General features: G+C 41.2%; 1 pseudogene; it reads left to right on the top strand.

Moving 5' to 3' along the window:
• Positions 1-37,700: 37,700 nt before the first annotated feature.
• Positions 37,701-137,630, top strand: LOC129395670 (raftlin-like; annotated as a pseudogene).
• The last annotated feature ends 6,549 nt before the right edge of the window (positions 137,631-144,179 follow it).

Raw genomic sequence — 144,179 nt, 5'->3', positions numbered from 1 at the left:
TTTTTTTTTGTAACTACAGGTTATTATGATGGTGGTAATGAAGATATAAATTAGTATAATGGAGCTATATGTTTCTGAATACTAAACAACTATTTACAAATTTTAACCTACTTTTGTTCTATTAAATATATGACATCTCTGCTCTGATAAACACATACAGAACTTTAGTTTTGATTTTCATGAATTTAAATATAAGAAGCATATTACTGTAAAATAAACTTTAGGCATGTAATAAATTGATAGAAAATAATCATATTTGTTTATCATTGGTTACATTGAGAAGAAAAGAAAAATATTAGAATAAAACAGATAATTTTACAAGTGTTCATATCTTACCAACAAACCAGAAACTTCAAAGATTTTCAAAGCAAATCTATTTTCTCTGCTTTGTATTAAACTCCATGATGTAAAATGTTATTGCTAGTGGCTTAGAATAATCTTCTGCAAATTTTTCTTTTTTTTGTATGTTTGCCTGTTGCTCACCCTAAACATAATATATAATTTTTTCATCTAATTTCATAAAACACTCTTTGGGCTGGACTTGGTGGCTCATGCCTGAAATTCCAGCACTTTGGGCAGCCAAGCCAGGTAGATCTCCAGAGATCAAGAGTTTGAGACCAGCCTGGCCAACATGATGAAACGTTGTCTCTACGAAAATTACAAAAATTATCTGGCCATGATGTTGGGCTCCTGTAATCCCAGCTACTCAGGGGGCTGAGTAAGGAAGAATCACTTTAACTCAGGGGACAAACATTAAAGTGATCCAAGATGGTGCCATTGCACTCCAGCCTGGGCAATGAAGTGAAACTTCATCTCAAAAAACAAACAAACAAACAAATAAACAAACAAAAAGGCATTCTTTCTACACTCCCCTCAGAAATTATGGAAGTGACTTAGATAAAATTTAATGCTTTTTGGAAAATAATTTTGACATGTGAGTAATTTTATAGTGTGTATATGTTATTTAGTTTGTACATTTTACATTTTTCAATTATAGAATTCTATTTAATCCAATAAGCCAATATTTGTTTAGTTGTTGTCTATTTTACTCTATAAAAATGACATAATTGAGTTTATTAATTTTATTGGCCCAATATATTCAAGTAAACAATAGAATTCTTAATAAGTCATGAGGTTTTTTTGACATGTACATGAAGTAAACAAAGATAATACTAACTATGTAAAGGAAGCTACATAATTATAAATAAGTGTTCTTTTTAAAATTAGACTGTGGTCTCAAGTGAAACATTTAAAATATCTATAGTAAAAAATGACATTAATTTTGCATATGAAGAGAGCATAATTGTACCAATGCTGCAAGACCACATCTCAAAGTTGAAACAAGATTAAGAGATGGACATTTTAGCAGAACTAAATGAAATCATCCTAAAATTTTCAGATTATGTTTCTACATTTAAACATCTATGGAGAGAGGTAGTGCACAAGTCTATCCAGTCAAACTTCAAATGGCTGACACATGTTAATATTATTTACCACATGCATGGTCAGAATTCTATTCATTTTGATTAACAAAGTATAGTTTTTGTCTTCCTTCTCTAAATTCTGGCTTAGACAGAATTATCAATCCTTTTCATGTAGACTTCATTCTAGATTTATTTATTTACTTACTTTTTGATATAGAATCTCACTATGTCCCCAGGCTGGAGCACAGTGGCATGATCTTGGCTCACTGAAATCTCTACCTCCTGGGTTCAAGTGACTCCCCTGGGTCAGCCTCCCAAGTAGCTGGGACTACAGGAAGGGGTTTTCATTCCTGACTACATTTTTGTATGTTTAGTAGAGATGAGGTTTTACCATGTGAGTCAGCATGGTTTGGATATATTGACCTTGTGATCTTCCTGCCTTGACCTCACAAAATGCTGGCATTACAGGCATGAGCCACTATTCCCAGACTTGATTCTATATCTTGACACAACACATTTTCAACTTATTGTTTCTGAGGATAGAAAAGCTGTGTTATATGGAAGAACAAACCAAACATTTGTTATAATTCAAGGAGATTTTACTTGTGCCCTGCTGTCCTGGATTCTCAGAAGTGTAGGGCTGACAGACATTACTAGAAGGTAGAAGTGGGAAACAATCTTAATGGAAAATTGTGTGTGTGTCAAGATTGTCTTCTTAGGAACTGACAGGATCAGCCTTAAATTCTGGGTTTATTATGGGCAATTGGGTGATATATAAAAAGTGGCTATGGTCCATCATGTTCTATGCCAACACACCTTCTGCAAGTAGTAAAACTCAGTAAGACTAGTGTTTGTTTGAAGTATGAATCTTGTGATTTTTATTTTTATTTTTATTATTTATTTATTGTTATATTTTAAGTTCTAGGGTACTTGTGCACAACGTGCAGGTTTGGTAAGTATGTACACATGTGCAATTTTGGTGTGCTGCACCCAATAACTCATCATTTACATTAGGTATATCTCCTAATGCTATCTCTCCCCCTTCCCCTCATCCCACAACAGGCCCCAGTTGTGATGTTTCCCTTCCTGTGTCCAAATGTTCTCATTTTTTCAATTCCCACCTATGAGTGAGAATATCTGGTGTTTGGTTTTTTGTCCTTGCAATAGTTTGCTGAGAATGATGGTTTCCAGCTTCATCCATGTCCCTACAAAGGACACACACTCATCATTTTTTAGGCTGAATAGTATTCCATGGTGTATATGTGACATATTTTCTTAATCCAGACTATCATTGATGGACATTTTGATTGGTTCCAAGTCTTTGCTATTGTGAATAGTGTCACAATAAATGTTAAGTGTGCATATGTCTTTGCAGCAGCATGATTTATAATCCTTTGGGTATATACCCAGTAATGGGATGGCTGGGTCAAATGGTATTCCTAGTTCTAGATCCTTGAGGAATCACCACACTGTCTTCCACAATGGTTGAACCAGTTTCCAGTCTCACCAACAGTGTAAAACTGTTCCTATTTTTCCACATCCTCTCCAGCACATGTTGTTTCCTCACTTTTCAATAATAACCATTCTAACTGGTGTGAGATGGTATCTCATTGTGGTTTTGATTTGCATTTATCTGATGGCCAGTGATGATGAGCATTTTTTTTCATGTGTCTGTTGGCTGCATAAATGTCTTCTTTTGAGAAGTGTCTGTTCATATCCTTCACCCACTTTTTTATGGGGTTCTTTGTTTTTTTCTTATAAATTTGTTTGTGTTCTTTGTAGATTCTGGATATTGCCCTTTGTCAGATGAGTAGAATGCAAAATTTTTCTTCCATTCTTTATGCTGCCTGTTCACTCTGATGGTAGTTTCTTTTGCTGTGCAGAAGCACTTTAGTTTAATGAGATCCCATTTGTCAATTTTGGCTTTTGTTGCCATTGATTTTGGTGTTTTAGACATGAAGTCCTTTCCCATGCCTATGTTGTGAATGTTATTGCCTAGGTTTTCCTCTAGGGTTTTCATGGTTTTAGGTCTAACATTTAAGTCCTTAATACATCTTGAACTAGTTTTTTATAAGATGTAAGGAAGGGACACAGTTTCAGCTTTCTACATATGGCTAGCCAGTTTTCTCGGCACATTTATTTAACGGGGAATCTTTTTCCCATTTCTTGTTTATGTCAGGTTTGTCTAAGATCAGATGGTTGTAGATGTGTGGTATTATTTCTGATGGCTCTGTTCTGTTCCATTGGTCTATATCTCTGTTTTGGTACTGGTACCAAGCTGTTTTGGTTACTGTAGCCTTGTAGTATAGTTTGATGTCAGGTAGCATGATGCCTCCAGCTTTGTTCCTTTTCCTTAGGATTATCTTGGCAATATGGGCTCTTTTTTGGTTCCATATGAACTTTAAAGTAGTTTTTTCCAATTCTGTGAAGAAAGTCCTTAGTAGGTTGATGGGGATGGAATTGAATCTATAAATTACCTTGGGCAGTATGGACATTTTCATGATATTGATTCTTCCTATCCATGAGCATGGAACGTTCGACCACTTTTTGTGTCCTCTTTTATTTCATTGGGCAGTGGTTTGTAGTTCTCCTTAAAGAGGTCCTCCATATCCTTTGTAAGTTGGATTCCTAGGTATTTTCTTCTCTTTGAAGCAATTGTGACTGGGATTTCACTCATGATTTGGCTCTCTGTTTGTCTGTTCTTGATGTATAAGAATGCTTGTGATTTTTGCATATTGACTTTGTATCCTGAGATGTTGCTGAAGTTGCTTATCAGCTTAAAGAGATTTTGGGCTGAGACAAAGGGTTTTTCTAAATATTCAATCACGTCATCTGCAAACAGGGAAAATTTGACTTCTTCTTTTTCTAATTGAATACCCTTTATTTCTTTCTCCTGCCTTATTGCCCTGGCCAGAACTTCCAACACTACGTTGAATAGGAGTGGGGAGAGAGGGCATCCCTGTCGTGTGCCAGTTTTCAAAGGGAATGCTTCCAGTTTTTGCTCATTCAGTATGATATTGGCTGTGTGTTTGTTATAAATAGCTCTTATTATTTTGAGATATATCCCATCAATATCTAATTAATTGAGAGATTTTAGCATGAAGGGCTGTTGAATTTTGTCAAAGGTCTTATCTGCATCTATTGAGACATTGTGGTTTTTGTCTTTGGTTCTGTTTATATGCTGTATTATGTTTATTTATTTGTATATGTTGAAGTAGCCTTGCATCCCAGGGATGAAGCCCACTTGATCATCGTGGATAAGCTTTTTGATGTGCTGCTGGATTCAGCTTGCCTGTACTTAATTGAGGATTTTCGCATCAATTTTCATCAGGGATATTGGTCTAAAATTCTTTCTTTGTTGTGTCTCTGCCTGGCTTTGGTATCAGGATGATGCTGGCCTCATAAACTGAGTTAGGGAGGATTCCCTCCTTTTCCATTGATGGTAATAGTTTCAGAAAGAATGGTACTAGCTCCTCCTTGTACGTCTCATAGAATTTGGCTGTGAATCCATCTGGTCCTGGACTTCTTTTGGTTGATAGGCAATTAATTATTGCCTCAATTTCAGACCCTGTTGGTGGTCTATTCAGGGATTCAACTTCTTCCTGTTTTAGTCTTGAGAGGGTGTATGTGTCCAGGAATTTATCCATTTCTTCTAGATTTTCTAGTTTACTTGCATCAAACCAGAATTTCATATCCAGCCAAACTAAGGCTTCGCAAGTGAAAGAGAAATAAAATCCTTTAAAGAGAAACAAATGCTGAGATATTTTGTTACCACCAGGCCTACCTACAGGACCTCCTTAAGGAAGTACTAATCATGGAAAGGAACAACTGGTACCAGCCACTGCAAAAAACATGCCAAATTATAAAGACCATTGATGCTGGGAAGAAACTGCATCAACTAATGAACAAAATTACCAGCTAACGTCATAATGAAAGGATCAAATTCACACATAACAATATTATCCTTAAATGTAAATCGGCTAAATGCTCCAACTAAAAGACACAGACTGGCAAATTGGATAAAGAGTCAAGACCCATCAATGTGCTGTATTCAGGAGACCCATCTCATGTGCAGAGACACACATGGGCTTAAAATAAAGAGATGAAGGAATATCTACCAAGCAAATGGAAAACAAAAATGGCAGGGTTGCAATCCTAGTCTCTGATAAAACAGACTCTAAACCAACAAAGATCAAAAGAGACAAAGAAGGTCATTACATAATGGTAAAGGAATCAATTCAACAAGAAGAGCTAACCATTCTAAATATATATGCACCCAATACAGGACCACCCAGATTCATGAAGCTAGTCCCTAGAGAACTACAAAGAGACTTAGACTCCCACATAATAATAATGGGAGACTTTAACACCCCACTGTCAACGTTAGACAGATCAACGAGACAGAAAGTTAAAAAGGATATCCAGGAATTGAACTCAGCTCTGCCCCAAATGGACCTAATAGACATCTACAGAACTCTCCACCCCAAATGAACAGAATATACATTCTTCTCAGCACCACACCACACCTATTCCAAAATTGACCACATAGTTGGAAGTAAAGCACTCTTCAGCAATGTAAAAGAATAGAAATTATAACAAATTCTTTCTCAGACCACAGAGAAATAAAACTAGAACTCAGGATTAAGAAATTCACTCAAAACTGCTCAACTATATGGAAACTGATCAGCCTGCTCCTGAATGACTGCTGGGTACATAATGAAATGAAGGCAAAAATAAAGATGTTCTATGAAACCAATGATAACAAAGACAAAATATACCAGAATATCTGGGACACATTTAAAGTAGTGTGTAGAGGGAAATTTATAGCACTCAATGCCCACAAGAGAAAACAGGAAAGATCTAAAATTGACACCCTAGCATCACAATTAAAAGAACTAGAGAATGAAGAGCAAACACATTCCAAAGCTAGCAGAAGGCAAGTAATGACTAAGATCAGAGCAGAACTGAAGGAGACAGAGACACAAAAATCCCTTCAAAAAATCAATGAATCCATGGGCTTGTTTTTTGAAAAGATCAACAAAATTGATAGACTGGTAGCAAGACTAATGAACAAGAAGAGAGATAAGAATCAAATTGATGCAATAAAAAATGATAAAGGGGATATCACCACCGATCCCACAGAAATACAAACTACCATCAGAGAACACTATAAAGACCTCTATGCGAATTTGGTGATATTTAAAAATAATATACATGATAGGTTTTTCTGTATATTTTAAATGATTCTTTCACAAGAGCTGGTTGGCCTTATTTCTTTACTCAAGCAGATTCTTAATTGTTGTACCCAAGCAAGTTAAAAAATACACCACACTTTGAGATGAATTAAGAGTCCTTTATTAAGCTGGGCGCCAAAGAGATGGCTAATGCTCCAAATTCTCTTGGCCCTGAGGAAGGGGCTTGAGTAACTTTTATACCTAGGTTTAGGAAGAGGAGGGGGACTCAAATGCAATAATTCTACAGAAGTAAAAACATGCAAGAATCAAAAGAAGCAAACTGGTTACAGAGAAATAAACAACTTAAAAGACAAATGGTTACAAGAAGAGCAATGGTACTAGGTGCAAGGTTCTAAATCTTTCATTATAACTAGATATAGGGTCTATGCCAGACATGAACTCCAGGTTTTATGGTGTCATCTCTTTGAGAAAAATCCTGGGAACTTCATACATTGTTGGTGTTAGTACCTTGTCAGTTACTTGGGCTCTTTTGAAATGCTGAGGATCTGTTTACCCAGGCCAACTCCTTACAAAAGGGGATTGGGTAAGGAGCCCTTAGTGTCTTATAAATTAAGGGGTCAGTTGGAGTTGGTCCGGCCTTCTCAGCTACAGAGAGTCTTATTTACATGAGAAGCAAGGATAGGTGATTAAAGAGACAAGCAGGACAAAATTCAAAGTAATAAGTTAGAGTAAAAACAAGGTTAGGCATTTCATTTCCCCACTTGTGTTTTAGGGGAATTAAATCATTGATTCTTTAGTTACAGCAAGGGGGTTATATTGAGTTCTTAGATACATAAGTTTGACAGAGTCTATGCGTTGCTTTACAAAATTAAGGAACCAGTTTAATATACAAGGCCCAAAAATCAAACTCAATAACATGATGATAATGGGTCCAGCTTACCCAGTGATTAAAGTAGTTAGCCAAGGGTTCCAGTTGAACATGCTTTGATACCAGGGTGTGTTATTTTCTCATTCTTGTTGGCACCTATCTAGATTGTCTTGAACTTTTTGGAGTTTATCTTTTATGAGTCCAGATTCATTGGTGTAAAAACAACAGCTTTCTCCTAGAGCTGCACATAATCCTCCCTGAGAGAGGAACAGCAGATCTAGACCTCGGCAGTTTTGAAGTACTACTTCAGCTAGAGACTCTACCTGAGAATGTAGTATATCTATGGCAGACTGAAGGTTATTTAAATCAGGATCTACCTGTTGAGACAAGGACATTAGTCCAGTTTCTCCTTGAACCAGGGCAGCCATGCCAAGGTCTGCTGATCCAGCTATGCTGAGACCAGCTAATAGAGGAAACAGTAGTGGGGCAGCTTGGTGTAGCCTGGGATGTAATTCCAGGGAAGCGATGAGGAGTTGTCCTTCTGATCCACTGTACACGTATACCTGGGGAAGAACATGAACCAGAACACACAAGAGAGGTCCTGGTTCAGTTCCATTAATGCAGCGAGTGAGACCTGAGGTGCAGGCCAGCCAGGTTTTGTTAGGCGCTTGGTAAGAGACTGAGATCCTCATGGGAGTAAGCAGAGACTGATTACAAACATCCTGAAAAGGAGAAATAGATAAGTCATACCCAGTACTAATTAGACAAGAAGCATTTCCAGACACATCTCCTAATGTGAAAGCATGAGGTCATGTGTGACAGGATAAAGGACCACTTTTAAGTGTGACCTCTACTCCTAATCCTACAGAAGAAGGGGGTTTTGCTTTTAAACATAGCCAACAATCCTGGGCTAGTTTAGTCTGGGTGAGGTTAAGGAAATTATGTACTCTACCAAGTATAGACATCAGACTGGGTTGGAGTTGTTGTCTTTGCAGCTGGGTCTTAGGAACTGAGAATGGTGGAGGAACAATTAAATCAACTTTGTCAGGGCATTTTTGGAACATAGGGTCACCTAGATCAATGAAAGGCCCGAGTGGCTTAGGTGGGCTTCAGGAAACCAAAATTTTCTTTTGGATGGTGAACATAGTTCCAACATCGAATCCTGGGATGTAAAGTCTTAATCCCCATGACATACCATAATATCATTGAGCTGAATTAGGTTCATGGACAATTATGTTAAGAGGATTACAGTTATTTTTAGAACATGATTTGGGATGAGAAGCACGACTTATTGAAAGAGTTGGAGATCTAGTTGATCCCACAGAGTAGAGTAGGTGGCTAAAGTTACACATGTCCAATCTGGGCAGAAGAACTGGTAAGTATCTCGACAGCTAGCATCAGGGTGATTTCGAGGACAGAGGTAAAAGTCAAATTTTGGAGTCCTTTTTCAGCACCTTTGCAGCTTCCACATCCAGCTTGGCTCCCAGAGTGTCAAAATCCTGCTGCAAGGTCGACACTTCCTGCTCCCATGACTGGCAGGTTGTTATGCTCTTTGTGGGTATGAGCCAGTTGTGGGAACAGTATACATAAGTCATCTGCAAAGATGACTTCCTTGGAGGTACCAGACTTCCAAGTAGCATTGGCGAAAACACGTCCTGTTGTGAAAGAGGTGAGGAGGAAGGAGTAGGAAGGCACAGAAGACATTACAGGCAAGGATAAACAGAAGAAGTAAATAAAAAGAATTAATTTAACAGTTTCACCCAACTCAGGTGCAGTTTTAAGGGCCCTGACCCAGGCTTGGGGACCCATGTTTCTGTTTGGGCTTTGTTTTCCTTTTTGATGTGGGACTGATGAATCCAAGCAGGAATTCCATCCACCTTCAGAGCTGTTGGCGTCATGAGGACGATGGTGTGAGGTCCCTTCCAAGCAGGAGTTAGTCCTTCTCTCTGGAACTTTTTAACAAACACTAGGTCACTGGGCTGGAACGAATGGCAGAGCCCCGTCTGGTGAGGAACTGGACTGGGATGGGCTTCTTGAACAAGTGGCAGAAGATCTCTTGTACCTGTTGGAGAGACTGTACGTACTGCAATAAATTAGCTTGTGATATTTCTGCTAAATGGGCATCTTTTAGCTCAGGCAGGATAGGTGGTGCCTGCCCATACATAATTTCAAAAGATCAGAACCCAGCCTGATAAAGGGTGCACCTTACTCTAAATAGGGCTAAAGGAAGAGACTTACCCAATTTTCACCGGTCTCTAGAATTAATTTTGTAAGAATGTTTTTTAGGGTGTGGTTCATGCTTTCTACCTGTCTAGAGCTCTGGGGTCGATAGGCACCATGGAGCTTCCACTGAATGTTCAATGCCTTACTGACTGACTGTGCTATGGATGAGGTGAAAGCAGGTCCATTATCAGACCCTATGGCAGCAGGCAGCCCATATTGGGGGATGATTTCATTGAGTAAGAACTTAACTACTGTGTTAGCAGTCTCATTCTTGGTAGCGAATGCCTCAGTCCATCCGGAGAAGGTGTCTATTAATACTAAAAGGTATTTGTACTCAGCCCCGTGTAGATTTACTTCAGTAAAGTCAATTTCCCACTTTTCTCCTGGTGAGTTTCCTTGGAGACGGTGACCTGGGCTGGGTTTAGGACCTTGCTTGGCATTTACCTGGGCACAGGCTGTGCACCAGAGAACTGCTTGATTTGTTAGGCTTTGTAGATGAGGGATCTTAGCACAGCTCTGGAGGAGGTGGGCTAATTTTGCCCCACCTAAATGGGTGGTATAATGTAGATGACTGACTAAAGTTTCTCCAAGAGCTTGGGGTATGAAGATTCTAGAGTCAGGAAGAATCCACCAACCTTTCTGATTTTTATTTGCTCTAAGATGTGCAGCCAATTTTTCTTCTTCTGTTGAGTATGCAGGGTTGTCAGGCAGATCTGGCTGTGGAAAAGAAACTGCTGGCAGCAGGTTTATGGGCCAAACTGAAGACCGTGCCACTTCCTGAGGTGCTGAATCAGCTTTTTGGTTACTGCGGGCAATGGCCGTGTTTTCTTTTTGATGTCCTTTACAATGGATTACAGCCACCTGCTGAGGGAACCACATGGCTTCAAGCAGGGCTAGAATTTCCTCTTTGTTCTTAATAATTTTTCCGGCTGAAGTGAGTAACCCGCGTTCTTGGTAGATGGCTCCAGGTACATGCACAGTAGCAACAGCATGCCTGCTGTCAGTGTAAATGTTAATACGTTTATTCTTACCCCATCGGAGAACCTGAGTAAGGGTGATTAATTCAGCTTTCTGCGCTGAGGTGTTCGCTGTGGTAACAGCTGCACTGGCTTTTTGTATCCCCTGCTCGAGGGAACTTCTGCTGTCCATGAACACGGTGGCGTCCGCCTTTTTCAGGGGCACATCTTGAAGATCTGGCCTGCCAGTTTTGATAGTTTCTAACAGCTCCTGACAGTCATGGACAGGAATATTAGAATCTGGATCTGAGAGTAGTGTAGCAGGATTTAAACACCTTGTGGGAGAGAAAGTCAAGTGAGGCTGATCCAACAGTAAACTCTGATATTGTAAAATGCGAGTATTTGACATACATTTACCTGAAGCACTTTGTAGTAAAATCTCTACAGCATGAGGAGCCATAAGGGTTAAATTCTGGCCTAGAGTTAACTTATCAGTTTCTTGGACTAGGCTTGCTGTAGCCACTATGTCTTGCAAGCAACTTGGCCATCCTGAGGCCACAGGATCCAGCTTCTTAGATAAATAAGCCACTGGGCGTCTCCAACGTCCTGAAGTCTGAGTAAGCAACCCCTTAGCAACTCCCTGGCTCTCATGGACAAACAGATGAAAAGGCTTTGAGATATTTGGGAGGGCTAAAGCAGGGGCTGCAGTTAAAGCCTTTTTCAGATTTTGAAAACCCTGTTCCTCAGTGTCTGTCCAAATCAGTGGGCCATTACCTCTTGTAGCAGTATACAAAGGCTTTGCAAACTCTGCAAACCTCAATATACAGAGATGACATTATCCCATGGCTCCCAGTAATTCATGTACCCGTCTCTTGGTGGTGGGAGTGGGGATTTGCAGGATGGCTTCTTTCCGGGCACTGGTGAGTGCCCTGTTTCCTTGGTTTATCTCATACCCCAGGTAGGACACTCTGGCAAGACAAAGTTGGGCCTTTTTGGCTGAGACTCGATACCCGAGCCCCTGAAGGAGGTAGAGCAGGTCCCTTGTGTGTTGTAGACAACTGTCCATAGTTTCAGTAGCTATTAAAATATCATCTACATACTGAAGAAGAGTACAGTTAGGGTGACTAGCTCAGAAGGGTATAAGATCTTGCCGAAGAGCCTCCCCAAAAAGGGTGGGGAGATTTTTAAAACCCTGAGGTAACTGAGTCCAAGTCAGCTGGGTAGTGTCTCCTGATCTTGGATCTGTCCATCCAAAAGCAAAAATCAGCTGGCTTTTGGGGGCCAGAGGAAAAGCAAAGAAAGCATCTTTCAGGTCAAGAACAGTACATACTGTATGTTCTGGTGGGAGCAGGCTGAGTAGAGTATAAGGATTAGGGATGGTTGGATGGACAGTAACAGTCCATTTATTAACTTCCCTCAAGTATTGTACTGGCTGGTAATCATTTGTCCCAGGTTTCTGGACCGGCAAAAATGGTGTGTTCCAGGCCGACTGACATGGTGTAAGTATGCCAGCTTGTAACAGTCATTGAATGTGGGGATTAATCACCTCTCTAGCCTGCTGACTCATGGGGTATTGCTTTACCTGGACCAGTATAGCAGTAGCCAAGAGTTCTACAACCTCTGGCAGATGGTGTTTAGCCAGTCTGGGAGGGTTTGACTCAGCCCAAACTTGGGGAAAAAGTGTCTGTATGTCCAACAAAAGAGTATTACTATTTTCCTCCGGTGATTTTGATGGTAAAACCAGAAGGTATTCTTCTGACAGATGGGTAGTTAGCAAGAGTTGGGCAGTTGGGGAAGTTGCATTTCCTAGTGTGAGATGAGCATGCTGAGCTGAAAACGAGATTGAGGCCTGTAACTTATGGAGCAGGTCTCGTCCAAGGATAAAGGAAAAGGACACTCTGGAACCACCAGAAAAGAGTGTGTCACTCTTTTCTGTCCCAAGTTTACTTCTCGGGAGTGTGTGACAGGATACTCTTGAATAGCTCCAGTTGCCCTTGTACAGTTATTTTTTTTATTTGAGACACTGCCCAAGGGAGTCTGCAGTACTGAGTGTTCTGCCCCAGTGTCTACTAGGAAACGTACAGGCTGGTCCCCCACTGTAGCAGTTACCATGGGATCCTGGGGGCCAAGAGTGAGGGAGCCCTGGCCCCATCAATTATCAGGCTCCTCTGTTGCAGGCAGGGTGAGAATCTTTTTGTTTTCTGACTTTTCTTTTGGCAGCAGGAGGCACTCCTTTTTCCAATGCCCAGTCTGCTTGCAATAGGCATATTGGTCTTTTCCTAGAGGGGCCTGTTCACCTCTTTTATTTTTCTGGTGGGAACCCGAGGGTCCTTGGCCAATTTTCTGGAATAGGAGCCTTTCCTTTTTGCCCTCTTGGATAGCTGTTTCCAAGATTTTTGCTTGTCTTTTATATGGCTTATCGGCGTCTTTTTCAGTTGCCTGTGTTGCTTGTTTTTGTTTTTCAAATTCTCGGTTTTCAATAACTTTCTGGGCTATTTCTAAAAGCTGACTGATGTTCATCCCAGCAAATCCTTCCAGTTTTTGGAGTTTTCTCCTAATATCTGGGGCTGCCTGAGCCACAAATGCCAAATTAAGAGCACAGCTATTCTCGGGAGCCATGGGGTCAAAAGGGGTATAAATTCAATAAGCCTCCTGGAGACATTCTAAAAACACTCCTGGTGACTCATCAGGCCCCTGGACAGCTTCAGTTGTCTTAGACAAGTTTATGGGCTTCCAAGTGTCTCTTTTAATACCCGCAAGGAGATACCAGTGAAAATCGTCCAAAGCTCTCCTTCCACCTGAGGAATGTGTGTCCCAATTAGGCTGGGTGGAGGGAAAGACCTCCTCCAGGAGGTCTCTGGCTTCCTCCTCAGGCCCGCCGGCTGATGCAAGGAAGTGCTTTCTGGTCTTTCTTTGGATATGCTCCCTCTCCTCAGAGATAAAGAGAGCTAAAAGGAGCTGTTGGCAGTCAACCTAGGTGGGTCGATGGGTCTGGAGTATGGACTCCTTCAGTGAGGTCAAAGCCTGAGGCTTTTCGGAGAAGGGAGGATTATGATTTTTCTAATTATACAAGTCAGAAGTAGAAAAAGGGGCATAAACCAGGGAGGGGGCTGAGTGCTCATCCCTTGGAGGGACTTGTGCCTCTCTCAGTGGCAGTAGAGGGGCTGCTTCCTCCTGCTGCAGTCACAGCTGAGAGGCAAAGGGTGGTGAGCCCACAGGGGATGTCGTGGAAGAGACATGGGACAATGCTAGAGGGGCAGGTTGGTTATAAGGTGGTGGAACTGGGTGAGGGAGACTCTCCTCTTCTTCATAGGGAGGCAAAACAGGGGGAGCTGAACCAGCTGAGGGTCGAGGCGAAAATGCGTCCTGGCTCAGGAGGATTTTGGAGGTGGAGTTGTGAATGGCACATGAACAGAGCCATGGAGGAGGATTTTTAACCAAACTTATGCATTGATCTATATATGGAAACTGATCAGGGTCGCTGGGAGTTCTGGTAACAACTCGCCACATGCCTTGAACAATGATAGGATTTAATGACCCTTCAGAGGGCCATCCAAATCCAAACTTTGGCCATTCTAGTTCACAGAGTGTCTGGAGCTTGCCTTTTCTAAGGCGGACTCCATAGTCCTCTGAGAAACCAAGAGAAAAATTTTTCAGCATACCCTGGAGAGGGCTCCAAACTTTATAGGGCTGGGAGGAAATGTTTCCCATTTTATTATTATTTTTATTATTTAAAGGCAATTTAGCAAAGTCTCGAGCAGGGATATCAGATCCAACACGGGCAGAGAAACTCTTTCCCTGGGGGGCTGGAGTGTCGGAAAAACAGAATTAACATGACCAGGAAGAACAACAGAAAAACCACAAAAGCTAATACTACTTGCCAAATTTCTGTAGCTTTTAGATTGAGGGAGGGGGATTAGGGGTCAACCCAAGGTTTCCTGGGACGGTTCGAGCTAGGCATTCTCCCTCTTCCTCTTCCTCTAGACCTATATCCTAAATATTTTTGATGTCTCCACGATTCAAAAGCAAACAGTTCAAATTCAGCTTTTTCCCTTAAGGGTTCAAGGAATGAGAGCAGAGCCAACTCTTGGAGATGCTGAACTTGCTGTCACACTGGAAAACAAGATGCATGGGGTAGGGGGCAAGGATGAGGGGGAAAAGGACCACTCAGATCATCCTTAAGATGAGAGCGTAGCCACAGGGGAACAGAATAGGAGTCTAAACTAAGTAAAGCATGACGGACGTAGGTTTCCCTACACAAGGTCTTATTCAAGGGCACAGGAAAAGTTACAAAATGACAAAAGAGATCAGCAAGAAGGTCTGCAAGGTGGCTGTTTTGAACCCACCACCAGTTCAGTTTAGAAGAGGACCAATCACTAGGACGTGGGGTATGACAATCTAAATACCTGCAACCTTAATGGTGCCAGAAATTCCAATCAGGTGAATGTTCTCCACACTCTTTTCCGTAACAACACCTTACTTGTTTATGCCAGAAAAGACAAGACTGTGGTGGCCAGCCTAAATGATTGATGAGAAATTTAACCTCTTGTGACAAAATAGCAGCACTAAGGTCCTTGAAGAAATTTTTACCCAGACCTCATGGACAATATAGATGTCCTGACATATAACACCTTGACAACTATTAAACAAGACAATAGACACTGAACAAAACAATAAACATAAAACAAACAATTGACCCTAGGGCATGAAAACAATTATGACAGTTTTCCCTTTTTTACCTTCTTTATTAGACAGACAAGGGAAGGAGTTCCCGTGATGCGGTCATTCAGATGCCCGCCTGGCTGATCCCCCAGAGGGTACTTGGGCTCCTCTTAGCATCGACAGGCTGGTATAAACCCCTGGCTCAGATCGAGCTATGCCCAATGCTGCCTTAAGCCTTAGGAGGTCGCCACGGAACCGCAGGTGAGGGCCCACTTGAACTCTGTAGCTTTCACCATGCAGCTACAAACTGGAAGACAAATGCAACCCCTTGTCCTCCCACAGTCACACACCATTTACACAGAGTTTATAACAATTTTTTTCTCTTTTTTTCTTCCTTTTCTTTCCCAGAGATTGTCCAAGAAACCTGAACAACAGAAGGATGTAAGATAGACAAGAGAGAAAGAGAGAGAGAGATCGAGAGTCCGGTCTTCCGGAAACCAAGGCTTAGCTCCCGCCTCCTGGGCCCTGAGCTAAGTCAGTGGAGGGTCCTTGTTAGGACCACTTCCTACCCAAACCAAGATACAAAAGCACCTACCAGAAAACCAAGGCTCAACCCACTAGTGTCCTAGAGTAACAGGCTGAGTCAAAAGAGGGACGCCCTCATCAGGGCCACTCCCCTCTCACCAGAAACGAAGTCAAATCTGACTTACCTGACCCCGGGGTCAGAAGCTGAGGACTCAGATGTTGAATTTTAGGGCAATGACACGGTGGTCGATCCGCTCTCCTCCGGAAGGCAGTTACACTTCTGGGACCTCAAAAATTATTTCCTCAGGTGGCGCCCCCCATCCAAGCCAGCCGTCCTTCCTGGGGAGCCCAGAGTGAGACCGGCTCTCATCCAGTGGAGTTAATTTCTCACTGGGACCTCCATTATGCTGTATCCAAGCGAGTTAAAAAAATATGCCACACTTTGAGACGAATTAAGAGTCCTTTATTAAGCTGGCGGCCAAAGAGATGGCTAATGCTCAAAATTCTCTCGGCCCCGAGGAAAGGGCTTGATTAACTTTTATACCGAGGTTTAGGAAGGGGAGGGGGACTCAAATGCAATAATTCTACAGAAGTAAAAACATGCAAGAATCAAAAGAAGCAAAATGGTTACAGAGAGATAAACCACTTAAAAGACAAATGGTTACAAGAAAAGCAATGGTACCAGGTGCAAGGTTCTAAATCTTTCATTATAATTAGATATAGAGTCTATAGAGGACATGAACTCAAGGTTTTATGTTGTTATCTCTTTGAGAAAAATCCTGGGAACTTCATACATTGTTGGTGTTAGTACCTTATCAGTTAATTGGACTCCTTTGAAATGCTGAGGATCTGTTTACCCAGGCCAACTCCTTACAAAAGGGGGTTGGGAAAGGAGCCCTTAGTGTCTTGTAAATTAAGGGGTCAGTTGGAGTTTGTCCGGCCTTCCCAGCTACAGAGAGTCTTATTTACATGAGAAGCAAGGATAGGTGATTAAAGAGACAAGCAGGACAAAATTCAAAGTAATGAGTTAGAGTAAAAACAAGGTTAGGCATTTCATTAATGTCATAAAATCTGCTCATTATCAGATACTGAAAGATAAAGTGAATGAATCTGTTTCAGTTTTTCTGGTTAATTAAACTACCATCAGAGAATACTAGAAACACCTCTACGCAAATTTTGTGATATTTAAAAACAATATACATGATAGGTTTGTTCCGTATATTTTTAATGATTCTTTCACAAGAGCTGGTTGGCCTTATTTCTTTACTCAAGCAGATTCTTAATGTCATAACATCAGCTAATTATCAGATACTGAAAGATAAAGTGAATGAATGTGTTTCAGTTTTTCTGGTTAATTCAGTTTTTCTGGTATATTTAATCTTATTTGTATAATCTTTAAGTTTTACTGAGGAAGACTAGAATACTTTTTTTAATTTTTGTCAAGTATAAAAGCATATTCATAATGTCACTTTTATAGACACTAAGAATATCAATTGTCAAGTGTGTTGATTTCTAAGATAAAATATTTGAGAATTACATTACCCAACATGTCCAAAAAATGTTTTTAAGTTGTCTGTTTACAAAATCTGTTAATTTTGATTTGCTTACCAGGATAACTTTTTTTTAAGATTGAGGATAAGGTAGAAAATAATTTATACTAATACTGCAAACTAAGTTCACTGAAATTATTTACTTATTTAAGAAACTTAATTACATTCTAAATAAATTGCTGTCACCTGTTAGTATTTTTGTAGCATATATTTTTAAGATTTTGCCTCTAAAACAGGTAACAATTTGAACAAAGGAGGAAACAAAAATTCAATGATTGGCATAAAAAATAAATTTCAGAAAAATAAAAGTTTTGTATGATGATCTAATTAAAATGAGGGAAAGGATAAAAATTGTAATATTTCATTTTTCACATTCTGTGGCAAAATCAACTATGAGATAGCAATGTGCAGAAAATGCTAGTAATTATATTTTTGAAAACTTCTTACTGACTTTGGCTGTTAGGTAACCTTCAGCACAGGCTCAGGATTCCCTGTGCATTTCTTCCAGGAGAACATCCAATGGAAATGAAGGACAAGATCAAATCCAAAAAGATAAATGGATGCTCACCACCTACAGAGCAGTGGGTGCAGGTTGCAGATAGAGTAAACCATTCTTAGAAGCCCAGAAAAGGGATATGGGCACTGACTTAGAAAAGGGGCCTGGAAATACACTGAGACCTCCTACCTAGGTGCTCTGTCCTGTCTGTCCCAGGCCCTTGTGTTCTGCCTCACCTGCTGGCTATTTCCACAAAGAAATCAGGATGGCAACCCCCAATAAAGTCCTACTAGAGGAAAGAGATCAAGAGTATCAAGGCCCACACCCACCTTGGCACATTAAGGGAACTATAGATTTACTAGTCAATAAGTTGGAGAAGAATGTGCTGTTGTTACCCCCTGAGATCATAATCTAGGAGGAAATCTGGATGACAGCTCCCTGAGGCTGTGCATGGGAGGAAAGATGGACAGGCCACATGGACTTCAGTGAGCATGTGCCCCTTGCCAACCCAGGAAGACATGGGCTTGACAAGAGCAGGTAATAAGGGTGGCATATAGCAGACATGCTGAGCTATCCAGTGCACACAGAGGTGTTGGCATGAGTGATCCCTGTGGGGGAGAACCCTCTCAGGGCCCTGAACTCATCCCAGAAATCCCGCAGCATGTTGAAGCACAGGCTATACCTGGAGCTGTAGGGTGGGTACTGTGTGGTGGCCTGGTAAAAGTGGGGTGAACAGCCAGTCACTGAGGGGCTTTCATTGCTCATTTTTCTGATGATCATATTGAGCCCCCAAAGCCACAAGCCAGGATAGGCAAAAGCACTGGGCTGAGGCATGAACTATTTTCTTCACTGGCTCCCATAAGCCTGACACCTGCCTGGGCTTGTATTAAAATTCCCTAGGATTGCCTTGAGGAAGAAGATCCCTCTTCCTTGTGAGTGTAGGCACAGACACAACCAGTTACGTGTGGTAAGCCCACCCACAGCCACATTTGTTGGCCTACCTGTGCCTCCTCACTCTATTGGCCTGTGAGACCGAACAGGCCAGAACTTACATTTGGTTCTAGAACCAAAGAGTTCAGCACCGGGGCCAGAGCAGAAGTGGGCCTGTTAATTCCTTGGTACACAGCCAAAATCAGAGAACTGGCTTGGCTGTTCAGCTGCATGCAAATAGTACGTATACTGTTCCAAACAGGTTCCGTTATCTTCCTGCCTCCAATTATTTCACTTGCAACTTGCCATTTATACCAGTTCTTTCTCTAACCCCCACATCCTATGGTTTTTGAAATTCCTCTGAAGTGTTGCAGGAGCTGAGCTATAGGGGTCACAGTGCTCTATCCTACACAGGCTGCACCAGGAAGATAGATCTGTCAACCTACCTTGACACTTAAGTATCATGTATAAATAGTCCCAACTGTAGGAAGAGTTCTGTCACATATTCACATTCTTTTCTGTTCTCCATACCAAAAGATATGTTAGAATGACAAGTAAAATAAGAAATAAACCAAGCAGTTCTGTTTTTAAAAGGGCAACCTCAGCCGGTTCACCTGAACCACAATTTAAGGGTCTCGTTGAGCATGTCCCACCATGGAAAATAGTTGAACTGGGGCCCCAGAATGTCATGCCTCAGTAAAAATCTGGTAAAGGGGCACCTCAGCAGCCTGTATACACTTGCAGCTGAAAGAGACGCTGCCAACTAAGAAGCCATCTCATTAATTTAGACAACCATACAGCAATGTGCACACACATAAGACCTTTTAGATAAACTCCTGTCAAACCAACTATTCAAGAAACAGCAAAAACTTTTTTGAATCTAGAGTCTCAGGAAGAAGAAGATCCATTGCCTGAATCGGCCTGTGTGGTGGATGCAACTGACAGTGTTAACTTGACTTTAGCATAGCTGAAGTCTGATACTATATAAAAAATTCATCTTAGTGTTCAAGTTCCAACCTAAAAAATCTGGCAGTGGCCTGGCCATGTGCAGTGGCTCATGCCTGTAATCCCAGAACTTTGGGAGGCCAGGGTGGGTGGATCACCTGAGGCTGGGGTTTCACCAGCCTGACCAACATGGTAATGCTGCCTCTCTTAATAATACAAAATTAGCCGGGTGTGGTGGCACATGCTTTTAATTCCAGCTACTTAGAAGGCTGAGGCAAGAGAATCAATTGAACATGGTGGGCAGGGTTTGTGGTGAGTTGAGATTGGGCCATTGAACTCCAGCCTGGGCAACAAGAATGAAACTCTGTCTCATTCACTGGTTCTGAGTTTCTTCTTTTGACATATTAAACCTGGTACCATTTACATCAGTGTCAAATTTGACACAACTTATCCAAAAGTGAGGAAGAATTCAGGCTCTGCTCAATGTGCTTCAAAGCTCACTAAGGCATAATATATAGAAAAATGCTGTTACTGTCTTTACTACTCTCATCCAGGTCTCTTTTCACTGGACGCACATTTAGTGGAATACCAAGAAAGATGAACAAGAAACACATCATGATCAGATGCAAGTTTAATATCAGGATAAGCAGTGACCACTTGTAAAGTGAAAGGAAGCACTTTGCTTTTTCCTGTGGGTAGCCCTTAACTTCTCTCTTCACTTTCTGGCTTCAGTAATAGTTTTTGAGCTTCATCCTGCTTCTAAAGGAACCCTGAGCCATGGGTAGTAAACGCCTTCACATAATCCTTGTGCAACAGAGCTTTATCTTGACAAATATGATCTCTGTGATCATGATCTTATAAGAAATATGAAAAATGCACAACATAAAAACCTATGAAAGGGAGATGGGTAGGTCTCAGGGAAACAATTTTCTGCTCTATTCATTGGCAAGTTGAAACAACTCTGACTATAAACAAATGTGCAGAAAAGGATAGCATAGTATAACTCCTCATCATGTGAGTTTAGAACCAAGAGTTTTCAATCCTAGCTTTGAGAGCACCCAATTAAAACCAGAAGTTACTTCACTGTGCACCTATCAATGATTGGTTGAACAACATTCTTTCAATCATACTGAGGAGTATTCAATGAGGATTTTCCCATTGAACATATGTGATACTCCTGTCTTGGCTGTTCTCTCAGTAAGGATTGTGACATATCCCTGCATCTAAAACCCAAGTGATGATACATTCTTGCCTGGGCCACACCCACAGAAATAATTATGACATCTCTGGAATGGGTCCTGAAAACAGTGGGTGGTAGTGACGTATTGCTAGGCTGGCACTAAGATTATAGCACTCTTTTGCCAGGGCAATATTTCAGGGAGGAGATTGTGACATATTTCTGGTCCTATCAAGTAAGTGATGTAGCTCAATGCTTTGGCCTCTTCCACATAGGACATTGTGAAACGAATGTTATACTTGCATCAAGGCAATTAACTCTTTCAACTTGGTTCATCCTAAGGGAACTTGCAACATATATCAGGACCCAGCACCCAGGTGCTCTGGCTCTTCTGCCTGATTTCTGCCCATGTGTTATATTGTGACATATAATTAAAGAAGCACCTAGGTGATATGACTCTTATTTTCTGCCTGAGTCCTGCCTACTGGTGATATTGGTACATGTCTCTGAGCCATGACCTAAGTGATATGACTCTTTTATGCTGCCTGGGCCTTTAATATGGTGGGATAGTGGCATATTGGTGAGCTCAGCATTTTGGTCTTTTGACTCTACTCTTTTCTATGAACCATGCCCAGAAAGGGAAATTTTGACCTATTGCACACAGATGATGTTACTCTTCTGCCAGAGACCTCAATAAAGTGAGAATTATTGCATACTGGGAGGCCTATCACCCTGATGATGATACTGTCCTGCCTGTGCCAGAGGAACAGAGAGTATTTTTGACATATCTTTGGCTCATTCTGTAGGTGTTTTAGCTTTAATCTCTTGGCTGACTGTTGAGATTGTGACTCCTCTTCTTCAACCCAACTCACAGGAGGTGTCGACTCACATACAAAAAGCCAGGACATTTGTGGAACTGGAAGCACATTTCTAAATATTCAATTTGGTTTGATTAGAATATAAAAGTTATTCCAGCTTCTGAATAATTTGGCTTTCCATTTTAGGCCATGATGACAGAGGAAATTGTGACATACGTGGGCCGTGCACATAAGCAAAGTTGTCTGAGACTGCCTAAAAAGAGCACTTTTACATATCACTGTGACCAGCACCCAGGTGATGTGAATTATTTGCCTTACCCCTGCATATAAAAAGCATTCTGGCTTACATTTAGGTTCATTTTGTAAGTGACATGACTCCATTTTTCTGCCTCGAGACTGCACTTATAGTTCATTGTGACACATAACTGGGTACTGTACCCAGGTAATGTGACTCTGTTTTGGGTCCTGCCAACAGAAAGCTTTGTTAACATATCACTTGGCTCAGAACCTAGGTGATGTTTCTCCACTGTTGCCTCCCCCTGATCACAGAGAAGATTGTGGCATATTGTTAAACCATTGGTAAGGTGATGTCACTTTCATACTTTTGTTTTGCACATAGTGGCCATTGTGATATACTTTTATGGCATGTTGCTGGGACCCCAACCCTGATGATATAACTCTCTGGCCTGTGCCGGAGAAACAAAAAAAAAATGGCATTGTGACATATTGCTTGGCACAACAACAAAGTTGTCCTGCCCTCCTGACAAGCTTTTTTCTTACAAATGCGATTGTGAAATTTACATTGCTTGAATTCAGAAGCATGCTGATCAAACTTAAATTGGTATGCCACATATAGTAGATATTTTGCCTCTCATCACTACACTTAGGGCAATAGGTACTGTTATGAGTTGCATATTGGAATAAAGCTCACAGAAAGTTAAAACATTAACTCATATTCTAAAAACTCCTCGGGTGGTACACAGTTTTATAACAGGGCCCAGGAAAAGGTAAGGATTCTGACCTTGATTACCAAGCCAGGTGATAGCAAAATGTGTCACCCTCCCACATTTAGCAAACCCAGTGTTGAAGTCCTGAATCTAACACGTAAATAAAGAACACAGATGGAATTGTGACTTTCATATGTGAATCTTGCTATAGGTGAGATGGTAACTCATTTCTGGACCCAAATCACAGATGTAATAGTGGGTCTCGTATCTGAACTTAGCCTATAAGAGACATGTTGACCGTCCTATCTGGCTTTAAATAAATATGTAAGATTGTGAGTCAATATAAGCATGTAGGCCTCAGAGTGGTTTGCAACTCTCCTGCATGTTGCATAAAGCCTTCGGATGTTGTAGTGTGTCATACAATGACTCAGAACACACATGAGATTGTGACTTTTATATACACACCAAGCTAACAGTTAAAGGTGTCACTTGAAAGATGATAAAGTTATTTTATTTCACAAGGCCAATATCCCTAGGAGTTGAGAATTTTTAGCTTAAATTCTTTTCCATGGGTGCAATTTAAATTATTGTTAGGTTGGATTCATAATACTGTGACTCTTCTGCTTGGACTCAGCCAACAGGGGATATTATCATATATTTCTGGGCCTATCAGCTGGATGATGTATCTCTCCTCCCAGTGCCCTGCCCACAGGTTACACTGTGATATATCACTATATGTAGCAACTAGGTAATGTGACTCTTTGCTCTTGCCTGGATCCTCACCACTGAAGACATTGTGACATACAATTGTGTGCAAAACCTAGGTGAATTGACTCTCCCCTTTGTCCTGGACTCTACCAAAAAAGGGAATAATAACATATTGCTGAGCGCAGCACCTAGTAGGGGTGACTACCCAACATTTTTTTCAATGCTGTATACAGTGGGCATGATGACATATTATTTGAGATTGTACACAGATGAAAAGACTATCTGACTGGGTCCTGACAACAGAGGAGATTATAATGTACCCCTCACTAAGCATGCAGATGATGTGACTCTTCTGTCTTGTCTTTGTCCAAAGGTGAGATTGTGATATATAACTGGATTCAGCTCATATGCATAGTAATAACTCTCATACCTAGACCCAGCCAGGGGTGATATTTTGACTCTCATAGCCAGTCTTACAGCCATGGAAAAAATCCTAGATCCCTCACCAGTAAGAATTTACAGAAAAGTATGCTGCTCAGGCATATTATACCAAGCCTGAGTGGTACAAACTGTGTCATAATAGACACCAACAACCAGGTGATATTGTGACTCTTGGATGCTGCCCCAGCAGACACCATTGTCATTCTCACACATAAACAGAGCCTACAAATGAGGTACTAAATCTCTCACACATAAGCAGTCGAAGATTGAAATTGTTCTCATATATGAATCTGACCCACAGGTGGTTTGGTGATATTTGAACCATGATTCACAAGTCCTGTAGTGCTTTGATTCTCCTACTGGAATACAATCTTCAAGTGGGACTGGGGATCTTCTAACTGAATCTTGGCTATTGTTGAGATTGTGACTCCTGAACTTCAATCCAACTCATAGAAGGTGTTCGCTGTCAAACACAAAGCCAGGACTTTTGTGGTACTGTGAAACTTATTTCTGAATATTTTTGAGTTTGTGATTGACAATTATGACTTGCCTACCATCTGAGTGTTTTCAGTCTCCTACCAAGGCCCAGAGCACAGTTGAAATTGTGACACATGAACACCAAGCATCTAAGCAATGTATAACACCTTCTATGGCCATGTGCCAAAAGACACATTTACATGTCACTTGGACAAGCACCCAGCTGATGTGAAATCTTAGCCTGAACACTGCCTACAACTAGCATTTTGGCTTTTATCTAGGTCAATCATGTAAGTGCAGTGACTTACTTCTACTGCCTTGGCCCTGTACTTCTGGTGCATTGTGACACATAACTGGTTATTGCACCCAAGTTGTTTGGTGTTTTTTTGAGGGGGGTTCTCCCAATGAAAAGCTTTGTAACTTACCACTTGGTTCAGCAACTATGTAATCTTTCTTTTCTCTTGCCTGAGACCTGTCCAGCACACAGATTGTGACATATTGCTAAACTCAGCATCAAGGTGAGGTTACTCTCCTGCTTTGATCCTTCACACAGGGGTCATTGTGACATATATTCAGGACAAATGAAGAGGTGAAGTTTATCTTGTCTCTTGCCTAAACCCTCCCCACAGGGAGGATTTGGATATATCACTGAAACCAACATCCAGCTGATGTGACTCTTCTTCTAGAGTCCTTCCCACAAGGAAGATTGTGACATTTCACTGGTCCTGAACCCACTCAGGTGAAGTGACTTTGCTTTCTTCTGCTTGCCAACAGGTGATGTGGTGCCAAATACCTGAGACCAAATCAAAGGCCTTATGATGACTCTTGTACCTGGAGCCAGGAGGAGCAGGCTGGTGACTCTCATCCCTGATTATTTCCATGGGTGTTATTGTGACATTTACCTTTGCCCACCTGTTGAGTGATTTGATAATTTTTCCTAGTAATAGCCCACAGATGACATTTTAAATTATACCTGGGTCAAAAACCTCACTTATTTTACTCTTGTGTCTTAACAGTGTCTTCAAATAGGATTCTAACATATCTTTGGACCCATCATCTAGGTTATGTGACTCTCCTCTCCTGCATGAACACTGCTTCCAGTGAAGAGTGTAGAGTTTGTAAGCACTGAATCCAAATGGCCTGATTTTATTGTCTAGGCCTTTCAACAGGAGGCAATGTGACATACGTCTGGCACCATCATTTAGGTGATATGACTCTCTTCTCCTGCCTGGACAGTCTCCACAAGAAGCATTATGCCATACAGCTGGGCCCAGTGCCCAAGTTTTGTGACTTTTCTATTACATGTCTGTAAAGAAAATATTGGAATATTTCTGGCTTAGAATTTATGTGATGTGTTTGTCTTGCTTGTTTAAGAACCACAGAGGTGAAGTTGACATATACCTATGCACAGCTAACAGGCATGATAATGACTGTCATGTGGATCACGCCAATAGAAATTTTGCCTTTGCCAAGCACCTGTGTGATTTCGCTCTTCAGACTGGATGCTGCTGTATATGAGACTTTGATATCTACTTGGACCAAACTTGGAGTGATGTGACACTTCTGCCTGGGCCCTGCTCTCAGTAAGTATTGCGACATCACTGGATCTAGCACCCATGTGAAAACACATTCTTGCCTGAAACCTGATCACAGACATCATTACGACATATCACTTTTTCCACTAGTTAGAAATTTCAACTCTCCTCCCTGGAATAAGCCCTGAAGTAAAAGCAGGATAGTCACATATTCTTAGGTCAGGCACAATGATGATGATACTATTTTGCCAGTTCCATGCCCAAAAGAGAGGATTTTTACATATCACAGGGCCTATCTCATACGTGATATGGCTCTTCTGTTTGGGACCTGCCCACTTGAATAGTGAAATAATGCTAGGTCAGGCACAAAAGTGATGGTTCTCTTATGCTAGGGTCATGCTTTAAGCAAGGCTTTGTGACATATCTCTGGGTCTATCACCTAGGTGATGTGAGTTATGATTTGGCCCTGCCCACATGGAGCATGGTGACATAAGAGTGAAACCTGCAATATGTCACCCTCCAATACAAGGAGATTTGGCGTATTACTAGGGCTAGTACCCAGTTGTTGAGACATCTTGGCTTAAATTCCTTCCCATGGCTGCATTGTGACGTATCAGTGGGATAGAATATTAATAATATGACCCTTCTGCTTGGGCCCTGCCAACAAGGGATATTATCACATATCTCTGGGCCTGTAAGGTAGATGATTTTTTTTCTCCTGCCTCTGCTCTGCTCCCACAGGACATTGTAAAATATCGTTTGACTTAACATCTACGCAATATGACTCTCTTCTCCTGTCTGTGTCCTGCTCACCCAAGAAATTGTAACATAGTAGTCATTTTGAAATCTGTGTGATATGACTCTCTTTTATATTCTAGAGTCTGCCAAGAGAGGGGCTAATTACATATTGCAGATCCCAGCACTTAGATGGAGTGACTCTCCCCTTTTCTTCTACCCTGTATATAGTGTGCTTGATGATATACTATTTGAGATGGTACCCAGGCAATGCGGCTCTTCTGAATAGGTCCAGCATATGACTGAGATTATACTGTATTACTGGCTCAGCTTCCAAGTAATGAGACTCTCCTCCCTTGTTTCTGCTTACAGTGGAAATTGTGACATATAGCTGAGTTAAGCACACATGTGCAAAAATAACTCTCATACCTACACCTAGCCACTAGAGATATTCTGACTATCATATTCAGTCTCACTGTCATGGGTGAAGTCTTAAATTTTTAACTTGTATAAAATTCACAAAGAATTATAACACTCAGATATATCATATAAAGCCTTAATGATACAAAGAGTATCATAACAGAGACCAGCAACCAAGTAAGAATGTGATTCTTGTATGCACACCTAGATGATACAATTATCATTCTCACACATGAAGAGAGTCTAGAAATGAGGTGCTAAATGAAACACATAAAAAAGAGTTGAAGGCTGTAAAAATTACTCTCATACATGGATCTGATTCACAGGTGGTTTGGAAACATTTGAACTATGATTCAGCACAACTGTGGTGCTGTGACTTCCCTACTGGAACAGTCTTAAAGTGGAATTGGGGCTCATATACATGGATCTTGCCCATTTTTTAGATTGTGACTGCTCTATCTTGACCCAACTCATAGAGAGTGAAATTACATACATGAAACCAGGACTTCTGTAGGATATTTCTGAAACTTTCTGAGAGTGTGATTGGGACTGGTAACTTTGCCTAGCACATGGATAATTTGACCCTCTTTTCTAGGCCCAGACCACAGATAAAATTGGGCCATATGTGTAACAAGCAACTAAGCAATGTGTAACAACTTCCCTGGCTCTGCCTAAAATGGCACTTTTTAAATATAATAGGGGCCATTTCCTAAGTGATGTGAATTATCTCCCTGAAATCTGTGTACAAAGAGAATTATGTTTTACACCTGGATCCATCATGTAAGTGATGTGAATCCCTTCCACTGCCTTGGCCCTGCACTTGCAGTGCCATTGTGACATATAAGTGGGTACTCCATCTAGTTAAAGTGATTCCCCTCTTTGAGTTCTGCCAAGAGGAAGCATTATAACATATCACTTGGCTCAACACCTAGGTGATGTTTCTTCACTTTGGTCTGGGCCCTGACCACAGGGAGATTGTGACATATTGCTGAGACCAGCACCAATATGAGGTGACTCTCCAGCCTTGATACTATACATAAGGTGCATTTTGACATATATCTAGGACAATTGCCTAGGTGATGTGTGTCTCATTTCTGCCAAATTCTACCCACAGAATCAGTTTTGATATGACACTGAAATCAGCATCTAGGTGATGTGACTGTTTAGCCAGGGTCCTGCCCACAAGGTGGATTATGATATCTCTCTAGACCTGCACCCACATATGTGATGTGACTTTCTTGCCTTCTTTCTGGCCACAGGTGATATTGTGTCCATATACCTGAGATCATAATAAAAGCATAATAACAACTCATGTGCCTGGAGCCAGGACATGTGCAAGATGGTGACTCTTATTTTAAACTTTTACACAGTGAAATTTTGACATATACCTATGCTCAGCCCCTGGATAATTTAATAAGTCTGTCTAGGTATAGACCACAAATGAGATTTTGACAAATACTTGGGCCAGAAACTTTGGTGATTTGACTGTGCTATCTTAACAATGTCCTCAAGGGGGAATGCAACATATTTCTGGACCCATCATCTAGGTTACATGACTCTCCTTTTCTGCCTGTACCCTGCTTCCTTTGCTAATTTCATCATTTATAAGAACTGGTACCATATGATATGACTCTCTTGCCTGGACTCTGTCAACAGAAGGCATTGTGACATATTTTTGCTCCCATCATTTATGTGATATGACTCACCTCTCCTGACTAAACACTGCCAACAATGGACATTGTGCCCCTTAGTTGGACCTATCTTAGACGTTATGTGACATTCTTGACAGAACAGTGCCTACAAAGAGATATTTGGAATATTTCTGGTCCAGCATTTAGGTGACATGGCTGCTCTGCCTCCTTCATAAACACAGAAGAAATTGTAACATATCTCTAGGCATGGCTCACAGCCATCATCATGGCTGTAATATATAGACTCAGCCAATAAAAGATATTTTGACTCGTCACTAGGTTTAGGGACATGCATGATGTCCTGGGTCACCTTGTCATACAAAGCCCACAAAAGATTACAACATTCACACATATTTTACAAAGTCTTTGGGTTATACAGAAAGAGTCAAAGCAGGGTTCATAACTGGTGAAATTGTGAATCTTGTATGCACACCCAGCTCACAGTGAGCACTGTCATCATCTCAAATGGATGAAGCCAACTATCACGCATGAAAACAGGACATGTGTGGTATTCTTATTTAGAATTTTCTGACAGTGTGATTGTGATATAAATATTTGTGAAGCACCTGTGTAATTTGACTCTCCAGACTGTTTTCAGTCCATATATGGGAGTGTGATATTTATGTAGGCTAACCTCCAGGTGATGTGACTCTCATGCCTGGGCATTTCTCTTAGGATTGTGACATATCGCTGGATCTAGCACCTATGTGATGTTACGTGCCGGTCTGCCCAATGCCCACCAAAATTATTGTGACATATTTCTGTGCCCACCTCACAGTTGCTGTAACTCTCCTCTATGGAATGGACCCTGCACAAAGGAAGTATAGTAACATATTGCAAGGCCAGGCACATGGGTAGGGTTATTCTTTGGCCAGAGCCATGCCCAAAAGAGGGTACTGTGATATACCTCTGGGTCTATTACCTAGGTTATGTGGCTTTTCTACTTTGGCCCAGCCAACTTGGAGAGTGACATAATTCTAGGCTAGGCACACAGGCGATGGTGCTCCTTTGCCAAGACTATGCTTCACAGGGGACATTTTGACATATATCTGGGCCTATCACCTAGATGAAGTGAGTCCCTCCTTAGGCCCTCCTGACATGGAGCATTGTGGCATAAGCAGAGAACCTGCACCAAGGTGATGTAATTCTTTTGCTTGGGTGTTGTCCTAAGAGAGCCTTGTGATATATCTCAGGATCCAGCATTCAAGTGCTGTGGCTCTCCTGCCTGGTTTCTGCCAATGTGTTACACTATGACTTTCCTAGGGAAGCATCTAGGTGATATGGCTCTCCTCCTCTTTCTGAGCTTTGCCTTCTGGGGACATTTGAACATATCTCTGAACCCATGACCTAAGTGTTGTGACTCTCTTTTTCTGCCAAGCCTTCACAATAGGAGGATTTTGACACATTGTTGAGACCAGCACTCAGGACATGTGACTCTTCTCTTTTTCTGCAACCAAGCCCACACAAAGAAATTTTGACCTATTGCAGGGCCCAACATCCAGATGATGTTACTCTTCTTCCTGGGTTCTGCAGAAAGGAGAAATTATGGCATATAGCATACTGCATATTGCTGTGTCATGTACATTTATGATGAGACTTTCCTGCCTGTGCAGGAGCCAGCCAAGATATTGTGACATATCCTGGACTCACTATGTATGTGATTTGGCTCCCTTAACATGGCTGCTTTTTTTTTTTTTCACATATGGAATGCTGTCATATTGCTGGGTCCAGAACCCAGTTAATGTGACCCAATTTTATGCACCCTGCCTAGAGAAGACATAGGGACATATTGCTTGGCACAATACCTAAGTAGATATTATGCTCCTGCCCAAAGTTTGCCCGTAAATGGGATTATGACATATACCTTGCTTCAGTTCACAGTTCACATGTATGATGATCAAACTTATATTGGGTTACAGCCAACAGGAGATATTTTGCTTTTTATCATTGAGCTAAGGTCAATAGTTAAGGTCCTGGTTTGCATACTTGTATCAATCTCACAGAAGTTTACAACACTAACTTGTACTGTATAAACTCTTTGGTGGTAGGGAGGGCCTTTAGAGGTATCAGGGCCCAACAAAAGTTCAGATTGTGATTCTTGACTACACATTCAGGTGAAATTAAAAGTTGTTACCATCCTACATTTACAATATCCACTGTTGAGGTCCTGAGTCTAACAATGGAATACAGCACAAAGTTGGAATTGTGACTTTTTTTTTTTTTAATGGAGTCTTGCTGTGTCACCCAGGCTAGAGTGCAGTGGCACCATCTCAGCTCACTGCAAGTTCCGCCTCCTGGGTTCACACCATTCTCCTGCCTCAGCCTCCCAAGTAGCTGGGATTACAGGCTCCCACTACCACACCCAGCTAATTTTTTCTATATGTATTTTTAGTAGAGATGGGGTTTCATGGTGTTAACCAGGATGGTCTCGATCTCCTGATATCGTGATCTGCCTGCCTCGGCCTCCCAAAGTACTGGGATTTCAGGCGTGAGCCACCATGACTGGCCCAGATCATAGGCATAATAATGGCTCTTTTCCCTTAACCCTGCCTATAGGAGACATGTTTACTATCAAACCTGGGTTTAGAGTAATATATAAGATCGTAATTTTATATGAGTTTGTAGGCCTCTGAAAGATTTGTAACTCTCACGCAGATTTTACAAAGCCCTTGGATATTGTAGGGAGTTTCATACATTGGCCCAGGACACACATGAGATTGTGACTCTACTATACATGCTCAGCTAAAAGTTAAAGGTGTCTCCTTCAAAGATGAGGAGTTTGTGTCATATCACTGGAGCTATTACCTGGGTGTTGAGGCTTTTTGGCCTGCATCCTTTCCCATAGGTGACTTGTTACATATTGCTGGGTCAGAATAATAATAATTTGACTTTTCTGCTTGTACCCAGACAACAAAGAATATAATCACATATTTCTGTGCCTATGAGCTAGGTGATGTGTTTCTCCTGCCAGTGCCCTTCCCACAGGTAACATTGTGACATATCACTAGATATAGCACCTAGGTAATGTGAATCTCCTTTCCGTCCAGGATACTGCCCACTGAAAAAATTATGACATAACACAGTGCAAAAGCTAAGCAATGTGACTTTTCCCTTTGTTCTGGACTGTGCCAAGACAGGGAATTATAACATATTGCTGATCCCAGCAAGTAGAAAATGTGACTATCTATAATTTTTCAACCCTGTGTATTGTGGGAAGGATGACATATTTTTTGAGGCTGTAACCAGAGAATATGACTCTTCTGACAGGGTCCTGATTACAAAGGAGATTACAAAGTAACCTTGCCTAAGAACAAGATGATGTGATTCTTCTGTATTGTCTCTGTCCAAAAGTGAAATTGTGCCATATACATGGATTCAGCACATATACACAATAATAACTAATACATGGGCCCAGCCAAGGGAAATATTTCCACTCTCATGGCCAGTCCTATGGCCATGAGTAAAGTCCTAGATCTCCCACTTGTAAGAATTCACAGAAAAGTATGCAACTCTGTCATACTCTACAAAGCCTGAATGGCACAAAGAATGTCATAACAGGCACCAGTGTTATTGTGACTGTTGGATGCACAACAAGCTGACATGACTGTCATTCTTACATATGAACAAAGCCTATGAATGAGGTACTAAATCTCACACACATAAGCAACATAAGCTTGATTTTGTTACTCTCATACATGAGTGTGATCCATGGACACTTTGGTGACATTTCAACCATGATTCAGCAGACCCATGGTTCTTCCACTCTTCCTCGGGAACACAATCTTCAAGTGGGATTGGGGTTTTTACATGGATCCTGCGCATTGTTAAGAATGTGACTCATGTATTTTGACACAATCCATAGGAGGTGTTGACTCTCATACCCGAATCCAGGACTTGTGTGGGATTGTGAAACTTATTTCTGAATATTTTTGGGTGTCTGATGGACAAGTATAACTTTGACCAGCATCTGAGTTTTTGCCTCTGCTTTCTAGATCCGGAGCACAGTTGAAATTGTGACATGTGCACCAGCACCTAAACAATATCTAACAACTTCTTTGGCAATGTTCAAAGGGAACTTTTGCATATCACTTTGACCAGCACCCAGCTGATGTAAAATCTTGGCCTGAAACCTGCCTACAAAAGGCACTGTGGCTTTTATCTAGGTCAATCATGTAAGTGCTGTGACTTCCTTCTACCTCCCTGGCCCTGCACTTATGGTGCATCGTGAGACATAACTGGCTACTGCACCTGGGTGATGTGACTATTTTCTGGGGTAGGGATATTCTGCCAACAGGAAGCTTTGTAACATATCACTTGGTTCAGCACCTAGGTGATGTTTCTTCTCTCTTGCCTGGGCTCTGACCAGCACAGAGATTGCTAAATCAGACATATTGCTGAAGCCAGCACCAAGGTGAGCTTACTCTCCTGCCTTCGTCCTGCACACAGGGGCCATTGTGACATACATCCAGGCCGATTGCCTAGGTGAAGATTGTCTCCAGTCCTGTCTAAGCCCTGACCATAGGAGGTATTCCAATATATAACAGAAACTAGCACCCAGTTAATTTGGCTCCAGAGTCCTGTCCACGAGGAGGATTGTGACATTTCTCTGGACCAGAACCCACTCAGTTAATGTGACTTTCCTTACTTCTCCCTGCCCACAGGTGATATTTTACCATATACCTGAGACCACAACAAAGGCATAATAATGACTCTTGTACCTGGAGCCAGGACATACTCAGGATTTTGACTCTCATCTATCAACCTTCTCACAGGTGTTATTGGGATATTTACCTTAGCCCAGCTCCACAGTGATTTAATAACCTTTTTCTAGTTATAGCCCACAGATGACAGTTTGACATATACCTGGGTCAAGAACTGTGGTGATTTGACTCTTGTGTCCTATCAATGTCCTCAAAATGGATCATAACATATCTTTGGACCCATCCTCCATGTTATGTGTCTCTCTTCTGCTGCCTGAACCCTGCTTTCAGTGAAGAGTGTAGCATTTCTTAGTATGACATCCAGATGGCATGCCTCTCTTGCCTGGCCTTTTTAACAGGAGGCATTGTGACATATCTTTGGGCCAATTATTTAGGTTATATGACTCTCCTCTCCTGTCAGGACAATCTCCACAAGGATGATTATGCCATAGACCTGAGCCTAGACTCAAGTTTGTGACTTTTGTTAGGGCCCTATCTGCAAAGAAAATATTGAAATATTTCTGACTTAGGATTTAGCTAACGTGGTTGTCCTGCCTGTTTAATAACCACAGAGAGGATGGTGACACATACCTAGGCACAGCTCACAGACATGATAATGACTAATATATGTGGACCCAGCCACATATAAACTAGGTTTAGGGACATGAGAGATGTCCATGATTACCTTCTGGTAAAAAAAAGGCACCAAAGTTTACAACAATGACAAATGTTTTATAAAACCGTTGGGTTGAATAGAGAGTGTCATAATAGTGGTTAGCAAACAGAGGAAATTGTAAGTCTTATATGCATACTTGGCTGACAGTAAGGACTTTCATCATCACAGATGAATGCAGGCAACTGTCCTACATGAAAACAAGACATGTGTGGTATTGTAAATCTAATCCATAGGGGTTTTTGACATCTACTTGGGCCAACCTGTAAAAGATATGACTCTTCTGACTGGGCTCTGCCCTCAGTAAGAATTGTGACATCACTGGATCTAGAATGCAAGTGACATTACATTCCTGCCTGCCCATTCTCACAGACATCATAGTGATATATCACTGGGTCCATGACTTAGAAGAAGACATAACTCTAATCTCTAAAATGGGCCCTGCACACATGGCAGGATAGTGACATCTTCCTAGGCCAGTCACATATGAGATGATACATTCTTCCAGGGCCATGCTGAAAAGAAGGCATTTTGACATAGCACAGGGCATATAACATAGGTAGTATGGCTCCTCTCCTTGGTACCTGCACACTTGAATAGTGACATATTGCTAGACCAGGTACAAAGGTGATTGTACTATTTTGCCAGGGCCATGCTTTCAGGAAGGCTTTGTGACATGTCTCTGGGTCTATCATCTAGGTGATGTGACTTTCTGCTTAGTCCTGTACACATGAAGCACTGTGACATAAGGGTGGAACGGGCTCCTAAGTGATGTAACTCTCTTGCCTGAGTTGTTTTCTAAGGGGACTTGTGAATATCTCAGAACTCAGAACCAGATTATGTGGCAATTCATCCTGGTTTCTGTAAAAATATTAAATTGTGACATACACCTAAAGAAGCACCTAAGTAAGACGACCCTCTTTTTCTGCCTGAGGCCAGCCTACTGGTGACATTGGGCCATATTTCTGAGCCTATGACTCAAGTGATGTGACTCTCTATTTCAGCCTGGGACTTTTCAGTGAGAAGATTGTGACAAATTGATGAGCCCAACACTTAGGTAATGTGACTCTTGTCTTGTAACTGAACAATGTGCACAAAGAGGACTTTTGCTGTATTTCCTGGCCCTGCACCTGGATGGTGTTACTCTTCTTTCTACCTCATGCATAAAGAGAAAATTATGGCATATTTCTCGGGCCAGCACCATAATCATGTGACTCTCCTGCCTTTACCAGAGCCACAGAAGGTATATGGACATATCTTTGGCCCATTCTGTACGTGTTTTGGCTCTCATCATTTCCCTGTGTTTCTTCCATATGTGGTTGTATCATATTGTTGGCTGCAGCCCTTGCTTTATGTGATGCTCTTTGCTAGCCCCTGCCTAAAGGAGGTATTGTGATATATTGTTTGGCCTAACTCAAAAGTGATGTTAACATTCTCTTCGGTTTTTTGCTCACAAATGGGATTATGACATGTACCTAGTTTCGGATCAAAGCATGCTGATCAAGCTTATATTGGGATACAGTGAATAGGAGATATTGCACCTGTCACCACTTTGTTTACATCAAAAGGTAATGTCCTTCATTTCATATTTGTACAGAGATCACAGAAGTTTACAATATTAACTCATATCATAAAATATTTTGGGAGGTACAGGGAATTTTATAACAGGGCCCAGGAAAAATTTAAGATTGACTCTTGACTACATATTCAGGTGAAAGTAAATATTGTTACCATCCTACATTTACAAAGCCCATTGTTAAGGTCATGAGTCTATCAGGGAAATAAAGAATAAACTTGGAATTGTAAATTTCACAAGTGAATCTGGCCACAGATGGGAGGGTGACCCATTTCCAGAACCATATCACAGGCATAATCATTGTCTCATTTCTAAAGCAAGCCTATAGGAGAAATGTCAGTTGTCATGTCTGTGTTTAGGGTAATATGTAAGATCGTGAGTACATATATGCATGTAGGCCTCAGAGAGGTTTGCAACACTTATGCATCTCATACAAAATTTTCAGATGTGGTAGGGAGTTTCATATTATAACCAGGACACATGTTAGATTGTGACTCTCATATATACCATAGCTAAGAGTTAACGATGTCACCTTTAAAGGTGAGGAGCTTGTGTCAATTCCCTTGGCCTACTACCCTGGTGTTGAAACTTTCTGGTTTAAGTTCCTTTCCATAAAAGCATTGTTACCTATCAATGGGTCAGAATCATGCAGTGTGACTCTTCTGCCTGGACCCTGCAAATAGGGGATATTTTCACATATCTTCAGGCCTTTTAACTAGATGATATGTCTTTTCTGCCAGTGCCCTGCCAACAGGGTACACTGTGACATATTGCAAGATATAGCATCTAGGTAATGTGACTCTCCTGTCCTGTCTGGATCCTGCTCACTGAAAAAATTGTGACACACCACTGAGTGAAAAGCTTAGGCAACTTGACTCTCCTATTTGTTCTGTAATCTGCCAGGGGAGGGAATTATGACATATTAATGAGCCCAGAGCCCTGGTTATGTGATTTTTTTTCTTTAAACCTGTCTATGTTATGCATAGTAACCTGTTACTTGAGGCTGTACCCAGGTGGTGTGGCTCTTGTGCCTGGTTTCTGCCCACATGTAAGATTGTGACATAAAACTAGGGAAGTACATAGATAATATGACTCTCTTTTTGGCCTGGGCTCTGCCTACTGGGGACACTAGAGTATAACTCCAAGTCTATGCCGAAGTGAAATGACTCTCTTCTTCTGCCTGATTTTTACAGTGGTGGGATTATGACATATTGCTCACCCCAGCACTCTGATTATTTGACTCTCCTTTTTTTCTCAAACCATGCCCACAAACAGAAATTTTGACATATCGCAGGGCCCAGCATGCAGATTGTAACTGTTTTCCTTGAGTTCTGGATATAAAGATAATTATGGCATATTGCTGAACCCAGCTCCCTGATAACGTGACTCTCATGTTTCTGAAAGAGCCACAGAAGGTCTTTTGACTTCTGCTGGCCGTATTATGTAAGTGTTTTATCTCCCATAAATTGGCTAAGTCTTTTCACAAGTGGGATTGCGTCATATTGCTGAGTCCAGTACCTACTTAATGTTATTCTAATTCCTATACTCTGCCTAGGGAGGGCATTGTGATATGTTGCTTGGTGTAGCACCAAAGAGATGTTACCATTCTGTGTAGTTTTTTGTTTTTTTGTTTTTTTGTTTTTTTGTTTTTGCCAACAAATGGGACGGTGGCATATAACTTACTTCAGATCACAGGCGTGATGATCAAACTTATATTCTAATTCAACCAATTGGAGATATTTTGCCTTTCATCACTAGGCTTGGGGCAATAGGATAGGTCCTGGGTTTCATATTTGTATGAAGCTCACAGAACTTTACAACACTAGCTCATAACATATGACCTCCTTCGGTGGTACAGAGAGTTTCATGACACAGAAGAGCAAAAAGTTCAGATTGGGACTCTGAATTTCACACTCAGTTGTAAGCAAATGTTGTCAGCATCCCACATGTCCAAAGTCCACTGTTAGAGTCCTGAGTCTAACAACTAAATACAGTACAAAGCTGCATTTGTGGCCTTCATATGCGGATATGGTCACGGGTGAGATGGTGACTCATTTCTGGATCCAGCTCATGGGCAAAATAATGTGTTTCATCCCTGAACCCAGCCTGCAGAAGAGATGTTGACTATTATACATAGGTTTAGGGCAATATGTGAGATTATAAATTCATATGGGCATGTAGGCATCAGATGGGTTTGCAATTCTGATGCATGCAGTATAAAGCCTTTGAATGTTGAAGAGTATCATACAATGACCCAGGAAACATGTGAGATGGTGAATCTCATATAGGCACCAAGGTCACAGTTAATGGTTTCACGCTCAAAGACAAAAAGATTGGGCATATTGCTAGTCCTATTACCCAGGTATTGAGACTTTTTGGCTTAAATTTCTTCCTAAGGTTGCATTGTGACATATCGTTGGGTTACAATTACAATGAAGTGATTCTTCTGCCTGGACCTTGGCAACAGGTGATATTATCACATATTTCTGGGCCTATAAACTAGGTGATTTTCCCCTCTTACCTGTGCTCTGTCCCCAGAGGACATTGTAATATATCACTTGAGTTAATATCTAGGTAATGTGACTCTTCCATCCTGCCTGGGCCCTATCCATCAAACAAATTATGACATAGCACTGATTGCAAAACCTAGGTGATGTGACTCTCCTTCTTATCCTAGACTGCCAAGAGAAGGGATTACTGAATATTGCAGAGCCCATCACCTAGGTGGAGTGACTCTCCACCTTTTCTTCTTTCCTGTATAGAGAGGGCTTTTGCCATATTATATGAAGCTGTACCCAAGTTATGTGACTCTTCTGATTAGACATAGCCTGCAAATGAGATAATACTGTATCACTCACTCAGCACAGAGATGAGGCTACTCTCCTGTCTTATCCTTGCTCACAGGTGAAATTGTGACACATATCTGGGTTAAGCACATATGCACAATAATAATTATCATGTCTGGTCCCAGCCAGTAGAGATATTTTGACTCTCATAGCCAATCTCGCAGCCATGGGTAAAGTCTTCGGTTTGTTGCTTCTAAGCTTAATGAAGGATTGTAACACTCAGATATATCATACAAAGTCTTAATGGTACAAAGAGTGTCAAAAAAGAGACCAGAATGAGCTTACATGTGATTCTTGTATGCACACCTAGCTGACACGATTGTCATTCTCACACATGAACAAGGCTTAGGAGTGAGGTACTAAATCTCACACATAAAAACAGAACCTGTGTGATATTGTAAATCTCACCTTTAGAATTTTCTTACAGTGTGATATTCTTATAAATTTTTGACAAACACCTCTGTAATTTGACTATCCAGACTTGTTCCCGCCCATATATGGAATTGTGACAGGTACCTAGGCTAACCTGAGGTGTTGTGACTATCTTGCCTAAGCCCCTCTCTCAGAAAAGATTGTGACATATTACTGGATCTAGCACGCAGGTGATGTTACATTCTTGCCTGCACCATGCCCACCAAAATTGTTGTGAGATATTTATGTGTCCACCTCATAAGTAACATAACTCTCCTCTTTAAAATGTGCCCTGCACAAAGGAAGAATAGTGACATTATGCAATGCTAGGGGCACAGGTGAGGATACTCTTCTGCCAGGGCTAAGCTCAATGAAGGGCATTATAACATATCTCTGGACCTATCACCTAGGTTATGTGGCTCTCTTGCTTGGGCTCTGCCAACCTGGAGCGTGACATATTTCTAGTCCAGGCACACAGGTGATGGTACTGTTTTGCTAGGGCTATGGTTTCTAGAGGACATTGTGACAAATCTCTGGGCCTGTTACCTAGGTGAAGTGACTCCCTCCTTGGGCTCTACCCACATTGAGCATTGAGGCATAAGCAGAAAACCTGCACCTAAGTGGTGTAAGTCTCTTGCCTAGGTGCTGTCATAAGAGAAACTTGTGACATATCTCACAAGTCAGAACCCAAGTGTTAACGACTTTTCTGCTTGGTTTCTGCCAAAATGTTACACTGTGACATATTTCTAGGGAGTTACCTAGGTGATATGTTATCAATGTCTGCCTTATCCCTTCATACTGGGAACATTGGGACATATCTTAGAGCTCATGACCTGTGTGATATGACTCTCTTCTTTTTCTGTCTGGGCCTTTGAAAAGGTGGGATGGTGAAATATTGCTGACCCCAGTGTTTAGGTCCTGGGACTATACAATTTTTTTCTGAACCATACCCACAAAGAGAAATTTTGACCTATTGCACTCAAATGATATTACTCTTCTGCCATTTTCCTAAATAAAGAGAAAATCATTGCATACTGGTGTCTCTGGCACTGTCATGATGCTACTGTTCTGCTTGTGCCAGAGCCTCAGTGGGTATTTTGACATACCTTTGGCCCATTCTGTAGGTGTTTTGGCTCTCATCCCTTCACTAAATTTTTACATGTGTAGTTGTGTCATATTGCTGAGCTCAGCAACCAGTTAATGTGACACTCCTTCCTAGGTTCTGCCTAGAGAGAGCATTGTGACATGTTGCTGGCCACATCACCTAAGCGATGTTACTCTCCCCGCCCCTCTTTTTTTGGCCAACAAACAGGAAGATGACGTATAACTTGCTTCAATTCACAGGCATGGTGGTGAAACTTATATTGGGATTCAGCCAATAAAAGATATTTTGGCTGTCTTTACTAGGTTTAGAGGAGTAGGTAAAATCCTAGATTGCATATCTCTACAAAGCTCACAGAAGTTTAGAACACTAGTTTATATAATATAAACTCCTGGGTAGTAAAGAGCATTTCCTACTGTGTAAAACACTTGGATGTGGTAGAGGGTGTCATACAATGGCCCAGCACACACACGTGGCATTGTGACTCATATGCACACCAAGCTAGAAGTTAAAGGTGTCACCCTCAAAAATGAGAAGATTGTGTCATATCACTGGGCTTAGTACCCATGTGCTAAAACTTTTGGTTACATTGTTTTCAAAGCATGCATTTTTGACAAATTACTGGGTTAGAATCATAATAATATGACCATTCTCCCTGAGCTCTGCAAACAAGGGATATTGTCACATATCTCTGAGCCTGTCAGAGGTAATTTGTCTACTTTGCCTGCACTTTTCTCTCAAGGAATATTGTGACATCGTTGCAAGTAGCATCTAAGAAATGTGGCTCTTCTGCAAAGATCCTACCCACTAAACAAATTCTGTCATACCGCTGAGTTCAAAACCTAGGTAATGAAACTCTCCTCTTTATTCTGTCAAAAGAGAGGTTTACTACATATTGCTGAGCCAAATACCTATGTGTTGTGACTCTTCTCTCTTTCCTCAATCCTGTTAGAGTGGACATGGTGCCATATTACTTGTGTCTGTATCCAGGTTATGTGACTCTTCTGACTTGGCCCTGCCTGCAAAGGAGATTGTAATATATCCTGAGCTCAGAATCCAGGCAATGAAACTCTTCTGCCTTGGTTCTGCCAACAGTTGAAATTGTGACATATACTTGGTTTCAGCTCACATGCAGAAATATAACCATCATAACTGGACTCAGAAATTAGAGCTATTTTGACTCTCAAAGCCAGTCATGGCAATAAGTAAAGTAATGGGTCTCCTAATTGTATAAAGTTCACAGAAGATTATGACACTTAGGCATATTATGCAAAGCCTGAGTGGTACAAAGAGTGTCATAACAGGGAAAAGCAACCAGGTGCTTTTGTGACTCTTGGATGCACACCAAGCTGATCCAATTTTCATTCTCTCACAAGAACAGGGCCTAAAATTAAGTTACTAAATCTCACACATAAGAGCAGTCAAAGGTTGAAAATGTTCCCCTCATACATGGATCTTATTCATGTGTCATTTGCTGATGCATGATTCTACACACCTGTGACGATGTGACTCCTCTAGTGGAACACAATCTTCAAGTGAGATTGGGCATCTTATACATGGATGTTACCCATTGTTATTGTTGAGATTGTGACTTCTCTGCTTTAACCTAACTCACAGGAGGTGTTGACTCACATGCAAGAAGCCAGGACTTCTGCAGGACTATGAATCTTACTTCTGAATATTGTCTAGTGTGTGATTAGGACAAAAAGGTAGCACAGATCCTGAATAACTTGACTTTCCTTTTTAGGTTATGACTAGTGATGAAATTGTGATATACATGGATCATACACCTAAGTGAAGATGTCTGGGCAGGCCTATAAAGGGCACTTTTAAGTATCACTGGGATCAGCTCCCAGGTGATGTGAATTCTTTGCCTGATTCTTGCCTATAAAAGGCAACATATCTAGATATATGTGGCTTATATCCAGGTCCATTGTGTAAGTGATGTGACTCTCTTCTACTGCCTTGGCCCTGAACTTATCATGCATTATGACACATAACTGGGTACCGCAAGCAGGTGATGTGACTCTCTTTTTTGGGCTCTGCCAACAGAAACACTTGGCTCAGAATCTAAATATTTTTTTCTCTCATGTCTTGCCCTGACCACAGAGGAGATTGTGACATATTGCTAAACCCATGGCCAAGGTGAGGCCACTTTCATACCTTGGTTTAGCACATAGCAGCCATTGAGACATATATCTAGGCCAATTGCAAAAGTAACATGAGTCTTCTCACCTTCCTAATCCCTGTTAACAGGGGGAATCTTGATAAAGCACTAAAATCGGCATCCTGGTGATTTGACTCTTCTTCCAGTGTCCTGCCCACAAGAAGGATTGTGACATCTTACTGGACCAGCACCCACCTAGGTAATGTTACCTTCCTGCTTGCCCTCTGCCCACAAGTAATACTGTGCCATATAACTGAGACCAGATATGAGGACTAATTATGACTCTTAAACCTGGAGACATGTCATATGCAAGACGGTGACTCCCATTCCTGTAATTTTCACCCCGTATTATTGTAACATATACCTTTGCCCATCTCCTGAGTTATTTAATAATCCTGCTTAGGTATAGCCCACAAATGAGATTTGGATGTATATCATAGCTGATCACCACAGTGATTTGACACTCCTGTCTTAACAATAACCTCAGGAAGGATTGTTGCATGTCTCTGGACCCATCATCTAGTTACCTGACTGTCTTCTCCTGCCCTGACCCTCCTTCCAATGGGGATTGTCACATTCCTAAGCACTGCATCTAAATGATGTGACTCTCTTACCTCGTCCTTTCAACAGGATACATTGTGACATATTCTGGGCTTGTCATTTAGGTGATATGAGTCTCTTCTTCTGTCTGGACACTGCCCACAATGGGCATTGTGCCATATTCCTGGGTTTAACCCCCAAGTTATGCAACTTTTCTGCCAGGAACATACCTACAAGGAGAATATTGGCACATTTCTCTCTCAGAATTTAGGTTACTTCACTGTCATGTCTATTTCATCAACACAGAGTAAATTCTTACATATATAGGCACAGTTCACAGGCATGATAATGACTCTTATATGTGCATCCCACAAATAGGTGAAATTTTGACTCTTATAACTTGTTTTAGAAAAAGGAGTGATTAAATATCTTTCTGGTAAAAAAAAGCTCAAAGAAGCTTATAACAGCCTCAGATATTTTATGTAGCACTTGGCTTGGACAGAGAGTGTCATAGCAGAACCCAGCAGAAAGGTGAAATTATCTCATATTCACACCAGATGACAGTAAGCGCTGTCACTATCTTACATATATGAAGCCAACTGTTGCTCATGATAAAAGGACATGTGTGGTATTGTAAATCTCATCCAGGGAATTTTTTGCCAGTGTGATTGTAATATAAATCTCTGCCAAACACCTGTGTGATCTGACTCTCCAGACTGGTTCCAGACCACATATGTTACTGTTATATCTACCTTGGCCAACCTCTAGGTAATGTGACTTTCCTGCCTGGGTCCTGCTCTCAGTAAGAAGAGTGATATATCACTAGATCCAGCACGGAGGTCATGTTACATTTTTGCCTAAGCCATGCCCACAGAAGTCATTGTGACATATCACTGTATCAACCAGTTAGGTTGTACAACTCTCCTCTTTAGAATGGGCTGTACTCACACTAGGGGATAGTAGCACATGGCTGGGCCTGGCACACTGGTGATGGTACTCTTTTTCTAGGGTAATGTCCAAAAAAGGGGATTGTGACAAATACCTTGGCCTATCAGGTGCTTATTTCTGCTCTCCTGCTTGGGTCTGGCTTACCTGGATAGTGACATATTGCTAGGCAAGGCACACAGATGGTGGTAGAGTTTCCCCAGAATCATGTCTCAAGGAGGACATTGTGACATATATCTGGGCCTGTTACCTAGGTGATATGACTACCTGCTTGAGCCTTGCCCATATGAAGCATTACAACATAAAGGTAGAACATGTACCTATTTGTTGAAACTCTCTTGCCTGGGTCTTGTCCTAAGGGAAGGTTGTGACATATGTCTGGACCCAGCCTCAAGGTAATGTGACTCTTCTGCATGGTACCACCTCACATGAGGGTTTCCCTCACCTTTTAGAAGAGTTTGTGTTTCTTTTTTAAGGGCATGACTCCCTTACCTTTATGAATTAGTCTTTCTCTGTCCTACATCTTGCTTTTCCTGCTCAAGTCCTCCCTGGGAAAAAGGGGCTCCAGGGTTGTCAACATGTGGGCATGGCCTGCTCACCCTTCTGCATAAGGTAGGTTGAAAAGAAAAAGATGAGCTGTCCCCAGCAGGTCTTTTTGGTGGATGTGATTATTTTGGTGATCTTATAATTCTGAAATTTTTAGCATCCGTTATTGGCATGCGGGCATGGCTAAATTTCACCACTCATCAGATTTTACAAATTATTAAAAAGAAGCAAATTACCATATACTTCTACTAAGCAGAAGAGGGGGGAAAAGGAAGATGAAACAAGTGGCCTTTCTTTTCAGTTATTGTTGAGTTTGGAACTGTATTGGATTTTTAAAAATTATTTTGTTTAATCATGCATGGTGTGTGTGTGTGTGTGTGTGTGTGTAAGTGTGTGTGTCCCTCTTAGCTGCCATCATCTGTTGAGAATATTTTTTTCCTCTGCTTAGAGAATGGCCTTGATGAAAGCACTCAGCAATCAAATGGATAAAAATTGAACACATACTTCAGGATATTTTTCATTGTTCTTCCTTACATGTTCATTTTCTGAACAACAACAACAACAACAACAACAAAACCCTATGAAATATTAAGGCTTTTTTTTAAACCTTGAAGTGGCATCCTTGAATAGTTGCCTTACATTATTTGTTTTAGCAGATTTCAAAGGTGACTGCCAAAATTCCCCAAGTGTTTCAAAAAATAGAAAGAACCTTAATTGTGTTCACTGAGAGACCTCCCTTTTCCTTACTGGGACTGTCTGCTTCAAATTCATTCCCCTCTGTCTCTCTCCTTGTTGTTTTATTATAATGAATCATTGTGATGGGAAGCAAATTAGAAGAGTGGGGAGATGGCTGGAATAAGAATCGTGGGGACTGGCACACAGTTTTCTCTCCAAAGTTAATTTGTCAGTCACTGAATATGTCTGAGCTTCAGTTTCCTTCAAATGAAGCAGGGGCTGACAAACTTTCTGTAAAGGGAAAGATGGTGAATATTTTGGGCTTTGCTGGTGATGTGGTCTCTGTTATAACTACTCAAATCTGCAAAAGCTTTTGTAGTGCCAAAGCAGCCATGGACAATATGCACAATATAGTGGGCATGGCTATATTCCAATAAAACTTTATTTACAAAACCAGGCACTGGGCTGGTCTTGGCCTGTGGCCCATAGTTTGTCCAATGCTGACAAACTGTGTTCTAAAAGATCAGAGTAAAACATATTGCTTTTTTTTTTTCTTGAGACAGAGTCTTGCTGCATTGCCCAGGCTGGAGTGCAGAGGCACGATCTCATCTCACTGCAAGCTCCACCTCCCAAGTTCACTCCATTCTCCTGCCTCAGCCTCCCGAGTAGCTGGTACTACAGGTGTCTGCCACCATATCTGGCTAATTTCTTTGTATTTTTAGTAGAGATGGGGTTTCACCATGTTAGCCAGGATGGTCTCCATCTCCTTACCTCGTGATCCACCTGCCTTGGCCTCCCAAAGTACTAGGATTACAGGCGTGACCCAGTGTGCCTGGCCCTGCCATCTTTTTCTTATCAGTTTATGTGGTGGAAATTAATTATGACAATGAAAGCACTTTGAAAAATATAAAGCAGAGATTTGTTTCTAGCTAGGATTGGGTAGTCTGAGGCAAACTAACGATCCCAAGAAGAAGTACCATATAAATTACAGAAAGCACCATTCTGTTTAAAGACATGTTGGAACATGAGGAGTAGGGGGGCTAAAATATCAAAAAGAAGAGAGCTGAGGAGAGATGAGCTGATGGTCTGTAGCTACTTTATTTATGGGGGATTTCTAATTCTGGGTGGTGACAAAATAATGTGGACCTGGGCTTTGTTTAGATGGAGTGTTGCAGCTCTGAGAAAAATAAACCTAGTATTCTCTTGGGACTGGGGTTGAGAGACAAAATTGGAGACTCGAGGAACCTGAAATTCACAGTTGGCTTTCCCTTCAAGACAGTTGCCCAATTCTGGACTACATGGGATGAGAAGTTCAAAAGATAACCAGAATCCCTCTGGAAAGCAGAAGTGGTGTTCAGTAATCTTCTGGTGCTGAGAAAATAAGGATTACAGTTTAGGACTTGCTTTTGGAGGTTGCAAGGGGTGGGGGCATCACAGACACACCAGGCTCTCAATGAAGGCCAGGACAGCTAAGTCCTAGCCAAGGGCATAAGCTAGGAGCAGCCTGAGTCTTGTAAGAGTTCCTGATTGGTTTAGATCATCAGCCAGCACCCCCCTCCCCAACTCTATCTTCCTGGCAGAAGAAAGGAGAGCAAACTTTCGGGGAAGAAAACTTCATCAAAATCTTTTCAACTTTCTAATACATGATTAGAAATACCTGATGTCTGGTATTCAATAAAAAAAAAAAATTACTCAGTGTGTCAATGTGACCATCCCCCCAAAATGAGAGAAAAACAAATGATAGAAACAGATCCACAGATGATCCAGAGTGAATAGAATTAAATTTAGCAAAAAAAAGGGGGATTTTAAAATAACGAATTAATATGTTCAAGAAAATAAATTTTTAATGGAGGAATTAGATGAAAATATGAAAAATTTAAACAGAGAATTGGAATCTATAGATAATCAAATAGGCTTTTGTTACTTGGAAAAGATATCTGCAATTAAGAACTCAATGGATATGGTTTTAACAGATCATATAAGCAGGAAACAAGCATAGTGACCTGGATGAAAGGTTAATAGAAACGATTTATGCTGAAGTGCACAGACAGAAAAATTGAACATATAGAAAAAGCATAAGAGACATGTGAGACACAATGAAAAGTCTAAAATATGTGTAATTGGAGTCTCAGAAGGAGCAGAGTGGGAGGCAGTGAGACAAAAGCAATGTTTTAGGCTAAGAATTTCCCCAGATTTGTAAGAGAGATCAATCCATAGATACAAGAAGTTGTACATACTCCAAGCATAATAAAAGAAAAAGAAAATGCACAGAGTAGTGAATGGGTAAACATGTTATTCAGAAACAAACAATGCACTGGCATTGTAGATTTCTGTCTCTAGTGGATAAGACCCATTACAGTGTGAGGCTCTAGCTTCATGCTTCTTGGGTTTCCTTCCCTGAACCCTTGTGTATACTTCAACCGTAACTCTTTGCTCGCTGTCTCTTGCATTCTTCTGCTTCTTTACTTTTGTTAAGCTCAATTCATAACACCAGCCCTTGGTGTTTCTCGTTTTTTAGTCACCTTTATCTTTGGCCTTATCATTGTTACTGTTAACATCTGCAAGTTGCAGTTTAAAGGTCAAACAAGAGCTTCACCCATTGAGGTAGTATATTCATTTCCTGAGGCTGCTGTCTGTAACAAATACCACACATGTGGTGGTTTAAAGCAATAGATATGTAGTCTTTGGGAGCATTTGAGGCCAGAAGTCTGAAATCAAGGTGTCAACACAGTCTCACCCCCTCTCGAGGCTCTAAAGGGAAAATATATTCCTTGCTTCTTCCAGCATCTGATAACCATCTGCATTCATTGGCTCATAGCCTCAGCTCTCTGCTCTGTCTTCATATCACCTTCTGCTCCATATGCCTATGTCGTCTCCTGTGTGTCTGTCTCAAAACTCTCTGTGCCTCTCTGTTATAAGGATCCCTGTGACTGCATTTAGGGACCACTTGTATAAAACAGGATAAGCACCTCTTCCCAAGGTCTTTAACTTAATCACATCCTTTGTGATATAAGGTAATATTCACAGGATCTAGGGATTAGGACATGGACACATCCTTTGGGGGAACCTATTAAAGGTGATGCTGCTGTTAAAATAATAATAGTAAGGACTTAACAACAGTAGTTATGTGCCAAGAAGCATGCTAAGTTCATTCTGTTAATTGTCTCATTTAATCCTTGTACTGTCTCTATAAATCAGATTCCCTTATTACCACAGTTGTACAGAAGAGGACTGTGAGGCTTGGTGAGGTTTAGGGACTTGCCAAGGTCACTCAACTAGTAAGTGGCAGAGCCAGGATTGGAACCCAAGCATCTGAGATTCAGACCTCCTTGCCTTACGTGCTATGAGTGAGCAGGCTGGATTTCTGGTTGGACTGCTTCCAGGAGGTGGCTTTTAGACTGTTGGCCTTGGATGGTACTTCCTAGCTCTAAAGTTCCATGGTCCAGTAAGTTGTTGTCACAAAAGAAAACCTCAACCTGGATTATTGAGAGTATAACAAATTTTAATCTGCCAGATAGTGGAGAGAATTTGCTTACACTGCTTATAGATAAAACCGATAGGAGTTTGCTGTTGTGCATTTTGGTATTTGCTGATGGTTTAAGGGTGTGTATACCAGAAGGAAAAATTAGTTGTGGACACACAGGCCAAAACTACAGCATCTGAATGAATTGAAATAATTACTCAGATTATTTGGACTCTGCCTACCATATAATTGAGGTAAATGGGGTTATTGATTTGAAGTAGCTAGGTAATTTGGTCTACCTCCCTTTGATAATGTGAACATGGTCATATCATGTAATTGTATAATTGGCTGAAAGGGCTCTATTCTTTCTCTTGAAGCATCTACTATTGTCTGTGGCCAGGCTATTGGGTTATAGTGTGATAGTGTGCTCAATTGTTATGGACAAACCCTAAGTTCTTGGTGTGGGTTTCCTAGCGGAAAATTCATACATATATGTGTGTGTATTTATGTATGTGCATATATTTTAATTAAAAATGGAATTATAAAAAGTATTTTTAATGTATGATTATTCTTGATTATTCATGTAAAAGTTTTAAAGAACTATGTGCTTCCAACTTAAACCACCTCAGAGTCTATTTGAGGAGACAGACTCCTTTGTGAAAAGTTTTTTTATTTTTATTTTTAATTAAGCTCCACTGTAATGTCTATATTTGAATTGCCTAGGAAACTCTTATAGCAGACCTTATTCCTTGTCAAAGATGGTCAACAGAAAATTAGATTCAGTTTATTAGCTTCTACCTAAGCCTTACTTAAAGGGGCCCATGTTGTGGTTTTGTTACTGGATCACAAATATTTAACTTGATCCTTCCTATTCCTGGCACTGGCCCATATTGTCACAGAAGCTGTGCTGCCCAAGGGTGTCTGTGGCATGGCCTTTTCAATTCACTCTCCAAAATGGCTGAGTAGTGCATTCTGAGACTCCATTTTACATTGGGACCAAGCCTGCTTTGTCTGCCGTTTGTTGAAGAAGTCTGGCTAGCCTCAAGTAGGGAGATTACGTTATGAAGGGCAAGAAATTCTGCGGTGGGTAGGTGGGAGAGAGTGGGCCACATCACAGCTAATGGACACATGTCTCAGATTTTCTGGAATCATCTGGCTTTAAAATATCCTCTATGGTTTTAGACCATAAATCCTGAATTTTTGCATGGAAAATGAGGCTCAAGTGACATCTGCTCATGTGTCTCTCACATTAGTTGTCTGTGTAACAGGCCTCTTACATGATATTTCTACCCTTAACAAAAAAGGAGAAAATGAGAAGATTTAGGTACACACACACACACACACACACACACACACACACACACACACACATATATATATATATTCCCCACCTAGCCTCTGTCTGAAATGTGTGGTTTTGGTTTGGGACAGCAGCATTCATTGTTGACATCATTGATCCAATTATTTTATTTCCCACTTCACTTCACTTGCCCAGATGTGGTCCAAAGAGTATAGGGCTGTTAAGATAAAACCAGGCTCAGGAAATTCAAATGAAATGTCTACTTGAACCTCCTCAAGTCTTCCCTGTGGGCTGTGTATTTATTTATAAGCCTGCTGGGCTTCGGCAGCAGAAAAAATGAAGAGAGGAGAAATTTGTTTCTAAAATGAAAATGAAATTTAGTTAATATAAATGCTACCAATGTGCAACTCACCCTGCCAGCTCCCAATAAATGTACAAATATCAAAATAACACAACAGATAAAAATCACAGTGGAAAAAGAGAAATTGAGACACTTCTGTATTTTGCAGGGCCAGAATAATCCACACAATTTACTCCTTCCACCAGGCATATTTTACATATTACCTTATTATCTGATTTCACATAATACTTACATTGTGATTTCTGAATCAACTCTAAAATTCATAAAAATTTGCAATAAAGCTATGTCCACTCAAAGTGTTGAAATAAGTCAATAATATGGAAAACTCATGTTCTTAAAAATGCCTTGGCTTCAGTTACCACATTTAATTTTCTTAGTTTTCTAGTTTAGTTTACAAATGTCAAATAACTAAAAGTTATAGGAACCAAAGAATGATAAACTTCTCTCAAAAGTTATTGTACATAAATCTTAGAGTTTTTTTCTAGCATTTAAATAAACAACAATGCATAATAACTCTATATGTTCCTTTTTCAACTTTTTTTCTATAGCATGATGATATTGACTAGATATAAGTGACAGCTTATTTAAAGCCAGTGAGTTTTGCACATGGACTAGAATTTTTAAGAAAAATTAAAAATTTTTAATGTAGAGTTGAGTTTCATTTTAAACATTTATTTATTTACTTATTATTATTTTAGAAACAGGGTGTCGCTCTGTCACCCAGACTGAGTGCAGTGGCACGATCACAGCTCACTGTAGCCTTGAACCCTTGAGCTTCAGCAATGCCCCCACCTAAGCCTCCCAAGCAGCTGGGATACAGGCACACACGTCCGTATCTGACTAAATTTTAAATTTTTAAAGGAGAAGCTACTGCTTCAGCCTCCTAAAGTGCTAGGATTTGTAATTTTCAATGTTTTGAGATAGGAGAAAATTAAAAATAGTTTTTCACTAGGTCATGTAACTCTTCATGTAAGAGTTTAGGTGTCTGATATACTTTGTGGATATTACTTAGTCCTTTCTGGTTTTGTTAAAACTAATTTCCTTCAGAAAACACAGCAGTGGCTAGGCACAGTGGCTCATACCTGTAATTCCAGCACTTTGTGACGCTAAGGAGAGTGGATTGTCTGAGCCCAGGGGTTCAAGACTAGCCGAGGCAACATGGCGAAACCTCGTCTCTACAATAAATACAAAAAAAAAAAAACCAAACAAAAAAAAAACAGCTGGATGTGGTGGTGCACGCCTGTGGTCCCAGCTACTCAGGAGGCTAGAGAGGGGGAATCACCTGAGCCTGGGAGATGAAGGCTGCAGTGATCTGTGATGGCATCACTGCACTCCAGCCTGGTGACACAGTAAGACCCTGTTAGAAAGAAAAGAAAAGAAAAGGAAAGGAGAGGGGAGGGGAGGGGAGGAAAGGGAAAGGGAAAGGGAAAGGGAAAGGGAAAGGGAAAGGGAAAGGGAGGAAAATCTACTAGTGCTGGGTTGTAACTTTTAGGGAATTCATCAAGCTGAGCACCATGTTTTCAAATGCCTCCCCTGATTTTTGTACTTCTAATCTGCTAGAAAAACAGATGAGCAGACTCATTATAAATGTGTATTTAAAAAGAACAGCTATATGGCCTGAAGGACTGCACAAAGGGGACTGAAGTTTATTGAAAGTATTATGGTTTTGAGAATTATTTGGCTTCTTGATGTTTTGTGGATCTGAGTTTTTAGTTGCTGGAATTTGACATCTAAATAAGAGGCTGTTGCTGTGATATGTAAATAGAGTGTGTCATTATGCATGTTGAAAGGACAATTTACAATTTACAAAGATGGAAAAGCTCAATAAAGATCTACTATTGAAAAGATACTGCAAAGGCAAAGCTATAGATAGATGGGCTTCTTGAAGGTGAACAGAATTAATGACAAGTGAAGGAAAAATTCACATCACAAGGAGGGAAAATGTCTTCCAGATGTCAGTGAGGGGAACACTATTCCTTTTCCTTTAGGCTGTATCCTGGGAATATCACCCATTACCTGAAACCCCAGCATGCTGAGCATACCAGGACCTGAGTAATACAGCAGTACACATTCTATATCAATGTGTTTCCACACTTTCCCCTGCTGGCTTTGTAAACCTCCATTGGTTAATCATCTTGTCTTGTTTCCTTTTATCTTCCTGGTACCTAGCACAAGCATGGCACATAGTAGGTGCTCAGTAAATGTCTGCCTTAGTCCACTTTGTGTTGTTGAAACAAAATACCCAAGACTGGGTAATTTATAAAGAACAGAGTTTTTTGCTTGCTTGCTTGCTTGCTTGCTTGCTTGCTTGCTTGCAGTTCTGGAGGCTAAGAAGTCAAAGATCAAGTTGCTGACAGGTTTGTTGTCTGGTAAGGGCTGATCTCCACTTCCAAGATGGTGCCTTGTTTCTGTGTCCTCCAGAGGAGAGGAATGCTGTGTCCTCACATGGTGGAAGGCAGAAGGCAAAAGGGACCAAACTCTGTCTGTGAAACCATTTATAATGATATTAATCCACATATAAAGGCTGAGCCCTCCTGACCTAAGCACCTCTGAAAAGGACCCACCACTCAACACTATTGCATTGAGGATTTAGTTCCCAACACATGAATTTTGGGGAGACATACTCAGACCACAGCAATGTCTATCGAATTAAGTCTTAATGGTAAAATATCTTCTTTGTCTAACAGTTGTGTGTACAATTATTCCCCACACCCCCATAAGATTAATAATGTAATTTTTGTTTCAGTCAGCAGTAGCCACTTTGAATCAGCGGGACTGAAACAAAAAATAAAAATTTTATTACTTAAAATTTATAGATCTACATGAATGGTATTTTAGGTAAGTTTGTAATGCTTATAGTTCTGAAATTTCAGCATAAAACTGTATTGAGACTTTTGGGATGCCTTGCATATCGTAAAAGAAGGTATAATGATAACTGGCATTTATTGAATACTACTATGTCCTAGAAATGTAAGCCTTCATAGGTTTCCTGTGAAGATCCTACCAGGTAAATATTGTTATTGTCCCTTTTTATACTTGGAGGAAGATTAAGAACTCACCCAAGGTCATTTGGCAAGAACACAAGTCAGGATTTGAACCCAGGAGTCTACATCCAGAGCCTGGGCCCTTAACCACTGAGTTAAACTGCTTCTTAAGGTGACTTGCCTGCCTGCAGTGTTTGCTGAAGGGAATGGATTTACCCAGACAGGCCTGGCCCTTGGTAGAAACACTGCACAGCTCGGTGTAGAAGCAGTGAGTCATCTGTACTTGCAGAGGCTGTAAAACAAATGTGGTGAACTGTAAAAGATTAAAGAGCCAGTTTTCCTGCCAGCTACCAGAAAGCTTTACATATACTTATTAAAGTTCTTATAGTGCTGGCACCTATTATTTTAAAAAAAACTTTTCACTGACATGTAATAAACAGAATGTTTGTTTTTATGACAGAAGTAGTTCTTGAAAGAGTTACATCTCTAGAACTCTAACACACTTCTGTGTCAACCAGACATGACGCTAGTCCAGTGGTTCTCAGAGTGTGATCTGGGGACCCCTGGGAGGTCACAAATATTTTCAAAATGATACTAAGATCTTTGTTCGCCTTTTTCACTCTTCTTCTCTGACAAGTGCACAATGGAGTTTTCCATTGGTTACATGACACATAATGGCATCATCACGAATTAACATGTGTGCTTGGATATTCTTATTTTTAAAATGTCTTAGTTTTAAGTGTTCTAATTTGATGAATATAAATAGATGTAACCCACATAAACAAAAGTTCTTAGGGGCGACCTCAGGAATTTTTCAAAGTGGAAAGTGGTTCTGTAATCCTTTTCTAAGAGTTTGGTCAGTGGAGGGTGTTTATTGCTTTTTAATAGAAATTTATTCCTAACATACCAGAGTTTGCAATCACCTTCCAATATGTAAGGAGTTGAGTGAGATGAAATTAGAAAGACAAACCATTCAGAAAGATAAACCATTCTCCTTGAGCTTCCTCTCATCTTTCAGGATGCTCCCAAAGCCCAGAGTAACTTATTTTCTAAAAGGAGGGGTATTCTTTCTACCTCAGATATCCAAAGATGGGGTATTATTCTAACTTGCAAGGCATTCTTTTGAAAAGAACAGTCCTAGTTACTGTAATTGTTAATAAGGCAGCCTGTCAAGTCTCAGAATCCATTCTTCTGTGTGATCAGAAGCTGGCTGCATACCTCCTTCCTTATGTTTAATCCACTCTGCTTTGAGGTCTTAAGAATTAGCTGTTCTTGGATGAAGTGCCCTTAATCAGCTCGTTTTACTTTACAATGCAAAGTTTCTCCTTTTCTACAGAGAACTTAATTTTCATTTGCTGTCCATGATCACAGAATAGTAAGTGGATTCCTAAGAAATTTCATGAAGTGAAATGATTATGCAGAGATGGGGGGAGGTGGTGGGGGATGTAAAGCTAATTGATTAGTTTAGAATCTTCTAATTTTCGTAAGGAATATAGGAGCCCAATTTGTATTTCTTCCTCTTGGCATCATGTTCTCACAGCTTGTCTGATGTTTCATTATCATCTTGACAGAACAGCACATGAAGAATTTGTTGACTAGCATATCCGTTGAGTTTTTGCCATGTGCATCAGTAGTCCGCAATTAGTTTATTTTGACTCTACTACTTGATTATCTGAGAGCTTGAAGAGTTAAGAGGAGAGCGGCTCTGAGTCCTAAGTTTTCAGTTCCACTGTCCTTTGAACACTGCAGACAACTACACCCCCAACACCAATATACTGGGCTTTGAGAACCATAAAAGACTGGTGTTAATGTCCTCTCATAATGACATTTGTGGGCAGAATGCTTCCCTATTTAGAATTTTCCTAATCCTTACATATGGCTGACCTCAGTGTTTTCATCTGTCAGCACTGGTCATTTGCATGGTTTCAGTGTTAATTTGTACACTTGTCATCCTAGGGTTGTGTTTTCCTGCCACCAACCTGTTTTTGGAGTCTCTTCCCAGTGGATTTGAAAACTCCTGGCTACTAGAGTGAGGATTTTCACATACTCACACAAAGTGGAAGTGAGCAGATTGTGGCTTTTGCCAAATAAGCCTCTTTGATATTCCCCACCCCCTAAAAATAACATCATTTCTCCAAGTAATCGTTATAAAGAAACACCACAGAGCAAGTTTTTCTAACAAACACACACCATCTAAACAAGCTGGGCAGGCCACATGCTGCTGCTGTTGCAGCTGTTTGCTGATCACAGGGTCTAGCTCCTGTGAGCAAGGAGGTGTTTTTGGCCTAGATATAAAGCCTGGCTGCAGTGAGGAGGTTGCTGGCCACCAGTCCTCATTTATCAGCTTTTTTTTCCTTACCCTTGGAAGACCTGAGATCTTTATGGGAGACAGCATGGTGGAGAGTAGGAGGCTGGGTTTTGCTGTCTTGTCCTTCTTAGTAACTGGTTCTGTATTTGCTCTATCCTTTGTTTTTCTTTCTCAATCATGTATTAATTTGATAAGGATTTATTGACTTCTAGTTATGTACTAGGCAAAAAACTAGTTGTGAGGAGAACAAAATGAACAAGAAAAAGTCTCTGCCTTCACTGAAAGACATTCTAGAAAACTGTGATAGTGAGTACTAGATCTAGATAGTGCCTTGACACAAGGAGGGAGGCCTTGGCTTGTGGGTTGAAGAAGTCTCTTCTAGAAAGGGTTATGAAGGATGAGTAGGAGTTCTCTAGGCAGTCTGGGAATGAGGAGGGGAGAAGAAGGAAAGATTGGTGTCTTAAATATCCATCTACCCTGATTCCCCCACTCCTGCCACCTTGCAGACCTTATGAATTGATTGGGAACTGTTTCTCAGTGAGCTCACCCTTGGCTTCACAGTGTTTTTTTTTTAAAAATGTGGCTCTAGACTGCCTCTCACAGAATCATCTTCAGACTTGAGTGAGCAAACAAGTCAATAAGCATGGTTGTTGAAATGCTGGTCTGATTGAGTAGGTCTGTGGTACAGCCTGGGATGCTCATTCCTAATATGAACACATTCTTCCCACCCCCAGGTGATCCTGATGCAGGTGTGCTCAGCAGCTGCCACTTTGCTGAGAAGTCAATATGGCATGGTCTCATTCCATAGATGGATTATGAATTGATAAGAGCAATGTGGGGCAATTTGGCAATTGCCCCTGTAAAGATATATAAGAGTGGGATTTTAGAAAAGTATCATTGTGATAGAAACTATTAGGATCTATGGAAATGATTCTCATTAGGAAAGCAGAGAGGTGACTAAGGAGACCTGGTTGCAGTGGCAGCCTTTTCATCCAAGGAAGCACAGATCAGATGGAGCTCATACTCCTCAGAGAGGTCTGGCATAATGCCTTGTTCACCTCTACCTTAGACTTCTGTCCTCTGCCTTCTATTTCTGCACTGTGGGCAGGAAGTCCTGGGACATGGAGAAGGTCAGTAACATGTTATTTGCATTTTGCTTTCCTTAATTATGTCACTCTCTCTTTATAAATGTCTTTGAATAACATTTTTAAAATTTAAACTGAAAAGTTGAATTTGCTTTTCAAATATTTACTTTGGTTATTTTCTTTCATCGTACCCTGAAATTAAGCATGTCTGGCTTATACTGGATATTTATAATCACTGTGGGTCAGAGTGTGTTTGCAGACTCAGCACCTGATACCCATCAAAGGTTCTCCTTTAGTGGGATCCTGTGCCTTCAAGACACTTTTCTGAGAAGATATCAGAGCAATCATACTCTTAGTTGAAACTGAGACTCCTCAAAAGTGCCTTTAAAGACACGTTATTTTTCTTATATGTTTTCTCTAAGAGCTTGGCTGTAGCAGCATTGTTTTTGGTACTGTTTATTTCTGCATAGTAAGTCCTCACTTAACATTGTCAGTAGGTTCTTGGAAACTGCAACTGTAAATGAAACAATGTATCATGAAACCAATTTTACCATAGGCTAATTAAGAAAATCAAGACTTAAATTCCTATGGCATATTTCTGTTCACAAAAACATTACCAAACTTCTCCATAAAGGCCAAAATGTTTCTAGTACTAAACATGGAAATAAATGTGAGCTGTACATATAGTAAAGAAAGATTAATAAAAACAAATAAGATAATGACTTACCCAATTTTTTGTAAAACAGTGAGTGATAGTGGTTGTAGCGGTAGTGGGTGAAATCAGGGAATAAATGTTTGCAAAGTGAAATTCGTAAGAAGCACTTCCCCCCACCAGGAAGTTAAAAAACAATAACAAATCCGGTGGGCTCACCAAGTGCTTTCATCCCACATTGTTAATGGTTGCGCATCTGTGTGATTATCATGGACTGTACACATTTTTATTTTACAATTATTTGTATTCATTCCTTCATTCATTTTCCAACTGATGTATTTTCAGTTCAGCGTCTTGGATGGCTGGAGGCTGTGCCAGAAGGTTAGGATGCAAGGCAGGCACCAGCCCTGGACAGGATGTCATTCAATTGCAGGAGTAGTCTCTCACACACTCTCACACTCCCTCAGACTGGGACAATGTAGACATGCCTGTTAACCTAACGCGGACACCTTTGGGATGTGGGAGGAAGCTGGAGTGCCTGGAAAAAAACCCGTAAGGACATGAAGAAATTAAGTCTTGAGACTTTATAATTGAAAATCCAGACAGGATTTATATGACAAATCATTTTGCATTGTAAATATAGTAGTTTAATTTTTATATTATTTGTACATATTCATTAGTGGCTGTCTTTGATGCCATCAGTGCAATGTACTCTCAAAATGAGAAGAACTACCAAGAATGTCAGCTATCATACTCATTAGGAAAATGGCTTAAAACATTCATAATATCCTTTCTTCTGAGTCACAAAAAGCTCCTCTTGGATTTGGTATGGGTGAGATTGGTTACCAGTTCTGAATAACTGGTGATCCTTTGTGTCTTTTCTGACAGAAGTACTTTTAAATGTATGAAATACTTTATTAATACTCCAGGTTCCATTTCTAGCTGGTTGCTTTTAATATTTGAGTACCCACTACTAAATCTAAGCATCAGGGCACCTGGTGTTTCTTAAAAAGTGTTCTTGATATATCTTAACCTGTGTCTTCTCTGACAAAATGGACTAGTGAGGTGAGCAATAATGCCATCTTCTGAGTTTTATTAATAGATACAGTCAATAGAAATTATTGAGGCAGCCTCATTACAAATACCTGGACACTGAATTTTTACAGCAGAGTGGGGTGTGTGTATGTGTGCATGTGTGTGTGTGTAATTTACTGACTATGTGTGATTCTCTGAAATGAGAAGCAAAGCAATAACAACTTACCTTTCCCCCTCTCCCATTGTCATGGCAGTCTGATGCTTAACAGTCACTTGTGGTCCGACAGCCTGCAACTTAACTCATTTGATCAGGCATCTGTTGCTTTGCCAGTTACTCTCTGACTGACCTGCAGAATCTTAGGTTTATATAAGCTTAAAGAAATTATTTTAATCTTACTGAGATTCCACTGTGTGTTCATCCATGGTTTAATTAAATTATTAAGAACAGTGTTTCAGAACTCACTCAGCTCAATAGGAAAACCACAAATAACACACTTGAAAAATGGGCAGATGCCCTGAATAGACATATCACCAAAGGAGATATAACAGTGGCCCACACATGTAGGAAAGAATGCTTATTAACTAACTGATTATCAGGGAAATGCAAATCAAAACCATAGTGAGATATCAGTTAACACGTATTAGGATGGCTACTATAAAAAATACAAGAGATAACAAGTGCTGGTGAGAATGTGGAGAATAAAAGAAACCTTGCACACGGTTGGTGGGAATGTAAACTAGTACAGTCATTATGGAAGACAATATGGAGGTTCATCAAAAAGGAAAAATAGAAATACCATATGATCTAGCAACCCCATTACTGGGTATTTCTCCAAAGGAAATGAAATCAGTACGTTAAAGGGATATCTGCACTCCATCTTATTTGCAGCATTATTCATAATAGCCAGTATATGGAAACAATATCTGCACTCCATCTTATTTGCAGCATTATTCATAATAGCCAGTATAGGGAAACAATCTACATGTCCATCAAGAGATGATTGGATAAATAAACTATGGTATATATACACAATGGAATATTATTCAGCTTTAAAAAAGAAGGTGATCCTCCATTTTCAATAGCATGGGTGAACCTAGAGGACATTCTGCTAAGTGAAATAAGCCAGACACAGAAGGAAAAATACTACATAATCTCACATATATGTGCAATCAAACTAAAAATCAAATACACAGAAACAGAGAGTAGAACTGTAGTTTGGGGGGCTGGTCAGGGAGATGGGGAGATGTAGGTGAAAGGTACAAAGTTGCAGTTATGTATGATAAGTCAATCTAGAGATCTAATAGACATCATGGGGACTGATCTAATGTACAACATGGGGAATATAGCTAATAATATTATATACTGGAAATCTGCTAAGAGAATAGATTTTAGGTACTCTTCCCACACACGAAAAAGAAAACTAACTTTGTGATGTGATTGTTATGTTGGCTTCCTTGAGTGTAGTAATCATTTGACTAAGTATGTGTACATCAAAGCATCAGGTTGTACACCTTAAATGTACACAAAAAATCAATTAAAATAGAATTTTTAAAAAGAATAGTTTTTTGTGAAAGCATATTGGTGGTTGCTAGGGCTGGGGGAGAGAGGGGAATGGAAAGAGTAATTGCTTAATGGATGTGGGGTTTCCTTTTGGGGTGATGAAAATGTTCTAGAACCTACACATGGAGTTGATGGTTTTGCAACATCATGAGTGTACTAAATGCCACCAAATTGTTCACTTTAAAGTGATTAATTTTATATTATGGAAACTTTACTTCAAATTTTTAAAAGTGTTTTAATGGTGTGGTCTCCTAAGCCTGGATATGTATGTGTTTTTTTTTTTTTAAGTTTCAGAAACATGAATTTGTTTAATGAAAAGATGACAGAAGTCTAAATTTTTAGAGGCCTAGAATAAACATTCTCACTTATTCCACAGATTTAGAAATGACACATGTGGAAGAAATAGGCTTTGTCTTCTGCAAGCATTATTTTAAAAATTGGACTCCCATTTCTTACCTATACAATAAAAAGTCCTGCATTGAAAAGTGATTGATTTTAATGTTTTGCTAAATTGGATCTACCGCAAAGCCCAGGCACATTGATGTTATAGCACTAGCAGTCTTGAAGGAACTTTTTTTAAAAAAAGAAAGAGATTTGGTTGAGCAGTGTCATTATTAGCTTCACCTGTGAGCGAACTTACCTGAGGGAGATGTCTTTCTCACATTGCACTCCTTGATATTGACAGATCCATCAGCTGATGTAATTAGAAAAGCAAAGTCAGATGTTGAATGATTAAGTTAAAGTCAGAAATTATTTCCAGGTAAAATAATAGAAACTTTTGCATTTCAGCCTGCTGTTTCCTGCTTTATAGAGCCGAGTGAAATATGTAGTTGCTGTATGCAGTGGTTTCTTTCTTGTGTTGGAGGCTGATACTTTCCCAATAATAAAGTCTGAAATAGCAAAGACCTCACTTTGGCCCTTTGCAAATGTCTGAAGGGCTTTATTTCAAGGGAATAAATGGGGCTGCAGAATGTTTTTCCTAAACAAAACATAGCCGTAGCAAAAACAAAATTTCCTTTATCCCAGGAGTGTTAAGAAATGTGTGGTTTTGTGGATTTTTTTTTCTCTATTTTCATTCCTTTCTTTTCCTTTTTTTTACCTCTTGGAATAATGTTTTATTTATTTATATGGAGTTATTTTCTGAAAGGAAAACAAAACACTTATTTAAAAAGATGTTTGGACTCTCATACCACCCAAAACAGCTTTTCAGCAGTAGTTTCTGTATTTTGATTTTAGAAAAGCTGATTATTGGTAATACTGTCCAGAACAACAACAACAAAAAATTCCAAAACATTCAAAATGTAATCATGTGGTTCTAAACTTTGTGTTTGTCTCAATGCCAATATAGAAAAAAAAAAGAATTAGAAAATAGAGGCCAGTATCAAATACCTGCAGATTTGTCCTTGAAGCTTTTGATGTACCTTGTGTTGGTGTGGGAATGAACAGAATGTCATCCTCCACCCTGCATGACTGATGGTCACACTGCGCCTGGACAGTGCCAGGGTCAGAGATAGGAAGGAGGGCAGACATCCGTGCCCCACTTTTATCAAATGCCCCATCCATACTCTGCGACCTGACAGGTCTTGGCTTTGGCCATATGGGATTGAAAATAAAATTATAATTACTTGCCACATTTAAAGATTAGGAGGATTAAGATTTCTGACTTATTGAAAGTAAGAGTTAGAAGCTCTGGCACCATTGGGCCCACTTGCCCATTAGCAGTAACCAGGCAAGAAGGGCAAAATGCTGCCCCCTTGGGCAGGATGAGGCCGCGATGTTCATTGCTTTTCCCCTGGCTCGTATCTCTTGTTTACTTTATTTCCCTGGCCCATAGATGTCTCTGTTACTGGCCTTGGGATCCACATCAAGCCCTCTGTCTCATAAGGAGATGAGACTCTGCCCCTGCCCAGGTCAGGGAGAAGCCAAGAGAGAGCTGTCCTTTGCACTGCAGCACGACAAAGCCCTGGTTTGGGATGAAGATGAGCAGGAGCTCAAGACCAGCCTGGCCAATGTGATGAAACCTGATCTCTACTAAAAGTACAAGAATTAGCTAAGCATGTTGGTGCACACCTGTAGTCCCAGCTGCTGAGGAGGCTGAGGTGGGAGGATCACTGGAATCTAGGAGGCGGAGGTTGCAGTGAGCCAAGATTATGGTATTGTGGGAGCACGTGGGTGTCCTTCCCAGATGAGGTGAGTGTAGTCACTGTAAATTAAGAGTACAGAACATGACAGAGTAGAAAGTGGAGAAAAAAGTGTGATCAGCCCTCAAAGCGTCTGCTCACTCTGAATAGGCTGGTGTTTTCTCTTTCTGAAGGGTAAAGGTGGATAAGACAGCCTCACCCGTGTCCCTCATCTTCACACTATGAAGTTATAATTAGAAATTTTAACTTATGATGAGACAGTTCATGTGGTTCAGCCTTAGAGTCAGGTCCTGGTCAAAGGCCAGGAAGCCAAAGTAACTTCAGAATAACTCATGCCTTTTCCTTGTAGCTCTCCTCTAGGATGAAGGGGACCCATTATCCTCAGCGATAGTTAAAACATTAGTTTTCTCTCCCACCACTGGACAGGCATCTCTTCCCTAGAACTCCCCAGAACAGCTCTCCACACTCCCTTGGGGAACACTTAGCCCAGAATCCCTAGTGCCTGGGCAGGCAGAAGGCTGGAACCCTCAGGCAGCAGTGGTGTTTCTCCTGCCCACTGGAAGCGGGTATCTTCTAGCCTCTTGTTCCTTGCTCCAGCAACTTACACATGCCATGTGGGTGTTCCTTATTCCAACTTTAGCTCTGATTTTGGGGAACTCTTTCAGTTAACATTGAAAACATTTGTTATATTATCCAATGTTACTTTTTAGTTAGAAACTGGTACCTTAGCCTCCAAATTGAAACATTAAAATTATTGCATTTTAAAGTTGAAAGCTCCTTTAAGGTTGAAATATCCTTTTGCAATTGACCATTTAGTCTTCATTTTGTAAATGAGGGTCCCAAGAGATGGAGAGGGAGATATATAGCTTGCCCATGGTTACATAATTTGTAAACGAAATCAGGCAACTATTAGAAAACAAAATAGTGGAGAGGTTACTCTGATAAGCAGGTTGAGAAACAGACCAATAGGCTACAATTGGTATGTCTATCCAAATAGAGAAATCATTCCTTTGTTTATTTGCCTAGGAGTAACACTGAGGGATTGGTCACTTTATGAGAACTATGTTTTCTTTTGTATTTTAACGTTAGGGTTCAAATAGAAACAAGACATTAAGGCCTTTAATCATATTGCAGTAGGAGCCTTTTTTTTTATTGCTTTAAGATCATTGAGACCATTTTTATTTTTTTCTTTTAACCATGAAGCTAAACTTACTTTGACAGCATGCTTACCAAAGATTAAAGCCACAAAACTGCTTAGTTTTGACAAGAGATTCATTTTTAGATTATAAGATAAAAATTTTAAAGCTTTATGTTTTATTCAGGGAGCATTTAAATATAAAGTGGTTGATTGACCACTAAAATATTTCTAGTGCACTGACTTGGGAGCATGGAGGTTAAGAGGTGTGGGTGGGAATGGGGAAGGATTTCATGGTCCCACACCTTGTTGTCATCACCATCCCCGGGTGGGTAGTCCCCCAATTCACCATGGCCAGCGCCACTGCCCGTGATTGTTTTGTGCTCTGTAGATTACACACATGTCATCCCACTTGATCCTCACAACCACTCTATGATGGAAGACACGTTGATGTTATTATCACCATTTTATACAAAGAAATTGAGTGTTCACATACCTGGGGTTACCAGGCAGTGAGGAGAGCAACTGGTAGAGAACCCTGTCTGCTTTCTTCTTGAGACACAGGTCTTACTCTGTCTGCCAGGCTGGATTGCAGTGGCATGATCTCGGCTCACTGCAGCCTCAACCTCCTGGACTCAAGTGATCATCCCGCTTCATCCCCCTGAGTAACTAGGACTGTAGGCACACACCAACATGCCCAGCTAATTTTTGAATTTTTGGTAGAGACGGGGTTTCACCATGTGGGCCAGGCTGGTCTCAAACTCCCACTCTCAAGTGATCCACCTGCCTTGGCCTCCCAAAGTGCTGCAATTACAAGCGTGAGCCACAGTCCCCAGCCAGAATCCTGCCTTCTAAACATATTAACTACTTTTATTTTTTATTTTAGTGTGGTGCATAAGAGGAAACATGTATATAAATTATCAATCTCTCAATAAAGGTTCATTTTATTATAGCTTGGAGAGCTTGAAAGATTTGAAACATTTAAAGAATATTGAACTGTAGAGACTGGCTGAGTTTGAGGGCTCATGTTTGATGACTCACAAATGCTGTTTGTATATAGTTTTATCAAAGAAGAGGGGATCTTGGTGCTGGGTAGTATTTTTAGGTTTGATTGACAATGTGCAGTTGCCCTCCATCAAGGCTTACACTCCTACCTAAAGTCCATTCAGTTTTTCAAATAAAACAGTGTCTCCGCTACATGTGGTTTTGCCCTTTTGGTTCAGCAGCCTTGTAATCTGTTGACAGCAGATGAAACATGCCCCTGGTTTCCATAAGGTCCACACCCAGCATTTGGAGGATCTGGAACTAGAGGATGAAAGGAGATCTTGGGATGGGCCAGGATTAGGGTTAGGGGAATAAGGCAACGTTTTACAATAAAGACAAGATCAGTGACAGTAGCGTGCGAGCCATATTGGAGCTTGAAGTGAAAGGAAAAAACAGTGATCCTATCTTTTAATTATTTATTTATTTAGTAACTCTCTTACCCCAGGCTGGAGTGCAGTGGTGCAATCTCAGGTCACTGCATCCTTGGTCTCCCTAGGCTCAAGCGATCCTCCCATCTCAGCCTCCCTAGTAGCTGGGACTTCAGGCACATGCCACTATGCCCAGCTAATTTTTGTATTTTTTGGTACAGATGGAGTTTTGCCATATTCCCCAGGTTGGTCTCAAACTCCTGTGCTCAAGCAATCCTCCTGCCTGGGACACCCACAAGTGCTGGGATTACAGTCGTGAGCCACTGGCACCCAGCCTGATCTTATCTTTATGAAAAGTATTGATACTTTGTTCATCATTAAGTTTTACATTGATTTTTATTTTTTAAAATATTACATTGAATATTTATTCATCTTGATCATTGAGCTTTTGGTGCTCCCTTAAAATTTGCACTTGTGGTAAGTTATATCCTCACTTGCCTCCTCTTAATTTTTTCCCTGCCTTGGGCCTAGGAGTGCACACAAATAGGCACCATCCAGCCTCACTGCAGACTGAGGAAGAAGTCTGCATGGCCTCCAGATTGGGCCTATGGCTGCAAAGATTTCCTTGCCTGTGGAGAGGAGAGTGTGTGGAGGAGGGCCATTGCAGGAGTGAAACTCTTTGGCGCAGTCAAACTCCCTGGGGAGGTTGTGAGACACAAATGGCTCAGATTCTGATTCTGTAAGTCTAAGGTAGGAGCCAAATATTCTCTTTTTTTTTTTTTTTTTCTCTTTTTGAGACAGAGTCTGGCTCTGTTGCCCAGGCTGGAGTTCAGTGGCATGATCTTGTCTCACTGCAAGCTCTGCATCCTAGGTTCAAGCAATTCTCCTGCTTCAGCCTCCTGAGTAGCTGGGACTACGGGTGTGTGCCACCACACCTGCCTAATTTCTTGTATTTTTAGTAGAGACTGGGTTTCACTGTGTTAGCCAGGATGATCTTGAACTCCTGACCTGATGATATGCTCACCTCAGCCTCCCAAAGTGCTGGGATTACAGGCATGAGCCACAACTCCCAGACAAGGTTTGTCATTTCTAATAAGTTCTCAGGTGTTGCTGGACGAGGGTGTGGATTTTGAGGACACTTGCTCTAAACCAGTGGTCCCCAACCTTTTTGGCACCAGGGACTGGTTTATGGAAGGCAGTTTTTCTACAGATGGGGTTGTGGGGGTGATTTTGGGATGATTCAAGTGCATTACATTTACTGTACACTTTATTTATATTATTATTACATTATATATGTATTGAAATAATTATACAACTCACCATAATGTGGAATCAGTGAGAGCCCTGAGCTTGTTTTCCTGCAACTAGATGGTCCCATCTAGGGGTTATGGAAGACAATGACAGATCATCAGGCATTAGATTCTCATAAGGAGCATGCAACATAGGTCCCTTGCATGCACAGTTCACATTAGGGTTCATGCTCCTAAGAGAACCTAATACTGCTATTGATCTGACAGGAGGCAGAGCTTAGGTAGTAATGTTCACTCAACTCCTGCTGTGCAGCACCCCCACACCAGTCTGTGGCCCCAGGTTTGGGGACACTTGATGTAAACCCTGGTGTTCAGGACAAGCTTTAGAGCAGTAGTCCCTCTCGCCTGCATCCAAGAAGCTGCTTATGAGACACCTTGACTCCATGCATGGGGAGTATGGAGAGGTTCAGGATTCTTTACCAGACTTACCTTTGGATTTGTTTGTCTAGCAGCCTATCTTGAATATACCCTTCAGGGGAAAGATTGTATACTTTTCTGCTTACCTGGCCAATCCTACCTTGACAGGTTTCCATGCATGGGGTATACAGAGAGGCTTAGCATTCTTTACGAGACTTACCTTTGGATTTGTTTATCTAGCAGCATATCCTGAATGTACCTTCAGGGGAAAGATTGCATACTTTTCTGCTTACCTGGTGAGTCCTACATTTGTCACTCTTATTAATGGAGACTTCTCCAGGATGCTGAATGCTTGTTTTAGAGTGAATCATTACTGCAGATTTTTTTGTCCTGTCAATTTCTTGCATGATATATGGAAATGACAGCTACAGTATCTGATGTCAGGTGGTTCTTAAGTACCCCTAGGTTTTGTTTTAAAATTTGTTTCTTAAAATAGTACATTGGCTCACACCTGTAATCCCAGAACTTTAGGGAGAGGCAGAGGCAGATGGATCACAAGGTCAGGAGATCAAGACCATCCTGGCCAACATGGTGAAACCCGTATCTACTAAAAATACAAAAATTAGCCAGGCATGGTGGCATGTGCCTGTAGTCCCAGCTATTCAGGAAGCTGAGGCAGGAGAATCACTTTAATCAGTGAGGTGGAGGTTGCAGTGAGCTGAAATTGCACCGCTGCACTCCAGCCTGGGCGAAGGAGGGAGACTCTGTCTCAAAAAAAAAAAAAGAAAAAAAAGTACATTAAGGCCCAGGCAGGAAGATCATTTAAAACCAGGAGTTTGGGACTAGCCTGGGCAACATGGCAAGACACTGTCTCCACAAGAAATTTAAAAATTAGCTGGACATGCTGGCATGTGCCTACAGTCCCAGAAACTCTGGAGGCTGAAGCAATAAGAGGATCGCTTGGGCCCAGGGGATCAAGGCTGCAGTGAGCTGTGATCACACCACTGCAGTCCAGCCTGGGTGGCAGAGCAAGGTTCAGTCTCAAAATAAATAAGAAAAATTAGAAAATTTGAAAAGCACATTTTTTAAAGTACATCAAAAACATTTTAACAATAATATTGTTTTTATATATAAAGAGGAAAATAAAAATGACTCATAAACCTTCCACTTAAATGACTCCTGTTGGTGGTAATAGGATCAAAAGTATAAAATAAAGCAAAAACCACTTTCTATGCTTTCCTCCCTCCTCCAATCCCTCTCTTCAATGTTGATGTTTTTGTGATTTCTTCCAGGAAAAAAAATATTTTTATTTATATCTGTCCATCCTTCTAATATTATTTACACAAGAGTGGCCATACCATTAACACTGTAGTTACCTTTTTTTTTTTAAACTTAGCAATGTATCTTGGACTTGTTTCTATATCAGCACATAACAGATTTACTTTAATCTTCTGAATGGTTTATAGGATTAATCACTGGGATATTCCAGTATATAACTATTCCTGCAATTAAGATTGCTACTAGAGCAACCCAGTAGTAAATATCTTTGTCCATATATCTTGAAAGGCATTTATGATTCCAGCCATAGAAGTACTGCCAATAGTGGGGTTGCTGGACAAACAGTGTGTGCATTTTTAGGTATGAAGGCCAATACCACCCTGCCCTCAAGAAAGGTTCACTCCCACCATGACAAGGGGCGTGCCTGTTTCCCCAACACCTTTACACACAATGAATATTACAGAAGTGAAAAAGGAAAATATAGTCTTCCAATAGGAATAAAATACAGGATAACTAGAAATTAACTTGATAAATATGTACTATCTGTGTGAAGAAAACTTTAGTGTGCTCCAGAGGAACCCAAAGGAAGACTTGAACAAATCAAAATTTTGCCAGTTTCTTGCATGGGAACTTGCAGCTTGGTGAAAATATTCATTTTCAGTTAGCTATGATTTGAACATGACCTAGTAAAAATACCCACAAATTTTTTTCTGGTGGAGGAAAGGGAATTTACTGAGCAGACTTTTTAAAGATCATTTAGAAAAACAAATTAGGAAGATTCAAAACATAAACAGGAATATAGGAAAATTTGAGAAATGGTTTAACCAGATATTAAAACATAATGTGAAATTAAAATTGTTTAAAGTAGTGTTTTATACAAATAGATTGATGGATCACAGTCATAAACTCATATCTGGGAATATAATGAATGATAAATGTCATATAATATATGGCATCTGAAATCAATGAGGAAAAATAGATAAACCCCTGTGTGTGGGTGTGTGGGGGAGTTAAATTCATATTGCATAGTTTACATGGGATAAATCCCAAATCAATCAAAGATTTTTATGCAAAAAAATGAAATAAGTTTTATGAGAATTCACAAGATAACTGTTTTACAATTCCAGGTCTTTCTCCTATGACATAAAACTCAGAAGCCATTGAAAGCAAGACTGGTAAATTTAGCTTTATTTAAAAAGTTTTCCATGGAATCGCTTGAACCCAGGAGGTGGAGTTTGCAGTGAACTGAGATAGTGTCACTGCACTCCAGCTTGGGCACCAGAGAGAGAATTTGTCCAAAAAAAAAAAAAGAAATTTCATAGCAAAACCCACCATATACAAAGTCAAAAGGCAAGCAACAAATTGGGGACAGATAAATAAAAACCAAATTTCCTAATATGTAAACAGTTCTTACAAACCAATAGAAAAAAGGTCCAATGACCCAAAAGGATGCCAGGCAAAGATAATGGACAGACAGTTCACAGAGAAGGAGAAACAGCATTTAAATGTGAAATGTTTAATAAGAAAAAAATACAAATTACACAATAAGAGAAATATAAGTTAACATCTCACAGGGATCATGTTTTTTTTCACTGATAATAGCCACAGTATGGGAAGACAAACAACTTTATACATCACTGATGCCAGATAAATCCATAGTACTGTATAGAAGAAATCTAGCACTATCTGAAAAAATTACAATGCAGACATATGTATGGTATATATATGTGTGTATATATAGATAGATTTTTTTTACACCTCTGATTTTTGATTTTATTTTTAATTTTTGTGGGTACATAGTAGGTGTATATATTTATAGGGTACATGAGATGTTTTGATACATGCACGCAATGCATGTATTTTTAACCCAGCAATTCAACATCTATGAATTTATTTTTTGTATGTACTATAAGCGCACATGTGCAAAATCATATAGGAATGATATTTTTCACTAAACGATTACTTATAAAAGCAAAAGTTTTCATAGACCATGGTATATCACACAATGGATCTGTAGAAAAGACTGAGAAAACACTCTGTGTACTGCTATGAAATGGTCTCTAAGAAAAGTATACTGTTTTTGTTGTTGTTGTTTTTGAGACGGAGTTTAGCTCTTGTTGCCCAGGCTGTAGTGCAGTGCTGCTATCTCGGCTCACTGCAGCCACTGCCTCCCGGGTTCAAGAGCTTCTTCCACCTTAGCCTCCTGTGTAGCTGGGATTACAGGCATGCGTCACCACACCTGGCTAATTTTTTTTTTTATTTTTGGTAGAGATGGGGTTTCATCATGTTGGCCAGGCTAGTTTATACTCTTGACCTCAAGGGATACTCCCACCTCGGCCTCCAAAAAGTATAGGGATTACAGGCATGAGCCACCACAGCTGCCTGAAAAGTGTCCTGTTAATTGATAAAAACTGATTTTAAAAAGCCAGGTGTGTTTATGCTGACATTTGTGTAGAAGAGGAGGGAAATATATAGACCTATTGACTTTTGTATGAATTCTTTGATTGTTAATGCATATACACACAAAAAGATAATAATGTATTTCCTCTATGGAAATAAATGTCTAGGAGGTAAAGGATAGGGCTAGGATGTAGACTTTTCACTGAATACACATTTGTACCTTTTGAATTTTGAATTTTGTTTCCCCTTCTCAAAAATAAGTAAATTAGAAGTCCAAATTTTAAAATAATTCAATAGGTAAAAATATTCCTGGTTTTGATTTGTGTAATTCTAATGCTGAGATAGAATGTTTTTTCAAATATTGGTTAGCGTTTTACATTTTGTAAGTAATTGCCTCTTTATATATTTTGCCTATGTAGAATTTATTTTGGGGTAAGGAGGGTTTCGCAAATTAAGGAAATTAGCCCTTTATCTTAAGGGTCACAGAAATTTTGTTTAAGTTTGTCTTTTGACTTTGTTTATGCTACTTATTGCCTCCTAGAATTTTTATATTTGTTCAGTGTATTTTCCTTCTTTTCCCTTCCCTTCTTCCTTTATTTCTGTTTTCTTTTTCTTTTTTTCTTTTTTTTCTTTTTTTAGAAGGTGGAAATGACTTTTTCATTGTGATTACTGAGAAGATGACTCTGGATCTAAGACATTCCATTATTATTTTATTTTATTTTTGAGACAGAGTCTTGCTCTGCTACCCAGGCTAGATAGAATGCAGTGGCCCTGGCCAGGCGCCATAGCTCACGCTTGTAATCCCAGCACTTTGGGAGGCCGAGGCGGGTGGATCACGAAGTCAGGAGATCGAGAACATCCTGGCTAACACAGTGACACCCCGTCTCTATTAAAAATACAAAATAAAATTAGCCGGGCGCGGTGGCAGGCTCTTGTAGTCCCAGCTACTCTGAAGGCGGAGGAAGGAGAACGGCGTGAACCCGGGGGGCGGAGCCTGCAGTGAGCCCAGATCGCGCCACTGCACTCCAGCCTGGGCGACAGCGAGACTCCGTCTCAAAAAAAAAAAAAAAAAAAAAAAAATGCAGTGGCCCAATCATGGCTGATTGCAACCTCCCCATTTCGGGCTCAAGCAGTCCTCCCACCTCAGCCTTGTGAGTAGCCAAGACCACAAGCACCAACTAATTTTGAGGGTTTTCTCTTTTTTTAGAGAGACCGGGTTTCACCATGGTGCCTAAGCTGGTCTCAAACTTCTGGGCTCAAGCGATGCGTCTTCCTAGGCCTCCCAAAGTGCTGAGATTATAGGCATGAGCCACCACGCCTGGCCAGCATCCAATCATTAGTGCCTTTGGGTGATTTTGAAAATGACAGTCTGCTTATGAAGTACGCTTGAAGACAGCAAAAAGTGGGACAAACTCATTTTAGCAGTAACCTAGAGGATCCTCCCTGAGGGCAAGGGGAGAGGGACTTGGGCAGGGCTGGGTGGGTGTCCTAGTGGGTCTGTGATGAGCCTCTCCTCTCTCCACTCCAGCAGAGCTCCCTGGATCCTCAACAGTAAGGCTGACCTCCCTGTGTGACTTGCCCACCCAACTCCTGGAGCTGTACCAACAGGGCTTGTCTCTGGCAGCCGTGCACCCCTTTGTGCAGCCCACCCATGGACAGGAGAAGACACCCCTGGAGCATATCTTTAGGGCCATCCTCATCAAGAAAACCGACAGGTAAGGCCTCCATGAGTAAATAGGTAGCATCCTGCAGTGGCTAAGCTATGCTCAACAGAGAAGAAGTGAGAGTTTGGGGTTGGGGGGTTGAAATTTGCATGCAGTCCTCAGGGCCTCTGCCCTCAGACAGGTGAGGCAAAAAGTTAGACAATCAGAGAGTTTTCCTAGCGTCCTGCAGTGAAAAGCAAACATATGTCTAACTGCAAGCAGAGGGTTCCATTTAACATTCTTTCTCTCTTTTAACTCACTGGATTAAGCTTAGCTAGAAAAATGTCTACTCAGAAGAAGGATATGTCCAGAATTATGCAGCTATTAAAAGTGTAATACTTTTTAACTGAAAGGCATGGCTGGAAAATGCAATGTTTTGTTTAAAGGCTATATACAAACTTAATGTCTTCCCCCAAAGTCTGGAAATACTTTAACATTTTGAGCCTACCATAAATTCTGTCAATCACTTAACAGTTAAAAAAATACAAAATATAAACCCCACCTAAATAAAATGCTGTAATTGGTTTGGTCTTGATTTAGATTTTCAGGGCTTGGGGATAGTTTTCATTTTTCCTTGCCAAGTTCAATGTTTATGCCTACGTTTAGATTGGGCCTAATTAAGAAAAGAGAAATGAGGGTAGTCTTTCAAAAGGAACAATATTAATTAAAAAAATGAGAATGGAATGGAGAGAGCAGTTTGTTTTTGCTGCTTTCATAAAAATTAAAATTAAAATGAAGTCTAAGAAAGGGAATCAGATTGGTCTTTTGGCCAACTATCATAGAAGGAATGATAACGTGCTACAGTTTAAAGAGAGAATGCAGAGCAGCTCCTCCTCTTTCTCTCTTTTTAAAGTCGCTTTGCAGGTAGACAAAGCATTTGGCTGGTGTGCTCACAAGGGACAGCTGTGAGGCATGAGGTTGTGTGACTAAGACTGACTCCTCTTTCCTTTCCTTTCCTTTCCTTTCCTTTCCTTTCCTTTCCTTTCCTTTCCTTTCCTTTCCTTTCCTTTCCTTTCCTTTCCTTTCTTTCTTCATGGTTGATCAAGCTCTGTGGCTCTTAGTCTGCATCAGTGTAAATTAGAATTTGCTGTGAAAGGTGGTACATGTCTTTGCTCAAACCTAGAATTCACACATTTTTTGGTAAGGCGAGACTTTTCTCAATGTCTGCCTTTTATGTGTATTAGTTTCTCTCTCTCTCTCTCTCCTTCTGTCTCTCTCTGTCTCTCTCTCTCTCTCTCTTCTGTAGAAATGAGGTCTTGCTAAGTTGCCTAGGATGGTCTTGAAATCCTGGCCTCAAGCGATCCTCCCACCTTGGCCTCCCAAACCACTGGGATTACAGGTTACAGCCACTGAGCCTGGATGTGCATTGGTTTCTTTTGTTTTGTTTTTTCTTCCTTTGAGATGGGGTCTCACTCTGTCACCCAGGCTCAGCTCACTGCAACTCTTGCCTTCCAGGCTCAAGCCATCCTCCCACCTCAGCCTCCCATGCAACTGGGACTACAGGTGCACGCCACCATGCTGGCTTATTTTTCTATTTGTGGTAGAGAATGGGTTGCATCATGTTTCCCAGACTGGTCTGGAACTTCTGAGCTCAAAAGAGTCTCTTGCCTCAGCCTCCCAAAGTGCTGGGATTACAGGAGTAAGCCACCATGCCCAGCCCATTATTGATTTCTTTATGTTGATTGGCTGTTGATCATTATCTGGGTCAATCACAAGAAGTAACTATTTTGGGGGCTTCAGTGGTTTTAAGCAACACTGACACATAGGATATGTATGATAACAGTAGCTCATATTTAGTGAGCACTCACTGTATGCCAGGCTTGATCATTATCATTTCATTGGTATCATACACCTATGAAATAAGTGTCATTTCTGTTCCCATTTTAAAGGTGAGAAAACTGAGACACAAATGTTGAGTTGTCACGGTCACACAGAGGCAGCAAGTAGAGCTCTGCCTTGCTCCCAGGAAGGCTGACTCCCATACCTGCATTCTTAATCCTGGCATGAAGCACATGTTGTGTCCTTTTACCCACAATTCTTGTGGATAATCACTTTAGGAAAAAAAGTGGGTGAGGATATCTTTGACATTCCATCAAGAAGCACTTCTATTACTCAACCTTTCCCACATTTTACCCCTCAGTAGTCTGTAAGTAGATCAGAATATCAGCAAGGAAACAAAACTGACAAATGCATTATATGGATTATATAAGGCATCCACTGGGCTCCAGTGATTCTATTCTGCAGATTATTTAATTACCCTTAGTGTTTAAAGAAGACGATTCCATTTGGGTCAGATCACCGGTGAATCCTTCAGTGTGATCTGCCATAGGTGGTGATGTGAGCTCAGGACTTGGCCTGAGCTTAACTCAAAAAGGCGAAGATGTGTCCTTTTTTTCCCCCTGCTATGTAGCAATGCTTTTAAAACTTTAATGTGCCTGTGAGTCTCCTGGGGATATGGTTAAAGAGCAGAGTCTGACATAGGTCTGGATGAGGCCTGGGACTCTGCATTTCTAACTCATTTCCAGATGGGGCAGATGCTGATGGTCCATGGCATGCACTTTGAGTAGCAAGGGTTTGGAGGACCTAATTCTTGCCTGGCTTCATGCCTGACACTCAGCAACACTACTAGGGCTTGCCACTTTACTCCCAGGAGAGCTGTAAGCATCAGGCTAGGTAAGAAAGAACACAGGACTCGTGGCCAGCAGGCCTGTGTTCTAGGCTGCCTGAGGCCACTGGTAAGTAGTGTTGTGCAAGGGGCAAATCAGTGGATTTTTCTGGGCCTCTATTTTCTAGCTGCTACAATGAGGGGCTGTTACTACATGATTTGCCTGGCTTGCGCTGAACTCTTAAGTTATCTGATGGGACAAGATGGGTGAGGCAGCCCCTCTTCAGAAATAAGAACCACCACTTTCAGGAATAGTGCATTACAAGCCAGAAGTGAAGCTGGGGGCTCAATAGAGGTTCTTTACTTCCACTTAGATAGCATGAACAAATGAACTTACTTTCCAGAAGACAAAAATGAGCAAATTATTGAAAGGAATGAAACATTGTATGCAGGAGGATTTTCAAGAAATGGAAGTTGGCGGTCGTCTTGGGTTTGAGCTCACTTTAGTCCAGAGTTCCTGAACTGCCTGCCTGATGACCTTAATGAACATTTCACTCCTGGACAAGCAGATCCAGAGAAAGAGATTCCTTCGGTATTTTTGTAAGCAGAGTCGTCGTAAAATATGATTTTAAAGTACAGGATTTTTCTCTCTTCCCAAATACAATAACTGCATTTTTTTTTTGTATTATGAGAAAAAGACCCCAACAATCTTAAAAATAAGCAAACGAAAAAACAACATGGCCAGGTGCAGTGGCTCACACTTGTAATCCCAGCAATCTGGGAGACCAAGGCAGAAGATTTTCTTGAGCTCAGATGTTCCAGACCAGCTTGGACAACATAGTGAGACCTAGTATCTACTAAAAATTTACAAAATTAGCTGGGTATAGTGGTGCACACCTGTAGTCACAGCTGAGGATGGAGGATTGCTTGAGCCTAGGAGGCTGAGGTGGGAGGATTGTTTGAGCTCAAGAGGTGGAGGCTGCAGTGCGATATGAGTGTGTTATTGCACTCCAGGCTGGGCAACAGAATGATACCTTGTCTAAAACAAAACAAAACAAAACAAGGAAACAAACAACAACAAAAACCAGTACTTTTTCTTTATCAATAGGGAGTTTAAGTAGTAAAAGCAAAACAAAGGAAGACTTTTGTGATTAATTTTTAAATCGGACAGTTAAAGTGACACTTTTCACAAAGTCTGCCAAAGTTCTGACAGCTATAGATGCTGTTAAATGAAATGACTTAGCTTCTAAAAGGGAAATAAATGCTTGGTTAATATTTTTCAAGTGGAGCGCATTCAAAGAGATGTAGACACACTTTCTAGATTACCACTGGTCCAAATGAAGTTCATTACCACGAATCACCATGAGATGACTGTGTGGAACTTCAGTATCAACCTAATTGTGTTTGAAGGGTTCACATTAAGTTTTTAGCAAATGACTGTGCCTTGGGATATGCCAGAACCACCAAACAGAACCCCTCAAGCCCACATTTATTCCCTCACTCATTCACACACAACTTGCTGAAGGTGTACTCTTTTCAGGGTATTGTGCTAGGAGCTCTATGTGGTGGGAAGTTAGAGGGTGCAAGTACATGGTTCAATTGAACATGGAGCCTGGCTTCCAGGTACTTGCAGTCTAAGTAATTAAATCAGATATGTGTCTTATGCCATGTGAGTTTGGGAAAAGGTGATGCCATATCTCAACGGAAGAGAAACAAAGGACATGTTTCTGGAGGAGCAACTTTTAAATTGGGCCTGATTTCTTTTGGGCAAACATGGGGAGTAATCAGAATGAGGCAGGAAAAGTTTATTTAAGTATCCTAATGAAAAATGTTTTCTAGTGGTGTTAGAGTAATTGGAGAGCATTGTTGCCAATCTAACTAAATTATTAATGAGTCACTCCAAAAGTAGTTATCAAGTGCAGTAACATTCCTTTGAGCTCACTGCCATGTTGACAGATTTCACTTACATCCATGAAAAATCACCTGATCTTTTCTTTCGAAAATTCTAACAACTGCCATTTCATTTTACCATGGCAGGCCAAGTCACTCATCTAACTGTAAATTGTTCTTTATTCTAAGTGTATTGAATTTATTGAAGTCAGTTACTTTGACTCAAGTTACTTTGACTCAAGAATGAATAGCTGAATATGAAATACTTAGTGAATAAGTAGAAAGAGAGTTTGTACTCCATTTTCTGAACTCTTTCTTTGGAACACTTAATGATTTTTAACAGACAATATAGTTGCAATCACTCTGAATTTGAAGTATAGTTAAGTGATCCTTCATTTTTTTTCAAGTAGTTTTTCTCAGAATGAGTTGCTAAAGATCTTGAAACTTGATGGCTAAGAGAAGTCAGTTATCAAAACATCTTTTCTGATGTTTCCTGAGCGTAGTTTAATACTAGGATGTTCTATGGTTTTAGATGTAAGTGCAGTACCAAAATGCATAGTGCTTGCCATTTTTCAGCTGTTGAATTGTCATTTTTCACACATGGAGCTAGAGTGTCACTGGTGTGTTTTTCGTCAAGAATAAGTTGAAGTCATTTGGCTACAGCTTCCATAGAGTAATGCGTTACATGGTACAGGGACCAGGAAACTAGGGGACTCTGTGGACATGTATCAGGCACCTTTTGGCCGAGGATTGGGGTGTGGGCTCATGGAGAAGCTATAGTTAACGCAGAGGCTGCAATTCTAAAATTCTTGTGGAAGGTGGAAAATGTCTGCAGTCAAAGTTACCCTTGAAAATCTTTTGAAGTGCCCATAAAATCTAATACTATGGCATCTCTCTATCTGACCAATGCATGTCTTGCTTCAGGACTAGATCAGATTGCTGTTTCTAACAGTGAACCCACTGTTTCCCTTTGGACAGTGGGAGGGCAGGCCTTGGGGCCTGACACCAGAGACACGCCTGGGAGAGGGTGTTTGTGGAGCTGTGGTGAGCCTCTCAGGCCACAGCCCACTTCTCTAGCTGCTGACTTACCCAAGGCTATTTCAGTCCCTGTTCTAGAACAGGTGCCTCTAGTGAATCTTAGAAGAGATGCCATAGGTTGATGAGAACTACAGTCAGCTGCTTCATTCCAAATTGACCATATGCTTGGAGTCTGAGAAAAGTTTCCTCTTAGGCCATATCAGCAAGCTGTACTCCCAAGTACTTATGAGCAGCACAGGTGACTGAATGAATCAGCCCTGATAATTCAGGGTCAAGTGATGCAAGAAAAACAATTCTTTTGGCCTTTGCTGTTTCATTTCCGGGAAAGTAAATCTCAGAGAATGCTGAGAATGTACCCTTTGTTTCTCCTCTTGAGGAGCTGAATCTAAAATCCTGAAGACAATGTCTTTATTCTAAGACAGGGTTTGCAAGCGCAGATGCCTACAGGGCCTGGCTCATTGAATGGGGACTCTTGGGAAGTGGTGAGTCAATGTCTTAGCCTTCTTGTCTTAGCCACTTGTCTTCTAGATATGAATGCAGCAGTAGGTGAGATATAACATTCAGATGTATATAAGTACATTATTAGTGATTTAAAGGTTCTTGAGATTTTGATAAAATGATTGTCTCTAAAATCTATCCAAATTTTATATTTTAAATGATTGAAAGATGGAACCATTTACAAAGATGTAAATGCTATAAAATGCTGTAAGTATGTGAAAATATGATAAATATGCTATAAATATGAGCACATCATTTCATTCACTTCCTATTCATCAACCATGAGTTGGAACTTAAAATGGCTACAAAGATTTTATAAACTAAATTAGTAACTTGTGTTCACATAACATGTGTTCCTCAGAGTCTGAGAGCACTTTGCTTCATTCCTGTATGTTTTAAGTGTTATAATTAACTCTCACTATGTCCTCATGATAATTGTTTTTGTTGTTAATATTTGTCAAAAACATTACTCTGTTTTCAGCAGAGGTATTACACATACACTCCTTTGTAACTGAAAGGTACTTCCCTCATTCCCCACTTCTCATTTTATGTCTAGGAAAATGAGGCTGAAGAAGTTATTAATGACTTCTCAGTTCTGAAGTTTGGAGTGGGTAGTGGGAGTGTGTGGTGAATGTAGAACCCAAGTTCCATCTTGAGACTCATGGCACAGAAATACATCATCTTTAAGCTCAGAGATCCCAGAGCTTATAGGAACATCTTCAGAGAATTCTGAGACTCTTCTAGGCTTTGTAGCATCCCCAGTCCCCACGGCTATGCTGTGGGACCAGAGGCTTGGCTAATTCCCCAGCTGGTTTCAGAATATAGGGCTACCACTGCCAAACACTTAGAGCTCTCCAGATGGCTCCATTCAGCAGGCTGGCTGGGTCTTGTCAATTTGTGCACCAAATGATTATATGTAAAGAATGGTTCTAGGGCTATCAGTATGTTATTTTCTCTCTGCTCCCTAAAAACAAAATAAAAATATATTCATTACATGTCTGTTGGGTTCTCTAATGTAGCAGTCTTTGTTAGAGAGAATGAGATGGACACAATTCCTGCTCTTGGGGAATTTGTAATATATTGCTTTAGTTTAAGTCTCCAAAATTGCTCCATCAAGCAACCTGGATCTCTTAGGAACAAAATGTCCCCTTTTCTTGTAAAGAACATTTATGTGTTTGCAGGTACTTCTTCATGTGATTTCTCATTTTTTATAATAGCCATCATAGCTACCATTTATTTACTGCTGTGCTTGGCCAGAGTCCTTGTTCATTGCTTCATGATATATATTATCCTTATTCCTGAAAGCCAAGATGAAAGAAATGAGCCTCAGAGTGGTACTTGTCCAAGCCATTGTCCACACGTTTCATGAGTAGAGAAACCAGCTTTCACATTGGCACCTTTCTTCTAATAGCATTCCTCTTTAATTGTTTAGCTATGAGGGTTAAGGTAGGGAAAGGGGTGGAATTTCTCAGCCTTGGTACTATTGACATTTTGGGCCAGACAACTGTATGTGGGACTGTCCTGTACATTGTAGGATATTTAGCAGACTCCCTGGCATCTACTGACAAGATTTTATGAGCAAAGCCCCTATCCCTGCAATTGTAACAGGTTCTGGACATTGTCTAATGTCTGCTAATGGGCAAAACTGCCCCCATTCGAGAGCCGGTGGGTTTGTTAGGGAGTGAGACAGTGAGTCTGACTTTAATTTTCTTCTAGGTAGCCACCTTTGCCAAGAGCGCTTACTACCTTGACCCATCTTTGCCATTAAATGAAATGCCACCTTTATTAGGGTTAGGATTTCTATATGTATGTCCCAACCTACTCCTGATTCTTTACTGTTCCTTTGATCTACTTATTGATTTTGTGCCACTATCATGTTGTCTTGATGATAATAAATTTGTAATGTATATTATATTAACATCTAGTAGGGCACTTTTATTTCTTTAGATTGAGTCTTGCTCTGTCTTCAGGCTGGAGTGCAGTGGCACGATCTCGGCTCACTGTAACCCCTGACTCCCTGGTTTAAGAGATTGTCCTGCCTCAGTCTCCCGAGTAGCTGGGATTAGAGACATCTGTCACCATGCCCAGCTAATTTTTCGTATTTTTAGTAGAGACAGCGTTTCACCATATTGGCCAGGATGGTCTCGATCTCCTGACCTCATGATCTGCCTGCCGCAGCCTCCTAAAATGCTGGGATTACAGGCATCAGCCACTGCACGTACTGCACCTGGCCAGGGCACTATTCTTTTTCAGGATCTTGATAACTTTTGTACATTGATTTTTCCATATAAAGCCTGCAGTAATTTGCTTCAGTTCCTGGTAAACTTTGTTGAAATCGTTGTTACATTAACATTCTAATTTAAGAAGAATTTCCACCTTGTGTTTTTGAGAACATAATGTTCAATATTATGGTTGAGGGTAAATTTTATCTGAGATGTTCATAATAATTCTGGATGTTCTATGTACTATCTAGACAGTGGTTACCAAAGTTGGGTAGACATATTTAGTGTTGAAGGAAAACTGAGGTGTCGATTTTTACATATTTTATTGAAAAATTAGGAGACAGATGAACTGTCGTAATATTTAACATTCAGGTTGAAGGTGGTGTTCTGGCTTGATGTGTACATCAGAGGTGACCTGGGCTATATGGAGCAGGAGGGGCCTGCAAAAGAGCTGGGTTCAAGGAAGCACTTTCGAATGTGATCTCAGTGAGGTGAATTGGTGGATCGCTTTTTGTAGTTTTAGCTAAATTAACTCTCATGAGATATACACATGGCTTTAAAAAATTTCTATGAAGTGATTGCAGATTGCAGGGAATACCAGAAATGTAAATGTAAAATCCTTCTCTGTCTCTTGTGCACACATGTAGAAATGGCTACACTGACCCATCTGTAAGAGCTTTGTGGGACACAGTGGGACATTAAAACACCAATGCCTACCTATTCAGATCTGATTTAAAGAAATTTGGAATTATCAAGGAGACTTTTTGTAGAGTGGATCATAATTCCATTATTTTAACAATGAATCTCATTTCAAGTGTGTATTTTGCTTTGAGGTATTAGCTATTAATAGTATGAATTTACTGTGATCGTCATTATAAAATATTGCTTATTTCATCATTTCTGATATTTACAGTATTCTGTTTTGTGTTTTGTTTTATAACACATGTAAGATGTTAGTACAGTGCTATTCAGGAATTTTTTTTCTGGCAGGCTGTGTGACCAGAAAAATTCGGAGACAATTTATCCATTCAGTATTTGAGACACACTGGAACTGGTGGCTCCTGAAAGAGTCAGAATCTTGCTACTCAAAGTGTGGTCCATGGACCAGCAGCATCAGCATCTCCTGGGAGCTCTTAGAGTTGCAGACTCTCAGGCCCACACAGACCTGTCAAATCAGAGTCTACACATTAACAAGGTTCCAGATGATTTGTACACACATTAAAGTTTGAGAACTGAGTTAAGCTGTATTTTCCTGTAAGACAGCCATTAGCGATGTAAAGCCATTTAAATTGTTAAAATTAAATAAGTTTAAAAATTCAATTCTTCAGTTGCAGTGGCTGCATTTCAGGTGCTCAGTAGCAAAATGTGTGTAGTGGCTATTTTACTGGACTGTACAGATACAGAACATGTCTATCACCTAACTCAGTTGGGGGCATAGGTGGGATGATTTGGAAAAGAAGAAAACAATCAGCAAATTTTAATGTGTAACATGTGCATTACATGCACAGAGAAGAGACTTTTTGTAACCTAACTGGACAGGCCCCATGAGAGTCTTATGAAGACCATTCCTATGTAGCTATTATTGCTATTTTTGTTTGGAGATATGTGACTTTTCTGAACCAGTAAATATCAGGCAGACTGCTTTTATTCAGTGTTATATTTGCAATAAAATATTATTAATTATGCATCACTACTAATACTAGATCTTTCTACATCTGTCAATGTAAAGGAGAGCCTTGCACGATTCCAGAGAAAGCAGGACCCTTACGCAGCTCCCATTCCATGTGGCTGCTCTCTTCTTTTCTGTATCCCAGCTCTCTGGGGATTGAAATTCCTTCACAGCTCCAATATACAGGGAGCACTGAGGCAAAGTTTGCCTTTTTTCCCCTTGGCCTTTAAGGTTAATAGTGCACTCCTTGTAGTGCACAGTGGCAGGTGGTTTGTCTCCCAGAGAGCTGGCCCTGACCGTAAGCAGGGAGCCAGGACGATTTCTCTAGAATAAATAGTAGGATCAGATAGTGATGTCCCTGGTAACATGTCCCCAGTAGGCATGTACAGCTCCCTGAGGGAGTGTGTGATGGGGTTATCATTTGCACATCTCCCCTGACATGTTCAGAATGTTCTCAGAGATACCAAACCTTTCCCACGGAAGTGCTGAGTGTTTTCTGGTGGAAGGGGAAGGGACCATCAGAAGAAAGGACAATGAATCAGCTGTGTGTAAATTCTTCTCCTTTTTGTGCTTCCTAATTTACAACTCCCTTGGAGGACCCTATAGTGAGGTGCTTGAAATTCATTTAAAGACTTACTAGGATTTGCATACTTGCCTATTTTTCCTTAAGTATTTCTTTCTTTTTTTGAGATCAAGAAATTTAATATTTATTTATTTATTATACTTTAAGTTCTAGGGTACAGATGCACCACCTGCAGGTTTGTTACACAGGTACACGTGTGCCATGTTGGTTTGCTACACACATCACCTCATCATTTACATTAGGTATTTCTCCTAATGCTATCCCTCCCCAGCCCTCACACCTTGACAGGCCCTGGTATGTGATGTTCCCTGCTCTGTGTCCCAGAGTTCCCATTGTTCAATTCCCACCTATGAGTGAGAACATGCAGTGTTTGGTTTTATGTCCTTGTGATAGTTTTCTGAGAATGATGGTTTCCAGCTTCATCTATGTCCCTGCAAAGGACATGAACTCATCATTTTTTATGACTGCATAGTATTCCATGGTGTATATGTGCCACATCTTCTTAATCCAATCTATCATTGATGGACATTTGGGTTGGTTCCAAGTCTTTGCTATTGTGAATAGTGCCACAATAAACATATGTGTGCATGTGTCTTTATTGTGGCATGATTTATAATCCTTTGGGTATATACCCAGTAATGGGATGGCTGGATCAAATGGTATTTCTAAGTCTAGATTCTTGAGGAATTGCCACACTATCTTCCACAATGGTTGAACTAATTTAAACTCCCACCAACTGTATAAAAGCATTCCTGTTACTCCACATCCTCTCCAGCATCTGTTGTTTCCTGAGTTTTTACTGATCCCTATTCTAACTGGCATGAAATGGTATCTCACTGGGGTTTTGATTTGCATTTCTCTGATGACCAGTGATGATGCGCATTTTTTCATGTGTCTGTTGGCTGTGTAAATGTCTTCTTTTCAGAAGTGTCTGTTCATATCCTTGCCCACTTGGTTTTTTCTTGTAAATATGTATAAGTTCTTTGTAGATTCTGGATATTAGCCCTTTATCAGATAGGTAGATTGCAAAACTTTTCTCCCATTCTGTAGGTTGCCTGTTCTCTCAGATGGTTGTTTCTTTTGCTATGCAGATGCTGTTTAGTTTAATTAGATCCCATTTCTCAATTTTGGCTTTTGTTGCCATTGCTTTTGTTGTTTTAGTCATGAACTCTTTGCCCATGCCTATGTCCCGAATGGTATTGCCTACGTTTCCTTTAGGGTTTTTATAGTTTTAGGTCTAACATTTAAGTCTTTAATCCATCTTGAATTAATTTTTGTATAAGGCGTAAGGAAGGGATCCAGTTTCAGCTTTCTACATATGGCTAGCCAGTTTTCCCAGCACCATTTATTGAATAGGGAACCATTTCACCATTTCTTGTTTCGTGAGGTTTGTCAAAGATAAGATGGTTGTAGATATGTCATGTTATTTCTAAGGACCCTTTTCTGTTTCATTGGTCTATATATCTGTTTTGGTGTAAGTATCATGCTGTTTTGGTTACTGTAGCCTTGTAATACAGTTTGAAGCCAGATAGCATGATGCCTCCAGGCTTGTTCTTTTTTCTTAGGATTATCTTGCTAGGCAGGCACTTTTTGGTTCTATATGAACTTCATAGTAGTTTTTTTTTCCAATTCTGTGAAGAAAGTCATTGATAGCTTGATGGGGATGGCATTGAATCTATAAATTACCTTGGGCAGTATGGCCATTTTCACAATATTGATTCTTCCTACCCATGAGCATGGAATGTTTTTCCATTTATTTGTATCCTCTTTTATTTCATTGAGCAGTGGTTTGTAGTTCTCCTTGAAGAGGTCCTTCACATCCCTTGTAAGTTGGATTCCTAGGTATTTTATTCTCTTTATAGCAATTGTGAGTGGGAGTTCACTGATGATTTGGCTCTGTTTGTCTGTTATTGGTTTGTAGGAATGCTTGTGATTTTTGAACATTGATTTTGTATCCTGAGATTTTGCTGAAGTTGCTTCTCAGCTTAAGGAGATTTGGGGCTGAAACAATGGGGTTTTCTAAATGTACTATCATGTCATCTGCAAACAGGGACAATTCGACTTCCTCTTTTCCTAATTGAATGCCCTTTATTTCTTTCTCTTGCTTGATTTTCCTGGCTAGAACTTCCAACACTATGATGCATAGGAGTGGTGACAGAGGGCATCATTGGCTTGTGCTGGTTTTCAAAGGGAATGCTTCCAAGTTTTAGCCATTCAATATGATTTTGGCTGTGGATTTGTCATAAATAACTCTTAATATTTTGAGATATGTTCCATCAATACCTAGTTTATTGAGAGTTTTGAACATGAAGGACTACTGAGTTTTTTGAAAGCCTTTTCTGAATCTATTGAGATAATCATGTGTTTTCTATCATTGGTTCTGTTTTTGTGATGGATTATGTTTATTGATTTGTTTATGTTGAGCCAGCTTTGCATCCCAGGGATGAAGCCAACTTGATTGTGGTGGATAAGCTTTTTGTTGTGCTGCTGATATCCTTTCTTCCACTTGATCGAATCGGATATTGAAGCTTGTGCATGTGTCATGAAGTTCTTGTGAAATGATTTTCAGCTCCATCAGGTTATTTAAGGTCTTCTCTACACTGTTTATTCTAGTTAACCATTCATCTCACCTTTTTTAAGGTTTTTAGCTCCTTGCAATGGGATAGAACATGCTCCTTTCACTTAGAGAAGCTTGTTATTACTGACCTTCTGAAGCCTACTTCTATCAACTTGTCAAAGTCCTTCTCCATCCAGCATTGTTCCATTGCTGGTGAGGAGTTGCGATCATTTGGAGGAGATAAGGCACTTTGATTTTTAGAATTTTCGGCTTTTCTACTCTGGATTCTCCCCATCTTTGTGGTTTTATCTAGCTTTGGTCTTTGATGTTGGTGACCTACAGATGGGATTTTTGTGTGGATGTCGTTTTTGTTGTTGAAGTTATTCCTTTCTGTTTGTTAGTTTTCCTTTTAGCAGTGAGGCCTCTCAGCTGCTGGTCAGTTGGAGTTTGTTGGAGGTCCTCTCCAAACGCTGTTAGCTTGGGTATCACCAGCAGAGGCTGCAGAACAGCAAATATTGCAGAACAGCAAATATTGCTGCCTGTTCTTTCTTCTGAAAGCTTTGTCCCAGAGGGGAACTTGCCTGTACGAGATGTCTGTTGGCCCCTACTGGGAGGTGTCTCCCAGTTAGGCTAGATGGGGGTTAGGGTCCCAGTTAAGGAGGCAGTCTGTCCAGTCTCAGAGTTCAAACGCCCTGCTGGGAGAACCACTGCCCTCTTCAGAACTAGCAGACAGGGACATTTAAGTCTGCAGAAGTTTCTGCTGCCTTTTGTTCAGCTATGCCCTGCCTACCGATGTGGAGTCTGTAGAGGCAGTAAGCCTTGCTGAGTTGCTATGGGCTCCACCCAGTTCAAGCTTCCCTGCTGCTTTGTTTACCTACTCAAGCCTCAGGAATAGTGGACGCCCCGCCCCTTGCCAGGCTGCAGCCTCGCAGGTAGATCTCAGACTGCTGCCCTAGCAGTGAGCATGGCTCCATGTGTGTGGGACCACCAAGCCAGACACAGGAGAGAATCTCCTGGTCTGCCTCTTGCTAAGACCATGGAAAAAGTGCAGTATTTGGGTAGGAGTGTCCTGTTTTTCTAAGTACAGTCTGTTATGGCTTCCCTTGTCTAGGAAAGGGAAATCCCCTAACCCCTATTGCTTTTTGGGCGAGGTGACTCCCCACCCTGCTTCAACTCACCCTCCAGGAGCTGCACCCACTGTCCAACTAGTCCCAGTGATATGAACCAGGTACCTCAGAGTTGGAAATGCAGAAATCATCCATCTTCTGCACTGATCACACTGGGACCTGCAGACTGGAGCTGTTCCTATTTGGCCATCTTGAGATGGACCTCCTTAAGTATTTCTTAAGTTTTGTTATAGGGGAAACGTTTAACTCCTGCAGTCTCATTGTATTTGTGTAGATTTTGTTCATTTTGCAAAGAGGGTTCATAAAATTGTGGGAAATCTTTCCCTATTGTTCTGGGACCATCTTTGGGGAGGTGCAGGTTATTACCCTGCCCACAACTACCACCAATTGCAGGAACAAGAAATACCTCTCTTCTACCCACCCACTCTATTAGACAAAAATCTCAGCACAGTTCTCACATCTGCTGTTCTAATATTCTTTCTTTCTTCCTACATCATACACAATGCTGCCTGCTTAAGCTTCCCAGAATCTTTCACTCTAAGGCCACCTGTGACTCTTCTTTCTTCACAGTTAAGGCGACTCCCATCCTTTCTCACTAACTGTGTTTCCCACAATTCTGCCCTGGTCACTGCAGAGCCCACAAGCACACACTCATTCTAACAGTGGATTCACCCACACATTCCCTACGCTCATCATTACAGCCCCTGCTGAGTTACAGGCAACATGCATCTTCACACACCTTTTGCCTAACTGATCTATTTATTATTTCTATCATATAACTCATGCATTTCTCAATCCAGATCTTCAGTAATTTCTGTTCTCATGCCTAAAATGTCCTTTTATCCATTGTCTCCTGACTAACTTCATATAGCCTCAAAGATTAAGCTCACATGTGCCTTGCTCCTTACATTTTCCCCTGATCCTTAACACTGGAAACAATTGAATTCTTATAGCACTTCTGTTTATATACAGTCTGTCAAGACTTGAGGGCAGGATCTAGACTTGAGGGCAGCACCTTGAATCCCTCATATGTGGTCAGCATTCACGCAGATGAATGAATAAGGGAGATCTTTATTGTCATTGTTATACATAAGCTAATGAAACTAGGCATAGCCTTCTTTTTCTTTCATTGACAAATCTTTTTCAGATCTATTGCTAATTTCTCTCCCTAATGCTTTTTAAAAATAGCTGTTCTGATTATTCTATTCGAGCTTGGTATTGCTTTGGGAAAAAAAAATCTTAAAATTCCTTCCTGTTTCCCAGAGATAGAGAATTTGTTTCTGTCAACTGACATGTAGGATTTTTTTGCCTGGTTGGAGAAGTGCCTAGTAATCTGTTTTTGTTTGTCACCATTTCTTTTGATTATTTCTAAATGAAGCAAAAATAACCCTATTGATGAACTGCACATTCTCTTTCCTTTTTATAACTCCCTAATGTCCTGGGAAAAAGAAAACATTGTTTAAACTCATGGTCTTTGAAGGTGTCTCAGGGATTTATGAGCCGAAATGGGATTTATTAGGTGTTTATTATTTAAACTGTAATGTATATGATAGTTTTTAGTCACATATTTATTTTTTAGAAGTATACTTTATGAAAGTTTTCTGACAGGCAGTTGTTTTTTGGTGGCCTCATTTTAGATCTTCCCATGAGGCCAAAATACATATCAAACTTGCTGCTTGGCACTGTGTCAATATCTTGAGGGTTATCTCTTTTGCCAATGATAATTATCAATATTTAAAGCACTCATAAGTATTAGCAGTACTGGTTACAAAAATGTTATTTTAATGTTTTAGGAAAGGGTTAAGTCTCACCACTGTGACAGTGGAGTGAGGGGCTGTTTAAATGTGTCAGACAAGGCTGGGCATGGTGGCTCACACCTGTAATCCTAGAACATTGGGAAGACAAGGCTAGAGGATCACTTGAGCCTGGGAATTTGAGACCAGCCTGGGCAACATGTCAAAACCCCATCTCTACAAAAAATATAAATATTAGCCAGGTGTGGTGGTGCACACCTATAGTCCCAGCTACTCAGAAGGGTGAGATGGGAGGATTGCTTCAGCCTGGAAGGCTGCAGTCAGCTGAGATCATGCCGTTGCACTCCAGCCTGGGCAACAGAGTGACATTCTGTCTCAAAAGAAAAAAAATGGTGCGGGTCAGACATTGTCTTTAAGGGTAGTGAGGACCTCCGAAGGTAGGAATCTACTGAGTCATTACAATGAATGCATATTGCATTGCGCTTATGGGTTCATTATTTTGATCATGATACAATTAGATAATCTGTTCACTGTTACCTATGGCCTGGTGTTCAGCCTTCTGTCACTCACACTGGAGCTTGTGTATGTAACTCAGAGACCACAGACTGGTGGTTGAGAGGTCAAGTTCAATCTGAAAGATGTTGGACCACATAACATGAAGAAAATATTGTTTGGAGCAAAAACCTGACAGTTATGAGCTACATATAAACACAGTTTAAAGGCTTCTTTTGAAAAATTGTAAGATTTGGCAACTCTGGCCTGGAATTTCTAGTAATGTTTGGGATATAAACTGCCTAGTTTACCATGGTTTCCACATATCTCATTGTGTCCCCAGCATGGTAGCAACATAGCACTCACCATGTATTATCTGCTTGCATGATTTTCTCACGGCAGAGACAAGTCTCTCTGCAACCACATTGCTCTCAGTAGTGAGACTGTGAAAGGGAATCTGACAGGACTCTGTATTTGAAGAAAATTAGAGGAGAGCATATTTCTTGGTGGACATTCCTCTATCTTTTATATGAGAAAAAAATGTCTAGATTATGTACTTTGGTTTTAAAAAGAATCTTTTATAGATTGCCCATAGGCCTTTGAGTTTGAGGCCCTTGCTTTTCCCTCCACCCCTTCCCCTGCTTGGAGAATAACTACACAACCCTTGGCAGACACTAGGGTGGTGGTGAGTGAAGATCTCCAAGTGTGTCTCTGAGTTTGCACACAGTTTTCATTACAGTTGATGTTTATGTGTGAGTAATGAGGTTAACCCGACACAGAATATGTGGTATTTTATCATGTTCAGAAACAACACTGACATCTGTGACCAGTTGTGTTGACATTTGAATTTCTCTGGCACATGGGCACATGGGCTCTTTGCTCTCTCCTTCCTTGCAGATAGGAAAGGCTTGTGTACAAGTGCTCAGTGTTTAAATCTACTTTCATATGTTTGACATATGATGTCACTTATTTAATGTGTGTGTGGTTTTTTACTTGCTATATTCAACTTTGTCTCAAGTTCTACATATAAGGTGTTAAAGAAATGAGGACTGTTTGGAACGACAAAGAAGTTCTGGAGGCCAGTTGAGGTGGCTGATGCCTGTCGTCCCAGCACTTTGGGAGGCTGAGGCAGGAGGATTTCTTGAGCTCAGGAGTTTGAGAGCAGCCTGGGTAAGATAGGGAGAATTCATCTTTACAAAAATTCCAAAAACATTAGCCAGGCATGGTGACATGTTCCTGTAGTACTGACTACTTCGAGGGCCAAGGTGGGAGGATTGCTTGAGCCCAGGAAGTTGAGACTGCAGTGAGCCCTTCATCATTCCACTGCACCCCAGCCTGGGCAACAGAGTAAGACACTATCTCAAAAAAAAAAATAATAACAGTTCTGGTAATGGATAGTGATGGTGATTGCTATTAAGTACATTGCGAATGTACTTAATGACACTGAATTGTAGACTTAAAAAATGATTAAAATGGTTAATATTATGTGATGTATATTTTACCATAATAAAAAAATTTTAAAAGTGAGGAAAGTAAGAAGTTGGAAGAAGTTTTGTGTTTTTCTGACCAGAGAAGGCACAGACCCCAGTCTTCTATTTCATTATCCCTGGTTTTTTTCCTTGAAGGTTTATTTTCCTCTTAGAATACAAGAGTTTATATTACTCATCTATGTAAGTCATTCTTTCTATTTTTCCCTTTTCCATGGACTTGTTCAGTTATCACCCAAGATAATCTCTAGGGGAGTGGCAGATACAATGTACCGTGCCTAGGAATAACTTGAGATTTCACAGAAAAGTTGCAAAGGTATTCCAGAGAACTCTCATGTGTGTTTCACCTAGTTTCCCACTACAATTAGTATCTTACACTGCCATACTATATTTGTCAAACTAAGAAATTGACAGTGGTACTTCACTATTAATTAAACTGTAGATTTTATTTGGATTTTACCATTTTTCTATGAATGTCATTTCTCACTTCCAGGATCCAATCCAGGGTACTAAACTGCATTTAGTTGTCATGTTGCGATGGCTTTTTAACAGGGTTTGGATGTCTTAGTTGCTTCTCCATTGCCTCCAACAGTCAGAACCACTCTGTTTATGTGCATTGTTCAAACTATTTTGCTATACTCCAAGGATTTGAGTTCATTTTGTCCTGTTCATTCTTGATTTCCAGGAAATCACATCTGCCAATAGTATCCTTTTATTATCATTTCTTTTAGAAAATTCCTTTGGAATGGTGAAGTAGAGCCTCTCAACTCTCCAGTGCCCTATATAAGTGGGAGTCCCAAGATATGAGATGTGTCAGAGCTCTTTTTAGTTAATTTTTTCCAAGACTGTTTCTGAAAAATGACTCGGCAGCAAATGATGTGTTTTTTGTTGTTGTTGTTTTTTGTTTTTCAAGGAGCCAAGCAATTCTGATTCCAAATCAACATTTAAATTTGACAGTCTGCCAAATTTAGATGATTATCTGCCAGATAATCACATAAACAGATTGACAGATTTCTTCACACCTATTTGCATAGGGTGGATTAAATCCAGTTTCCCTCTCGTGATTTCAAGAAGATAAGTAAATTCCAGAGAAGATTATAAGTTTCTTAACTGAAGAAATTGACAGGGTGTCTCATACCCTTCTCCTTGTCTTGCTCCCTTGATTTGACTTCTGGGAAAACAAACAAGTTCTCTTGGTTTTCTTCCTTCTTCCCTGGTTATTCTTTCTTATCTTTTGGGTGATTTATCCGCTTTTCTCCCCACCCTCTTCATGGTGGAGGGTCCCAGAATTAAATTCTTAACTCTTCTCTCTCTACATTAATGGAGATCTTATGTAGCCTCATGCTTTAAGTAATACCTGGGGCTGATGACTCCATGACTCCCAAATTTATATCTCCAGCTGCCTCTCCTGCAGTCCAGACTTCAGTACATATATTCAAGTATGTATGCATGTGCATGTTTGTGTGTATGTGTGTGTATGTATATATATAGATATTCAAATATCTACCAGACATCTCAACTTGGATATCTTCTGGATATGTCATACTCAACATATCTGAAATTTGAATTATCTTTCTTCCCCCCTAGGCCTGTGCCACCCAACCCTTCCCCATCATAGTTCTGGCAAAGTCACCGATTCTCTCAGTTGCTTGGGCCAGGATCCTGGAGTCATCTTCATCCTCTTTCCTCCTTCCACACCACGCAACCTGTTTGTTTGCAAATTTTGAAGGTTTCACCCTGAAAATGTAACTGGAACCCAGCACTTCTCACTGCTTCTAGGACACTTTTGCCAACCAACTCTGAGCTACATCATCTCCTGCCTGGACCACTTAGATGGGGTCCCGGCTGCCCCCTATAGCCAGAAAGATCCTTTTTAACACTCAGGAGATCATGACATTTCTCTGTCCCACACCCTAAGCAGACTTCCTCTGTCATTCTGAATAAAAGCCATTGTCTTTAAAAGCCATTGTCTTCACTGTGGCCTGAAGGTCTATACTATCCAGCTCCCCTTAGGCTCTCCAACTGTGTTTTCCTTCCTGCGCCCTTCTGCACTGAGCCCCAGCAACAGAGCTTCTTTGCATGACCTCAGCTTAGGGCCTTTGCATGAATTGTTGTTCCCTCTGCATAGAGAGCTCATGCCCTGGATATTACCGTGTCCCAGTCCCTTACCTCCTGGAAATCTTTATTCTAAATTTCATCTCCTCAGTGCTGCTATCCTGACCACCCTTATTAGATCTACAACTGTCTCCCTGCAGCCCCTGCCATTCTCCTTACCCTGCTCTGTTTCTTTTTTTTCTTTTTTTTTTTAGACAAAGTCTCACTTTGTCCTTCAGGCTGGAGTACTGTGGCATGATCTCAGCTCACTGCAACCTCTGCCTTCTGGGTTCAAGTGATTCTCCTATCTCAGCCTCCCAAGTAGCTGGAATTACAGGCATGCACCACCATGTGTGCTAATTTTTGTATTATTAGTAGAGATGGGTTTTGTCCATGTTGGCCAGGCTGGTTTTGAACCCCTGACTTCAGGTGATCCTCCCATCTCAGCCTCCCAAAGTGCTAGGATTATAGGTGTGAGCTACCATGCCCAGACCTTTTCTTTTCTTTTCTTTTCTTTTTCTTTCTCTTATTTTCTTTTTTTTTTTTAACTTTCCATGGTTGGGCATAATTCCACGTTAGGTGCTCATGCATGTGTATTGTTTGTTGTCTTTCTCCTCCTATTAGATTATTAGCTCCGCAAAGGCAGAGATTTTGTCACTTCTGTCTATTGATGAATGCTAAATTATAGTATCTGATACATAGTAGTGTGGTATATATTTAATGAATCAATGAGTAATTATGAATGGTGAAAAGTGCTAGGAAGGAAAAGTAAGAACAGAATTTTAGATGATAGTAATAGATCAGCTGCAGGTAGGATTTGTTGAGCCTCATGTTGTGCTTCTGAGCTGGGGGCTTTGCATCTTTTTGTCCTATTTAATCCTTACAGCAATGTTAAGAGATAGCAATGTTCAGAGATAGCTCCATGTAATATCCCATTCAATAGTGAAATAAACTGAAGAACAGAAAGTTTAAGTAAATTGTCCAAAGGTTCACAGCTGATTTTTGGTGTATGGTGTAGTTAGCTCTAACACCTGTAGCCTCTAACTAATAAATTTATGGGAATTTACCAAGTTGGCGATGGAGTGTGATGCGGAAGCATATTTTATGATTAGCCAGGCTCTTCTCAGAGTACTTTTATTTAACTGGAGAGTGCTTAATGTTAATTTCCAGATAAAGTAGGTTGGGAGGCTTTTGCTGTTAGTTAACCCTACGTGTGTCTCCAGAAATGCATTTTGTGGTTTCTTTTCCCTATTATTTAAACCCAGATCTTCCAAAATTGGAAGCCATTTGGCCTTCTGTCCAGGAGAGGTTTGGTGGTTTCCCATATTCTTTTCCAGGATGATAAAATGATATGGCCCTTTGGGGAGCATACCTAGTATTTCCCATCCCACACAGGAAGGTGGCAATGCCTGCTCAGCTGGGAGTTTCAGGTTAATGCATCTTCCATAGAAACTAGATTGAGAGCGGAATACTTATTCCTTTGTCCTGTGGTATCTCGGACAAGCAGGCCATGGCCCCTGGAGGTCAATTCTAGGTCATGTCCACTTCTGTCTCCCAGGATGGTCCCTGCCCTCAGTGACACAGAACATTCCTCACTTGAGGGAAGCTGCTCTCAGATGTCTGGCTGGATTTTGTGGGTTTGGGCCTAGGCCTGGCCAACAGTGGGTGGCCTGTTCTGAGAATGAACCTGCCATGTTTTCCTCCTCAGGGACTGTATTAGTTTTCTTTTTTCCTTTTGGTATTTATTGGGAGAACCCACCCCTAACATTTCAATGTAGGTTCTTTCTATTTTCCATAAGTGTTAGCTGGCTGAGAAATAAAGAGAGACAGTACAAAGAGAGGACTTTTACAGCTGGGCTTCCAGGGGTGACATCACATATCAGTAGGACCATGATGCCTGCCTGAGTCTCAGACCAGAAAGTTTTTAAGGGTTTCAAAAGGGGAGGGGTTGTAAGAACAGAGAGTAGGTACAAAGATCACATGCTTCAAAGTGCAAAAAGCAGAACCACTGATAAGGGTCTAACAAAGATCACATGCTTCTGAGGAAACAGGGCAAAGGGCAAAAGCAGAACAGCTGATGAGGATCTATGTTCAGTGGTGCACATATTGTCTTGATAAACATCTGAAACAACAGAAAACAGGGTTCAAGAGCAGAGAACTGGTCTGACAACAAATTTACTAGGGCTGAGTTTTCCCAACCCTAGCAAGCCTGAGGGTTCTGCAGGAGACCAGTGCTTATCTCAGTCCTTATCTCAACCACACAAGACAGACATTCCCAGAGAGGCCCTTCATAGACCTCCCCCAAAGGATGCATTGTTTTCCCAGGGTATTGATAGTAATATTCCTGGCTAGGAAAAGAATTTAGCAATATGTTTCCTACTTGCATGTCCATTTATAGGCCCTCTACAAGAAGAAAAATATGGCTCTTTTTGCCCGACCCTGAGGCTGTCAGACCTTATGGTTGTCTTCCCTTGTTCCATAAAAATCGCTATTATTCTGTTCTTTTTCAAGGTGCACTGATTTCATGTTGTTCAGACCCACATATTTTACAATCAGTTTCTACAGTTAACACAATTACCACAGTGGTTCTGAGGTGATGTACATCCTCAGCTTACGAAGATAACAGGATTAAGATATTAAAGACAGGCATAAGAAATTATAAAAGTATTATTTGAGAACTGATAAATGTCCATATTAAAATGAAATATTCACAATTTATGTTCCTCTGCCACAACTCCAGCCAGTCCCTCCGTTCAGGGTCCCTGACTTCCCATAACAGGTATTAATTTTCTATGCTCTGTAATAAATTATAACACATTTCATGGTTCAAAACAATACGTATGGAAGGGGAACATCACATACCGGGGCCTGTTGTGGGGTAAGGGAAGAGGGGAGGGATAGCATTAGGAGATATACCTGATGTTAAATGACGAGTTGATGGGTGCAGCACATCAACATGGCACATGTCTACATATGTAACTAACCTGAACGTTGTGCACATCTACCCTAAAACTTAAAGTATAATTAAAAAAATACATATTCATTATCATACAGTTTCTGTAGCTCATCGGGGTTCTTTGCTTCAGGATTTTATCAGGTAGTATCACTGTTGACTTGGGTTGCAGTCTCCTCAGAGGCTCAACTGAGGAAAGCCCCACTTCCAGGCTCCTTCAGTTTGTTGGCAGGATTCATCTCCTTGTAGTTGTAGGACTGGAATCTCTGTTTTCTTGCAGCTGTTGGCCAGGGGCTACCCAGAGTTCCTTGCCATATGGCTCTCTCTTTCTTTCTGACAGCTTTCTTCTTCAAAACCAGTAAAGGCATCTCCAGCTCAGAGGGAGTCATATAACATAATGCCATCCCAGGAGCGACGTCCATCACCTTTAGCATGTTTTATTGAGTAGGTTCAAGTCACAGGCCCTGCCCCCACTCAAGGGGCTAGATTGCACAAAAGTGTGAACACCAGGAGGTAGGGATTGTTGGGAGGGGGCCATCTCAGGGTGTGTTTGCCACAGCAACCATGGTACCCCCAACACCACCTCACCCCCAACCTCCCATGCTGGGAAGTCCAGAATCTCCCTCTGGCAGCCCCATTTGTGTTTACTGGTGGATTTAATGCTGTTTTTCATAGGGTTAGTGGTAAGGAGAGAGTTTCTCTTTGACTGCACCTTCTGCCTTCAGCTCTTCCTCTATGAGGCCACAGCTGCACCATCACAGAGTGCTGACTTCATGGCTTGGCAGCCAGCATCTGTCCTCAAGGTGTTTAGGGATCCTTGCCTCTTCGTCTCCCTTTCAGTCATTCTTCAGTGTTATAATCCTTTCATTGCAAATGAGGAGCTAATTCCCAAAGGCAGGAGAATGTCTATTACTTGCTCACCTATTCCTCCAATATGGATTAGATTTTCTTTTCCAGGAAACCATAGGCTGAGATGTAATTTTCCATGGTTCATCTAAAAAATTTGTAATGCCTATTTTTCTTCATTGTTTGTGCTCATTTCTGTTCAGATGTTACTGAGTTAATTATTTGATGAAATGAACCAGAGCTTCCTTTCTTGTTATAGAACTTCTTGTTCCAGAACAAAAGATGGTACTTATTAGATTCTGTGCTAAATATTATTCCCTAGAATTGATCTGGGCTGCGAGTTGCTTACAGACAGACTTGTCTCCCTTTTGTTCATCCTGTGAATGTTGTACTTAATTGATACAGCATTAACTTATTTAAAATGATTACAGTTTTTTAGCCTATTCGTTTGAAATCTCAATGGATATTTCTAACTGATCTCATATCTATATAACCTCTAAATAACCTCCGACATTAGTTTCCATGTAACAGAGCAGCCAGATTTTAGATTTCAGAACCCCCCTCCCTCATCCTGTTTTTTGTTGTTTGAGACCTCACATGATACTTATAACAGTGTGTCTTGACCAAGTCTTCTTTTTCAAAAGTCTGGAATCACCTGCCTTAGTTCCTCTTAATATGTCTTCTGTTTGGGGAGGAGATGAGAATATGAGTCTAGTCCCTAATCAAGTATTAACGCAAAAAGTTTAGTGTTCAGAATTGATTTATTCTTTTGGATTAGTTTGTACCAGTTGAAATCAGTTTATTCTTTTACATTTTTAATGTGTGCACCATAGTACCCAACTGTTCAGAGGGTATGTTAGAAGAAAAAACAAAAACAAGCTATTGAAGTTTGCTTACCAAATCACAGTTGCACACCTGGGGAAAATCAAATCCTCTGTAATTTTTTTCACTTTTAAATTTAAGGTAAATCATACACAAATTGTTAATGGTATCTTAAATTGCTTTTAATGCTATAGGAGAATCTTAGAAGTTCATTTAAAAGCTGTATGAGAATCTTAGAAGTTCATTGAAAAATGTTATAGCAAATAAACAATTAGACACTGGTGAGATGCATGTATCTCAGGAGTTCAGTGTGGAAGTGCCTGCTTTACAGATTTTCTGGACAGTCCTGCTCTCACAGGGGCTGCAGGGGTGCCTCTTTGGTAGAGCAGCCTCATAAGTGTTCCAGGAGGGCTCTGCTCCCTCCTCCACCAGGGCAGATTAGCTGTGTAAATGAGCCATGGATAAGAAGCCCGGAGTCTTTGTCTCTAATTCCCACTCCCCAGTAACCATCAGCAACCCAGGAGAGATGGCGCATTCAACCAGCCTTTAGCTGCAGTACCAGTCTTGTTGCCTTATACCTGTCTGGGCCAAGGAATCCCCTTCAATTTGTGAAAACCACACACCTTCCACTATAGTATCATACAGGAGCCCTGCCTGTGAATGGCTGTGAAGTGCTGGAATTTCCTCTTGGTGACCACCTGCTGCTGGCTCTCCTGAATGCGCACAGTTTTGAACTGTACTATATCACAGGGATGTCTATGTGGTGTTGCTTTGGAAAGCAGCCCCTTTGTGCAGAGATGGCAGGGTGTGCTGAGAAGTCTCTCTGTTGACAGCAGGATCGCAGGCCTTCACTTCAAACAGCCCTTTACACCTACACTGTTTTCCTAGAATTTCTTTTAGTTGCTTGGTAGTGTTTATTTAATGCATCTTTAATTTTGATAGATTTTGCCAGATTGCCCTCTGAACAGGTTGAATCCTTTTAAAGTCTTTTAAAAATTATTTTTTAATTTTCTAAGTGATATACAAATATGTCATTTTCATTTAAAAATGAAAAGAAAGAGATTATAACTAAAGTCACTTTCGATCACCACCCCACACACCTACCGTCACCACCCAGCCCCCATTCCCACATAAGCCCTCCCCGTTCCCCAGGGGTACCTGCTATTATTGGTTTGATATATGTCTTGCTATTTCTTTTTCTGTGGCCTGGCAGATATAAACCAATGGGAAATAGGCATTACTGGAGAGAGAGAGAGAGAGAGAGAGACAGAGACAGAGAGAGAGAGAGAGAGAGGATAACATATAAGCTATATAGTACCAAACCCATCATTCTATAATGATATGTTATACATGATGCTACATCTTGGAGATCTTTCTATGATGCATATCTGTATATATTACTTGAGTTGTTTCTAGAAACACTTTTTCATCAGTGCCTTTTTGACATTACTTTCAGGAAAGAATTTGGGGCTTCATTAAAGACCCAGTGATTCTTTAAAAAAAAAAATATCCAACTTGTCACGGTGCCTGACACCTATAATCCCAGCACTTTAGGAGACCAAGGCAGGCAGATCACCTGAGGTCAGGAGTTAAAGACCAGCCTGTCCAATGTGGTGAAACCCTGTCTCTACTAAAAATACAAAGTTAACCAGGCATGGTAGCGGGCATCTGTAATCCCAGTTCTTCAGGAGGCTGAGGCAGGAGAATTGCTTGAACCCAGGAGGCGGAGGTTGCAGTGAGTTGAGATCACATCATTGCACTCCAGCCTGGGTGACAAGAGTGAGACTCGGTCTCAAATTTATGCAAAATATTAATCTGTGTGTGTGCATGCTTTTCTTTCACTTCATATCTCAGAAAACAGATCTTCACAATGAAGGCTACATCTTGGAATTAGATTGCTGTTCCTCCTTAGACCACCTGACAGACCAGAAGCTCTTACCAGAGTTCATTAAGAAGGTGATCACTGGCCGGGCATGGTGGCCACCTGAGTGAATGGACGAGGAGCTGGTTTAGGGCAAATCAGCCACACTCGAGAGGCCATGCAGGAGCCATGACCTAAATCTTTGGCAGCCCCACTGGGGAGTGGCCCACTCCAGAACTGACTCTAGAGCAAGGTGGCTAGCCCCTGTTCCCCAGGCATGCAGGAGCCTGGGTCCTGTCTTTTCAAGCTGGAGTGGGGTTAACAACTGAGAGACCTGCAGGCTCGTGCCAGGACTCCTTTCAAACCCTCAAGGTGGTGTGACTTCCCAGATCCCACCTTCCTCTTATCTATGTCTTATCTGCGAATCTTCATTACTGCCAGTCCCCTTCCCTTCCTAGTGTGGGATCAGGAAGTTACCTGGAGCTGAGATGGGAAGGATGAATGGGTGTCTTTGGCGATGCGGCTGTGCTTGGGCAGTTTGGGGAGTCCTCTAAACAGGGAACAGCATACAAGAGGGCCTGAGGCAGGAAGCAGTGACAGGAATCAAAAGAACGTCAGAGGGAGAGTGAAGGTCAGGAGAAGAGGCCAGAGACAGCTGGGACTGGGCTGTAAAAGCAGCGGGAAGCCGTTGAGAAGAGTTTTGTAGAACAGCGAAGTGATTGGGTTGTCCCTTTAATGGAGATTTGTTTCTTTCCTGCCACCCTCCCTTCAAGATGTATTGAGTGTTCAGGCTCTGGGGCCTCTAGGAGCAGCTGCTCATGTATAAAGGATCTAAGGCCCATAGACCAGGAGCCAGATGATCTCTGAGGACAGAATTGCTGGTAATTTTACTAGGATGAGGGAGGCTCTTTCTAATCTGGTAGAATTCAGATTATCATTTAAGAAACTGGTGGCGGCGGGGATTAGCTTTCGTTCACCTGTGCATAAGCATGAGAACACAAGTGTTTTTATAACTCATGCAGCTTTCTGTAGAAATAGAGCCATCTCTGGAATGCTGCAAATAATCAACCTGTATAGGGACATCCTAGGGGTGGAATTTACCCTATGATCTGAATTCTGGGGAAAAATCATTTTAGAAATGTCTTGCCTGGGCAACAGCAGGGAGTGTGGCTTTCTCCCACAGGCAGGATGAGGCAATTTCCAACAGCAGAACCTGGGCAGCGAGGCCTGGAGCCAATCCTTCACCGAGGGAACAGCTTCGAGGCACTCCAATATTTTAAGTGCTTGATAGCCACATATGGCTAATGGCTACTATCTTGGACAGCATATTTTTGCAGAATTTATTCACTTAAACAATTTTCAGTTTTTCATATTTTCTAAGTTGATGCAAAGCATTTTTGATTGAGTCTTCTCTGTCATAAGGGGATGCAGAGCACAGAACAACATGACATGTTTGCCAAGATCTAAAAGACAATCTCCTATTTTTCCCATGAAAAAATCTTAAAAAGTTTGAGGCCAGCTTTGGCATATAGCATTTTAGGAATATATTTGAAATAATTAATTTCTGCTTATAATATTATTAATTTAGTTGCACATGCATATTTTAAATTATATAAATTGTATAAACTTGGAAATGGTGCTGTTCCCTTGTTTATATCTCATGGAATAATTTTATTTCTGTACTGTTTTTTTCATGCTTTGTTGCACTTGGTTGGTTTTATCATCACCAGCATGATTTTTGGGGCCATCTAACACAGTTTCAAGCTCATTCTATTTAGTATCATCCAAATTGTTTGGGATTCAGCACTTCAAATGTTCATAAATCATGCGTCTGTGGAAACTCTGTCCTGAGTCAAAAGTGCTCATTCACATAACATTAGGATAGTTATTTTTTTTTCTTGTCCAGCTCATGTCAATAAGAAATCTCCGTAATGGAAATACTTCACATTGCTCTGAAAAAAAAAAAAAAGAAAGAAAACAGCTCTTTTTATTGAAGATAACATCAATACAGGAGACTGCATAAATCATAAGTGTACCGCTCAGTGAGTTAGCACAAAATGAACACACCTGGGTAGCTAACACTCAAGTCAACAAATATTAATAGAGCAAGAGCAACAGCCTGAACCCTTCCTGTAGCCACGCCTGCAATTCCCCACTCCCCTTCCAAAGGAAACCTCTATCTAACTTCTAACACCAAAGGGTGGTTTCGCCTGTTTGTATAAATGACATCTTTTGCTCAGCACTGTGTCTGTGAGATTCATTCATGTCACAGTGGTTCCTTTGTGTTCATTTGTGTGTAGAATTCCTGCTTGCTTTTTTTTTTAAGGGACAGGGTCTCACTGTGTTACCCAAGCTGGAGGCAGTGGTGCAGTCACACCTCACAATAGCCTCAAACCCTGACCTCAAGCCATTCTCCCTGCTCAACCTCCCAAATAGTTAGGACTACGAGCGTGCAGCACCACACCCAGGTAATTTTCTAAAGATTTTTTTTATAGAGATGAAGTCATGCTGTGTTACCAAGACTGGACTCAAATGCCTTTCCTGGCCTCAAAGATCCTCCTATCCCAGCCTCCCAAAGTGCTGGGATTAGAGGTATGAGCCACCACGCCCGGCCCTGCATTGCTTTTTTAAAACCATGATTAGGAAGATTGCCTACTATAGCACTTCAAATTGTTTCCCATGTTGTAGGAATTATTTTAAATTGTTCTTAGATTTATTTTACTCCTTAAAAAAATGAAGTCCATCAGCTTACTTCAATAAATGTGCCAAACTAGCTCTGATTAATATGTTTTCTCCAATAAGCATCTTGTTATTTAAAATAAAGTAACCAAGAGAGTCCTTAAGTTGTGAGAGATCTTGAAAGTATATACATGTCTAGAGCAATTCCCTCATTTTTTAGAAATAACATTTTAGGGGCTAAAACCCAGGAGATCACCAGGTTATATGTAGGCTGTATAGTGTATGACTGTTTATAAATGGTCTTTTTCACTTTCCAGCTTATGTGCATTGGAGTTTCATGGTGTAGTTACTGAATATTGGTCTCACTCTTGGCAGTGAACATAATGTCTATGGGTGCATCTATCCCTAGATATCTGCTTGGCTGACTCCTTCATCCCCTTCAAATCTTCATTCCAGGTTACTTCAGTGGACCTACCTTCCCACATGTCTTTAAAAGAGCAACTTGCGTCCTGCCACTTCTTACCTTGGTATTTTGGATTCCCTTTAGTATCCTCTATTTTTCTTTTACCTAAAGTTCTTTCATCTCTTAAGACACGTTATTGGTTTTACTTAGTTATTGTGTATATTGTTTCTTGTCTTGTCTTGTCTTTTGTTTTGTTGTTGTTGTTGAGACAGAGTCTTGCTCTGTTGCCCAGGCTGGAGTGCAGTGGCAGGATCTCCGCTCACTGCAAGCTCCACCTCCTGGGTTCACACCATTCTCCTGCCTCAGCCTCCCAAGTAGCTGCCACTACAGGTGCCTGCCCCCATGTCCAGCTAATTTATTGTATTTTTAGTAGAGACTGGGTTTCACCATGTTGGCCAGGATGGTCTGGATCTCCTGACCTAATGATCCACCCACTTTGGCCTCTCAAAGTGATGGGATTATAGGCATGAGCCACCACACCCAGCACTGCAACCCTTTTTTTTTTTTTTTTTTTTTTTTTTGATGCTGAGCTCACAGTGGGTTATTTAACATGTGCTCAGTGCATGTTTATAGAATGAAAGAGCAAGAACCTGTGAGTGTCCAAGGCTTGCAGGGACTCAGAATTATATGGGAACAGATGCTTTGAATGGTGATGCAATGAAGTTGAAGTACAGAGGATTAGGAGACTCTTAACATTTTCTTTTTTTGCAACTCCAAGTAGATTTTTTTCAGTGTTTCGGGTGTTTGAGACTTGTTGAAAAACTTTCCATGGAAGTGACTTGTGAGGGTGGGATATCAACTGTTAATGCTTCATACTCCCTGCAGACACATTTACAAATATGGAATTTGCTGTCATCACAAGGAAAATTTCCAGATTTTTATGTATGATACATACATATGCATATATATGTATTCATGTACATATATTTATATGCACATATAACTTTTATGTATGTATGTAATATATACTTAAATATATGTAAAGGTTTATGAGCTGGAACATGTTTTAAGTTAATTAGGCACCATCAGTAAACAGATGTGGCAGCTGACTGGTTTATAGCACAGGTTGAACTTTCCCATCTGTGTGTTTCATCCCCCATCATTGACGCTTCCTGTCTGGGATCCAGCACAGATAATGAGTGTGGGAATCTGAACTAACCTCGTGGCATGTGAGGGTGGGTGTCTCATCTGAGAAATGGAATGTATCTTGTCAGGCAGTTAAGCTGCCTGCTGTATCTTTCCCTGACACTGGAAGGTTTCATTTTTATTGCTTGTGATGATGTAGAATATTTTTTGAGGGTGTTGAGAATCAGTGTGCAGAATTACAACCCACATAAGGTTTTCCCTTTTCTGCCTTTGGGAGAATTCCCACTCAAAGAACCAGATTACACTAGGATCAGAGTCAGTGGGCTGAAGTTGGCTAGAGGGCACTGCAGGAATGGGAGAAAGCACTTGGGCATTAGATACTCAATTACTGAAACTGACTTGCCTCCTCAAGAAGAAATATGGAATTTTAAACCCAATTCCAGAGTATTATCCTGATTCCAGTGAAAGAAACCCACTACCTAATAACTTAGCCATTTAGGTGGGATGTTTCTCTTTCTGAAATTCTTAACTTTCTTTTCCATAAAACAAAACCTTTGCACTAGAATGATAATCTCTAAGATTGCTTATAGCTCTGATATTCTGTGAGTTTATGGTCAGTTCAGCTTTTAAATGACTTCCCTTTCATTGTCAAAGAGACGATTTGATTAATTCAGGTTTACGATAATGGTGTGCTGAGTTTTGGTGCCATATACCATCATTTCGTGAATTTAACTGGGCATGTCTCTTAGTATTCCCTCTGTTCTTCATCCAATATGGCAATGTTTGTTGATTGATTGGTAACTATTTTTGTCCTTCCATTTAACTAACAACTGTAATGGGACCTCAGAATAATGGCAACTATTTTTACAACATTTGTTTTCCTTTTAAGATTAAAAATAAACATTGCCTTCTTTCACTCCATGGAAAAAAGTGGTGATAAAAATCTAAACTTTAAATGATTCATTTGTTGGATGACTTTTGACTTCTTATTGTTTAAAAGAATGAGAAAAAAGGCACATTACCGTTACAGGGGTGGTACTGTATTCTGTACAAATAACCCAGGATATGCAAGTTGGACAAAAGATTTAAGCATTTTAATAATTAATTATTATAATTTTAGCATAAGAAATATGAGAAAATAGTATAAACTGAGGTTTCCCATCTAAATCATTACTTTCCAATCTGGATCTTCATTCTGTTAGCCTGATGGTAGCATTCCTAATTTTGAAAATGTAGCTGGGGGGAGTTGGGTAGTGTGGATATTAGGGATGAGGGAGATAGAGGCGTTATTCATTGGGGTACTAGTGATGGTCTTGTTAAGTGTGATAGTGGTGATATTGGTGGGACAGTAGGGATGTTATTGTGCAAAGCAGTCAAAGGAGCTTTTAGAAAGAAAGAGTCTTCAGAAAGGAAAAGGTTGTCACATGGAGGATACACGGAGTAGAAGTCAGATGGAAAACACCTGAAGAGATGGAAAAACTTTAAAAGAAAATGTTTAAATATATTCCTAGTGGAAATAAAGTTAGATTTTTGATGGAACTATTCATCATTCAGTTGGTGTAGAAATTTCGTTTCCAAAATTGTTTCGTGTGTGTGTGTGTGTGTGTGTGTGTGTGTGTGAAAAGCACAGGAGTCTCTGTGACCCTTTCTGACTCTGATAGTGCCTGGGAATGTGGACATCTTTCTGTGTCACTTTTGAATAGTAAAGCATCATTATTAATTTATGCTCTGCACATTTGTAACTCGTGATAAACAATAATTAAGCCTAAGTTTGCCTACAGGTTTGCTAAGCCAATTAATAATGTAAGCCATTCTGCAGGGGCACTGTTTATTTACCTCAAGGGTACCTGCTTGTTCCAGCAGTTTGCATGAACCATCACAAACTGAGAGGCTAATTACAAATTGTTTTACGACTTAATTAAAGCAGATCTCTGAAGGCTCACTTCTTGAGAGTTTTTGTGTTAACCTTGTTTACATTTCTGTGTATTTGAGAGTGCTGCTAACTGCATCTTTTATAAAGGATTATAGATTTTACATTTTACAAAATTATTGCAGTCTGGTATTTCCTATGGTTACGAATTAGTGATGATTACTTTATTTTAGAAGATGTCTATTACTGTGTAAAAAATCACCCCAAAACATTTTGGCTTAAAACAATAACAGTTATTTATTTTGCTCACAAATCTGCAACTTGGGCAGGACTTGGCAGAGGCACCTAATCTCCATTTCTCATGGTATCAACTGGTGGTTTGGTGGTAGCTAGGGGATCTACTTTCAAGATGAAACACTCACATGGCTGGCAAGTTGGTGTTTACTGTAGGCCTCTCCACAGACTGCTATTCCTCAAAACATGGCAACTGAGTTCTAAGAGCAAACATCACAAGAGAAGAAGGGAAAAGTTCATGGAATGTTGATGACTATCCTGTGGAAGTCACATAATGGTCTTTTTCAGCTACTCATTGGTTGAGGCCATCATAAAGACCTATAGTGGTTCAAGTAGAGGGGACATGGGTTCCAACTCTTGATGGAGGAATGTCAAAGTTCTAGCAGACCATGTGGAACAAGAGATATTGTTGTGGCCGTCTTTGGAAAATAAAGTCTGCCACATACATGAATTCCGAGATGCTTATGTTCATTTCTGGTTCATTCTTCTGCTAGGAGAAAACTTGGAGAATATGTAAAAAATAAAAATGAAGGCAAGAAGTGGAAACAAGTTCAGTATTGAATATAAGAGTTATTAGCCATTGAAGATAATCTTTAAATTTATAATTCTCAGTAGTTGTTAATGTAAAGCTGCTCCTTCCCTCCTGCTCCAAAAAAACCCCACCTCCTATTTGTTACTCAATGGGATCACATATCTTCATGTGCTCTGAAACTCTCTCAAATCATTTCCATTTTCCAGAAAAAAACATCCCACGGTTCTCCAGGGTAGAGAATGTTTTATTGCTCCAAAAGAACAATAAAACGTTATTTTATTTTTTTTAGCACATGGTAATGAAAACCATTCCTAAGTACTCATTTACCATGGGAGTTTCAAATGTCATTAGGACCCTGTTATATTTTTGTTACTCTGGAGTCATGGGAATTGAAAATTTTTTTTTAACAAAGGGTTAAAACTAGGATGACAATACCCAATGGCACCATGTCAACATTTTGTTATAGTGCATTTCATTAATGCTTTGGAAGCCTGTGTATATCAGGGAATGGTGGGGGTAAAAAAGTCATGAATACTAGATGTTAAAGCAGTGTGGTGTGAAGAGAAATGTCTGCTCCTGGTTAAATTCTTTAAACTCATTTATTCACTCATTTAACTGTGGTGCTGAGCTTTGATTTCAATGGAGACTCTAATGCTGGTTTTCCAGAATGTTCCTGGGAGTCTTAATGAACCTTTGAGTTCTTAATGACAGGCTTGTAATTCCAAGGTCACTGGTATTACCAAAATATAAAACAAGGGTTGTCAATCTCAGCAACTCCAAAATGCTGTTTTGTTTTGCTTTGTTTTGTTTTTTGGGACCTATATTGCCTCATCTTTGTGCCTTTGTGAAAGAAGGCCTGTGGGTATGCCTGATTATGAGGCATTTTTTACCTGATAAGAAACACTGATGTTAACAAATTGCTTAGTGCTGCCTCTTTTCTTTTTCCTGAGGGGAAGACTGACTTGGTTTCTTAAGAAGTGGACTAAAAACCCAAGAACCGCACATTTTAACAGCAATGCTTTCTTGAGACATGTCTCTGAAGCTGCAACCCTGTTAATGTCTCTAGGCCTCAGTTTTCTTCACTGTTAAGATGATAGGAGTAGCAAATGAAGTGCAAGTTTTCTGCATCTCAGATGAATATAATTTCAAAACACTATTCCCCCCAGACGGCTGTTTCTTGAAATTGTAGACTCATAGATGTTTCCACTTGGCGGTAACCTCAGATACTGCCAATTTAATCTCATACCTATTCATTCCTTTAATAAATGCCCACTAAGTACTTACTGTTTACCAGGAACAGTTCTAGATGCTGAGGACCAAGTAGGAGGCAAAATTGACAAAATTTCTGTTCTCATAGAGCTCTCATCTAGCTAGGAAAACCAGTTGTAGGGAGATGGAAGGGGGAACAGCACCCCAAACAGGGATCTGCAAAGTGCTGAGGCCCCCTGATGGGAACAAACTTTGGTTAAAAAAAAAATAAGACAAAGGCTTGTGAAGGTGTCAGGAGTTTGGGATGTGGCCTGAGAGGTGGGCAAGGCCCAGTTCAGGGGCAAGTATTGTTGGACTCTGTGGGCCAACTTCAGTTTGGGAATGTTATTCTAAATGGGACACTATTGGAGAGTTAAAACAAGCAGGCTTAATGGCTCACATCTTTCAGAGACCAACCTGGCTGCTGTGAGGGCTGTATGTAGGCCAGCAGGCAGGGAGAAAACCAGCAGGAAGAAAACCAGGAGCAGGAGGGTAGTGGTGAGGCCAGGGAAGAGCATCTCCAGGGGGAGAGAATGCATGGGGTGCCACAGAGGATGGGGTAGTGAGGGCTGAAGATCCTGTGGGATTTGGCTTCATGGAGGTCACAGGAGGGCTGTGGGGAGCTGCCTGTGGGAGGCAGTACAGAAGCCAGAGATTGAGTGGAGGTAGAGTCAGTGGGGCAGAGGTGGGTGGCCAAGGCTTACTTTCTTCTGTTGTTGGTTGGATTCTTTCCTCTTTTTCTTTTTTTTTTTTTAAAGATAGCTTGAATTTAGTTGTATGCTGAGTAGAAGGAGCCAGGAAAGAGAGAGAGAGAAAGAGAGAGGGAGAAAGAGAAAGAGAGAGAGAGAGAGACTAAGGATATAGAAAAGAGAAATGATCTGATCCTAAGTAGAGTTGGGTCTTCCAGGGTGGCAGAAAACATGAGCCCCATGGCCTAGGTTTTGACTTAACCAGATCCCACTGATGCTGGGGACAAAGAGTGGAGGGCCAGAAGAGGACATGGGGATGGGCTTCTCAGCTTCTGACCTTGATTTTTTCTTTAAGTCATCTCTGGAGAATGGTAGGAAAGTGGGGAGAGGGTGGGGTCCAGGAGAAGGGAGAAAGACACAAGAAAGCTGGCGAAGCACAAGACAGCTGGTCAGGGATGAAGCAAGCCACTGCAGGATGGCCATGTGGCCTCAGCCTCAATGGGAGACCTTGAGTCTTCTTTCTTGTGTTCCTAGGTGGATTGGATGGATGCAACATTTGTAGGGGGTGTCAGACAGAGAAAGCCAAGGATTTAATAGCAGGAGAGTGATGGAAGCAGTGGGTCATGTGCTGGACAGGAAAGAGGAGAAGGAACAGTCCTCTGAGTGCCTCTTAAAGCAGCTTTCTGAGTCTTTGCTGCTGATCATGTTGAACCAGGTGATCATATATCCCAGCTTGCTCAGACAGTCCCTGTTCATGCCTGTCATCTGAGCATGATTATTATTTCACCCTTTGGTTCAATTGTTTGGCAAATCAGTGTACCATGGTATATCAGACTGCTGCCTCTACTTTTGGTCTCCCATGGACTTCTCACATCCCTTCCCATAGGAAACGTAGGCTCTTCTGACCTTTCCCGTGAGCTCTGCCCTGACTTCCAGGCCCCAGCCATGCCCCTTGCCTCCTGTCTCCTCACTGTCTTACCAACCCTCACCTCAATCCATACCACATCCTGTGGGCAGATTCATTTTCCTTAGGACAGGCTTAATTATGTCACTTTGCTCAGAATTCATGATGGCATCTCATCACCTTCAGAATTAAAAGTTCATACTCTAAAGATGCAAGACTCTGCCATCTAGCCCTGGTATTTCCCAGTACAGCTTATGGTGTAAGAATATTGTGAATACAGCACTGAGTAGTGTAACAGGTAGTAACATAGACTCTGGAGCCAGCTGCCTAGGTTTGAATCCTATTTGCCCTTTACTAGTTGTCTGACTTTGGAGAAGTTGTCCAACACCTCTGAGCCTCAGTTCTTTAATCTGGAAAATAGGGATAAAAATTAATACTTATTGTTATTGTTATCATAAGGTTTAAGTGAGTTAATCCATGAACATCCTTTAAAACAGTGTTGGGCATACAATAAACTCTCAGTAAATTATAACTGCAGATTTTCAGTGAAAGCACACTGAACATTTGCTCTTCCCTGAGTAACTTCTGAGTCTTTTTCATTTTTTCACTTTTGCTAGCCCTGTTTCTCATAGGAGTCCTTCTCCCAAAACATTTCTGTATGCACAGATTTTACCTGTGGATAAGGTTAAATTCATGGTTACCAATCATGGATTTTGGTAGCCACAGAACTAACAGACTGGGAAGACTGGCACACATTCTTTGACTCCCATAGGACAGTGACAAAACTCTCTTTAAATGCTTTGCTAACATAATGTTTTGATGTTTGATTAATCCATATCCTTGTGGATGTGCAGCAGTATTTAATGGAAGCCTGGGTGCCTTGCAACCTTGGACGGGGGTAGCAGATTCTCCTGCCAGTTCTCTTCCTCAGTGGTCCTATTTGAATGATGGTAGTTCTCATGAGCCAAGGTCTTCTTTGCTCCAGAATCCTGTTCTCAGCACAGACAACCACACATATGTTGAATTCTGCTGATGGGCATACACTGGGAGACATTGGGATGTTCTGGGGCAAGGAAAATCTGCCAGAGGTGACTCCTGACTGCTCCAGCATGTTGACTCTTTGTACTGTGCCCTCCTGATCTGGGCCTGCATCTACTGTGACAAACTACTCTGTGTAATAGAATAGTTGGGAGTTGCTTGGTGATTCCAAAAAGTGCTCTTAATGAACAATGTTGAGCAGACCTGAAGGAGATATGCACAGATATCCTCTGTAAAGTAGAGGAATGCTGTATCTATGCAGACAAATAACCTAGAACACAGACAGTGAAACCATTTTGATGAAAATAGATATGGACTTACTTGGGTAGTTTTGTTTGGCATAAATACCAGTTGCCTTATATAACATTTGCCTTATATCTTCTTCTTCATCTTAGTATGTGTGAATCATGAGCAAATTTCAGATTTTCATACTAGTTGATGTATGTACGTGATAGATATTTAAATATTTATTGTGCCTGCCTTGAAATTCTTCTGTTGAGAGATTCTTTGTTCCTGCAATCCTATTGGATGATTTCCAAGGAGTCATCATGTACCCTAGTCAAAGCCAGTTGGTCCAGAAGTGGACATCTGACATAAGCTGGGCCAATCAGAGCCGTTCCCTGGGATATATTGCTTTGGATAATCAGAAAGTTTAGACATTGTACCTCCAGTGATTAAGCTATTAGCAGGAAAACTCAGAAGGTGGCAATAGCCGTATTTTCTGCTACATGGAAAAAATTAGCCCCAGATAAGAAAAAAGAATGATGCCAAAAGATGAAAGTAGGAATGAAACTTGGAGCAAGTGTGCTGACAGTGCTGAGACACGGTTCCAGGTCTTCTTAAGTCCAGCTCTGGCCCCACCGTACTGACCACTTGACTGTTCTTGGACAGACCATTGAGTTGTTCCTCACAGGCAGAGCCTTCCTTGTTCACTTCCCATGTATATCTGTGATTTAAAGTTTTGACACTGGATTGGAGTGTCCTGGTGGGTTGGGTTTCAGGGAGCACTAAAAGCCAGCTAAAGATCTGTGGGGGATGTGGCTTTACTGACCCCTCTCAGTCCTACCAATTCCTAACTCCCATGCACTTTATGTTCCCTGAATGGTGAAATTATAGGCACAGTTTCAGTGAAAGAACTGAGTCCATTAACACAGATAATGCAGGAAAATGAAACTCCTTTGATCAGAAATCCCTGTCCTGAACAGATCTACCAAAGGATGAATCTGTTCTCTGCTTCTACTAGAATGCTGGGTCCCACCTCTTTCTTTCATTTTTTTTAGGTTACAATTTGCTGAGTTCTTACAGTATTTCTCAAGCTCCCCTCTTATCACCCCTAATAGCAGAGGAGAATAAACAAACACCTCTTCCCCTCAACTCAGCCCTGCCAGGGATCTTAGGACAAGCTGTGGTTCCTCAAACTGAGTATAAACAGTTTGAGAAGGGTAGAACAAACTCTTCAGAGTACCTCAGTTATCCCTTGAGTAACACCAACGCACATTAAATGCAAGAAGGAAGGGATAGTGCCTGTGTGACTCACTGCTGTTTGCCCAGAAGCTAGTGCCCAGCATACAATTGGTATTCAGTAAGTAGTTATGGAATGAATAAATGAATATGAGTATCTCCATTTTATAGATGAAGAAGCTGAAGCTAATATAAATCAACTAGTTTGACCAATAATATAACTACGGAGTAACACAGCCAGGTCCAAAGCTTCAAGTCTTCAAATTCTTTGTCCCAGCGCGGATTCTAAGAACTCTCTGTTGCTAAAAGAGAAAACAGTAACAGCAGGAAGTTTACATGATCTTTCCTCGTGGCACATAAATGGAGGTAAACATCCAGCAATGCCTGGCAAAGCTTTCAATTCCTGCAGCTAAGTGTTATCATGTCAAAACTAAAGGCAACTTCAGACGTGAGCTCAAACCTGTGTTATTTTTGAGCCTCCCTTTTCAGAAAGCTGTACAAGAGTGTAGGTGACAAGATGGGAAGGGATGTGTGTGTCTGATAAAATATTCACTATAAAGACTCACATGTAACTGCAACCCAGAATGGCATTTTTGTGCCTGTTCTTGACATCTAGGGCATGCCTGTGCTGTGTGTTCCCTGCATGTGCTGTGTATGTTGTCACCTATCAGTGGTGCATGCGTTATGAGGGAGGGCCAGAGTGGTCAGTGGTCTGATCTAGGGTATATGACTATGTGGATGTGAGTCTTGGACTTTATACTATATTATATGCCTCTGAAATCACTGGCAAAAACTCTATTTTTCAGCATTTTATGTGATTTATTATGCTCTATTGCCGAGCTACCCAAGAGAACTTTCTGTGATGATGGAAATATTCTACATCAGCCTCAAGTGGCTGGTGGGCACTTGAAATGTGACTCATGTGTCTAAGGAGTGGAATATTTAAATTTTATTTTATTTAAATTAATTTAAATTTAAATAGCCACATGTGGCTAGTGGCTGCCATATTGGACAACCCAGCTCTCTATTTTTGTAGCAGTAAGTTCCTGTTTCCCAGGATTAATTAGTTCATTAATTACAGGCATTTCATTAAGTTTATTATATAACTTCTAGAAAATAAATCCATCAGTTATAGATATAACCTCCCTTACCTGGTATGTAGCAGTTCTCCTCAAAACACAATGGGGGAAATTTCCTTTACCTGGGCAACAGTGATGGCTAAAAGCTTTCCTGCCACACTTCAGCCTCTCACGTAGGAACTGGAATCAATACCTGATGAGGTCCTAGTTGTCTTGTTTCTGTTTGGGGCTCACTGTCATTTGGGAGCCTGTACCCATGTTTTATTTCAGGCCCAGTCAGCTTTACATTTAGAGACCTCCATCAGCTTGTCCTGTGCTATATTATTCCCCCTACCTCCTGGTGGAGAGAGAGAAAGTTGATTATTTTAAGAAATTGGCTCATGTGATTGTGGGGTCCAAAAAGTCTGACATCTGCAGGGCAGTCCAGCACACTGGAGATTCAGGTAAGGATTGATGTTGCAGTCTTAAGTTTGAAGGGGGAAAACTCAGGGAGAACTTCTGTGTTGCAGTCCAGAGGCAGAATTCTTTTTCCTTTGGGAAATCTCAGTCTTTGCTCTTGAAGACTTCACCTGATTAGATGAGACCTAATAATAGAGGAATTCAGTTTACTGAAAGTCAGCTGATTGTAAATGTTAATGACACATTTAAAAAATACCTTTACAGCAACATCTAGACTAGTGTTTTACCAAACATCTGGTCACCATAGTTCAGTCAAGTGGACAAAAAATTAACTGTGATACCTCCCTCCTTAGAGTCAGACAAAAAAAACAGTCTTGGATGTGTCTGTCTCTTTACCCATGCTATGTACTACAGGCTATGGGCACTCTAACTGACCTGTGAGCATTGGGCTTCTCTCTTCCTTTTCCTATGTTCCATATAGCTTTCATTTTTACTAAATCCAATCTGTGTCTTACTTCCTTCTAACTGATTTCTCACCCTGATTGATACGCATCCTCTAAAGTACAAATATGTATATTTACATGCACATACAGTATATATTGCAGTCATCATTAGTAACATGGTATTCATTTTAGATGTAGAAACAGATAATTCAGCCTTGAAATCTAATGTCATATTGTTATTTTTAATTAAAAAATTAATTTTATTAAAAATAAAAGTGATTCCTCAAATATATAACCAAAGACTTTTGTACAATGAGTTGAGAACTTTTTATATAACTAAATTTTTTAAAAAAGAAATATTTTTCACATTATGATTCCTGAATACAGTTACAGTGGAGCTTATCCTTATTCATTATAGAGCAACTAACTGAAGTTGTGCATCAGTCAAAACAGCCATATTTAATTTTCAGTGCCTAAACCACAAATAGTTACTCCTTTAAGTATTTGGGGCAGAAAGGTTCTTACAGACAGCAGAAATGAGAAGAAGGTGGGTGAGGCTGTATTTCAGTTTAAACAGATATCCAGCCCATCCAACCTGATGCCTCTTCAATGAAGAAGTAATTCCACAAACACTGGGGGATAAACGTGACAGGGTGTGGTGAACAGATACACAGGATTAGAGAAAAGAAAGAAGATACTGTGATTCCAGTTGGAGAGACCAGATTGACAGTGGGCCCGTCAACTGTGATCATCTACTTTGTAGGTCTGAACTTCCAAGGAAAGCCAGGGCTAGGAGTTCACACTTGGAAATAATTAACATCGGATTTGTGGAACCCATGTGAGTGTAGGAGGTCACCAAGTATACAGTGGAGGAGAGCTGGTGGCTGGGGAACTCCCATGAATACATCACAGGCCCAGCACCATGATAAACATCAGACTGGCTCAGTGAAGGTTATAAATGCATGAATGAGAAGCAGGATTTAATTTAGCCATCAATACACAGTCAAATCACTTTCTGAAAAAGAGGAAAGTGTCTATACTACGGTAAGACAGAACCACAAGAGTTGTGTCTCCTAGGTCTAGCCAAATATTGATCTTCATATAATCTAAATGTGGTCTTCTAGTTAAAAAGACTACTCACCCTTTCTGTTTAACAATTTGGCAGCCTCTACCAAGTCTTTGAAAAGTTAATATCCCTTCACTCATTAATTCCACTTCCAGGAATCTATTTGAAGGAAATAAGCAGAGCTACAAATATGCTTCCTCTTCTTGGGGGTGTGAGTTTCCCTGGAACACATGGGATAAGGGCAGCATTTAACTCTGACATCGTTTGAAAGGTTTTGATCCTAGGCAGCACTATGGTGTAAGATACAAAATTTGCACTGAAATTGAAGGTAAAAGATGAGCATTCGAAGAAATCTTACAGTTTTCCCTCAGACTCCTGCTCTCCTCTGTTCTTGAAGTTATGACTCTGGTGGGACAGTTGGATATGCTGGCCTACATGGTGAAGTCAGAGTTTTTGTGGGCACGAATACAAGTCCACATGTGTGTCAGTCCTTGTGATGTCTAGTCAAGCCTTATTTCTGGGCTTCTGTTGGTTTCTCACGTCATGTTCCTGAGATATGTCTAGAAATTTCCTCAACACATCAGGCTGTTGCATACTGTCAAGCTTTTGCCTGTCATGATCCATCCTTGCCTTTACATGGATTGCCCTCTCCTTTTCCTTTACATACCTAGTGAACTGTTATTCGTTCTTCAAAGCCTTCTGCAGAGTAGATCCCAAATATGTTTTACCTAGCATGACATTTTGAAAAAAAAATGGATTTGAATGCTTTAAGGTGAGGCATACACACTCCAGTTCTGCCACATTTCTCACTCTTCCTTTTGTGTTACACCATGTCATTTGTTACATCCCTGATCTACTCTGAGAAATTTTCTCAACCTCCCCTTCAGGCAGAAATGATCACCATTGTCACTGTCATATATATACCTTCACATCCATTACTATATTTTCCTCTATGAGTAATTTTTACAATATTTACTTTTGCAGGACTAAAATAACATCCATGCCCCTTAGGTAAATTTTGAAAATTACACAGTAAAAGAAAAAAAAATCAATCATAGCCCAACTCCCTAAATACAGTGCTGTTTTTGTTTTGATGACTCTTTTTATGCATAGTTTATGTATGTATATTACATAGTTGTCATAATAAAGTCAATGAAGTTTAGAATCTTGACTTTTTACATGTCATTATGAGCATTATTGTTCCAAGATAGTGTAAATGTTTTTAAAGTCTGTTCACAATAATTCATCAAATCTTCTTGAGGGTTAGGGATCCTATTTTATATTTCTGATACCTAACCACTGTGTTGGTCTGGGCCAGTGTATGGGGCTTATTAACTGTTGAATTCTAGAGCAGAAAAATGATGTCTCCATCCCTACCTTCAAGAAGCTCATTCTGGGAGAGAAGACATACTTATTCATCCATTATTTAATGTATTCATTCATTCAACGGATATTTATTGAGGACCTGCTATATGTCAGACATCATTCTATTACTGAGGATGCAGCAGTGCAAAATACCCCAGCCCTCATGAGATGTGTATTCTAGACACATTGATGATTCTCAAACATCAGGCTGCATTGGAATCACTTGGAGGCTTGTTAAAACACCTATTGCTAGATCCCACTCTCAGGGTTCCTGACCCAATAGGTCTGTGTTAGGGCCTGAGAATTTGCATTTCTAACAGGTTCCCAGGGGATGCTGATGCTGTGGTCTGGGGACAAAACTTTAGAACCCCTGGCCTAGAGGATAAATTTGCAGTACAAAATGGCAAATGTATATGGTTGTCTGGTATGTTGTGGGAGAAGAGAAGATGTCTGTGTCCAAGCCTTTCAAATTCTTCCAGTCCCAGTGAGGAAGGGGAGAGCTAGGATAATGCCCTGTTTCTGGAGTCCTTGTCTCTTCAGTCTAGATGACTCAGCAGTCTCTGCAGGGTTGCAGAAGCCCAGGACTGATAAAGAGAGAAGTTAAGATGCCGTCTTTGTGACCCATCCTTTGGTGCACTTGTCATATGTAATATCTAAACTAAGCTTCAGTGCAACTGCAAAATAAGTGTGTTTTCACTCATTTTGTACATGAGAAAACTGAGGCAAAGAAAGTTTATATAATCTACTCTGCTTCCCCAAGATGTTGAGTTACACATCTGGGGCTCCACGTCAGGCCTTCTCAAAAGCCTTTAAACTTCATGCTATTTCCATGAGTCTAGTTGAGCCTGGCCTATGGTTGAGTCCTCAGTGGAAGCAGTTATTAAAATGCTTCAGTAGTCACAGCTGTTTCATCTGCATTAAGACAGTAGTAGCAGAAGCTAGTGCAGGTGTCTCCTTACTTCATTTAGGGCTGTAAAACCCATTGCCTTGCTCTTTTGGCATATGTTGCCAGGAAGCTCAGAAGTATGCTTTGCAGGTGGTGGATTTCCTCAGTCTCCAGAGTTCTTTGGTATAATTATCTCCCTGCTATTTTATTTTAAAATTTGTGTTGCTGTGCCTTCTTTTAGGAGCTTTATAGAATATATAAGCTATATAGATATATGAGCATATATATATTTTCTTTTTATATGAAACCCTTTTGAAATTGGTGGATATCATAGATTAATGAGGGAAAAAATAAAATTTCTGAATGGAATAGATGGTTGTAAGTTTTTTGTGTGCTTTGTTTTGTTTTCTTTTAACTTTTGAAGCATGAATTGCGCCAACTCTGGGTGTATGAGTGGACGCAAACATGCCCAAAGACATATATGTGGTTGATGCCTTGAGATGTATCCAATAAGTCTTGTGATTAAAAGAATGAACTTTGGCCCAGGCCTGACCTGGTTTTGTACTCTGGCTACTCACTGCTTGCTTTGTGACGTTAATGTCTCTGGGCCTCAATGTCTTCATCTGAAATGGAGACAGTGATACCATGCAGAGTCATTGAAGGATGAAAGATTTTGTTGTTTTAACTTACGTAAAATGCCTAACTCAATGCCTAGATATAGTAGGTCTACACTAGACAGTAATTACTACTATTGTTATTTTATGTCTAGCACAGGCTAGGATTTAAAGAAAGACTGGACTGCACATTTGCAGCTTCAGTTTTCCAAGATGTGCAGTGTGGAAGAAAAATGACTTTCTGTTTAATGTCAGGGTGGTTCTTCTGAGAAGAGCTGTCAGGGCTGCTTCTCCTTTAGAGAGAATAGCTCCATCCTGGTGAAACTGACTCTCTAATGATGATAGATTAACACTGCAGAGGCCTCAAGATTTTCTGAATTCATCTGCTTATGGGTTGGTGACAAAGACTTAGACAGCTCTGAGGTCTGCACTGCCTTATTTATGTGTAAAGTGACTTAAGCATTCGTGCCTGGAAAGTCCCCTAAATCCTGCCTTCTGATTTGGTCTGGTTCTTGCTTGAGTTTATTAGATTTTATTACTTTCAATTTTCCTTTCAAACTTATGACTTACACTCAATCTAATTGCATAGGGGTATTTTTTAGGGAGAGGGAGAGTTCAAATGCCTCAGCATTCCAGGTGGGTGTTCATCCCCTATCCTGTTGGTACAGGGAATGAGAAGGTACCATCACCTGGCTGCTGGATGGTGTGGACTAGGACTTTGAGGGCCAAGAGTCAGTCTGTAGCTGTGGGCTAGGCATGATCTGTGGGCTCCTTTGACCTTCCCTAAGCCTAACAACACCAGGGAGCAAGGTGTCCATCAGATGGTGCATCTCGTGGAGGATGTGGCCACAGCCTTGGCACAGGGGTGATTTTCTCCACTTCTGCCCCTCTTGGCCAAAACTATTGCCCAAAAAGGGAGCTCTTTGGGTCATAAAATGCCATCTGGTCTTTGTATATGATTATATAGACAAGCTGTAGTTACACAATAGCCTGATGGGCAGGAAATCAGTGATTCCTCTGAAAAAAAGTAACAACAACAAAAAAACACTCTTACCAAAATGAACTTCCTCTTTCAAACTCTTTGTTTAGAACTTTTCCAGCCTCTTTAAAAAAATGGCTAATAAGGACTACTGCAGTGTTTCAAAATGGTGATTTCAACCCTTCAAACCCAATGCTTTGTTTTTCCATCAGACAGCATATTAAAAAAACAAAAAACAAACAAAACAAAAACAAAAACAAAACAAAAAAAAAACCTATCCTCTTCAGACCAGGATGCGGGGGCAGGTGTCCCTGAGGACACGGGGCTCCTGCCAGCTTGAAATTCTTCATGTGCACCTGAAATAGTTTCGCAGGCCTCAGGGAGGCTCTTTGCAGTCTGCACATGCCCCTTTGATAGACGATTCCATTCACTTGGTTCCCTTCCTTTTGTTTGCCGCACAGATCCAGGAGGCTGCAAGCCAGGGCCTGAAATTCATTGGTGTTATGCCTCAGTACCATTCCCCTGTGGATTTGGCAGGCAGCAGTGCTCCGGTGTCTACTGCCAACAGCACGGAAAATGCCAGGGATGTAAAAAAAAAAAAAATGCACATGGGGATCATGTGTCACTGGAGAATGAGAAACCAGGGACTAGGAACATGTGTGGTGCCCTGGCTGGGAGAAAACAAATCCCAGAGACTGCTCAGGCCCCAGAGGGGAGGTACCCATTGCCCAGCAGCCCAGCTCACCCCCTGGAGAGGGAGATGGTGGACAACTTTCACCACGTGGGGTGAGCAAGACACTGGATGACCCAGATGGCGACTCATTGGAGGTACATGAAGAGCCACTCTCAGGGAGTAAGTATGTCAGCACTGGGAGTTTTGACCCACTTAAAGAGTGACTAACAGCTTTTCATTAATCCCCATGGTATCTCAGAGAAAAAGGAATGGAATTAGAGTGTAGAGATAGCAGTCCATCAAATAGGAGAAATTTTATCAAGCAGTTATCTGGGCCACCTGACTGTTTACTTACTGAAGTTATGATTTATGGAGAGAACAGAACCACATTAAATTGACTTGCAGTGTGCTCCAAAATGTCATGTTTGAAGTGGATTCTAGACTCTTGAGTTCTTTTACCTCCTGTGCTCTCAAAATTTCCCTTGAATTACCCAGCTTTCACACAGAAAGTGGCAGCCTGCCAGGCACCAATGACAACCTACACACAGCTTGTTAAAATACCTGCCTAAAGTAAGATATTTTACAGCTGTGCAAACTGGGATTTAGAGAAGAAATTTGTTGCCCAGTCTGGAAATAGGCAGATCCGGCATATGAACCCAGGTGGACTTACCCAACATCCCTTCACGCCTTTCTACTTGTTCTTTCCTGTGTGATGGACTAAAATAATTTACCGAGGTCCTTAACAAGATTTATAGGGAGCAAAGTTTCCCTCTGTTTCTCTGTGCCTTTTTCTCTACTTTCTTCAGGAAATCTACCATCCATATTTCCCCTTTCTCCAGGAAATCTAGCATCCAGTCATTTCCTGTGAGTAAGGTATGTAGACGAGCCATATGACCCCTTCTAGCCTTTGAAAGGTGAACAAGTATGAAGACTGACAGAAGAAACCCAGAGGTTAGGAGGGCTTTCTCTTTAGGCCTTTCTGGATGATCTCTCAGGTTAACATTGTTATTATCATTTATTTACTAATTCTTGAAATTAGCCTCTTACAAGTGATAATGAACAGGTAGTGCTTCGAGAAGGGAAAACAAGGAGAAACAGTATGTTTTGTTACTTCCAAACTTCTTGAGAAGAAAATTATGGGATGGTTAATTCCAGGGGCCTATTTGCAAAATTGATTTAGAGGGAGATATTGGAGCTGCCTCAGCTCGGTGATATAGTAAGACTACTGTTTAATCAAGGCCTTGAGCCTTCTTAAGTATGCACAGAAATAGAGCCATTCATTTGTGTGATTTTTCACTGTTTGAAGCAGGTGCCTGCTGCACCTCATGGAGTAACTGAGCATGCATTTAAGCCCGGTGTGTCCTCCTCATGAATGCTCAGGCCTTAATCCAGAAACCTCCAGCTTCTCAGGAGATTGGGCTGGATGTGTGTACTCTGAATCCTGAGCGAGAAGATGGGCCTCATTGGAGCCCTTCTCTGCAGTCCAGGACTGTAGGAGGGCAAGGGTCAGGCCAAGCAGAGGCCCCCAGGAGAAAAGGAGAGAGTGACAGAGTGTTGGGGAACATAGTGCTCAAAAATCTAGCCTCTGTTTACATTCCAACCTGCCTTCCATGCCTCAATTTCTCACCCTGTGAAATGGGGATAGAATGATGGTTTCTCATGGAAAGGTTAAAGAAGACATATATTTAAAGCACTTGGCAATGCTTGACTCATGAGTATGAGCTGCTATTATTGGGGTACAGGCTCAGTAGTCCTGACACTCAACATCGACCTCTCATGGAATCCTGGCTTTGAGAAAGGAGGCAGTGACTACTGAGGTTTCCTCAGGATTTTTCAGATTTTTACTGTGTTCTAGAGCCCATCTTCCTCTGAGACTCCTTCCAGACCTCCTGCCTTCTGTGAGAGCATTATTCACTGGGGAGACTTGTCCTAGGAACCTCCCCAGGTGCCCAGGACCTTTATGCTATCCTGTGGCCACTCACTTCCCTCACCCAGAATCTCTCCCAATGGCTGAACACACAGAAAAATTGACACCCACAGCATCTTGGCCACTATCCTGTCACCCAAGTCCCCATTCTCTCCTGGAAAAACAGACCCCGCTAGGGAGGAATGGGTGAATGCATGTCTTTCTGGAGGCAGTCAGCCCACCAGTAGATGAGAATTTCAGCTCTGCAAGTGTAGGCCAGGAGGAGGGATTAAATCCTCCTTCAAGCCCATTCTCCCTAGGCAGGTAAACACTGCCTGTCTCTATGCATAAAGCAGCCCCTTTATCTCTCTGCTCAGGCTGCAAATCTCTGAAATTTAGGCAGCTCACTGTTGTCCTTTTTTCCTCCTTTGGTGGAATAAATAAGCCTTTGGGTTTGATCATTTCACATATAAGCCTTTCAGTGGTCATGATGGCAGTCACCCTCCAAGTGCACTATTCTATATCCTTCTCGTGTCATCTCAGTTACTCCTCACAACAGCTTTATGACAGAAGATGTTATTATCATGTCCATTTCACAAACAGGGGGCGTCACCTTTTGTGGCCCCATTCAGTTAAATTTCTTTATCACAGCTTTAGCATTTGGCCTTCCTGAAGGCTGAATGTCCAGGGACCCTGTCCCCCTTGGTTGTGACCCTCATCTGACCCCCAGCCTCTCTCTTAATCTTTCTCCTGGGAAATCCACTCACCATCACTCCCCAACAGTCACAAAGAGCTACCCCCCACCGCTGCCCCCAGGCACCCCTCCCGGCTGCCTGCTCAGCTCCCAGCTTGCCTTCTCTCCCAGCCCTTTAAGGAGGGAAGTGTTTTAACTCCTCTTCTGCCAGGTGGGCTTAAACAGGCAATCACAACAAGACAATTAAAAAAAATCTGGAGAGAGTCTCCCTCCTCTTCCCACCTTCTCCTCTGTTAACTTATTTTCTTTACAGCAGGCCTTGAGGGAGAGGAATCTAGGCAGTGACTTCTCAGACAGGACTTTCCAGTGGATTCTGCATGTGGAAGCAGGGGCAGGTTGTCCCTCCCCATGTCTGCGGGCTCCATGCAGCCGTCATGTCCTTGCCTCTGCAGGTTCTAGGGGAGGCCCACTATGTGTTCCTCTTCCTGCTCACTTATTTCCTGGTCTGGGGGAATTTCCTTTTGGTTGGAGGTCCATGCTGTGCAGTGATCACCTGAGCCTGTGCAGGGACAGCCTCACCATCTCTGCTGCCACAACTTCCATCAGAGAAACAAGGAGGCTAGACAGGTTCAACAAAATTCTAATCATTCTCACTGACACAAAATAATAAGTCTTCCAAGCACCACCCTTCCTATGCTGCACCTCCTCACTTAAAAGGCTTAGAAATGTCAGCCTGAAACCTGAACATATGATGCCAATCATGTTTCTGGCTGAGACGATTTTATTCAGTAGCACTCCCTGGCTGCCAGCTTATTGTGAATGGCCAAAACCCAGGGGTAGGGCTTTCCTGATGTAGGGGTAGGGCTCCTTCCCTCCCTACACTCTCAGGACAGTTGGACCCCATGATGTGGCCCCCTCCCAGATCTGACACTGCAGCCATCTTTCTCATCTTTTACTCAGTTCATTAACAAACAGCTATTGAGTTCCCATGCATGGTCATCAGCCCCTGCCTTCTGTGTCCTGATGAATTAGCCTCTTGTTAGATTTGGGAAAGAGCCCAGAGTTTGGGGTGTGAAAGGCCCTTGGTTGTGCCACATATAGGCTTGTGATTTCTGCGGTATCCAATTAATGCTTCTGGGCACATAATCAGTGCCGCCCCCTCCCATCAAGGTTGGGAGAGTCACATGTGATGGTGAAGGTGAAAGGCCCTTGTAAATAAGGGACACATGCCTGTGGTTGTTGTCATCCTTACAAGTGGATTCCCGTGGATTGTTGTTCATGCAGCAGTCCCTGCACTTTGCCTTTCCCTGCTGCCCTGGCAAGCAGGCCTCGTGCTGGACCAGAGGTGCCCTGCTATTAGTACCCAATCCTGACTGAAGCTGAGCAGCCTTGCCCAGATTTAGGCATCTGGAATAGCCTAGGGCCCTTCTGCCCTCTTGCCCTGCCTCGCCACCATGGTGCCCACTGCCTGCCTTCCCAATACAAACATTTCTGCTTAGTGCCTTCTGCCCATGACCTCAGCAGCCTGCAGTCCCCACCAAGTGTGATGCCCACTTGTTCTTTCCAGTGCAAGTAATAGCCAGCTGCCTCCTCCTCCCACATCTAGCCCTTGGAGCCCCAGATTTTCAGCCAGGCTCTAAACTCTTTCTTCTCACCTGACCAGAGGTCCAGAGGCCCAGCCAGTCCCCTGCTTACCCTCAAGACCTGGGCTCTCTGGGGCCCCACCTGCAGGCAAACTGCAGCCTTCCATCCTGTGTCTGAGTCCCCAGACCCAGGCATAGACCTCAGGGCTGGACACCTGCCTCTTTCCTCCCCATTCCCTAGTAGCCTGGCAAAGCCTGAATGGACCAGTTTCCCAGGCTGGCAGGATTCAACCACCCCCACCCTTGGGCCCCACACCCCCTTAGCCTGCCCTCACATTCTCCTCTGGTTGGCTTAGGTCAATACAACAAACACATGTGCAATAGGAGGGATCTAAATGAGACAAGGTGGGGAAAAGGGAGAGATGAGAAGAGAGTCCCAATGGGTGCTCTGCCAGTGCAGTCCTTCAGCAATTCCCAGAAAATGATCAGAACCAATGCCTTCCCTACCCCTTTGGGACTTACTGTCCCACGTCTAGAAAAATCTTCCAGCTGAGAGTCACAGAGCAGCTGAGAAAATTTAAATAAACATGGGGTTCTTTTTGCAATCTTTGGTGCTTGCTCATGTGAGGATGTGTATTGGAGAATCAATATTGGAGAATCAGAATATTAAAACATCAAAGGGTATCACTTTTGTACAGTTTCTCTTGGCTGATTTTCATGTGAAGAAAGAAAGGACCAGAGCCAAGGAGATGATGGGACAGAGGAGTGAGTGTACAAGGGTTACGCATCTGCAATCAGATTTCTCCCAATATTTCATTGCTGCTGATTCTTTGGAGGCTCTTTTTTCCAGTGCTCTTTCCTTTTCCTTCCTGAGAAATTTATTTCTGTCTCTGGCATCAGTCTAGCCCCCTGAGGAGGATCAAGCCAGGAAAGCTGTCCACACCATCTGCCTTTTCTGAGGGTCTCTGTCTTCCTCTATTACACCACCAGCACTCTCACTTCTCCTTTGGCCTTCCCCTTTTTCTGGTTCATTATGCATTCGGGAAAGTTGTGTTTTTGTCTTGCCATTGAGTGGGAGCTCCCTCTGTGTGATCAAGTGTTATCATGTAGTTTTGGACTTTGGCCACTTCCAAATTCCCCACCTACTTCTATGCAGAGGCTGTGATTTCCTTTTTCTCTCTAATTCATCTACATTTGTGCTTGACTGTAGCAGGCTGTAGTGAGTGGTGCTGTAGCCTATGTTGGGGTCACCTGTGGTTAGCTCTGGCTAGGCCCACAGCTTCCTTAGCCTCTCTGCCTTCAGATATTCTAGGGAATGGGCCCTGGGAAATGAATGACTCAGGAGTAACTTTCAATTCATGAGGAAAAATGTCCCACAATCCTTGCTCTTGGTGGGCGAATCTGGGTGTGTTTTACACAGTGTCTGTGGGTCCCTAGTGGGACTGAGCCCTACTTGCCCCAGTGGTAATATGCTCTTCAATGCACTTATTCACTGGCATCATCTCCATCTCCTCCCTGTTTTCCATTCCTACTCCTTCCCTCTGTTTCCTGGGATCACTTCCCAAATAAACTACTTCTACAGGAAAGCTTGCAGGGTCCGCTTATAAAGGAAACCAAATAAACCCAAGAACTAACTAAAATCTTGTTTATCCTCTTGCCCTCGGTAGCTGCAGCTTTTAATTGAACCTCTGGCCCCCAGGACTGGAAAACACCTGACTGTCTAGTTTACCTCCTGCCAACCCCAGCCCCAATTTATGGCTGGATTCCCTCAATTACATGTTGCTCCATTTCTAAAGTTTGTATTTTCAAGTCATTAACTAGTCTAGTGATTGCGAGCTCTATACACCAAGACCTAATTTCTGGTATGAACGTATCTCCTAGCTGGAGATGGCTTCTGAGTAAGGAGGAGGGCTGAGAAAAGCGGCTTTGGATGGGGATAATGAACAGGCTAGAGTTGGTGTTTAAAATCCAAGTGGCCACTTCCAAAGATAGGCACCTTCCTTTCCTAATTGTTCTGTTGGATGGAAAGCCTGAAATGGCTTCTGCTCATTCAGGTGTTGCTGATGACGAAGTAACATGGCCCAGCGCTGCTACCTGGTGATTTCTGCTGGTGCTCACTCAGATGGGGCTGTGAGAAGACTTTGTGACCTATGTGAGATAATTTTAGGTGTTAGACAGATGAACATATTTGGTGTTAATGTGCTTCATCATCACCCCTTGTTTTTGGCAAGTGGTAGTGGATTGCCTTCATACTCATGAAAGAAAGTTTCTTTTTTTAAAAAAAAAATATATTTATTTAAATAAAGGAAAAAGTCAACTAGTACTTGGATACCACAAAACATTGTGAGGTACTGAAATTTGGGAAACAGCATCAAAGAGTGCTTATGCAGGGAGCATGAATTTGCTTTGTCCTTCTTGCTAATGTCAACCATTGTTTATGACCTTTACATTCTTGTTTCACAGAAGGTGGGGATTTTCTTATGATTTAAAAAGATATTTTTGGAAACCAAAGCGTATTCCTGACTAGGCTGCGTAAGCAAGACTTTTTAAGCTGGGTCAACTGATTGCTTGACTAAATGAGGAGCATAAAAACAGACTTTCAGACTTAGATTGGAATTCCAGATATTTGCTTCTGGAGGCTGCTACTGCTAACCCATGCCCAGCTGCACATAGGCAGGCGTGGCTCAGCTGCTGGGTGGTGGTGATTATTGATTGCTGAAGATCTGAGCTATAAATGAAGGAACTGAAAGCTCAGCACCTCACCCCCAGTGCCTTCTTGGCTGTTTGGGCTGACCTGCCACTCCAGGCAGGAACTCTCATTTACAGGAACATATTTATTTTTACATATCAATGATGTATTTTTGATGTACTTGATTAAGTAATATGGGTTCAGCCCCAGGAAACACTACTCCTGTTTATAAATAGTGAGTTCAGGAGTATATAATATTTCTGACATTAGAGCAGTATTTTTGTTTTTATGTGTCTCTGTACCTTTACTTTTTAAAAGACCACTCTGACCCAAATACATTCTGCTTTTGTTTCCAAAACACATATTTGTATGAATTTCTAGAACCATCTGCTGTGTTCTTTTCTCAACCACCTAACTGTACACATTAATCCCAGATAATCCCAGATAATTCATTATATTCCAGATTAAAAACCTAAGTCCCCCATTAGAAGCCCAACCTTTGAGGTCCATATTACTTTAAGGCAGCCTCACCTTACTACTTGGAATGAGGCTTTATTATTTGACAACAATACAGCCTCACAGAGATTTCAGCATTCATCATATCACTTATTCAGGCTCCTGAGAGATTCCACTAAACCCGACGAAGCAGCTTTTTATCTTTGGTTGACTTCTTCTGTCTCCACTACCTTTACAAATCTCAGCAGAAATGTAGATCTCAGCCCTTTTCAACAAACCGAATAGCCATCAGAAGGGCCGGCAATACTTCCCTCTCACCATTCCTCTCCATGTCTCCAAAAATGGCCAGACAGTGAGAGCTTGGACACCAACCGGTTAGGGCACATGAGCGACCACTTCCGGAAAGGAGGCAGGCTGGTGAATGCAGTGTTCTGCCTTGGAATGGTGAATGGTATGGAATTCACTGTCCTTTGGTAGCCCTTTGTGAACTCTCCTCCTAACTATTGAAATCTTAGTCCCTCTTCATAGCCTATTTCATTGAGAAAACACTGCAGCCAATAACCATGATGAACTTTATCTCTAATTAACACATCTTGAGGAACTTTCCATAAAGCCCAGGGCCTGTAGTCTCTAAACCTCTCTAGCAGTCAACCAGGTATCTTCTGAAATGACAGAGAAAGCGGAATGATTCTATATCATTGACGGTGGCCTCAGTCTCTGTTACTTTTAAAGCCTTTTGAAAAGATTGTCCCCTGGATTTGTTAATTACCTGTTGGAAGTGTGCCATTCCAAAGTGCAAATTGTTTGTAGACAGTATTACAGTTTGAAGTAGCAGTGGCAGCACCTTGAAATTAACAGCAGAGAAATAAGTTGAACAGACTGGTTTCTGTAAGCTCCACTGAGACACTCACTGTTCCCAGGTCTCCCAGCACCCAGTACCCCCTCCCCAGTAATGTATTGTCTCTAGTGGTTTGCTGCATGGAATAGCACTATTAATGTCAGCTCTCCTAAAGCAGAAAGTCTATGTGTAGTTGGAAAATGTGTCAAACAAAGAAAGGGCTTTAGGTTAATGGGAAGGCAAGTTGAGTCACCAGGGTGTGTCAAATCTAAGAGGCAATTTGGGGAATGGGACCAATGTGCAAACATGTACATATCCTAAGGGCTGCCAGTCATAGGATCCCTAAGTGAAACATAACACCAAATTTGTCAATCCCAGCAAAACCTGGCAGGGAGCATCAACAGTATTGTGTGTTGTTGTTGAGAGATTTTCTCTCAAGAATTAGCAAAGTCATGAACAGAGTTTGGATTCTACATTGCTTGCTATCCTTGAAATGCCAGCAAGCATCCTGAGAATAGAGACCATTCTGAATTCTAAATGAATGTACTTTAAATCATCCAAAGCCTTAGAACATGATACAGCACAGACGGGTCTTAATTTTGGATGAAAGTCTCACCATTGTCTAATATTGACATCTTACCATAGTAGCAGCAGGCGTTGTATAGCGTACTGGTCCATAACCATTTGTTGAATGCATGAATGACACAAGAAAGTGATTGGCTTGTTACGAATACATTCAGAGAGCTATCCAGAGCAGGGCTGTCCAATAGAAGTGCCTGTGATGATGGAGGTGTTTGTTCTGTATCTGGGTTGTCCGGTATGGTGACCACCAGCTGACTATGGCTACTGAGCACTTGAAATGTGGATACTGCTACTGAGGAATTGAATTTTAAAATTAATTTAACTTTCATTAAGTTAAGTTTAAATAACCATATGTGGCTAGTGGCTAGTGTCTCTGGTCAGTGGCACTTGGTCAGTGCAGTTCTATAATACACATATCTTTAGTAAAACTAATGTAGGGTCACTTCTGTGCCCTAGTGGCAAGGAGGGCAACCTCCCTCTATACAAGGAAGCCCTCCGTGGGTACCTGCAAAGTTCCTCAAAGTCAGGGGTTTTCATGGTCTGGTTTGAGATGCATCATAAAACACCAGTGGTGGTACATGCGTGGGGACAACTTGGGACAGATGTCTACAGCCTGACTTATCAGTGTCAGCAGAGACCAGGAAGGAATGCTTTGGCTCCTTTTTTCCTGTGGGGACACCCCATTGCTCATCTTGGGTTGCAGCAACAGTGGCTCTTTTCATCCCCTCTCAGTGCCCATAGATGCTCTCTGTGGCCACACGTAGTTTTACATTCCTCCCCAGGAAACTGACGATTAATTGTTGAAAGTGTGTAGGGAGGTGCTGGAGATAATGGGTACACAGGTGGCCACTTGGAATTTCTTCCGCTATTAGATAAATTATGGAATCAAAAGGAAGGTTTTCTCTTTGTCCCCACTGCCTGAGCACATCAGGGACCCTAAGACCCCCTAGAAGGAACACCTGGAACATTCACAAAACCATTTACTGGTCCTCTACCATTATGATTTGGTAATCAAGGCTGAGTTAGATTCCTCTGCTCCCTGTCACCCCACTCTTCAACCTGGAGTCCACAAATGTAGAAAACTTAGACAGCTTTTTCTTCAGATTTGACTTGAGTGTTTGACATAGCCTCCTTTGGATTTACCACATTAAATTCGTTCTTCCTCTCATGAAAACAGAATATGTACTTTCCGCTGGCAAGCACAATGATGAAGTCCTCCACAGAGCCCAGGCATCTCCCTATATGCAGCCAATATCTTAGAGCTCCACCATTAGCTGTTCGTATCTATGTCAGGGAGGGCTGCAACATTCTCAAAACAAAATGAATTGAAAACCACCCTGATTTTAAACACAGTTTCACCCTTTTTATGTCTGTTGGGAGGGAGAGTATGACTGGGAGTAATGCTTACTGGGTTAGGGCATTTCTGCTCTGTAAAGTCCAAGGTGTCCATTGGCCAGGGATGAAATATGTGTATGTTCTTTACCCAGAATTTAAAAAAAAATGGCAAGCTAATTGTCAGAGGAACGTATTTCTAATGAGATAATTAATGTCCTTACAAATAAATCTGGCAGAGCTAGAAGCATATCTTTAAGTTGTTTGCCATCTGGAAAGCCACCAGTCAAGACTCTTAAATATAAATTTATACTCCTGAATTTTTTCCAGAGTCATAAAACTCACGAGAACTTTGTCCCATAAACAAGGTGATGTTTCAGCCTGAATTCCCCAGTGCAAACTCCAGAGCTTCTGTTTTCAAGGCGTTACTGCCTTCCCTATGCCTCCCAACCCAGGACGTAGAAACACTTGTACAGTCCTCAAGTTTGGGCTCCTGCTCGTAGTGTCTAGGACTCCTCTCCCTGCATCATTCATTAAACTTTAGAATGACTGGGTGTCTTGGGATGAGGGAGCAATGCCCATGGGCTTTGGCAAGCTTAGGTCACAGAGGAGGGGCATATTGCTGACGATGAACACCTAGTGGTTGGTTTGTATGGGTGCTGGTCTCAGGAATTCAAAACTTAGCATTGACTTCATCCTCATAATTCCTCAGTGAAGTAGGTAGTGTTGTTATGCCTGTGTTATAGCTGTGGAAACTGAGGCACAGAGACATTAAGTCATTGTGAAGGTTACCAGCTAGTAAGATCAAGGAGATGGCAGGAAGAAAGAAGGGAGTAGGTAGCCAAAAGAACCCATGAGGTGGGTGGGATAGAAGACAAAAGACATATCTACGCTGGCAGGAGTTGTGGCTCCCAGCGGGACCTTGGTAGCTCTCCCGGTGGTGAGAGGAGGACTCCAGGGTCACTCTAGGGAGGTGGTAGGACCCAATGGGAAGCAAGAATGAGTCCAGGGACTGCATAGCAGAGTAGCCAGGCACTCAGGAACATGTCAGCCTGTGAGACGCAGGCTAGGTTCTCTATTTCTAGAGGATGGAAAAGACCAGGAGGAGAGAATCTGAGCTGAGCTGGCTGTTGAGGAGGAGTTGAGTGGGAGCCAGGAGTTTGGGTGAGATTGAGGCTGTCTTCCCCTGAAGGCTCAGCGAGGAGGCTGATTTCTCACAAGGCCTCTGGGCCTGCAGAATCACTGCTGCCATCTCTGGTCACTGAGGCTGCTGCCACTGCTACCATCTGTCTTTCCCTGCTTCGCCCTGCATTCCTCTTGTTCTGTCCTGTCTCCCATCCCCAACTACTCTCTTTGCCCTGCCTTCCCTGCCCCACCCCCCTGCGCATCCCTGCTCCTTGCTCCTTATGCCCTTGACCTGTCCTTGTCCTTTCCTACCCTAGCAGTCCTCCACCTCTTTGTTTCAGAAATGGCCTTTGCAGCTGATCATCCAAACCAGAACCCACTCCAGCAGCAGTCAGTGTTTGTGGTGATCGTATCCTCACTTCTGTTTTTGCCTAGAAGAGCCCTTTTCCCTTTCCCTGTCTGCTCAAAAGGAACCTATCCTCTTATTCTGCAGAATGGCCTATATTATGTTTTCATCTGGTCAATGCTCACGGCATCATTGATCTTATTTATCCAGCCTCTATTTCCTGTAAACTGGAAGTTAGTTCTAAGACCTTGATAAATTAAGAATTATGACTAGAATACATTCCAAGCAATGTGTTCTCCATGATGCATCACAAAGGGGACACGTTGCACCCAGATGTTTCTCTGCTCCCACCATTTTAAAAGATTAGGCCTTCCTTGAGACTTTCTCTGATGCCCCAGCGGCATGTAAATCCAAGTAACACTTGGTATTTATACCACCTTTTTTGATACGTAGCATATCCTCTATGATGATATATTTGCAAAATACATATGTAAAATACATATACATATTTTAAATAAAATATATACATTAAATATGTGGGTAATATACTTTATACAGATATACTTGCAACGAACCCCCAAGGCAGGTCCTACTTTTTGCAGCTCCTTAATATTGCAGTGCCTGCATACAGAAGGTGACTAATGAGAGTTCTGGATCATGCTCAATAATGCCAGTGGTGATGATGGAAAAAGCTGATATTGGAGTGTTTCACCAGGAACCTGCAGGTTTTAGCATGGGACTGGTAAAAGATGGAGAATGAAACCTTACCATGTGTTTCTGATAGCCACTCCCTTGGGACACCACTCTTCTCCACGAATGTCTGGCCTAGGAGTTATAGTCAGGGCTTCTATTTCAGAATAGCCACTTAATAATGTAGGGGCTAAATTGCACATATGCCATTAAATGCATTTTCTGATATGTCCATGGGACATCTTTAAAAAACTTTTATTGCAGTTTAGCACACATGTAAAAAATAGTACACATCACAAGAATATATACCTCAGCGGCTTTTCACAAAGTGAGCACACACATCACCAGCACATAGATCAAGAAATAGAACATATCAAAACCCTAGAAGCCTCTGCCTGCCCCACACTGTTTCTCTTCCCCTGGGGTAATCACAGTCTCTACTTGAAACACTATGTATGAGTCTTGAACTTTATACAAAACTTTATACAAATTTTATACACTTGTCATTGTGGGATTCTTCCACATTTTTACATGTAATTGCACTGTTTATATCCCCCCGGTGTAATCACAGTCCCTACTTGAAACACCATTGATGAGTTTTGAACTGTATACAAACTTTATACACACACTTGTTGTTGTGGAGTTCATCTGCATTTTTACATGTAATTGCAGACCATTTTCTTTCATCACTGTGTGCTAACCCATTGTGTCAAAATACACAGCTATATGCATAACTCAGCCATTTACAATCATATTTTTATTCTTTTTTTTTCTGCCATATATAGGAGAGCATGGCATCTGCACAGATGTGGCCCCAAACAGAAGTCCTAAGTCTCATTGTGACCTGACTAAAATCTTATCCTAACCACCAAGGCAGAGAGAATATGGTGCATTGGTCAGAAAACACCAGCTCTGCAAGTGTAGAAACTTAGCCTGTTTAGCACCTACCCCCAGTTCCTCAAACAGGGTCTGCCTCATCATAGCAGTAGCTCAATAAATGTCTGTTGTTGAAAGGGGGTAAGTTTTAGTGTCAAACAAATCATATTTCATATCTGATTTGGCCTTTGTATTCCATATGAGCATGGACAAATCATGTAACTCAGATGTCTATCCACTAAAAGGGAATGATGACTCTTACAGAATTTGGGGGAGGATTCAATGAAAAGCCTTGAACTGCACCTGGCAGAGTGCCTCACATCCATCAACCAATGAATCAGAATGTTTCTTCCCTATCTGTTCATTTAATTGGCACTGCAACTTGCAAGCTAATCTTTTTCTAGCTAAAGAGGAGTAATAGCTTTTCTAGATGATTCATTGCATCAAATTAAGAATGTAGGATGGTAGCCAGGCCTAGAGCAGCAGAGAGTGTTCAAGAAACAAGAAAAGGCAGCAGCCTTGCTTATTCTTTGGTTAATAGAGCAAATTAGCTTCAGTGTGATTGTGGAGCAACATGGCACCTTTATCTGGAATTGGTTGAACAGTGATTATATTTGCCGTGGGATCACATGCCATTGACCACATGTGCAATTGCACTTATGCACTTGGCCAGTGCCAATCTTGGAATCAAGGTGGTGCCAAGAGGACTGTGCAGCCTCTGATGGAGAGAAGGCACTCTCAGAGAGCCAAGAGCATCTGTTAGGCCAGCTATTCCAGGGTGGTCAATCTAGTCCAGTCTAGTTTGTTTAAAGAACAACAGTAACATTTTGTTTTTAACCCTGCAGAAATAGACCAAATGCATTGACCGCTTGTTATGGCGTGCACATTCAGACTAGACTTTGGTGAAGCACAGCAGCCTAGGGCTGAGCCTGAAGGTTTGCTTGATAGACAGTCTTAGTATCTCAGAGTCCGCAGGAGAAGAATGGTTGCTTCATAGAATTTACCTCTTGAAATACTATGACAAATCTCCTTTTCCCACATCCTTCTTGTAAATCATAAGCTTGGAATATTTAGGTGGCCTTTTGCCAAAAGGCCAGCATCAAATATTTATACAGTATGAAGGCAAATAGCTTTTTGTGGACAGTAGGGAAGCATCTTTGCTTTCATAAAAAATGCTGTGATAATGGAATGTTTTCCATAGATGGAGGGTGGTTTACCCTTTTTACATCAGAGCATTAACTCTAAGATAGACCTATTTATGCCCAAGTCAGTGCACATTACAGTGAGGCTGAGCCATGTAGGTAATGAGGAGACAAGCAGTGGACAAAGCCATCAAAACAAGTGAATCTTTAAAAGCCTAGCTATCTGCTCTCTGTAGTTCATTGATTTTTTTGCTGTTAGGTGACCAGATTTTGACAGCCATTCTGAACTTCAGCCTCATGGTTAAGTAGGTGAATCAGTGCTCTGGATTCAGAATACTGGCACATTATGCTGAGGTGGGGAGGCTGGGAAGCAGGCAGTGGATGAGGTGGGTGGTGAATAAGGATCCGTGTGTGTTCCTCCTTCATACCACCAAGCTAGCTGTAGCTTTCCCTGCTGACTACACAGCCCCTCTCCCAGGCCTGTGACTTAGGAGGAAGGAGAGGAAGCTCAGCAGGGAATGGAGAAAATGTCTGGATGGGATTCAGAATACTGGAGCATTATGCTGAGGTGGGGAGGCTGGGAGGCAGGCAGTGGTTGAGGTGGGTGGACAATAAGGATCTCTGTGTGTTCCTTCTTCATACCCCCAAGCTAGCCGTAGCTTTTCCTGCTGACTGCACAACCTGCTTCCCAGGCCTGTGACTCAGGAGGAAAGAAAGGAAGCCTGTCAGGGGAAAGAGAAGAAGTCTGGATGGGCTGTGAGTGTCCCCTTCCCTCTTCTGGACCTCAGTTCTGCCATGCTCACCATGGTCAGGCTAAACATCACCATATAATTTGTGTTGAATTAGGCCCATAAGTACTTAAAGCACATGGCAGGCACATTTAAAGGGCCTGGAGGTTTTCCACTGAGAATATATGTAGGTAGAGTCTTTGGAAATTTGATGTAACATATTTTTGTAGAAGTCTTGAGGAAATGTGTGCCATGTTGATATAACCCTGAGGGACTCATTGAGTGTCTTCTGGTCTCAAGCATGCCTAGGTCAGGATTTGGAAAGGCTATACTCAAAAAGGTCTCTTAGGGCATCCCTACTGTGATGGGGCTCCAGATGGACTCCTGGAATATTACTCAGAAGTTAAAAAGTGAGCTGGATTTTGGTTCATGCTTGCCTTCAACCCCAAAATACTTTTGACATGATTTAGCTGTACAGCAGCTGTTTTTCCCTGATCACCTATGAAATATGTCTTTTTAGGAGGCCATGGAATAAGCACTTGGGACAAATTTTTCGGCAAAACAGATGAGAGAAGCAAACTTAGAACCTGCCAAGGCAATTTGATAACAGACTGTCAGTATAGTAAACAAGAAACTGGAGCATGTTATTGGTTTACCCATAGTTATCTTACTTGAAATGTAGAATTATCTTACATTCGGATAATATTAGGATAAGGCTGCTGTGCTTGTTACTCTTACAATCATGGTTTGTTGAACTGGTTAGGCCACACTGTTATTCTCAATAAGGACCCAGGCTAAGCAAATTACAGTGGTCTTGTTTTTTAGGTCTAGGTTGAGCATTGTGTCTATCAGCTATTGCTCCAATAATGCTGAGTAACAAACCACTTCAGAACTGATTGGCTTACAAAGGTAACAATTTATTCTGGCAGATTTGGGGGTTGGCTGGAGCAGCTCTGTTGAGGCAGACCTGGTCTCAGCTGGGCTCCCCTGGGGCAGCTCTGATCCATTTGTCTTTCATCCCTCTAGAACCAACTGGCTAGCTGGGGTATGCCCTCTCAACATAACAGCAAAGTCAAAAGAGGCCAAGCTCTACCACACACATGCTTTTTAGGCCTCTGTTTGCATTACACCTGATAATATCCCATTGGCCAAACAAGTCAGATGAACAGAGCCCTAAGTCGCTGACCTCCCCAATACTCAGTTTAGTCTTAATCACCTTCTTTCCTGATTCTGCTGCTCACCTGATCTTTGTCTGTCCCTCATTCACTATGCATGTCAGGCTGTCTGTCCCTTCCTCCTGGAACTCTCAAACCTCAGATCCGTATCCCTTGCTTGCTTAGTTCACTCAAATTGGGGAGCCCTACGCTGATGCATCTTTCAAAAATAGCTACCACCACTGTGTCCACCTTCACACTCTCCCCTTGGCCCACTTGGCATTTTATAGCATTTATCGCATCTGACATTATGTTACTTTCTTCCTCCTCCACTGCAAGGTAAGCTTCATGGGTGGTGGGGACTTTGTCTTACTGCTTGTGAGGCCTCCAGTGACTTACAAGAGTACTTGGTACATAATAGGTTCCCAGCAGGTATCATAATGAACGGTTGGAAGTTTATTCAGAGTAAACTTGAACTCCAGTAACATGTCACTCATGCTTCTGAGGCCCTATCTTACATTTTTAGACTCCTCTAAGGAAAGTTTTTCCATTAAGATTATATTAAAATTGTCTCCCCGTAGTTTTAAAAAACTCTTTGATTCTAGTTATGCCTTCAAGAGCCTTGGAGAGGAGAGAAAAAAGGAAATTCTTTGTCATCTGTGTTGTCCATTTACTTGTGTTACACCCATTCTAACTTGTTAATAACATCACAGAAAAGGATATAAAAGAAAACGCAAATTGTGTGTAATTCCACCACTTATAACTGCTGCTAGTATTTTGTGTATTTCCTTAAAGTTTGTCTAAACCGTTTAACATAAAAATCTATATTGAGCTCATATGGCAGTTTCATATCATAGTTTTTTTCTCCATAATATTATATCGAAAGTATTTTTCTGAATCACTAAATTCCCGTGATATTTTTAGGGGCAGCCTGGTATTAATTGTACAGAAATCTCTAAATTTAACTATTTTTCTGTGGTTAAATATTTGGCTTGTTGAACATTAAGTTTTTAAGCAATTTTATAAGTAAGCCTTGTAGATAGATATTTGATAGCATTGGAGGTTATTACCTCAGGACAGAAAAGAAAGGTAAGTTTTCTGGGTGAAAGAGGGTAGACTTTTTGTGGCAAGCTACTGCAACATTGTTAAATTGCTGTCTAGGAAGTTTGTACAGGTAAAATTCCCTTAAGCACTGTAAACTTTCCCATATTACTTTTACCAGCAGTGACAATTTTGTTTTCAAAATTTGTCACCTTGCTAAATAAAAAAGAAGTTGAGGACTGGAGCAGTGGCTCATGGCTGTAATCCCAGCACACTGGGAGACCAAGGATCACTTGAGTCCAGCAGTCCAAGACTAGCCTGGGCAACATAGTGACCCCCATCTCTACAAATAATAAAAAATTAGCTAGGGGTGGTGGCATGCGCCTGTGGTCCCAGCTACTCGGGAGTCTGTATGGGGTTGATCACTTGAGCCCAGGAGTTTGAGGCTGCAGTGAGCCGTTATTGTGCCATGGCACTACAGTCTAAGAAACAGAGTGAGATCCCCATCTCTAACAAACAAATAAAAAAAAAGATGGCAATTTTTTTTCAATGTTTGTTGGCCATGGAAAGAGAAAGAGAAATAATTAATTCCTAGTTTAAGTCCTTTGTTTCTAATGGTGTTTTAGTATTTTTAACTATGTGTAAAACTTTTCATATATAAATATATTAAGCTTGGCCTTTATTTTTGTTATTGTTGTTGCAAATAATTTTCTCATGTTGATGACCTTTTGTTTATGGAGTCTGTTGGGAGACAAAAGCGAAAAATTGTTATATGTTCACATTTGTGAGTCTTTTTCTTTATGACTTCTAGATACTGGCAGTTCCAGGAACTCCAACATGATTCAGAAGACTTTCTGAATTTGTCTCACTTCCCTCCCTGTGAAAAAAAAAAAAAAGGTCACATTATTATGGATTTGTTCTATTGAAAATTGTCCTTTTAGAAAAGCATGTCATTGAAATGTGCTTTGTATGTGTGTTAGTTTGCTAGGACTATCATAACAAAATACCACACATTGGGTGGCTTAAACAACAGACATTTATTTTCTCTCAGTTCTGGAGGCTAGACGTCCATAGTCAATGTTCTGGCAACTTCAGTTTCCGGCTAGGGCTCTCTTCCTGGCTTGCAGACAGCCACATTCCTGCTGTTTCCTCATGTGGCTTTTCATCTTTACACACTCCAGGAGAGGGAGAGAGAGGGCTCTGATTTCTCTTCCTCTTATAATAAGGACACCAGTCCTATTAGACTAAGGCCCCATCCCACCCTAATTTAAAGGAGGACTAGGACTTCATTTAACCTTAATTACCTTCCTAAAGGTTCTGTCTCCAAATATAGTCACATTGGGGGTTAGGGCTTTACCATACGAATTTTGGAAGGACACAATTGAGTCCATAATGTTATGATTGAGCATTGTTTATAGCATAGAATCTGGGAACCAAGAGACATTGTCTGTCCATCATCCCATTTTACAGATGAGAGACCAAGCCCTTCAAAGAGTCACATCACCTTTCATGGTAAAGCCTAGCCCCAAACCACTTGCTTCTAAGCCAGTCTTCTTTCCCCAAATCCCTTACCAAAGTGAACCTGGACCTTTAGGAGCCATGCACCAAACAAAGGGGCAAAAGGTGCTATCCTTAGTGTATTCTGCAGGGGCAGGGACTCTGTTCTGTATTTCTTTCTTTCCTTTTTTTTTTCTTTTTCTTTTTTTTGAGACAGAGTCTTGCTCTGTCACCCAGGCTGAAGTACAGTGGTGCAATCTCTGCTCACTGCAACCTCCGCCAACCCAGTTCAAGCAATTCTCCTGCCTCAGCCTCCCAAATAGCTGGAATAACAGGCACACCTGGACATGCCTGGCTATGTTTTTATATTTTAGTAGAGACAGGGTTTCACTGTTTTGCCCAGGCTGGTCTCGAATTCCTGAACTCAAGTAATCCACCTGCCTCGGCCTCCCAAACTGCTGGGATTACAGGCATGAGCCACTGAGCCTGGCCTGTTCTATATTTCTTTTTACCCTCATTTCCTAAGACAGTTCTTGATCATGCTATACATTTCATGTATACTTCTCAAATTGTACAAAGCTTGGGACCATTGACTAGAGCAATGCCCAGGGAAGCATTTCCAGTGGTAAATGATTTGGGAAAATCCACCCTTCCCCAGATTCCACCTCTTGACAAGAGCTACCTAAAATGTTGTCTGGACAGTAGCCCTCATCATGAGTACTTCCAAGAATTAACACATCTAGAATGCATCTGACAAGCTCAGATCTGGTGTGTTATGTCTCTTCCCTTTAATTAAAAAAAAAATTGTCACCTAAATAGTTTCTTCTAAAAACTGTCTCTAAATGACTGTGTTTTACCCTGGATAAGTTCTCACCAATGCATCCCGACACTGCAGCATTAAAAGGAAGATAAACGTTTGAAATCAAATGGTGATGGCTAACAATGAAATTTGAGCTCACGAACCCAAGGATATTATTCAAAACTGTGAGAAAAATTAGCCTCATTCATTCTGATAGGGCTAGATAGGTTCTATGGCTGTGTGTGCCTTCTTTAATTAACATGCAGAAAAGATGTTCTGATTGGCATTATTAATGAATGCAGTGGAAATGTTTGCTGCTTAGAAGACTTCTGCCACAGATGGTTTACAAACCCCACCCTGGCCTTTTTCTTTTTCCACAGATTTCTTACATGGCTTGACAGCTCGTAAGCCATCTTGAAGCTGTTTCCACAGAAGATAGCAAAAGCATACAGGACTTCGATGCTATTTGGTTGAACAATGGACAGTCCTGGAACTAAGTGTGGGGTTAGCAGCCCTGCTTCTTTTGTTTAGACAATTGTTGTATCCCCCTCCTCAATCTGACCTTCGGGTTGTTGCTCAGTTGTGGCTTTCTTCTGAGACGGAGTTGACCTGGTAGGTCCTAAACTCCCTTAGTCCTTTTATTCTCCTCTTTTCCCAGCCCCACATAGGGGTTGGCCCTCCTCTTCCCTTTCTGTGGGAAAAACACCTTGCACGTACCTAGCCATTTGGTGGAAGGAGAGTTGTGTTTCATTAATTTGCATATAACTGACAGTTCTAAGTGATATAAATGAGGCCACATAATTTATGGCCTCTGTAATAATCAGAGCAGCATCGTTATCGGAGCCAGACCCTGTGGCTCTCTCTGCCAGCTACCTTCAGACTTATGCACATGAGCTCACTTAATCTTCACAGTAAGGCTTTTAAGTAAATATTCTTACTGCCTCTGTTTTTTAGATGAGGAAAATGAGGCACAGAGAGGTTAGCTCCCTGGTCCAAGATTGCACGTTAAGTGCTGAAGAATGTATTTGAGAAATGTTGACTCATGATGCCACCAAATTGCTGTGGGCAGGGGAATTACTCAAACCATGTTCTGCTGGGCTTTGGAGGAGCTAATTTACTTCTAAGATTCACTAGTTTGTACCTGAAGGGCAGTTTTCTAACTATGGAAGCATGGACTGAAGGGGGCCAGCACCTCCACAACCTGTGGGTGTTTCTTGTCAGGTGGGTCGAGAGACTGAGAAAAGAAATAAGAGACAGAGACAAAGTATAGAGAAAGAAAAGTGGGTCCAGGGGACCGGTGCTCAGCATAAGGAGGACCCGCACAGGCAATGGTCTCTGAGTTCCCTCAGTATTTATTGATCACTATCTCTACCATCTTGGAAAGGGGGATCTGGCAGGACAATAGGGTAATAGTGGGGACAGGGTCAGAAGGAAAACATGTGAACAAAGGTCTCTGTGTCATAAATAAGTTTGAGGAAATGTGCTGTGCCTTGATGTGCACACACACAAACATCTCAGTGCAATAAAGAGCAGTATTGCTGCCAGCATGTCTCACCTCCATCACTAAGGTGGTTTTCTCCTACCTCAGTAAATAGAACATACAATCAGGTTTTACACTGAGACATTTTATTCCAAGGGATGAGCAGGAGACAGATGCCTTCCTCTTGTCTCAACTGCAAAGAAGCCTTCCTCTTTTACTAATGCTCCTCAGCACAGAGCCTTTACAGGTGTCGGGCTAGGGGATGGTCAGGTCTTTCCCTTCCCATGAGGCCATATCTCAGGCTATCACATGGGGAGAAGCCTTGGACAATACCTGACTTTCCTAGGGAGAGGTCCCTGTGGCCTTCCGCAGTGTATTGTGTCCCTGGTTACTTGAGATTAGAGAATGCCAATGACTTTTAACAAGCATACTGCCTTCAAGCACTTTTTTAACAAAGCGCATCCTGCACAGCCCTAAATCCATTAAATCTTGTGTTAACACAGCACATGTCTCTGCAAGCACAGGGTTGGGACTCGGGTTACAGATTAACAGCATGTCAAGGCAGAAGAATTTTTCTTAGTACAGAACAAAATGGAGTCTCTTATGTCTACTTCTTTCTACATAGACACAGTAACAGTCTGATCTCTCTTTCTTTTCTCCACAATGGACTTTTTGGCCTAGTCTCTTGTACACACAAGGGAGAAGCTATTTGGACATTGAAAAGTAATTTCTTGGAGTGGAGCCAAGATGGAAGAATAGCAACAGATCCAGTCTACAGCTCCCAGCATGAGTGATGCAGAAGACGAATGATTTCTGCATTTCCAACTGAGGTACTGGGTGCATCTCACTGGGGATTGTCAGACAGTGGGTGCAGGACAGTGGGTGCAGTGAACCCAGCCTGAGCTGAAGCAGGGTGAGGCATCACCTCAGCCAGGAAGTGCAAGGGGTTGGGGAATTCCCTTTCCTAGCCAAGGAAAGGGGTGACGGATGGCACCTGGAAAACTGGGTCACTCCCACCCTAATACTGCACTTTTCTGACAGTCTTAGTAAATGGCACACCAGGAGATTATATCCCACGCACGGCTTGGAGGGTCCTACACCCACGGAGCCTCACTCATTGCTAGCACAGCAGTCTGAGATCGAACTGCAAGGGGGCAGTGAGGCAGTGGGGAGGGGTGCCTGCCATTGCTGAGGCTTGAGTAGGTAAACAAAGTGGCTGTGAAGCTCAAACTGGGTGGAGCCCACCACAGCTCAAGGAGGCCTGTCTGCCTCTGTAGACTCCACCTCTGGGGGCAGGGCATAGCCAAACAAAAGGCAGCAGAAACCTCTGCAGACTTAAGTGTCCCTGCCTGGTAGCTTTGAAGAAAGTATTGGTTCTTCCAGCACACAGCTTGAGATCTGAGAACAGACAGACTGCCTCCTCAAGTGGTTCCCTGACCCCAAGTAGCCTAACTGGGAGGCACCCCCAGTGGGGGCAGACTGACACCTCACATGGCTGGGTACTCCTCTGAGACAAAACTTCCACAGGAACGATCAGGCAGCAATATTTGCTGTTCACCAATATCCACTGTTCTGCAGCCTACACTGCTGATACCCAGGTAAACAGGGTTTGGAGTGGACCTACGACAAACTCCAACAGACCTGCAGCTGAGGGTCCTGACTGTTAGAAGGAAAACTAACAGAAGGGACATCCACACCAAAACCACATCTGTACGTCACCATCGTCAAAGACCAAAGGTAGATAAAACCACAAAGATGGGGAAAAAAAGAGTAGAACAACTGAAAAACCTAAAAATCGGAGCACCTCTCCTCCTACAAAGGAATGCAGCTCCTCACCAACAATGGAACAAAGTTGGACAGAGAATGACTTTGACGAGTTGAGAGAAGAAGGCTTCAGATGATCAAACTACTCTAAGCTAAAGGAGGAAGTTTGAAACCTCCATGGCAAAGAGGTTAAAAACCTTGAAAAAAGATTAGACGAATGGCTAACTAGAATAACCAATGCAGAGAAGTCCTTAAATGACCTGATGGAGCTGAAAACCATGGCATGAGAACTACTTGACAAATGCACAAGGCTCAGTAGCTGATTCGATCACCTGGAAGAAAGGGTATCAGTGATGGAATATCAAATGAATGAAATGAAGCAACAAGAGAAGTTTAGAGAAAAAAGAATGAAAAGAAATGAACAAAGCCTCCAAGAAATATGGGACTATGTGAAAAGACTAAATCTGCATCTGATTGGTGTACTGAAAGTGACAGGGAGAATGGAACCAAGTTAGAAAATACTCTGCAGGATATTATCCAGGAGAACTTCCCCAATCTAGCAAGGCAGTACTACATTCAAATTCAGGAAATACAGAGAATGCCACAAAGATACTCCTGAGAAGAGCAACTCCAAGACACATAGTTGTCAGAGTCACCAAAGTTGAAATGAAGGAAAAAATATTAAGGGCAGCTAGAGAGAAAGGTCAGGTTACCCACAAAGGGAAACCCATCAGACTAACAGCTGATCTCTCAGCATAAACTCTACAAGCCAGAAGACAGTGGGGGCCAATATTCAACATTCTTAAAGAAAAGTATTTTCAACCCAGAATTTCATATCCAGCCAACTTAAGCTTCATAAGTGAAGGAGAAATAAAATAGTTTACAGAAAAGCAAATGCTGAGAGATTTTGTCACCACCAGACCTGCTCTAAAAGAGCTCCGGAAGGAAGCACTAAACATGGAAAGGAACAACCAGTAACAGCCACTGCAAATACATGCCGAATTGTAGAGACCTTCATGGCTAGGAAGAAACTGCATCAACTAATGAGCAAAATAACCAGCTAATATCATAATGACAGGATCAAATTCACACATAACAATATTAACCTTAAATGTAAAGGGGCTAAATGCTCCAATTAAAAGACACAGACTGGCAAATTGGATAAAAAGTCAAGATCCATCAGTGTGCTGTATTTAGGAACCCATCTCACGTGCAAAGATATACATAGACTCAAAATAAAGGGATGGAGGAAGATCTACCAAGAAAATGGAAAATAAAAAAAAGGCAGGGGTTGCAATCCTAGTCTCTGATAAAACAGACTTTAAGCCAACGAAGATCAAAAGAGACAAAGAAGGCCATTACATAATGGTAAAGGGATCAATTCAACAAGAAGAGCTAACTACCATAAATACATATGCACCCAATACAGGAGCACCCAGATTCATAAAGCAAGTCCTTAGAGACCTACGAAGAAACTTAGACTCCCATACAATAATAATGGGAGACTTTAACACCCCACTGTCAACATTAGACAGATCAACAAGACAGAAAGTTAACAAGGATATCCAGGAATTGAACTCAGCTCTGCACCAAGCAGACCTAATAGACATCTGCAGAACTAACCAAACCAAATCAACAGAATATACATTCTTTTCAGCACCACACCACACCTATTCCAACACTGACCACATTGTTGGAAGTAAAGCTCTCCTCAGAAAATGTAACAGAACAGAAATTATAACAAACTGTCTCTCAGATGACAGTGCAATCAAACTAGAACTCAGGATTAAGAAACTCACTCAAAACTGCTCAACTACATGGAAACTGAACAACCTGCTCCTGAATGACTACTGGGTACATAACGAAACAAATACAGAATAAAGATGTTCTTTGAAACTGACGAGAACAAACAAACAACATACCAGAATCTCTGGGACACATTCAAAGCAGTGTGTACAGGGAAATTGATAGCACTAAATGTCGACAAGAGAAAGCAGGAAACATCTAAAATTGACACCCTAACATCACAATTAAAAGAACTAGAGAAGCAAGAGCAAACACATTCAAAAGCTAGCAGAAGGCAAGAAATAACTAAGCTCAGAGCAGAATTGAAGGAAATATAGACACAAAACACCCTTCAAAAAATCAATGAATCCAGGAGTTTGTTTTTTGAAAAGATCAACAAAATTGGTAGACTGCTAGTAAGACTAATTTAGAAGAAAAGAGAGAAGAAATCAAATATATGCAATAAAAAATGATAAAGGGGATATCACCACCAATCCCACAGAAATACAAACTACCATCAGAGAATATTATAAACATCTCTATGCAAATAACTAGAAAATCTGGAAGAAATGGATAAATTCCTTGAAACATACACTTTCCCAAGACTAAACCAGGAAGAAGTTGAATCTCTGAAACTGGATCCCTTCCTTACACTTTATACTAAAATTAATTCAAGATGGATTAAAGATTTACATGTTAGACCTGAATCTGAATAGACTAATAACAGGCTCTGAAATTAAGGAAATAATTAATGGTTTACCAACCAAAAAAGTCCGGGACGAGATGGATGCAAAGCCAAATTCTACCAGAGGTGCAAGTAGGAGCTGGTACCGTTCCTTCTGAAACTATTCCAATCAATAGAAAAAGAGGGAATCCTCCCTAACTTATTTTATGAGGCCAGCATCATTCTGATACCCAAGCCTGGCAGAGACACAACAACAACAAAAAAAAGAATTTTAGACCAATATCCCTGATGAACAGTGATGCAAAAATCCTCAGTAAAATATTGGCAAACCAAATCCAGCAGCACATCAAAAAGCTTATCCACCATGATCAAGTGGGCTTCATCCCTGCAATGCAAGGCCGGTTCAACATATGGAAATCAATAAATTTAATCCAGCATATAAACAGAACCAAAGACAAAAACCACATGATTATCACAATAGATGCAGAAAAGGCCTTTGATGAAATTCAACAGCCCTTCATGCTAAAAACTCAATAAATTAGGTATTGATGGGATGTATCTCAAAATAATAAGACTCATTTATGACAAACCCACAGCCAATATCATACTGAATGGGCAAATACTGGTAGCATTACCTTTGAAAACTGGCACAAGACAGGGATGCCCTCTTTCACCACTCCTATTCAACATAGTGTTGGAAGTTCTGGCCAGGGCAATCAGGCAGGAGAAAGAAATAAAGGGTATTCAATTAGGAAAAGAGGAAGTGAAATTATCCCTGTTTGCAGATGACATGATTGTATGTCTAGAAAACCCCATCATCTCAGCCCAAAATCTCCTTAAGCTGATAGTCAACTTCAGCGAAGTCTCAGGATACAAAATCAACGTGCAAAAATCACAAGCATTCTTATACACCAATAACAGACAGAGAGCCAAATCAGGAGTGAACTCCCATTCACAATTGCTTCAAAGAGAATAAAATACCTAGGATTCCAACTTACAAGGGATGTGAAGGACCTCTTCAAGGAGACCTATAAACCACTACTCAATGAAATAAAAGAGGATACAAACAAATGGAAAAACATTCCATGCTCATGGGTAGGAAGAATCAATATCGTGAAAATGGCCATACTACCCAAGGTAATTTATAGATTCAATGCTATCCCCGTCAAGCTACCAATGACTTTCTTCACAGAATTGGAAAAAGCTACTTTAAAGTTCATATGGAACCAAAAAAGAGCCCACATTGCCAAGTCAATCCTAAGCCAAAAGAACAAAGCTGGAAGCGTCATGCTACCTGACTTCAAACTATACTACAAGGCTACAGTAACCAAA

The sequence above is a fragment of the Pan paniscus genome, chromosome Y, assembly GCF_029289425.2.
Source record: "Pan paniscus chromosome Y, NHGRI_mPanPan1-v2.0_pri, whole genome shotgun sequence".
Lineage (NCBI taxonomy): Eukaryota > Metazoa > Chordata > Mammalia > Primates > Hominidae > Pan > Pan paniscus.
The sequence above is the reverse complement of the archived record's forward strand: the minus strand, read 5'-3'. Positions and strand labels throughout refer to the sequence as shown.